The sequence below is a fragment of the Choloepus didactylus genome, chromosome 4 (genome assembly GCF_015220235.1).
Source record: "Choloepus didactylus isolate mChoDid1 chromosome 4, mChoDid1.pri, whole genome shotgun sequence".
In the NCBI taxonomy this organism is placed as follows: domain Eukaryota; kingdom Metazoa; phylum Chordata; class Mammalia; order Pilosa; family Megalonychidae; genus Choloepus; species Choloepus didactylus.
Genome location: NC_051310.1, coordinates 40,233,010 through 40,337,064, shown reverse-complemented (window position 1 = coordinate 40,337,064; position 104,055 = coordinate 40,233,010). Strand labels below are relative to the sequence as shown.

Genomic DNA, 104,055 nt, shown 5'->3' with positions numbered 1-104,055 from the left:
ATCCATCAGATAGAGCAAAAAAGGAAAACTTTAACCTACCAGCTGCCACAGGGCTAAACTCCATGTGGAAGCCTTCTGTTCAAGCATTGCCAATTAAGTTACCTAGGGTTTCCTTTTTTGATAGGTGGATTTGTGCTTTTGTGATACACGTAAGTGGGGAAACATGAGTTTATTTTAATCTTCAGAAAAAACTTCCCAGAAAACCTTATGATTAGAAATACAAAGACAGATGCTTGAATCCAGAGCAATAAAGTGCACTTACATCTAAAGTTGAAAAAGAATCCCTCTTAAAAATGTTTTAAGTGCTTGAATAATATCCATTGTCCATCTGATTTTAAAAACTCAAGTTACACGTACAAAGTTTCCTATAAACCAAGTCACCCCGCCCATCAATAAAACTAGAACTTGACCTCTCAAAAATGAATCTACACAAGGGCGGGGCAAGATGGCAGACTGGTGAGCTGTATGTTTTAGTTACTCCTCCAGGAAAGTAGGTAGAAAGCCAGGAACTGCGTGGACTGGACACCACAGAGCAATCTGACTTTGGGCATACTTCATACAACACTCATGAAAACGTGGAACTGCTGAGATCAGCGAAATCTGTAAGTTTTTGCGGCCAGGGGACCCGCGCCCCTCCCTGCCAGGCTCAGTCCCGTGGGAGGAGGGGCTGTCAGCTCCGGGAAGGAGAACGGAGAACTGCAGTGGCAGCCCTTATCGGAAACTCATTCTACTGATCCAAACTCCAACCACAGACAGACTGAGACCAGACACCAGAGAATCTGAGAGCAGCCAGCCCAGCAGAGAGGAGACAGGCATAGAGAAAAAAAACAACACGAAAAACTCCAAAATAAAAGCGGAGGATTTTTGGAGTTCTGGTGAACATAGAAAGGGGAAGGGCAGAGCTCAAGCCCGAGCTCAGGACCTGAGGCGCATATGCAAATCCTGAAGAAAAGCTGATCTCTCTGCCCTGTGGACCTTTCCTTAATGGCCCTGGTAGCTTTGTCTCTTAGCATTTCAATAACCCATTAGATCTCTGAGGAGGGCCCTTTTTTTTTTTTTTTTTTTAAATCCTTTTTTCTTTTTCTAAAACAATTACTCTAAGAAGCCCAATATAGAAAGCTTCAAAGACTTGCAATTTGGGCAGGTCAAATCAAGAGCAGAACTAAGAGAGCTCTGAGACAAAACGCAATAACCCAGTGGCTGAGAAAATTCACTAAACACCACAACTTCCCAAGAAAAGGGGGGTGTCGGCTCACAGCCATCATCCTGATGGACAGGAAACACTCCTGCCCGTTGCCAGCCCCATAACCCAGAGCTGCCCCAGACAACCCAGTGTGACGGAAGTGCTTCAAATAACAGGCACACACCACAAAACTGGGCGTGGACATTAGCCTTCCCTGCAACCTCAGCTGATTGTCCCAGAGTTTGGAAGGTAGAGCAGTGTGAATTAACAAAGCCCCATTCAGCCATCATTTCAGCAGACTGGGAGCCTCCCTACACAGCCCAGCAGCCCAGAACTGCCCTGGGGGGACGGCACTCACCTGTGACATAGCACAGTCATCCCTCAACAGAGGACCCGGGGTGCACGGCCTGGAAGAGGGGCCCACTTGCAAGTCTCAGGAGCCATACGCCAATACCAAGGACTTGTGGGTCAGTGGCAGAGACAAACTGTGGCAGGACTGAACTGAAGGATTAGACTATTGCAGCAGCTTTAAAACTCTACGATCACCAGGGATATTTGATTGTTAGAGCCACCCCCCATCCCTGACTGCCCAGAAACACACCCCATATACAGGGCAGGCAACACCAACTACACACGCAAGCTTGGTACACCAATTGGACCACACAAGACTCACTCCCCCACTCACCAAAAAGGCTAAGCAGGGGAGAACTGGCTTGTGGAGAACAGGTGGCTCGTGGACGCCACCTGCTGGTTAGTTAGAGAAAGTGTACTCCACGAAGCTGTAGATCTGATAAATCAGAGATAAGGACTTCAATTGGTCTACACATCCTAAAAGAACCCTATCAAGTTCAGCAAATGCCACGAGGCCAAAAACAACAGAAAATTATAAAGCATATGAAAAAACCAGACGATATGGATAATCCAAGCCCAAGCACCCAAATCAAAAGATCAGAAGAGACACAGCACCTAGAGCAGCTACTCAAAGAACTAAAGATGAACAATGAGACCCTAGTACAGGATACAAAGGAAATCAAGAAGACCCTAGAAGAGCATAAAGAAGACATTGCAAGACTAAATAAAAAAATGGATGATCTTATGGAAATTAAAGAAACTGTTGACCAAATTAAAAAGATTCTGGACACTCATAGTACAAGACTAGAGGAAGTTGAACAACGAATCAGTGACCTGGAAGATGACAGAATGGAAAATGAAAGCATAAAAGAAAGAATGGGGAAAAAAATTGAAAAAATCGAAATGGACCTCAGGGATATGATAGATAACATGAAACGTCTGAATATAAGACTCATTGGTGTCCCAGAAGGGGAAGAATAGGGTAAAGGTCTAGGAAGAGTATTCAAAGAAATTGTTGGGGAAAACTTCCCAAATCTTCTAAACAACATAAATACACAAATCATAAAGGCTCAGCGAACTCCAAATAGAATAAATCCAAATAAACCCACTCCGAGACATATTCTGATCACACTGTCAAACACAGAAGAGAAGGAGCAAGTTCTGAAAGCAGCAAGAGAAAAGCAATTCACCACATATAAAGGAAACAGCATAAGACTAAGTAGTGACTACTCAGCAGCCACCATGGAGGCAAGAAGGCAGTGGCACGATACATTTAAAATTCTGAGTGAGAAAAATTTCCAGCCAAGAATACTTTCTCCAGCAAAGCTCTCCTTCAAATTTGAGGGAGAGCTTAAATTTTTCACAGACAAACAAATGCTGAGAGAATTTGCTAACAAGAGACCTGCCCTACTGGAGATACTCAAGGGAGCCCTACAGACAGAGAAACAAAGAAAGGACAGAGAGACTTGGAGAAAGGTTCAGTACTAAAGAGATTCGGTATGGGTACAATAAAGGATATTAAGAGACAGAGGGGGAAAATATGGCAAACATAATCCAAAGGATAAGATGGCTGATTCAAGAAATGCCTTCACAGTTATAACGTTGAATGTAAATGGATTAAACTCCCCAATTAAAAGATATAGATTTGCAGAATGGATCAAAAAAAATGAACCATCAATATGTTGCATACAAGAGACTCATCTTAGACACAGGGACACAAAGAAACTGACAGTGAAAGGATGGAAAAAAATATTTCATGCAAGCTACTGCCAAAAGAAAGCAGGCATAGCAATATTAATCTCAGATAAAATAGACTTTAAATGCAGGGATGTTTTTAGAGACAAAGAAGGCCACTACATACTAATAAAAGGGGCAATTCAGCAAGAAGAAATAACAATCATAAATGTCTATGCACCCAATCAAGGTGCCACAAAATACATGAGAGAAACACTGGCAAAACTAAAGGAAGTGATTGATGTTTCCGCAATAATTGTGGGAGACTTCAACACATCACTCTCTCCTATAGATAGATCAACCAGACAGAAGACCAATAAGGAAATTGAAAACCTAAACAATCTGATAAATGAATTAGATTTAACAGACATATACAGGACATTACATCCCAAATCACCAGGATACACATACTTTTCTAGTGCTCACGGAACTTTCTCCAGAATAAATCATATGCTGGGACATAAAATAAGCCTCAATAAATTTAAAAAGATTGAAATTATTCAAAGCACATTTTCTGACCACAATGGAATACAATTAGAAGTCAATAACCATCAGAGACTTAGAAAATTCACAAATACCTGGAGGTTAAACAACACACTGCTAAACAATCAGTGGGTTAAAGGAGAAATTGCTAAATATATAGAGACGAATGAAAATGAGAACACAACATACCAAAACCTATGGGATGCAGCAAAAGCAGTGCTAAGGGGGAAATTTATAGCACTAAACGCATATATTAAAAAGGAAGAAAGAGCCAAAATCAAAGAACTAATGGATCAACTGAAGAAGCTAGAAAATGAACAACAAACCAATCGTAAACCAAGTAGAAGAAAAGAAATAACAAGGATTAAAGCAGAAATAAATGACATAGAGAACAAAAAAACAATAGAGAGGATAAATATCACCAAAAGTTGGTTCTTTGAGAAGATCAACAAGATTGACAAGCCCCTAGCTAGACTGACAAAATCAAAAAGAGAGAAGACCCATATAAACAAAATAATGAATGAAAAAGGTGACATAACTGCAGATCCTGAAGAAATTAAAAAAATTATAAGAGGATACTATGAACAACTGTATGGCAACAAACTGGATAATGTAGAGGAAATGGACAATTTCCTGGAAACATATGAACAACCTAGACTGACCAGAGAAGAAATAGAAGACCTCAACCAACCCATCACAAGCAAAGAGATCCAATCAGTCATCAAAAATCTTCCCACAAATAAATTCCCAGGGCCAGATGGCTTCACAGGGGAATTCTACCAAACTTTCCAGAAAGAACTGACACCAATCTTACTCAAACTCTTTCAAAACATTGAAGAAAATGGAACACTACCTAACTCATTTTATGAAGCTAACATCAATCTAATACCAAAACCAGGCAAAGATGCTACAAAAAAGGAAAACTACCGGCCAATCTCCCTAATGAATATAGATGCAAAATTCCTCAACAAAATACTTGCAAATCAAATCCAAAGACACATTAAAAAAATCATACACCATGACCAAGTGGGGTTCATTCCAGGCATGCAAGGATGGTTCAACATAAGAAAAACAATCAATGTATTACAACACATTAAAAACTCGAAAGGGAAAAATCAATTGATCATCTCAATAGATGCTGAAAAAGCATTTGACAAAATCCAACATCCCTTTTTGATAAAAACACTTCAAAAGGTAGGAATTGAAGGAAACTTCCTCAACATGATAAAGAGCATATATGAAAAACCCACAGCCAGCATAGTACTCAATGGTGAGAGACTGAAAGCCTTCCCTCTAAGATCAGGAACAAGACAAGGATGCCCGCTGTCACCACTGTTATTCAACATTGTGCTGGAAGTGCTAACCAGGGCAATCCGGCAAGACAAAGAAATAAAAGGCATCCAAATTGGAAAAGAAGAAGTAAAACTGTCATTGTTTGCAGATGATATGATCTTATATCTGGGAAACCCTGAGAAATTGACGATACAGCTACTAGAGCTAATAAACAAATTTAGCAAAGTAGCGGGATACAAGTTTAATGCACATAAGTCAGTAATGTTTCTATATGCTAGAAATGAACAAACTGAAGAGACACTCAAGAAAAAGATACCATTTTCAATAGCAACTAAAAAATCAAGTACCTAGGAATAAACTTAACCAAAGATGTAAAAGACCTATACAAAGAAAACTACATAACTCTACTAAAAGAAATAGAAGGGGACCTTAAAAGATGGAAAAATATTCCATGTTCATGGATAGGAAGGCTAAATGTCATTAAGATGTCAATTCTACCCAAACTCATCTACAGATTCAATGCAATCCCAATCAAAATTCCAACAACCTACTTTGCAGACTTGGAAAAGCTAGTTATCAAATTTATTTGGAAAGGGAAGATGCCTCGAATTGCTAAAGACACTCTAAAAAAGAAAAACGAAGTGGGAGGACTTACACTCCCTGACTTTGAAGCTTATTATAAAGCCACAGTTGCCAAAACAGCATGGTACTGGCACAAAGATAGACATATAGATCAATGGAATCGAATTGAGAATTCAGAGATAGACCCTCAGATCTATGGCCGAATGATCTTTGATAAGGCCCCCCAAAGTCACTGAACTGAGTCATAATGGTCTTTTCAACAAATGGGGCTGGGAGAGTTGGATATCCATATCCAAAAGAATGAAAGAGGACCCCTACCTCACCCCCTACACAAAAATTAACTCAAAATGGACCAAAGATCTCAATATAAAAGAAAGTACCATAAAACTCCTAGAAGATAATGTAGGAAAACATCTTCAAGACCTTGTATTAGGCGGCCACTTCCTAGACTTTACACCCAAAGCACAAGCAACAAAAGAGAAAATAGATAAATGGGAACTCCTCAAGCTTAGAAGTTTCTGCACCTCAAAGGAATTTCTCAAAAAGGTAAAGAGGCAGCCAACTCAATGGGAAAAAATTTTTGGAAACCATGTATCTGACAAAAGACTGATATCTTGCATATACAAAGAAATCCTACAACTCAATCACAATAGTACAGACGGCCCAATTATAAAATGGGCAAAAGATATGAAAAGACAGTTCTCTGAAGAGGAAATACAAATGGCCAAGAAACACATGAAAAAACGTTCAGCTTCACTAGCTATTAGAGAGATGCAAATTAAGACCACAATGAGATACCATCTAACACCGGTTAGAATGGCTGCCATTAAACAAGCAGGAAACTACAAATGCTGGAGGGGATGTGGAGAAATTGGAACTCTTATTCATTGTTGGTGGGACTGTATAATGGTTCAGCCACTCTGGAAGTCAGTCTGGCAGTTCCTTAGAAAACTAGATATAGAGTTACCATTCGATCCAGCGATTGCACTTCCCGGTATATACCCGGAAGATCGGAAAGCAATGACACGAACAGATATCTGCACGCCAATGTTCATAGCAGCATTATTCACAATTGCCAAGAGATGGAAACAACCCAAATGTCCTTCAACAGATGAGTGGATAAATAAAATGTGGTATATACACACTATGGAATACTACGCAGCAGTAAGAAGGAACGATCTCGTGAAACATATGACAACATGGATGAACCTTGAAGACATAATGCTGAGTGAAATAAGCCAGGCACAAAAAGAGAAATATTATATGCTACCACTAATGTGAATTTTGAAAAATGTAAAACAAATGGTTTATAATGTAGAATGTAGGGGAACTAGCAGTAGAGAGCAATTAAGGAAGGGGTAACAATAATCCAAGAAGAACAGATAAGCTATTTAACGTTCTGGGGATGCCCAGAAATGACTATGGTCTGTTAATTTCTGATGGATATAGTAGGAGCAAGTTCACAGAAATGTTGCTATATTAGGTAACTTTCTTGGGGTAAAGTAGGAACATGTTGGAAGTTAAGCAGTTATCTTAGGTTAGTTGTCTTTTTCTTACTCCCTTGTTATGGTCTCTTTGAAATGTTCTTTTATTGTATGTTTGTTTTCTTTTTAACTTTTTTTTTTCATACAGTTGATTTAAAAAAGAAGGGAAAGTTAAAAAAAAAAGAAAGAAAGAAAAACAAGGAAAAAAAAAAAAGATGTAGTGCCCCCTTGAGGAGCCTGTGGAGAATGCAGGGGTATTGGCCTACCCCACCTCCATGGTTGCTAACATGACCACAGACATAGGGGACTGGTGGTTTGATGGGTTGAGCCCTCTACCACAGGTTTTACCCTTGGCAAGATGGTTGCTGCAAAGGAGAGGCTAGGCCTCCCTATGGTTGTGCCTAAGAGCCTCCTCCCGAATGCCTCTTTGTTGCTCAGATGTGGCCCTCTCTCTCTGGCTAAGCCAACTTGAAAGGTGAAATCACTGCCCTCCCCCCTACATGGGATCAGACACCCAGGGGAGTGAATCTCCCTGGCAACGTGGAATATGACTCCCGGGGAGGAATGTAGACCTGGCATTGTGGGACGGAGAACATCTTCTTGACCAAAAGGGGGATGTGAAAGGAAATGAAATAAGCTTCAGTGGCAGAGAGATTCCAAAAGGAGTTGAGAGGTCACTCTGGTGGGCACTCTTATGCACACTTTAGACAACCCTTTTTAGGTTCTAAAGAATTGGGGTAGCTGGTGGTGGATACCTGAAACTATCAAACTACAACCCAGAACCCATGAATCTCGAAGACAGTTGTATAAAAATGTAGCTTATGAGGGGTGACAATGGGATTGGGAAAGCCATAAGGACCACACTCCACTTTGTCTAGTTTATGGATGGATGAGTAGAAAAATAGGGGAAGGAAACAAACAGACAAAGATACCCAGTGTTCTTTTTTACTTCAATTGCTCTTTTTCACTCTAATTATTATTCTTGATATTTTTGTGTGTGTGCTAATGAAGGTGTCAGGGATTGATTTAGGTGATGAATGTACAACTATGTAATGGTACTGTAAACAATCAAAAGTACGATTTGTTTTGTATGACTGCGTGGTATGTGAATATATCTCAATAAAATGAAGATTAAAAAAAAAGAATCTAATTCAAGTAACCAGTTTAACACTATTTTGAGTAACCTCCAAATCAAGGAAATAAAAAATGAAATTATAAATTATATATAATGATGTTTCTAAAATTTCCTCACATATTCCAGCATCCTCTCCCCAATTACAGCCAGACTAAAATACCCTTGTCTCCTGCACCCTCCACCACCATGAGAAACTTTATGGCAACTTTATGATATTTATGTAGATTATTATATAGCTACTTATATTGGTACCGCAAAGGGATTTACCATTTCATGGATTCAAGAGCCTTTTTCCTCTATGTGTGTTCACAAACACTATGACAGAGCTGAAATAAAAGACTTCCTTGCTATCTGTTTGGAGTATTCTGGAAGCAGTTGAGTTCCTATGGCCTGTCCTTTATGTCCTCTCTGGATGCAAAACTCTTTACTGTTTATGTTGGTCCTTTAAAACAAAATTGTCACTTCCTGTGTAGCCCCTGAATTAATGTGCAGGAAAAATTTAAAAACTCATGGGGGAAGGATTGGTGACTAGAGCAATAAGAAGACACATTTGAACACAAATTTAAATGAGTAAGCAGTTGGAATTAAAAAAGACTAATGTGATAAGCTAGCTGTTAAAGGATTGATTTGTGGAGGGTTCTGCAGATGCAGATTGTGCTATAGAGAAAAGCTTCCTGGAGTGCAGTGTGACCAGAAAGAAGGGAAGGGGAGGCTATCTCTAAGGAACCAAGCCTAAGGTGCCTATTTTCTCAGGATCAGGCAAGCTAGAAAGGGAGAAAGGTCAGAGGTTTTACCAAGGAAAGGACACTAAGAATTTAGTCAGAAAAACAGTGAGGGAGACAACACACATCATTAAAGTTTGTGGGGAGTCTTGAGGTAAGCAAGTTTGGAGAAACAGGCAGGAAACAGACCATGCATTGCCTGAAAGGTTATGCGAAGCATTTTGGACTGTATCCTAACAGCAATGGGAAGCTTCTAGGGAAATTTTAAACAAGGGAAAGAAATGATCAAATCTATATTTTACCAGGATCTCTTTGGATATTCTTTGGAGAACAAATTGAAAGGAACCCAGTGGAGGGCAATTAGGTAGACAAAGTGAAATTGGAGAGTAGCCTGGACTCAGATTCAAGGAACAAAGTACGTAGTTGGTAATGTTCAGTGGGAAACAGAATAAAATGCTTAAAGCAAACAGATGATTGAAGTTAACAGGCTTAAGGACAGTAGAACCCCAGCAGGATATCCAGGGTCATTTGATATAGCTGGCAAAGGACAGATCAATGACCTTTGATTTAGATAATTAGTTGCTGTCCAGCAAAGCTGGTTTAAAAACCTCTTTTCTATAGTGCTTCCTAGTACAACATCAACGTCACGTATAAAGTTTGAAATGCCATCCCACTATTGTTGAGGATAGATGAAAGTTGTGACACTGAAGAATCACTCCCAGTTAATCGCTTGGGGCTCAGGCAGGTACACAATGGCAGGCCCTAGCATGCAATGCAGCTAGCCATTATTTTAATAAAACTGTGTTATTAACGGTTGGGAAACCAGCTAACTAAACTTGTCAGAAAGGCACATAAACAAAATTAAGGGCTTTTGTGCATGGATTTTGTGATGTCAGTTGCTTGAGTTTTTAATTTTTGTTTTGTTTTGTTTCATTCCATTCTTAACTGTTCTCTAAATAGTTCCAATTGCCTTTGTATATCTCAATCATTTCCGTGGGGTTAGGGGAAATGGAGAAATTAGAGGGGGAATAGAATCCACTATAGTAGTAGTGGTTGGAGAAAACTATTAATACTGTCTGCAATAGTTTGAAGCTGTTTTGTACCCCAGAAAATCATGCTCTTAAAGCTGTTTCATTCCTGTAGGTGTGGACCCATTGTAAGTAGGATCTTTTGGTGAATAGGATCTTAAGATGTGACCCACCTCATTCAGGGTGGGTCTTAATCCTCTTACTGGAGTCCTTTATAAGAGAATGAAATTCAGACTCAAAGAAAAAGACACAGAAGCTGAGAGAGAAAGCTACAGAAACAGGGAGGAAGCCACTGAAACCAGAAGCTGGAGGCAACAAAACCCAGAAGAGAATGGAGAGACTAGCAGATGCTACCATGTGCCTTGCCATCTGGTGGAGGAGTCCAGGATCACCAGAAGCCTGTCTTTAGGAAGAAGGTATCATCTTGATGATGCCTTGATTTGGACATTTTCACAGCCTCAGTACTGTATGCTTGTAAACAAATAAATTCCCATTGTTAAAAGCTAGCCCATGTCTGGTATATTGTTTTTCAGCAGCCTAGTAGACTAAAACACTGTCTCTTTCCCTATTTTCTCTCTGTACCTGAAGAGACACTTTTCTGTGACCATCCCCAAAGTTTTCCATGAATAAGTAATTTTCCTACATATTTTCCTCTTAAGTTATAAATTGAAAAGGCAAGGGTAATTTGGTGTAGAAAGAGCACAGAAAAAGTTCTGGTTTTGACTTCAAGTTATTCTCTATTAAATTCTGACAGTACCTAGGGAAAGTAACTTCTCATAGCTAAGGTTCTATTTTTCCATTTGTGTAAAGAGGGAAATAATTTTGACCTAATAGGGTTATTTTTAACGTTAAATACATTCCATAACATGTCTGATAAGTCCTCAATATAGCTAGTATTTTTTATATGAATCCTTGAATCTTGGTTTCCTGGCCATGATGGGTGCTCAGTGAAGTCTAACAATGGCACCCTTCAACACATTTTTAAAAATACACTAGGAGAAATTTCTTTCTCTGGCTTTTCTTTCACATTTTCAAAAATACACTAGGAGAAATTTCTTTCCCTGGCTTTTCTAACTTGGAAGACAGAGATTTTTTTTTTTTTAAAGAGCCATTCCTAGGAAATGTATCAATGCTCAATTTGGAATTCAAGAGTCAACATTTGGGGGATTTCCTCCCTTAATTTTTACCCCTAAAAGCCAATCTTAACCTGTAATTGTCTTTACCAGTTGTCTTCAATCCACAGTCCAGTAGAGCCTTGTTTTCGTAAATGCAAGTTTTATTGGAACACAGCCATACCCTTTTGTTTACAATTGTCTATGGCTGCTTTCACACTACAAATGCAAAGACCCAAGGCCTGCAAGCCTAAAATATTTACTATAAGGCCCTTTAAGAAAAGTTTGCAGACCCCTGGTCTTTGCTGTTTGAAGTCTGGTTTCTTTCTGTGGTGGGTTAAAAATGGCTATGAATTCTTTGCACTATTCCCAACAAAAGACGAAGTTTAAGTCCCCTCCCTCAATGACTTTGCGTTTTGCCATATGACTTGCTCTAGCCAATAAGACATCAGCAAATGTGACACATGCCAAGGCTTGATAAGTGCTTGTACGTTGGGGCTTTACTTCTTCAAAGGTTGCTCTGAGACCTCCATGCTGTGAAGAAATCCAATCTAACCAACTGGAAGATGAAGGGTTAGAAAAAAAGAGAACCAAAGTACCCTAGCCAATAGGTAATACTAATTGCCAGATGTGTCAGAGGCCATCTTGGACTACCGACCCCTGTTCAGCCATCAGATGGATACAGCTCCATGATTGATCCCCAGGTGATATCAGCAGAAGAAACAGTCTGCCTATAGAATCTTAAAAAATAACATTGTTTTAAGCCACTAAGTTTGGGGGTAGTTTGTTATGTAATTGATAACCAAAACACTTTCTTTGCTCATTAAGGAAGAACTGACCATTCTGTACACATTATAGACTAGCACCTTTGACTGAAGGACTAAATTTTGAGCCATGCAGCAGAGCAATAACGACCAATATAAACTGCCTTTTCTCTTCATATCAAAGTCAGCTATGTGCAAACCAACTTAGGCTAAAAGTCAATATTTTATTCTGACAAATCCTACAAACTGATTTCTGCTTTTTATGTATCTTAGAAGGTTTTGGGGAGTGCAGGGGATACAAGATAGTAAATGTTGGCAACGGCTTTCAAACATTGTACACAAATATAGAATGCCACTGCCATTGTCATTGAACATTTACTCTAGTGTAGTCAATTCCCATATTATCTATAATAGAAGGCTGTGATAGCATAGTTGAATCAAATTTAAAACAATAACTTTAATTTTCTGGAATGGTGGGAAGAGAAGTTGACTCCATGGTTGGCTTGGAGGAAATTCCTAGGTCTGGCACTGACTTAGCTATGTAACTTATTATTAACTTCTTTAAGCCTTGAGTTAACTCATGTATAAAAATGGGAATATTAATCCTGCCTTGCATAGTTGTTAGGATTTGTTGACATTGTTTATGTAAAAGGGCTGCCCAATGAAGTGCCTGGCACCATGAAGAGTAGAGGCAGTATAGTGTTAGACTATACATGCAAGTTCTCAAGCCTGACTGCTTGGATTTAAATCCCAGCTATGGCACTTAATAGTTATGTAGCCTGGACAAGTTACTTAACCTTCCTATGCCTCACTTACCTCACCTGTAAAATGGGGGATAACAACAGCATTTACCTTAAGAGTTGTGAAGCTTAAATGAATACATATAAAGGGCTTTGAACAGTAGCTGGAAAACTGATAGAGCCAATTATTATTAGCAGCAAATGGTAGTGTCCCATTTCTTATCTCCTGTGTCTAAGTCTCAAATTGATCATTTAGATTTCTTCCTTTCTCTTTCTATTATTTGCTAGTTGTTACTCTAAGAAGCTGGCAGAAAAGTAAGATAATATTTAATCAAGTCTCCAGAATAAGATGAACAAAAAAAAAAGAACTTGTAAAGATTCAATGACAAATTCAACAAGTTTTTATTGAATACTTATTCTGGACTAGTCACAGTTAGACACTGTGGTTCTCATATACTATGTCTGGTATCAAACAGCATAGTTTAGGAGATATTATCATAGATTGTAATGGCTATATTAACATATTTAATCTATAGTGATGGACCCTAGAAGATATGGTTTTATGTCCACGTGTATTCCAAGTTGCTATAGGGCATCTATCTGATCTGAGAAACTGACTGCTGTTTAGGGATGCAATGTTCATTAGAATCAAAGTAGAAAGGAAACAAAACAAAACAAGGTTCATATGGAAAATAACCTTAGTTATAAACTAAGAACTAACGTGGCTTGGGGGTACAAACCAACAGTTTTCCTGAAAATCCTAAAGAATACCCAGGTCCCTATCTGAGACTCTACAGAAGTTTTACTCACTAAGTTTATTTTTCAGAAACTTAAAACTTCCAGATTGTTCCTATGCCAGGTAAGTCCCCATACCCAGAGGCACCAGTCTTTTCAAGAACATCAACCAGCAGCATTCCCATTCCCCATAATGTAGACACCCCTTTCAATATGAACAATGTGCAGTTTTTAATGTATTATGTCCCCCCAAACGTCATTATCTTTGATGTAATCCTGTGTGGGCAGAACTATCAGTGTTAATTAGATTGTAATTCTTTGAGTGCTTCCATGGAGATGCACCCCACCCAACTGTGGGTGATGGCTCTGACTGGACAATTTCCATGGAGGTGTTACACCGCCCATTCAGGGTGGGTCTAAATTAAATCACTGGAGCCATATAAAGGAGCTGACAAACAGAAGGAACTCAGTGCAGCTGAAAGTGACATTTTGAAGAGGAGCTACAGGCAAGAGGGACACTTCGAAGAACACCCGGAGCTGAGAGAGGAGCTGCAGATGAGAGACAGCTGAAGACAGCTGTTGAAAGCAGATTCTTGCTCTGGAGAAGCTAAGAGAGGACAAATGTCCCAAGAGCAACTGAGAGACATTTTTGAGGAACTACAGCCTAGAGAGGCTGGGATAAAGCCATTTTGAAGCCAGAACTTCGGAGCAGACACCAGCCACGTGCCTTCCCAGCTAACAGAGGTTTTCCAGACACCATTGGTCATCCTCCAGTGAAGGTACCTGATTGCTGATGTGTTACCTTGGACATTTTATGGCCTTAAGACTGTAACTGTGTAACCAAGTAAACCCCGTTTTTAGAAGCTAATCCATTTCTGGTGTTTTGCATCTTGCCAGCATTAGCAAACTAGAACAGATTTTGGTACCAGAGAAGTGGGGTGCTTTTGCTGCTGAGTTTGCAAATACCAAACATGTTGGAATGGCTTTTTAAATGGATAAGGGGAAGATTCTGGAAGAACTGTGAGGAGCTTGATAGAAAAGGCCTAAACTGCTTTGAAGACACAGTTTGTGGAAATATGGACTTCAAAGATACTTCTCATGAGGCCTTGAAGAGAAATGATGAATGTGTTGCTGTGAACTGGAAGAAAGGTGATCCTTGTTTTAAAGTCGCAGAGAATTTGCAAAATTGAGTCCTAGTGTTGGATGGAAGGAAGAATTTGAAAGCGACAACCTGGAATATTTAGCTGATGAGATCTCCAGGCAAAATATAGAAGAAGTAGCCTGGCTTCTACTTGCAGCTTATAGTAAAATGCGACAGGACAGAGATAAACTTAGAACTGAAGTCTTGGGTTCAAGGAAACCAGAAACTGATGCTTTGGAAAATTCCAGGCTTCCAGGGGGTGGATCCGCAGAAGCTATAGCCCAACATGAGGATCTAACCAAACATGGAACCCAGCCGCCACTTCAGTACAACCCAAGAATGGAGATGGAGTTATCCAGAAAGGATTTGTGGAAAGTCCTATTGTCTGACGGCTTAGACCCCTGCGTGTTTCATGCAAAGCCAACAGAATTTTTGCAAGATCTATATAGATGGAGCTGCTGCCAATCTGAACTGGTGGGGACAAAGAACAAACTGAAGGGAAAATTTCTTCAAAGACAGAGCCATGGAGGTTGAGGTCTGGAGTCAAGAGGTCTCGGGCTGAGAGAGCAGAGTGGCCCACACGCACGGTAAGGGTGAGTTTGTCCTGGAGATTGAGGGTGGGCCTTCTGCCTCCATGCTCCAGAAGAGTTTTGCCACCCCAGGTCCCAAAGAGGGTGGAGCACATTCCCAGGGAATTGGGGAGAGCCTGGCTGCCACACCACTGTTCTGAAGGGGTTGAGCGTGTGCCCCGGAGATGGAAGGGAATCTGGGTGCTGCCCCAATGTTTGAGGAGGGTGGGGCCAAGAAAGTGGTCTCGCCAATGTGGGGATATTTTGGAGAATTCACCCCAGCATTTGAAGAGGAAAGGGCTGCCGAAAAGGTCCTTAGGAAGGGTTAGACTCCCGCTCTCTCAAGCCCCAAGGATACAACCTCATTGTGTTAATGACTCTCAGACTTTGAAATCTAACGGAGTTTGTCCTGTGGGTTTTAGGAACTGTTTTGGTCCTGTTAACCTGTTTTCCTTTCAGTTTCTTCTTATGGCGATTGGAATGTTTATCCTATGAATGTCCCTCCTTTGTATATTGGAAGCACATAACTTGTTCTAAGTTCACAGATCCACAGCTAAAGGAAAATTATGCCTTAGGACTGACCATGCCTCTAATTGATTTTGATGGGATCTTGTACTTAACTATTGTTACTGAAATGATTTAAGTTTCTGTGATATTGCTGTGGGATGAATGTATTTTGTATATGGAAAGATAATGTCATTTTGGGGTCCAGGGGGTGGAATGTGCTGGTTTGAATGTATTATGTCCCCCCAAACACCATTATCTTTGATATAATCTTGTGTGGGCAGACCTATCAGTGTTAATTAGATTGTAATTCTTTGATTGCTTCCATAGAGATGTGCCCCACCCAACAGTGGGTGATGGCTCTGATTGGATAATTTCCATGGAGGTGTTACCCCGCCCATTCAGGGTGGGTCTAAATTAAATCACTGGAGCCATATAAAGGAGCTGACAAACAGAAGGAACTCAGTGCAGCTGAAAGTGACATTTTGAAGAGGAGCTACAGGCAAGAGGGACACTTTGAAGAACACCCAGGAGCTGAGAGAGGAGCTGCAGATGCGAGACAGTTGAAGACAGCTGTTGAAAGCAGATTCTTGCTCTGGAGAAGCTAAGAGAGGACAAATGTCCCAAGAGCAACTGAGAGACATTTTTGAGGAACTACAGCCTAGAGAGGAGCATCCTGGAATAAAGCCATTTTGAAGCCAGAACTTTGGAGCAGACACCAGCCATGTGCCTTCCCAGCTAACAGTTTTCCAGACACCACTGGCCATCCTCCAGTGAAGGTACCCGATTGCTGATGTGTTACCTTGGACATTTTATGGCCTTAAGACTGTAACTGTGTAACCAAATAAACCTCCTTTACAAAAGCTAATCCATTTCTGGTGTTTTGCATCCCGGCAGCATTAGCAAACTAAAACAAACAAGTTAGAGTTGTCATTGCCCCGATATCCCTGAAGATTGAGATGGATCACATGAGGGGGAGGAGTAACAAAAGACAAGATAGGATTTAACAAAATGTTATGACTAGAGTCATTACAGAGACTTTTTTTTTTTAAGTCTCTAGTGTATTAGAGCACCTAGAAGGAAGTAACTGAAATTGTGGAACTGTAACCCGCACCATACTTTGAAATTTACTCTATAACTACTTGTTAAACCATATTTTGAAAGTTATCACTTTTTTGTATATATGTTGTATTTCACAATAAAAAAATTAAAAAAAAAAACATGGCTTGGGAGCAAAATGCACATATATCCAGTAACTATATTCAAATCAATATTGCAGATACAGAAGTAAAATGGGGTTCAATTCAGTGTCTCCACTTGCAAATCTTCAAACCACACTTTGAGAACCACTGCCAGAGAGGAAGTATCATTGATCCTGGCACCCGAAGTCCTGAGTTTAAATCCTGGTTCTGTTGTTACTATTTACATAATCTTAGGAACATAATTCATCTGCTCACCTTTAGTCTCTGTATAACAGTAGTTGTGAGGCATAAGCAAATAGTGTAACAATAGGATTTAGTACAGTCCTTGGCACAGAAAGCAGTAACAAATACTAACTTCCTTTTACCACTGTAGATGGCCAAGAATTAAATTAAATTAATAGAAGTTAAAACTTCGCAGGAAAATAGAGGACTGAAGCTAACGTCTTCTAAGAATTATATGTATAATATAAAGTTTAGAGAAATGTTTTAAATACAGGATCTTAAATTAAAATAACTTAAATATTTAATTCCAGAGAAAACCTAAATTATTAAACGACCTCAGAATTCCCATTATAACCAAAGTAAAATTTTTGCCAACAATGGGATGGGATTGCTGTTCTATTTATTTACATATACTGACACACAAAAACCTAAATAACTTTCCTTCCTGCTTGCTACTTGCTTCACTTTGGGACTTTGTATGTCTCAAGGTCCTCTCAGGAGTTAATGTCAAACCCTGAGGTGACTCCTGGGAGGTGAGCAGGTCCACTGCAGAAACTGCTGCATATGCCTCAAGATACAAGGAGGGCAACAGAGGTTATGCTTCCACAGTGAGGCTGGCTGAGGTAAGAAATGGGATACTGTAAGTGTTTTCCTATGGAACTGACAACGAGCGCAGTTGTCAAAATGAGTCCCAAAGTTATTGAACAGTTTAGGTCTAAAGGCAATCGTTTATGTCAGGATTGTTTACAGCAAGTTTCTCCATATCCCAATGGTTAACCAAGAGGCAAGGTCTTACTGAGAATTTTATTTTTAAAAACCTTCCTTTTCCACTCTAGCCTGATGCCACCATGACAACTTTAGTTTTCTGAATTACTAAAAAAAAAAAAAACGTGATGGCTGTCTGTAAATCTTTGTTGCTGTATTGTGTTCTACATGGTAGTGTTTCTTTTATTGTTTTTAACTGCTACTTAACCTAATGATATACTTTTAACTTTTCACCTATTTATAAGTTCTCTTAACTAGATTGTAAGCCCCTCAAGGGTCTTTCACTTGTTCCCTTCCTCATGGAACTTTCTCAATTGCCCCAATGCTAAGTAACTTTTCTCTTTTGCTGCTTGCAATATAAATTCAACACTGCACTTTAAGGCCCTTTCAGATGGAGGCCATGTATTTTATTTCTTTGTAAAGTGCCTTGACAAAACAGATGTCTAATCAACCTTTGCAAAATAATTACTAGAGCCTCTATGTTAAAAACTGGATACAACTGGCTGCCTGAGGTAAAGTCCTCATAATCTTCCTATCAAGATTACACATGGCCTACAATCTGGCCAGCATATTTGGAGAATATACCACATGAACAGAATGGTTCCCATCTCACTAACATCCCTAGTATTCCCCAATCCCTAGCATCTCTCTACCCATATCCTCCTTCTCCCATGCCTTCCCTATGAAAAACCCACCAAACTCCTCTATCCCTTAAAACAAAATTATTTTTCCACCTTCCCTGCAAAACTGTTTATTAATTAAAGCCATAACCAGTGTTTAGAGCCTTTCAAAAAAAACAACAAAACATAACAAAAAAAAACCTAGCAATCCAGGCCATCTTATCTTAATTGAAAAACAGAACTGATTTCATGCCCACCCTTTTCAGGTTTTGCCTGTTACCAGAAATCAAAAATACTCATAGGTAACATGAGAGGGTTGTGATGCCACCTTAGAGGAACTATTTTTTTCCATTTTAGAATTTTTTTGCTGGCTTGGTTTGGTGCTATCACCACAGCCCTGACTATAATCATTCCACCTGATCTTTTAACAGGATCAAAGAGGTGACCAGGGTAGCCCAAAGACTGGTAGTTTTTCTTTATAGTTCAAAGTTTTTTGAACAGATCTGACTTAAGCAGAGCTGAATTATGGCAATTTACTTCAACTTCACCATTAGTTATTATGAGAAGAAATATTATTCATTCAAGATTTTTGTTAGTTGCTTCAGTTTTTTTTTTTTCAATGACTCATATTGGGAATCTTCTTTAAGGGTCACGCCCTCACTCCTACTATAAATGCTCTATAAATCTCTTCAAATTCTTCAATTACGATCATCCCTAATGAAATCTAGAAAGTAGAGGAGCTTACTCATTTTTTTAATGCTTCATAAAGCATCACTATTATCACATGTGAGTATACATTCAAATATACATATTATATATATATATATATATATATATATATATATATATATATGTATTCACTTTTTTAAGAAAGTGAGAATGTTTCCTTTCTTATTCTCTTGTGTTTGACATAGGCACCCAGGTATGCAGTTGAAAGAAATTTTAAAAGTCCACAAAAACTTCCCAAGAAAGATAACTAAAAAAAAATCCTCTCTTCACATCTCATACAGCTGGCTTTTGAGGAATGTCAGCTAAGAAAAAAGTCATCATCCATGGTGATGGGAAGACTGGACTTTGCTTTCTTTGGGTGGTAGCTGAACTTCTATTGGTGGCCCTGGTAAAAAATATAACTCTTCATTTGTTCTCAGCAAGTCTTTTCTTGGCTTTTCTTCAAACAATACCTTTACTCTCCATTAGGATCTGAGGATTTCAAGCAGATTTAGAATAGCAAGTTCTGGGTGGGTATCAGTCACTTTAAATCATGTGTTGGCTATGCAGAGAGAGGGAAAGATACGGGAGGATTTAAGGGAGGAGGATGACAGAAAGAGAGAAATGTATCTTCATCAGGGGCACTGGAGGAAAGCGAGCTTGTCAAAGTTGTTGTCGGTATCTCATGAAGGCCCAGGCTGCTACCACAGTGAGGGCAAACACTGGCACTAGCATCATGGCTATGGGGATGCCACTTGGCTCTCCTTCACTTCGGCGTCCTACAGGTCCATTCTGCACCTGTAACTGGAAGGGAAAGAAACGTGAACTTGTGATCAATGTATGTTTACCACAACTGAAGTGTCCAGGTCAAAATATCACCTGGGTCTATGGTCTTTAGATCACTCAAAGCTGTAAACCCTAAGCACTCCCTAGTGGAAGGAGTCCTCTCCTTTGTTTTAACCTGATGCATCAGTTGCCACTGATTCTTTGGAAAGAAATAGGTCTCATGGGGAGGTATTTAATCTTGCTGGGCTATTGGGGGGACCCCTGAAGGCAAGTCAGATAACCTTTTTATGCTTCTGTACTGGCCCCACCTCATTCTATTTGTATTATATTAGGAAAATAGAAATATAAGATGAATATAAGAAATATAAGATGAATATAAGATGAAGCCTATTGAACCAAGAAGGTACCAGAAATTATTGTGGAGGGTGGGAGGAGGGTAGGGTCCATTTTTCTGGAAATGTTCACTTGGAAGGATCACCAGTCATCAGAGAACAGTAAGAGTATATCGGGGGTGGGGGGTACAGTTTGGGATGTTTTGGGCGTTTTTTTTTTACCTTTATTTTTATTGCTATTATTATTATTATTATTATTGGAGTAATGAAAATGTTCAAAAATTGATTGTGGTGATGAATGCACAACTGTATGATGACACCGTGAACAACTGATTATACACTTTGGATGATGTGCCAGTTTGAATGTATTATGTCCTCCAAACGCCATTATCTTTGATGTAATCTTGTGTGGGCAGACATTATCAGTGTTGATTAGATTGTAATTCTTTGAGTGTTTGCATGGAAATTCGCCCCACCCAACTGTAGGTGATAACTCTGATGAGATAATTTCCATGGAGGCATGGCCCCACCCATTCAGAGTGGGCCTTGATCAGTGGAGCCATATAAATGAGATGACAAACAGAGGGAACTCAGTGCAGCTGAAAGTGAACTTCTGAAGAGGAGATACAGCCAAGAGGGACACTTGGAAGAAAGCACAGGAGCTGCAGATAAGAGACAGTTTGAAGACAGCTGTTGAAAGCAGACTCTTGCTCTGGAGAAGCTAAGAGAGGACAAATATCCGAAGTGCAACTAAGAGTGATATTTTTGAGGAACTGCAGCCTAGAGAGGAATGTCCTGGGAGAAAGCCATTTTGAAACAAGAACTTTGGGGCAGACACCAGCCACGTGCCTTCCCAGGTAACAGAGGTTTTCCGGACACCATTGGCCATCCTCCAGTGAAGGTACCTGATTGCTGATGTGTTTCCTTGGACATTTTATGGCCTTAAGACTGTAACTGTGTAACCAAGTAAACCCCCTTTTATAAAAGCCAATCCATTTCTGGTGTTTTGCATTCCGGCAGCATTAGCAAACTAAAATAGATGATTATATGGTATGTGACTATATCTCAATAAAATTGCAGGAAAAAAAAAAGTATTATCTGGGCAATATTAACACAGAAGCAACTTAGAAATGCTTTCCAATTCTTAAAAAGTACCCACTCCCTCCTAAAATGGGGTCTCCATTCTAGATATATATGAAGGTAAAATCTAAATAGAACAGAGGCAAAGGACTCAGAGGTAAATAAGTAAAAAGAAATTAAATCCTAGTGGTTATAATTTTCAATTGCCTACACACTTCCTTTGGCCATTTTTTCAGGTGGCCCTTCTTAATATCAACTTTTAATAGCAAACTTGCAACAATTATGATGCCATCTTGTTTCAGTTAGATTTAACCTCATTACAATCCTTGAAACCCTCACCTCTCAATCTGAAAGGACTGTGCACAAACTACCTTTTCTACCATCTGTATCACCACTCTTCCATTTCCTAATGAGATGTCCTCTGAGAGGTTCTGATCAGTAGAAAGACATGATTTTTAGGGTTAAGGCCAATTCCCTGACTAGAATAGTCTATTTTATTAGGAGTTATTCATGGGTGTTTCCCAAAAAGTGATCACTGTAAATCACTTCTCTTTTGCCTTCAAAAAGAACCCTAACCACATCTGAGATGTATGTCCATATTTACCTGCCTTTATCTACTGCATAAATTCTCCCATTCTTAGAAACAGGAACATCCAAAGGAGAAGCGGCTGATTATCAATACTATCTCCCATCAGCCCGTTTTCCAATCCATTACACCCAGATTCTGCTGCAACCCTTGCTGTTTTCTCAGATATCTTTCATGTCTTGCTCTCTCTACTTTTTTTTTTTTTTCACTCTCTCCTCTCAAGCTCTTCTTCAGCCTCTGAAGCCTCTCTCAGCAGCTAAGTGAGGTAAAGGGAGCACCAACTTAAGAGGGAGCAATTTTAAAGGCATACCGAACCTGTGTTGTAAACGCACTTAGAAATCTTTGATGCTATGGGAGGAATGCTTGCTCATGTTTCCCTTCCCATCACAGAAATTATAAAACATTAGGAACTGAGAAGTGGATGCAGGGATAGGTGCTGCCTTTACTGAATTCCACTTCCTTTTTCCTGGAGTTCCTCTTTGATCTTTAGAGCTTTGGTCAAGAGGGTGACCAAGATGATAAAAGAAGGTTTCATGGGGTAATAGACAACAGCATATAGTGAGTATAATACCTACCATCTTTGCAGTTAGGGTTTTATATATTGGAATCTATCATCTAAAAATTTTCAAGGCCAAACATATAGTTCCTTTTCCACTACAAAGAAAATTGCTTCTGTCCACCCCCCAACACACCTATTTTTACTTGACTGTCAAGCTTGGTCTTTAAGGCACATTGCCTTGAAGTTAGGCCCTGGGTTGTAAGCAAACTGTTATGAACTGCCTTTAATGATAAGCAGAAATAAGAGATGACCATGCTTGTGCCATACAAGCTCTTCAAAGGAGGAGGAAGAGAAGGGAGAGGGGGAGGGATGGAAGGAAAGAAAGGGAACAAGGGAAGGAAAGAAGAAAGGAAAAAAACACTGAAACACTGACAATTATACCTACAAGGTTTATTTGCAAGAATGGTTACAAAAACCTGGTGCCAGGCCCCAGTTTCCAGTTTCAAGTGAAACCTACCCTGTGCTGCACTCTCAGGGACACAGCATAGCCTGCATTACGAAAGAGGTCTACAGCATCCTGGTGCAGCAGATTCTTTAAGTCATGGCCATTCACCTGTCAAAATAGCAAGGAAGGGTAGTAAGAAAGGGAGAAGGTGAATTCTTGTAGGTCAACGACTTATTCTGATGTGATCAAACCTTTAAAAACAAACTCCTACAGAATAGATTCCAAGGGCTAGGGCAGTGGGTAAAGTTGCTTAGAATGCAAAGTAACTTTTTTCATTTTCAAAACTGTTTTCTAGAACTGAGGTTCCATGGGACATTTGAAGAGCACCTGGGTGGCTTGGTGGGTGGGGGGAATAAAGTGGTCTTTCCTTTCTCTTAGCTCCTACTGCCTGTCCCATTTGACACTTTGGATTTTGTTACTGTATTTGCATGTCTTCCACGAGCATCAACCTGTTTCCTACAGCTAATATGGTCTTCCAGGTTATCATACAATCCTATATATTCCCAATCTCTGGCATTGTCAACTTCAATTCTAGAACTATAACTCTGTGAAACACACCCATACTTGATTGTGATGTGGCACAAAATCTATACTTCACCAGCTCATTCTATTGGGCTGTGTTCTATTGTAACAATCTCTTCTGATTCCTTGGACTCCCATTTGCCTCAAATTTACTAACGACCATATTTCTGTGATGATACAAACCTCTAAAAAAGTTTCAGTGTAGGTTACTCTCGGCACTTAGAGGTGAGAGATGGGAAGGAATACTAGTATTAATACTTTTTTGTATCAGGAGTGACACTAGCCACAAGTGGTATCTATTCTATCACTGAATACCTTATTGCAGGACCTACATGTCTTTTATACATGTTAGTATCATCAACAGCAGTAGCAAAACAATTAATACATTTATCTTGACAGGTTCTGTGCTATATGTTTTACCTATCTGATTTAATTCTCACAATAACACTATAAGGCAGATGCTATTTTTCTCTTGTTTTCACAGATGAAGAAACTGAAGCGTAGAGATTAGGTAACTGGCCCAAAGTCATAGTTAGTGAGTGTAGGAGCTGGGGCTAGGGTTTTTAAATACTGGAAGGAAGATCTAGTGTCTTTTCATTTTACTGCTCCTTTGGCACTACTGTTCCTCCACCTTAACTCACCAACTATATTTTGCTTAGCTGAAACTCAAGCCATTGACTTGTTCAACCCTCTCATCTTTCTTGTTCCAGTCTTCTTTCTCCAACAGGCTTATAATCTTTTCTCTACCCTATCCCCTGCCAATATCTTTAGTGAATTAATCTACCAACTCATTAGTCTCATAGACTGTCTACCTTCTCAAATCCAGTTTCCAGTTCCATTCCACTACAGTCACCAATTGGCATAAATTTTAGACTTCAACATTAGAAATGCTTCAGCTACAATATCACAAACTTTTAAAAAACGAATCACAATTTCTACTTCCCTCTCTTCCTATTCCTATACTGAATTTCCTCTTCACCCTCATCAAAGCCTTTAACCATTTTAGACTAATTGCATCCTTACCCATCTGGGAGTTCCTACTATTATTTCAACAAATCACTTGGTAAATCATTACAATTTGTCCCCAAGATCTTCCTCCATTTTTCCAGTCCTGGGCAACAGACTTCATCTACTTTCCTTGTTACCACTGAGTTGAATATTCTTGGAGAAGGACACACAGTCACACTCTCTACCACACAGATCCATTCTACTCATTTTTGGTAAACTCCCTAATAAATACCTTATGGTAACAGTTCTAGACCTTTTCTATCATCAAACTCCAACCCCAAACCCATCCCTCCGCTCAACAGATTCCTTTGCCTCATGCTTTTTGAGAATAAAGAGGACTTCTCACACTCTCTCCATTTTCTTCCCTTGCTCTTCAGAGTTTGATATCTTCTCATTCTCCTTTCTTCTAATTGAGATATATCTTCTTTTACTGAGTTAAACTATCCACTAGTGCACTTGAACATGTTCCTTTCAGCCTCATTTCAGAACTCAGTCACTTTTTCCTCTTCTTGATATTTAATTATATCTCTCTGCTCTCTTTTAACTAAAACTATCCTCATCAACTGAAAAACCAAAACAAAAAAACACAAATATTTCCTGGAATCCACTACCACTCTCTTCCCATCATTTCTCCTCTTCCTTTCAATGCAAAACTTGTTGAAAGAACTGTTTATATCCACTGCCTCCATGTTCTCACCATTCATTCATGCCTTATTCCTTTGGAATCTTACAATATATGAGGCAGAAAGAAAGAAGATACTCTCCTGCAGGTCGGCAGTAACTTCCAATTGCCAAATCCTATAGTCCTTTCTCAGTCTTCAAACCACATCTTCCCTTTTGCAATTCTCTCCTCTCTTAGATTTTTACATATTTGAATATGCAGCCCTCTTGGTTTTTGAACTACTTACTCCTTCCCTGCCTCCTTTCCCCTTTCTTTCTCCTTAAGTTAAGTAAATGTTCCTCAGTATGAATCCTTTGTCCCCTTTCCTTCTCTCCGATGGTGATCTTCCACAATTTTAACCATAACCTGTAAAAAGACAATTTCCAAATTTTTTTATTACTTCTGACCTCTGGATTTGCTTATTCCCTGCTGGATGTCTACAACTGATGTCCTGATAGACCTCTGATTCAACACATCCAAAGCTTCTTTATTACTGCCCACAAAATCAGAATATCCTGACTTCTTTCTTATTGCCACTGCCACTCATGCTAAAATTTTGATATTTTTAAACTCTTTCCACTCCATCACTTTTCATATACAACATATTGCCATATACCCTAGTCTAACACCATGACAATTTCTCATATGCTGTTTTCTTTCCTATTGTCCCTCTATTTCAATCTGTGTATATTCTTAATTTAACTACTGCGATTGCCTGATACACTTTCTGATTTCTCTGACTTACTTTTCTCTATATCCTCCTCCATTATAACTTATTCAAACACTGTCTCCAGATCAACTTCCTAAAATATAATTCTGTTAATACTTTACTGCTCAAAAAAATAAAATAAAATAAAATAAATAAATAAAACAAAACAAAACTGAGGAGCAGGGGTGAAAGAAGTGGGAGAATTCCATGTCTGATTTCATCATCTGGTACGTAAAATCCTCTAGGAAATGGCTCCAACCTATCTTCCCAGTTAAATCTCTCACAACTCCTTTTCATATATCCTAATCTCTACCTAAATCACATAAAACATATATGCTTATCTTCATACTTGTGCTCAGGTTATATCCACCACCTGAATGTTCTTCTCTTTTAAAAAATTCTATTTACCTTCCAAGATTGATCTTAAATATAATCAGTCCTGCTATCTGTAGCATAGAAATGAATGCAGGGTTTTCTAGTTGATGGACTTTGATTATGCTTTGATGTTCTTGGTATATCTGCCGTAAGGAAAGAATTTCAGGATTTCCAGAACCATCACACTGAATTCTCAATAATTCTGGTTTCCAGTTTATTCTTGGGGGAAATAATGGATGTAAGAATGCTGATTGTAAAGAGAATGCTCATTTAAGTAACCTAGCCTATATGATAACTATATTTCTCATTGGTATCTTAAAAAGAAAAAGACAGAGGCAGACAAATCAGTAATAAAAGCCGAACAATGTGACAGCTCAACAGCAGAACCAAAGTTTCAAAGGAATTTGAATCCAAGTGGGAAAACTGAATCACTACATGACATGCAATGAATGACAGGAATACTGAGCTCAAAATAAGCCACAGTCAGTCACAACAATAATTGCTAGGAATTATCAAACACTTATTAACGAGTTTTGAGCTGTCGATTCATTTTACATGTATTAACTCATTTAGTTTTCACAGTACTCCTATAAATTAGGAACCCTCATTTTACAGATGATAAAACTGGAGGATAGAGAGGCTATGCATTTGTCCATGGGCACACATTATGGAAGTAGCAAAACCAGGATTTAAACTCAAGCAGCCTGGCCCCAAAAGCAGAGTTAGTTTTCTTTGATGATTTAGAATATTGAATTTAAAACAAATTCACATGGCAAGCAAGGATTTTATTTCAGCAACATATAACTATCCATCACATTAATCTTGTAAGTAGATTTTTTACTAGTTTTGCAGTTTGGTCTGTATCTAATATAAATGATACACTTTTAAAATTTTAGAGTCATATAAAAATCATAAGTCATATAAAAAAAGTCTAAATTTTAGAGTCATATAAAAGCATAAGGTGTTTATATATCAATACTTGTATTATATCAAAGTAGCATTAAAGTTAAAAAAGTAATTTACTTAAGTGCCACTTTGTTGACACGGCCTTTCTAGATACCTCTACATCTATGACTGATTTAATTCTTTGAATCTCTACATTGTGTACTCATGTAACTCTCCTAAAGTGCTAACTGAACTCTGCCATATATCACTTTACATTCTACTGTAAATAATTTGAAAAGTTGCATCTTAACTCATCTTTATAATTCCTATAGTTTTTGACATAGCGCCTTGCACAATACTTGAGCATAACAAGCGTGAAGGTTCTAGAAATAACAAGTGTCACATGATTTCCTGAGGTTTGGTTGGAGAGTGGAATCTGCAAAAGCTGTAAGTGCACAAAGTCCCAATAATATATTCTCAACATTACACAAAGTGGAAAAGCCTGGACTCTATAGCAGCTCTACATGCCAGTAACTCAGTGCGTAATCTTGGCCCTCACCTTAGCCTTCTTCTGCTATCAGGGAAGAAAGACATTGGTGATAGCAGACCAAAAAAAAAAAAGATGCTAAAGAGCACTAGGCCAATTAGGACAGTTATGCCTTTCAACCCTCCTAATAAAGCCTAAAGGTATTCTAATATGGAAGGATATGAGGATAGTTGTTTTGATTGCTGTTTAAAACAAAAGTCAAAACAGGTGACATTTTAGAAATACAAAGGGAATTTCTTTCCTGAGTTCAGGGTAAACAAGCCCTCTCCCCCCGCCCCAAACAAATCACGATTATGCTTCTTTCTCCCCTAACAATGTCATCTCTACTCCAAAGCTGAATTTGCTGCTCAATAGTTACCTCCTCTGTAAAGCATCTTTACAGATTCCAGTAGCATAGTAACTAACCACCAAGTTTTGTAGAGTTTACCTCTAAATATCTGTGGAATCCATTGTCTTTCTCACCATCCTTAGTAGTATAGACCAGTGGTTCTCAAAATGTGGCTCCTGGATCAGCAGTACTAGTTCCTGGAAACCTGTCAGAAATGCTAATGCTTGGGCTCCGTACTAACAATCTGTGGTTTAACAAGCCCTCCAAGTGATTCAGAAATTTGAGAATCACTGATTTTAGCAGTAATCTAAACTGAAATTGTATCCTAACTGGTCTTCACTCCCAGCCTACTTCCCCCATTTAATACATATTCCATCCACAGATTTCATCAGTCATTTCCCATATCCTGGAGTAGGGGTTTTCCAAATATAGGTCTGTTGACTCATTGGAAAAGATTGTGAAATCAATCAGTAGAGGAAGACCTATATTTAATTTTTTAAAGTGAAATTACAAGAAAACACCAAATGTTAGAATATACCACATGTAGAAAAGGTAAGTAATGTTTTAGCAAACCTTTGTTTCAATAATATATAAGATGCATTTACTACTATAAGTCATGATTTTTAAAGTTTGAAAAATAATTGCCTATAGCAGTGCTTCTCAAACTTTATTGTGAGATCTTGTTAGAATGCAGAGTTTGATTCGGTAGGTCTGGGGTGGCTCCTGAGATTGCATTTCTTACAAGCTCCCAGTGATGGCCAGGCTGCTGGTCCTTAGACCTCATTTTGAGTACCAAGAGCCACTCATACTAAGTATTCTTAGAATAATGTTAAACTTGCTACTTCAGTTTCCATAAGGCATAGCATAATAAGTTTTATTGGACCTGTGATATGGCAGACTTGCAACATGCTAGAAAAATCTTGATGACTCTGAATGTTCAGAGAATTGGAATGGGGATGCTTTCACTCTGGTTGTTACCAGTCCTTAAAAATGTATTTCCTATTTCTTGCCTTAGAAGATGAGAAGGTAGAGTTCGTTTTCTTTGATGATTTATGTAAGAAAGGAATAAGTTTCGTTTTCACATAGAGACAGCATGGAATAAGGGAAATGGAGGCAAAACCAGTTTAAACAAGCCCCAGACAAAGAGAAGAGAGAATCTGCCTGATGTAAAGAGACATGAGGTAGTATCAAAGGTGGGAACTCACAGCAAAAAAAATAAATAAATAAATAAAAATTTGGGGGGGGATTGGCTAATCAGTTCAAAATCTCAATAATGAGCTAGTTGGCTCTCTGGGATTGGCTGTACAAATTAAAATCTCAAAAGATGAATTAGTTAGTGTTCTCGGATAGGCTGTAACCTCTGTAGTACCCAGTCAATGGGGAAACAGGGGAGGGACTTGCGAATTAGGAGTAGGAGATTTAAAGATCGCCACTGTCTTCCTCTGGCGCGCCAGCCTTCCGCGTGTTTGGCTGGACGCCCCATCTTGCAAGATTGTAAATAAATTCTTTTCTCCTCCAGAACCGAGAGAGCGTTTATTCCCTTACAGGTACCACTTTATTTCCGACAACTTGGGGGCTCGTCCGGGATCCAAAGCTTCGGAGGGGGACCCCCGAGGTGGACAAAGGGAAGGCGCGCCCCGCTGATTGAGCGGTCTTGGACTCCGCCATTGGGGGCCCATCTCCGGCAGCTAAAGGGCCCGAGACCAGACGCTTGGATCTGCCGGTTGTGGATGAGAAAAGGGGGAAAGGGCTTGCCTCTGTTTGACCAGGCAACTCCGTGCACGGACCAAGGTAAGGAAAGTAATATATTGCCTTGGTGGTCGGGAATTCCTGATGAGTCTGGAGCTGCTTGTGTGTGACTGAGACGTGCGACATACTGCACGAAGCGAGTGCGGAGTCTCAATCTGCGGTTCCCTTCTCCCGCGAGGGAAAGGGCCAGAGACAGACGAAGCGAAAGGAACTGAGAGAAAGAAGCCCAGACAAGACTCAGGATGGGAAATAGAGGCAGTTGGCCGGCCGGGGAAGAAGAAAAGGGGGCACCTATAGAGTCCCTCGGGGACATCCCTCCAGATAGCCCACTAGGTAGGATGTTAAAATATTGGACCGATAGCGATCGGACCAAGGGAAAGGACAAAAAGAAAATGATTAAATACTGTTGTTACATTTGGACTGAAGAAAGCATTTCACCACCAGACGTATTCTGGCCAAAGTATGGGTCAGAGGAGGACTGGCTCTGTGCCAACCTTGTAATTTATGTTAATGAGAAGAAACCCTTTTCTAAGGAGGAGTCTGATTATGCCACGTGCTGGCTAAAGAACAAAAAAACTCCCCTTTACCTTGTGAAAGATAAAAACCCAAACTTGGAAGATGAGTTGGTAGAATCTAAACCCTGGGACCCCTTATTAAGCCTTCCTCCTCCCTACTATTCCCCTCCTCCCCCAGGGCAGAGATTGTTAGAGTCTGAGGACCTAATAAGGTCCGCACAGGTTCCAGGGGAATCAGGAGGCCCATCGGCGCCAACTGCCCCACCAGATATGACCCATCAATGGTTGAGGAAAGAATTAATACAGTGCAAAAAGGATGTACAGAATTTTCCATTTCCAAAAACTCTTGAAGGAAAGAGAGTAAGGGAACATCACCCCGTTAAATCCCTTTACCCCTTGAGGGAGGTGCCTATGGGGCCAAAGGAAGTCGGGTATGTAAATGCCCCATTAACGAGTGCAGAAGTAAGAAATTTTAAGAAGGAGATGAAATTGCTAATAGAGGACCCAATGGGGCTGGCTGAGCAAATAGATCAGTTCCTAGGCTCTAGCCTATACACGTGGTCTGAACTTATGTCCATATTAAACATCCTCTTTACAAAGAGGAGAGAGGAATGATAAGAGGGGCTGCTATGAAAGAATGGGAAAGGCAACACCCGCCAGGGCAAGGGGTGATGGCAGCAGAGCAAAAATTTCCAAATACTGACCCTGATTGGGATAATAATGATAAAGAGGATAGGGCACAAATGAAGGATCTCAGAGACCTCATTGTAGAGGGAATAAAATTGGCGGTACCCAAATCTCAAAATTTGGATAAGGCCTTTGAGGTAAATCAAGAGAAAGATGAGTCTCCCTCTGCTTATCTACAAAGATTGAGAGAACAAGTAAGGAAATATTCAGGTATGAACCCTGATGACCCTGTAGCCCAGGGAATGTTAAAGGTCAGCTATGTGAAGGGATCTTGGCCTGATATTCGGAAAAAGATTCAGAAAATAGATGGATGGATGAATAAGCCATTGGAGGAGTTATTAAGGGAAGCACAGAAAGTATTTGTAAGAAGGGAGGACGAAAAACAAAAGCAGCAGGCTAAAGTCATGATAGCCACTGTTGACCACTTGGTCAAGAAAAGATTAGAAACAGGAAATGGGGGATGCAGACAGAGGCGAAATAGGGGAGGGGGCTGGGCTGATTAAACAAAGGAGCAAGGAAAATGCAGAACTCTGCAGGGTGTTATCATTGTGAAAAGCCTGGCCATTTCAAAAGGGAGTGCCCAGACTTACAGAAGGAGGGTCGAGTTATACCGCTAATGAATTTTGAAGACTAGGAGAGTCAGAGGCTCCTCATCTCAGAAGCCCACCGGGAGCCTTTAGTAAATTTAAAGGTGGGCCCATATCAAGAGGAAATTACATTCTTAGTAGACACTGGAGCAGCTTGCTCCTCTGTAAATCATCTTCGAAAGGGGGCCAGGCTCTCTGGCAGTTCCCTCACCGTCACAGGGGTAAAAGGGGAGGGATTTAAAGTTCCCATTCTTGAACCTACTAACATTTGTTGGGAAAATAATCAAATCATAGCTCCCTTGTTGCACATCCCAGAAGCTGGGAGTAATTTATTAAAAAGAGACCTAATAATACCTATGGGACTGGATTTAGAGGTAAGGAATGGACGGATTGAGGTTTTGGCCCTGCTCACTAAAGAAAATGAAAAAGACATTAAGGAGGAGGTATGGGTAAAAGAAGGAAACAGGGGAGGGTTGCAAATTCCCCCAATTAAAATCAAGTTAAAAAAGGAAGGGGAGGTCGTGTGCCAGAAACAATATCCTATTCCTCTTAAAGGAAGACAGGGACTCCAACCCATCATTGAGGGTCTCCTTCGAGATGGACTCTTGGAAACCTGTATGTCCTCTTTTAATACTCCCATTCTCCCCATTCAGAAACCAGATGGTAGCTGGAGAATGGTGCAGAATCTAAGGGCCATTAATAAAATTGTCCAGGTTCGACACCCTGTAGTTCCTAATCCTTACACTCTCCTGAGTAAAATTCCCTTCCATCATAAGTGGTTTAGTGTAGTATATTTAAAGGATGCCTTCTGGGCCTGTCTCCTTGATCCAGAAAGTAGAGACCTGTTTGCCTTTGAGTGGGAAGATCCCTTCAATGGGCGAAAGCAGCAATACAGATGGATGGTCTTACCTCAGGGTTTCACGGAATCCCCCAATCTCTTTAGGCAAGAGTTAGAGAGGGTACTGGAAAAATTTCCAGTCCCACCTGAAATCACCCTTCTGCAATATGTAGATGATCTATTAATATCAGGTAAAGAAAGGCAAGTGGTGGCTCAAGCTACGAAAAATCTACTGAACTTTTTAGGGGAACAAGGATTAAGGGTATCTAAAAGTAAACTGCAATTTGTAGCAAGGGAAGTTAAGTACCTAGGCCACCTCATAAGTGAAGGAAAAAGAAAAATCCATCCAGAAAGAATCCAGGCCATAGTAGAGTTGCCTCTTCCTCAAACAAAAAGAGAGCTAAGAAAATTCCTGGGATTGGTAGGGTACTGTAGATTGTGGATAGATTCTTTTGCATCTCGAACTAAAGAGCTATACCAAAAATTACTAGAGGAAGAGCCTGACAAGATAGAATGGGAGGAAGTGGAAATAAAGGCATTAAATGAACTCAAGCAGGCACTGGTGCAAGCTCCTGTTCTAGCACTTCCTTCCCTCGAAAAACCCTTTCACCTGTTTGTTACAGTAGATAAGGGAACAGCTTTGGGGGTCCTAACCCAAATCTGGGGAGGCCAAAGAAGGCCGGTGGCTTTCCTTTCGAAGGTTTTAGATCCAGTCTCTAGGGGGTGGCCTGGGTGTGTTCAAGCCATTGCAGCAACTGCCCTTTTAGTAGAAGAAAGCAGGAAATTAACCTTTGGAGGGGCATTAGTAGTTAGTACTCCTCATCAAGTGAGAACTATTCTGTCTCAAAGGGCAGGGAAATGGTTAACTGATTCTCGAATCTTAAAATATGAAGCAATCCTAATGGAAAAAGATGATTTGGTCTTAACAACAGATCATAGCCTAAACCCGGCCTCCTTCCTCTGGAAGGGGCCTGAGCAAGTAGAGACCCCTGAGCATGACTGTTTAGACCTAATTGAATACCAAACTCGAGTCCGACCTGACCTAAGGGATCTTCCCCTGCACTCGGGGGAAAGACTGTTCATAGATGGATCCTCCAAAGTCCTAGAAGGAGAAAGGCACAATGGCTATGCAGTTGTGGATGGGATAACTTGTGAAGTAAAAGAAGCTAGCCGATTGCCCAATAAGTGGTCAGCTCAAACTTGTGAATTGTATGCACTAAATCAAGCCCTCAAATTATTAGAAGGAAAGGATGGTACAATATACACTGACTCTAAGTATGCCTTTGGGGTAGTCCACACCTTTGGAAAGATCTGGGAAGAAAGGGGATTAATCAATAGCAAAGGAAAAGAACTGGTTCATGGGGAATTGGTGAAACAAGTATTAACCAATCTACTCTTACCTAGAGAAATATCAGTGGTGCATATAAATGGACACCAGAAGGGACCTACTTTTGAGGCAAAAGGCAATAGGTTGGCTGATGAAAAGGCTAAGGAGGCCTCTCTCTACCCCCCTTTAAAAATAATGATCCTAATACCCTCTATCCCTAAGGAATTTGGGGTCCCTACATTCTCTGCCAAAGAAGTAAAAGAGTTGAAACAGTTAGGAGCAACCTTAAATGATCAGGGGAAATGGTTTCTCCCAGATGGCAGACAAATGTTAAATAAACAAATAATGAGGGAGATATTAGCAGTCCTACACCAGGGGAGTCATTGGGGGGTACAAGCCATGTGTGATGTAGTACTTAGACAATTTGGATGTGTAGGCCTTTATACAGTTGCTAAACAAATCTGTGAGCGGTGCATAATTTGTCAAAAAATTAATAAAAAGGTTTTAAGAAAACAGGTACAAGGGGGAAGAGAGCCGGGCCTGAGACCATTCCAGAGCATTCAAGTTGATTACACTGAAATGCCACCAATTGGTCGTTTAAAATATATTTTGGTAATTGTCGACCACCTCACTGGATGGGTGGAAGCCTACCCTCTATGCTCAGCTACAGCATTGGGAACTTCTAAAGTTATCCTTGAACAAATCATTCCCCGTTATGGGTTAGTGGAAAATATAGACTCTGATAATGGCAGTCACTTTACCTCCTGTGTGTTGCAGAATGTCATGAGAAGCCTGGGTGTCACTTGGGACTTCCACACTCCCTGGCATCCACCATCCTCTGGGAGAGTGGAAAGAATGAATCAAACCATAAAGAAACATCTTTCTAAATTAGTTTTGGAAACAAAGTTACCTTGGATCAAGTGCTTACCTATAGCTCTACTAAGAATCAGGACTGCCCCTAGAAAAGAACTGGGAATTTCCCCTTATGAAATGCTTTTTGGTTTGCCTTTCCCCAGGTGGACTGGAGAGCTCCCCTCCCTAGACACAAAAGATCTTTTTCTTAAGAATTATATACTGGCCTTGTCTTCTACTTTATCATCTCTCAGGCACCGTGGACTGCTGGCTCAGACCCCGCCTCTTGAATTTGTTGCCCATCGACATCAGCCTGGCAGCTGGGTTCTGATCCGGTCGTGGAAAGAATCCAAACTTCAACCGATCTGGGAAGGACCCTATCAGGTCTTGCTGACAACTGAGACGGCAGTCCGAACGGCAGAAAGAGGCTGGACTCATTACACACGAGTGAAGGGACCGGTGCCTGAACCAGACGATAAGTATCCAGCAACTCAACCTGAATCCTGGAAAGTGACTCCTACCTCAGATCCCCTAAGGATCACTTTAAATAGGCAACAGTTGAAAGAACATACTAGGAGGGAGGAAGGGCTGAATTAAACCCTATGTTTGCATTGTGCTCTGTGTATAGCTTAATGATGAAATTGCTTATACTGATCATAATGTTCTATATTCAAGGAGTAACAGGTTCTGCTAAGCTGGTTATAAGTGTAGTCAAAGGCTTAAAGTCTCAAACTGTACAATTTGATGTTTGTCAAGTAATGAGCTGTAAAAATCTAAAACGTCAGCAACAACTGAGTGAGGAATATAAGCATTTATGTAAGCAGACTGTTCAAATAGAAAGCAAGATTGTTGGGGGGGCGAACATTTGAGAGTATAACTTATGAGACACCTAACCCCTGTTATTCTTGGGACACTGCTTGGTGGACCACACAGTATGAGGGATGGGTCTTACCCAGGTTGGAGGAAAAACCATTAAGGGAAACTTGGCTGGAATTTAACTCTCCAGTTCAAATTGACCCCAAGGTCATTAGAACACTTAAGACCAAAGACTTAAAGCAAACCACAGAAATAGAGACAGGTTATGGAAATACAAATGCCTGGGTAGAATGGGGCAAACATACCATCCAGAGTCTAAACAGAAGTGACTGTTATGCTTGTACAACCAAACAACCCACTGTTCAGATTATGCCCTTCCCCTTGGGGATGAAAAAGCATGAAAGGGAGTTTAAATGTATAACACTCCTCTTTCAAAATGCTACTCCTGGTGAAAGTTGTAGTACGTTGTCCTCCCTTTTCCCTCCAGTCCAGAAGGGAAGTGTCAAAGCCATACCAGCGTCTCACCTCGGTCCCGGAAACCACTCTGCCTGTCTCTCCAGATGGGAAGAAGGGCTCCAGGATCTTGGTACCATGGCTTTGTGTACACAGGTGTGGAATGTGAGCAAGGATAGTACTGGCAACTTCTCCAGCCTAACTATACCCCGAGCAGACCTCTGGTGGTACTGTGGGAAGGGCATCCTCTGGCCAACACTACCTGAAAGGTGGGGAGGAACCTGTGCTCTGGTTCAATTGGCTATCTCATTTACCCTGGCATTTGAAAGTAATAAAAAAAGTACCAACCCAAGGCAAAGGAGAAAAGAAAAATGTACAAAGTGTACCTAGTTCCTTCAATAAAAAAATGTTTGTAGATAGTATAGGGGTTCCCCAGAAAGTTCCTAATGAGTTTAAAGCTAAAAATCAAGTAGCTGCAGAATTTAAATCGTCCTTATTCTGGTGGGTCACCATCAATAAAAATGTCAATCATCAGCTAAAATTTATCAACTATACCAGGGATGTCATTAAAGAAATAGCAGAACAGTTAGATGCCACTAGCCGAATGGCATGGGAAAACAGAATGGCCCTAGACATGATGCTAGCTGAAAAAGGAGGCATCTGTGCTATAGTTGGGGGAAATTGTCGCACATTCATCCCCTATAATACCGCGCCTAATGGAACTATCACCAAAGCCCTACAAGGCTTAACAGCCTTATTTCAGAAACTAGAAAAGAATTCTAGCATTAACAACCCACTCATAGAATGGTTGGAAAATTGGTTCGAGAAATGGAAAGGAATTGCAACATCTATTTTAATTTTCCTTATCATTCCAGCCAAAATGTTTATAACAGCTGGGTGCTACATAATCCCGTGTGCTCAAAGGCTAGTTCAAAAACCCATCAAAACCACTAGAATCAAAAATAAAAAAGATCCGTATGATGAGGAATGTGAAAAAGCCCTTGGCAAATTTGAGAATCTAAAATGTGAAAACTAAAAGTGTTTAAAAAAGAAAGAGGAGGGAATCTGTAAGAAAGGAATAAGTTTCGTTTTCACATAGAGACAGCATGGAATAAGGGAAATGGAGGCAAAACCAGTTTAAACAAGCCCCAGACAAAGAGAAGAGAGAATCTGCCTGATGTAAAGAGACATGAGGTAGTATCAAAGGTGGGAACTCACAGCAAAAAAAATAAATAAATAAATAAAAATTTGGGGGGGGATTGGCTAATCAGTTCAAAATCTCAATAATGAGCTAGTTGGCTCTCTGGGATTGGCTGTACAAATTAAAATCTCAAAAGATGAATTAGTTAGTGTTCTCGGATAGGCTGTAACCTCTGTAGTACCCAGTCAATGGGGAAACAGGGGAGGGACTTGCGAATTAGGAGTAGGAGATTTAAAGATCGCCACTGTCTTCCTCTGGCGCGCCAGCCTTCCGCGTGTTTGGCTGGACGCCCCATCTTGCAAGATTGTAAATAAATTCTTTTCTCCTCCAGAACCGAGAGAGCGTTTATTCCCTTACAGGTACCACTTTATTTCCGACAATTTAGAACAGTGAATTGTCTCAGGATAATCTAAAACATAAGCTGTAACTACAGGATAATATAAATGTAGCCTTAGAAGGGGGTGGGGAAATAATGGGCTTAATTTAATGGGCACTGACTACAGATTATACTGTTAACATTTTAATTTTACCAAATTCCTCAGATGAAACACATTGTCTCTTTTTTCATCAAAGTTGAAGGAAGAAAACCAAATTGAATATCTAGTTCCAATTAATCAGGCCCAACCAAAACAGTGAGTGGTATTTTACTGGTGTGATGAATTAATTCATGAACAACTAACTTATCTAATGCTTACTCTGTGCAAGCTATAGGCCTAAATACTGTGGATATAGAGATGGGAAGGCAAAAGCTCTTCCCTGAAGAACTTTGTCCATGGGTTCTGCTGTAAATTTCAATGTCTCTGTAGCTGACTGGATGAGGGTTTTTTGTTGGGTCTTTTCCATTCATTTCTACACTAGGGACAGAAATCAGTCTTTGTACTCTTCCATAGCACCTGACATAGTGCTTTGCAGTCTATCAGGTGTGATAGTTGATAAACGTTCATGACTAAGCACTCTTTCATTCACCAAATTAAAAATTGCAGCCCATTTGGTGCCATTTTGTTATGTAAGGGGTTTGGTTAAAATGGAACATTCATTTGTGCAGTTTAATACCCACCTATATCACCATTAGTTTTATAAAAATGTAGGGCTGACTGAGGATTGAATATTCTTGACTATCAACTTCCCCTTCACTTAGGCATATACACAGGGGAAATGAGAAACCTAAGCAGTTTAAATATTTTTACAAAAAGAAAATTTTCCCAGATTCCCTGGTAACCTATTCCAGTATTAAACTCTCCTCACCATCACACATGCAAAATGAACTATGGGTGGGGAAATTTCCAATCCTCATCTCAACTTTAGGTCCATTCTTGCACTGGTAATATCCTGTTTTTGCTTCACGGCTTTCAGATGGAGCCTGGCCTTACGTGACTGTACATTCATTAGTTAAAGAACTTTTCCTATGCAAAAGGTTTTCTTTCATCTTTTTTCTTTTTTAGTTTAAATCATCCAGTGATCACAGAACAATTAAATTTCACTTTTTGATGAGAAAGGGGAAATCATGCAGTTTAATCCATGTGAGAACAGGAAAGTCCATAAAGAATAAATAGGAATATAGGCTAATAAATAATTTAGGATCAGTTTACAGAGACTCCAAAGCCAATAATGAATGAGTACTTAAGTACATCAAAGGGATGAAGGGAGGTAGAGAATAGAGACAGAGCTATTTAATGGTTATTGCTGAATACGTCCATTTAAGAATAGAGAGGGAATTGAATATGGTGGGTGAGGCAACAGAGGTCACTTCGGAACATTTCTTAAAGAATGAGATCTAGAAAGTGGTTTGGAGCAAATTCTTGGGAGAAAAATTGGAGTCAAAAAATATAGGCCTAGGTAAAATGGAGAGGATATGGTTACCATTTGCCCTTCTGTATTCCCCATCTTTTTCTGTCTCTGTCTTCTTTCTTTGCCCCCATGTCTGTTTTCAACTAATTCTGCCTTTCCTTCTCCTGGCATTTTTCCCTCTCTCCTTTCACATGTCTTTTCTTTAATTGGTCAGAACACTGGCTTACATCATTCTTAGCAATAATTCATATAATTTTGTAACATTTAATATTTTGTATATATCTTTCTAATATTTCTTATATTTTGATAAAGTAAAAACCTCTTTGTACTACATTTTAAAATCAGGTGAGCTGAGATTTTTAGCTATCTACTTTTCTATTCATTGACATTTATCTCCCACCATCCTCCCAAAGCTAGTCTCATCCATTACTGCCCCCCTCCAGCCTTTTTGAAAAATTTTAGTCGTCTTCTAATAATTTTATTTTCTCTCTGAGGGAATGGCCCATAGGGAATATAAAAGCTCAAAAGAAAGGCTCCCTCTTTCAGCCTATGCCTAGTAAATTCTTTCACATTGAAGTTAATGTCCATTTCTTCCTTTCTAGTTCTACCCTTCATAGAAATAGTTAGTGAAAAGCTATTACTAAGTCACTTACAATGTTCTGTTTGGGATAAGTAATCCTAGCTCCTCATTTACCGTTTAGGAGACAGTATGGTATAATGGTTAAGAGCAGAGGCTTCCAAATCAGACTGACCAAGGTCCTCTGTCACTTAGTATTTGGGTGAGGGCAAGTTGTTTAATGTCACCAAACCTGTTTCCTTAGCTACAAAATGGGGATAACAACTATACCCCTCTAGTAGTGTTACTATGAAAATTAATTGAGATAATAAGTTTAAAGTTCTTAGCATGTTACTTGGCACATGGTGCTCAAAAACTTCTAACCATTCTTATTTTTCAATAAGCCATCTTTAACCAAAGTTTTTCAAATAATATGTCTCTCTTCTTAACCCCTATCCTGTTCAAGTCCTTCACCTATGAACCAGTCCTGGTATTCTAGAAAGCATGTGATCTGTGTCAAAATACTAAACTGCATAGTTTCTAACTACCAGCTAGCTATACCTCTATTTTAACAACCCATTCTCAATCTTAAGGTTTTCTTAAACTGACAAGTTAATTCATGTTTCTAGAATATCTTTCTCCTGGGAGCTATAGGAAATAGTCTGTTTCTAAATTTCTTTAATATTCTTTCAGATGAAGGGTGGATTATCACTTTTCATGTCACAGATTAATAAACAGGTCTAAGAGACGCTTATGGGCTGATCTGAAGCAAAATAGTCAGCAGGAAGGACTGAAATAGGAATATCGCCATCCATGATATTCTATTTATATTTTGGATCAGCTAGGACACATTCTTAAGAGAAATTCTTGAGTTAACTTAGGTTGCTCTAATCTACTTGTTTTGATTTTATTTCTGCGGGGATTAAGTGGAGTCATAAGAAAATCTTCTTGAAGAGACTTGCTGAACCAGATTGCTGAGCTTGATCTCTCAGAAACTCAGATGCCAAATGAAAAAAAGATGGAGGCTCTCTATTTCCTTTCCTTTGTATCTCTGCTTCCATGAACTGCTTACCAAGTAGACTGGATGGCAGAAATGTCCAATGGGCTAGTAACTAACAGGACCAGGAAACATCACACATATGACTTTTAATCACTAATCAGTTGAACGACATGAGAAATAATTCAAATGAGAAAATTCAAAACAAAACTGTAATAAATTTTTAAAGGGACAAACCTATTTTATTACATAGGTAGGTTTGAAATCAGGTTTTTGAGACTAATGCTAAATTCAAGACTTCTCTTAGTCTGAACTTCATTTACTTATTTCAACTTTTCCCAGTCTAGTTCTCCTGCCCTATTCAATTCATAAGAGAAAGCAGGGAGTAATTTCTCCTTTTTGGACCATGCACTCATGGCCCATCAGGAGAAAATGGAGCTGGGGGGGGAGGGGTTTGGGGGTGTTGCCATTAGAAGGCCCAGCCTAATTGAAATTTCCTTCTATTTCACTTTAGCCCTTTGAAGCCAGCTTTAAATCCTAGGAATATCCTACATAGTATCTCATTCCTATCAACAATTCTCCACTTACACCAGTTTTCTGCACAGTATCCATAAGTTGGCCATCTTCACCTAGCCTTGAAGGTAAACAATCTATAGAATGATTATCTCCAAGGTAGCCCCTATGTGATAACATCAGAGTGACACTGTAGCCAATGGCAGGGAACAGAAATAAAAGTAGGTTGAGAGTTATATTTTGCATTATAAAAGTTTTTTAATTCTTATTTTGTTGGTATTCTGATTTATTTTAGGCTTATTCTAATTTATTTTTAAAACTAGGGTCTGTGGCACCATATTTATTAGTCAATCTTTCTGAGTATGCCTGAATTTCATAACTTGGTCATATGTGTAAACATATATTAAGCACTGTGCTAGGGTATAAAAGTTAAAAAAGATCTGGTCCCCATCCTTAAGGAACTTCCAGAAAATAATAAAATTAATAGTTACCATGCAACAAATGTTTTATTACAGACATTAGCAGAGAGAACAGGCACCCATCTTAATAATGAGCAAAAAAGGGCTTTGAATGTGAAAAGGTCACATAATTCCCACCTTCCTTCTTTGAGTCTTTTGGAGTTAAGTTAAATCCAATTATAAGGGCTGATATTCTCCCAAAAGAAAACATACATTAATATTTTAATCAACAAAAGGAGGTGAGGAAGTATAGTGGAAAAAAGGCAAAAATTATGAGTGTTAAGTAGCTTTTCCACACACCAGTCCCTCACCTCTCCCTGAGGTGATTTTTTAACTTGGGCAAGTAACTTCACATTCTGGGCTTAATTTGCCGTGTCTGTCAAGTATCTGTTAAATGAGGATAATATTATCTTCCATGCTCCACGGAAAAGATGACTGATCAAGGTCTCTCCCATTCAATGCTACAGTCTGGATATTTTTAGATCCAAAAAGGTAGGGAGGAATCTTCCCAAAGAAGGGGTTAGAGGTAGAACCTAGGGTCTAGGGAGCAAGGAATAGTGGAGGCCGAAGCCAGTTCTCACCGAGAGGATCTTATCACCCTCCTGGAGCCGCCCATCCAAGGCCGCAGCCCCATTCTCTTTGATGCGGCTGACGAAGATGCCACTGTCATTGGAGACATACTGCTGATCTGTCCCACCGACGATGTTGAAGCCCAGCCCTGAGAAATTCATGGAGGAGTGGTGAAAGAGACGGAGGTGAAGAAGAAAGAATGGGATTAGAGGAGAAAGAGAGAGTTAAGGCCTATTGAGAAGGGGAGATTGAGGTGGATGGGAGCCTGGTGAATCAGACTGTAATGTAGCTGACCAGGGGCAAGGTCTGTGAATATTATCACCACCAATGGAGGTTAAGTGTACCCAAAGTTGCCCACCCAAATCAGGCAGGACTAAAAATACAAACACAGTGTTCAATATAATTTGTTGAAGATATAAAGAAATATCTATATAGCATTCAGTGAAAGAATAATGATGATTCTTGTAACATGTAAATGCTTCCATTCACATTTGATTTTGATTCTATTAGTGGTATTCAGAGGACCCAATTCCCAAGATTCCTGATAATTAATGTAACAAGGATAGCTGTCCTTAAGCAAAAGCTATGTTTTTAACCAATTACCAAAATGAACTGTTGCTGATTTAATAGGAGAAACATTCCTGACCATACATTCCCCTCCATAATTTCCTTCTCCTAAGCTTCTGAAGAGTTTGTATATGTTGTTTTGGAAAAAGTGGGCTTGGGAGTTTCCTTCTGTTTTTTTTTTGCTGTGGTTTTTGCCTTTTTTTTTTTTTTTTTTTTTTATTTTGTGTTGGGGCAGGGGAGACAGTGGTAAAGGTTTGCAGGAAACCTCCCAACACTGTAGAGATTGAGATAAGGAGACCAGAAAGGTAGCTTCTGCTTCATAGCAGGACCAAATCACCGAACTCACTGTTTCCTTTACTACAAATGCAACAACTATATGCTTGAGTACAGTGATTGACAAGTAATATCCACCACAGAAAACTGACTACCAAGGTACTATTTCTGTGGACCAACCACCAAGCTGTGGGAAGGATTTCACTTTACAGAAACCACTGTTGTAAAGGGATTTTACCTATGCATTAAAAAAAAAAAAAGGTACTTGCCTAACCTTTTCTTATGTCAGCTCCTGGAAGAACACAGGATCACAGTGCAAAGAGAATGGAGATAATTTGGAAACAGTTAAAAAACAAAAATCTGGTGGTGCTATTGGAAAGAGTAGCAATAATCACCAGCCTACTGTTGGTCTCAATATAAAACAGATAGCTAGCTAAAGAGACATGTGTGGGCTTTCTAAAAAAACATTTTCCCCATTGGTGGGATGAAAGCTTGTAACAGAAATTCACAGTATTAACATAAGCACTAACAAATCAATCCGTGACTTAAGAAACACCAGACCAAAGAGAGAAGCAGCAGGAAACACCTAATTTAAATAGCACACTTGGTAAATGGATTAAGGATTTAGGATTAAGACACATGTGGATTAAGGATTTAAGACACATGTGGAAACAGCTATTTCTGGAAGATGACTATTTCAACTTCCTTGATGGATACGCTATGAAAAAATAGGAACTCTGATTTATGTTACTAAATAGTTTCTCTTTGAGCATCTTTAATTTGTATCACAGTAGATAGCAGGTACTAAAAAAGGAGTGGTGGGTAGTAATTCGAGATGAGGAGGAAAGGTAGGTGGAGCCAGCTTGTGGAGGGCTTTGAAATTACTTCATATCTCTGAAGGGTTTGCCCACGGGGGCTGACACCAACCAGCCTCTCCTAATGCTGGAACAAACTTAGAGAAAAATCTTTCAAACTTTGGTTTGGAAAGATTTGGTTGGAATTTCTCACCAAACACTACAGCTGCTTCTGGGTACCTGGGAACTAGAAAGCAGTGTTAAGCAGCTAAATGCAATACAGCAGTAAGCAAGAGGAGGGACTTTGTTCCAGGTTATTTAAAGCTACAGAACAGTTTTTTTGTTTTTGTTTTTTAAAGAACAGTAGTATCTTACTGAGATTTACTATAAACAAACAACAATAGTCCACCCCACAGAAATCACATTATATAGACAAGTTTATAATCTGTTGCAGCTATAATGAACCAAACCACATGAGAACTCTAGTTCTTTCTTCAGGCAGAAAATTTACAGAACTGAGTTTAGGTATAATTTAAAGCATTGCTGCAAGAAATGAGTCACCAAAGCATTGGGTAGTGGCATTACCAATTCAAACCTAGGCCTTATGGATACCTATATAATCCCTAGTTCATCTGTTCACTTAGTTACCAATTAAAATGACTGATCATTTACAATATGTCAGACACTATACTGTGTTCTGAGGAAGACATAAAGCCAAACTGAACAGTTCCTTCTTCATCCACAAACAGAAATTTATCCTTTTCCCTCTACTTTTTAGATTTTGTAGAAGCAAATAAAAAGTCAGAGACTTGGTCCCAAGTTCAACTTCATAACTTACCAGATATGTAGACTGAAACAAGTCAGTTTACCTCTGATCCTCAGCTTCTTTTTCTGTAAAATAAGGATTACAAATTCTGTCCTCTCTGCCCCAAAGGGTAATTGTTAGGGGTCCAATAACAAGATCTGCAAAAGTATTTATAAACCACATAATAGTTGCTATACAGTGGTAGGACATTAGGAGTAGTCAATAAACTAGTGGTCGCTGCAGCCCAAAACTATAGTTTGATGGAGAAAGGATGAATAAATGTATAGTACAATGTGAAAACTCCTGCAAGATGGGAAGACAGAAGGATTAAAAACTCCATCCATCTATAAATGGGACAAGAGTTAATTGGAACTCAAAGTTACTGAAGTCAAATACGTTCTGACCTGTGATCCAGAAATCCCCTTCCTGAATAGTTTCTAGCAAGGGTGACAGTTAAAATATGCAAATTAGTCCAGGACATGCAACAACCAATCAGAACAGATGTCAACTGGAACAACCAGAATGGCTACACCAATACATATCTGCTGATTATAAACAGAGTTCCAAAAAAAATATTCCATAAATAGGGTGATCACATTTTTTCTGGGAGTCTTGATATAAACTTGTTGTCCCAGTGTAATTAACAATCCCCCTTCAATTTAAAAAGCACCCCAGATTGCACAATATAATCAGGCTATCTACCCATAAAGAGAATGTAAGAATTATTCATCGCAGCACAATTTGTTGTAGTATAGTAGAACTGATGATAATTTAGGTGTCCATCCTTTGGGGAATAGACAACTAAAATACAATTAAAACTTAGAAATATTGAATAATCATACATAAAGTAATAGGGAAAGAATTTTAAAATGTAATGTTAATATTCATTGCCTACTGTATAATTCTCATAAATTAAAAACATATACCCATAAAACAATATTTCCTATTTACAAAAATGTATACAGACATAAGGACACATAAAGACACATTAGAGAAGACATCTACAGGGGAAGGATACAGGAAGGGCTTAGGTATGAAGGATGAAAACAAAAATAAAACAAGAAGGATCTTGCATGTATTAATGATGACAGTGTGCTGTGGAGCTAAAGGATACAAAGAATTCAGCTCTTATCATCTAATATCCAAAAGGGGCTGAAGGAAAGAGAAAGAAAAAGATTGGCATTCAACAGACTTTAAAAAATGAGTGAATGAACAAGTACTGCTAAGTGAATTCTGGTTATAATGTGCCAGTGAATTAAAACACAAATTAAAAGCAAGATTAAAATGAACTGCTTGGACACCTCTTTTCAATACGAACAAGTTAAGGTGGTCACTGCCCAGATATCCCTGAAGATTGAGAAAGTGATCAAACGAGAGGGAAGGGTAGCAACAGACAAGATAGGATTTAACAAAGGATTACGAACAGTGAATCTTTATATAAATATATATATATTTTTAGTTCCGAGGGTATTAGAATAGCTAGAAGGAAATAACTGACATGGTGCAACTGTAACCCATAAAATTTTTTGAAATTTGCTCTATAGCTACTCATTAAATTGTATTTTGAAAGTTATCATCTTTCTGTACATGAGTTATATTTCACAATAAGGAAATAACTGAAATTGTGCAACTGTAATACATAGCATTCTTTGAGATTAGTTCTATAACTACTTGGTAAATTGTATTTTGAAAGTTATCACCTTTCTGTATATATGTTATATTTCACAAAAAGGAAATAACTGAAATTGTGGAACTGTAACCTAGGACAGTCTTTGAAATTTGCTCTGTAACTAATTGTTAAGTTGTACTTTGAAAGTTATCACTTTTCTGTATATATGTTATATTTCACAATTTTTTTAAAAAGACAGGAAAAAATAAGCTGCTTGGTCTCTAATTTAAATGAACAGTTTAAATACGACAGGATGAAAGTGGCATAAGGATGATGACACCACCATTACAGGACTGGAACAGCAAGGAAGTGTGCCTGGTAGAAGAACCTTTGAAAGTTAAATGAGACATGCCTTCTTCAGGGTTCCTCCTGACTTCAGGTCTGGAAACTGAGCTTGTTTAAGAATAAGAATGGTAATAGCAACAGCAACAACTAATATTTATTGAGCATTTACTATGTGTCAGGTACTATCCTATGCACTTGACATACATTATCTCGCTTAATCTTTTCAACAACTCTTGAGTTAATCATTACTCACATTTTATATATAAATTTTAAAAGTGGGACATACAATGATAAAGAAAATTTTTACAGAAGATCATACAGTTACCTCTTGCCAAAGCCAAGACTCTAAGTCAGGCTGTTTGATTCCAAAGCTTAAGTTCTTAACTCTTTTGCTATATTGCAGCTTTGCAGAAATATGCACAGCTGCTTTAGAAGAGAGTCTTCTAAGCACTGATGGCTACCTTGGGGATGGCTCTAAGTAAGCAATGTTGGGATAATGGTTGTAGAACAATCCCCAAAGGTAATATATTCTAGAGAAAGAATACTTTAAAAAATGAGTGAATGAACAAGAATACATCACTCTGGTTGTATGTCACCTTAGTCAGAGCCCTTATTGCTTACCTTAAGACCAGAGAAGAAAAAAAAAACCTGTCCATTTCATTCAGATTCTTGTCTATAAAATCAAAAAGTGATAAAGTAGAAGACTGGTGTTTTACCTGTTATTCTGGAAATAATAATTCTAGACCTAATGAATATGAAAATAAATAGCCCATTGCACAAATGACTATAGCTACTCATTGAGGTATAAACGCCAGACTGACAAATACCCTATTTTCCCTCTACCTACCTGAAAGCTTTTTCTATCCCAAACTCAATCTCAATAATTTCCAACTGACATCAATCTACTGGACACACAAATGACCTTTCTGTTAGCCACTTTCTGAGGGAAATTTTCCTCTACTTGTATTATTGTTCCTGAAGTTGATCTGGAGTGGGAGGGGACAAGCATTAATGGTGGTAAAAGTTATACTTCTCATTTCTAATTTTAAATATTAAAGATAAAATAATTTAAAAACCATTTGTTCCTTAAAAATGAAAGCATGCACAATCTAAGTGTGCAGTGACACACAGGTTAGTGGAGATCAGTAGAGTATGCTCTTGATTTAGTCATTTGACCATTAACTACTTCCTTACTATTTTGTATTTTTAAATCTTTATAGATGTGATGAACTGTTGGTTAAAAAGAGGAAGTTAAGGGATAATGATATTGAAAATGAGTTATGAAGAGTGTAAAAGTGATAATATTTCTACAAATTTGACTCAATGACATTTTCAACGATTCACATGCTATATATGACAAAAGTTTTTACATAATGTTCCAGTTTGCTAATGCTGCCAGGATGCAAAACATCAGAAATAGATTGGCTTTTATAAAGGGGGTTTATTTGGCTACAGAGTTACAGTCTTAAGGCCATAAAGTGTCCAAGGTAAGTCATCAACAATCGGGTAACTTCTCTGGAGGATGGCCAATGGTGTCTGGAAAACTTCTGTTAGCTGGGAAGGCATGTGGCTGGCGTCTGCTCCAGGGTTCTGGTTTTAAAATGTCTTTCTCCCAGGACATTCCTCTCTAGGCTGCAGTTCCTCAAAAATGTCACTCCTAGTTGCTCGTGGGGCATTTTACCTCTCTTAGCTTCTCTGGAGCAAAAGTCTGCTTTCAACAGTGGTCTTCAAACTGTCTCTCATCTACAGCTCCTCTCTCAGCTCCTGTGCATTCTTTATGGTGTCCCTCTTGGTTGTAGAAAGCTCCCTCCTTCTGTCTGAGCTTACATAGTGCTCTATTAAACTAATCAAGGCCCATGCTGAATGGGCGGGGCCACACCTCCATGGAAATTACCCAATCAGAGCTATCACCCACAGTTGGGTGGGGCACATCTCCATGGAAACAACCTAATCCAAACGCTCCAACTTAATCAACACTAACATGTCTGCCCACATGAGGTTACATCAAAGATAATGGCGTTTTGGGGGACATGATACATTCAAACCAGCACACATAGCACATCAAATTTTCTTATTATGTCAAAAACCCATGTTACATGGGGCAAGATGGCAGCATAAGGAGGTGTGGAATTTCATTCATACCCTAGGGCAGCTAGTAAATAGCAAGGAACTGTCTGAAACAACTATTTAGGGGGCTTTCATGACCAGACACACATTATACACCAGTCTGGAACACATGGAAGGGGGAAGATCAGAGTGCAGAACTGGAGATGGTCTGCTCAGAATTAAAGGCACTGTACCACTTTATGCCAGTGGGGAACTGCAGGCTGATGAGTGCCACCTGCCGGGAAGGACAGAAAAAGCACAGAATCAAGCGGCTTCAAAGGAAAGACTTGCAATCTGCTGGGTCTCATCCCCAGAGAATGGTGCAACAGATTATACCCTCTTCCTGAGTCTGGGGCCTGTCTTGTCTCAGAAAATCTGGGGTCGATCCTATTGGGGAAACCTCCTCAAAAAACACTTCCATATAGGGAAGGCAAGAACCACAAAAACAAGAGCTGAAAAATTCTGATCAGTTAAACAGAAGCTATGCTAGAGGTCTGGAATAAGTTGAACTGAATGTCAAAGAAGAGATGGAGAACGAAGCCAGCCAACAAGAAAACCCTACATAAAAGAAAACGACCTCTAGAACAAACAAATCAAGGAAGTCAGATGCTGAGACACCAGCAAAAAATCATGAGTAATTTCAGGGAGCACAAAGATATGGCTCAGTCAAAGGAACAAACTAACACTCCAAATGAGATACAGGAGTGGAATCAACTAATTAAATGTGTTAAAACAAATCTTTTAAATCAAATCAAAGAGCTGAAAGAAAATGTGGCAAAAGAGATAAAGGATATAAAAAAGAAACTGAGTGAGGCCACAGAAAAACTCAAAAGCTTGAAAAAACCAATGGCAGAAATTATGGGAATGAAAGGCACAGCAGAAGACATGAAAAACACAATGGAGACATTAAACAGCAGATTTGAAGAGGGAGAAGAAAGAATTAGTGAACTAGAGGACATAATATCTGAAATCCTATACACAAAAGAACAGATAGGAAAAGGAATGGAAAAATATGAACAGAGTCTCAGGGAATAGAATGACAACATGAAGTGCACAAATTTACGTGTTATGGGTGCCCCCAAAGGAGAAGAGAGAGGAAAAGAGGCAGAAAGAATAATCGAGGAAACATCATTAAAAATTTCCCAACTCGTAAGAAAAACATAAAATTACAAGTCCAAGAAGCACAGCGTACCCCAAACAGAATAGATCCAAATAGACCAACTGAATAGATGTACTCCAAGACACTTGCTAATCAGATTGTCAATGTCAAAGACAAACAGAAAATTCTGTAAACAGCACAAGAAAAATGATCCATCACATAAAAAGGAAGCTTGATAAGACTACATGCGGATTTCACAGCAGAAATCACAGAAGCGAGAAGTCATTCAAATGACATATTTAAGACACTGAAAGAGAAAAACTGCCAACCAGGAATTCTATATCCAGCAAAACTGTCTGTTCTAGTTTGCTAATGCTGCCGGAATGCAAAACACCAGAGATAGACTGGCTTTTGTAAAAGGGGGTTTATTTTGTTACACAGTTACAGTCTTAAGGCCATAAAGTGTCCAAGGTAACATATCAGCAATTGGGTACCTTCACTGGAGGATGGCCAATGGCATCTGGAAAACCTGTTTGCTGGGAAGGCACACAGCTGGCATCTGCTCCAAAGTTCTGGTTTCAAAATTACTTTTTCCCAGGACATTCCTCTCTAGGCCATAGTTCCTCTTCAAAATGTCACTCTCAGTTGCTCTTGGGGCGTTTGTCCTCTCTTAGTTTCTCCAGAGCAAGAGTCTGCTTTCAACGGCTATCTTCAACTATCTCTCATCTGCAGTTCCTCTCTCAGCTCATGTGCATTCCTCAAATGTCCCTCTTGGCTGTAGCAAGCTCGCTCCTTCTGTCTGAGCTTATATAGGGCTCCAGTAGTCTAATCAAGGCCCATGCTGAATGGGCAGGGCACAACTCCATGGAAATTATCCAATCAGGGTTATCACCCCACATTGGGTGGGGCACACTTCCATGGAAACAACCTAATCCAAACATTCCAACTTAATCCCCACTAATATGTCTTCCCCCACAAGTCTGCATCAAAGAACATGGCTTTTTCTGGGGGACATAATACTTACAAACTGGTACACTGTCCTTCAAAAATGAAGGAGATGTGGACTTAAGATGGTGGCATAGAGAGGAGTGGAGGCTAGTTAGTCCCCCTGGAACAACTAACAAACAACCAGGAACAACTAGTAAATAATCCGGCATAACTGTGGGGGGACAAATGTGACCATCCACTTATAATACACCAACCTGAAGTGGGAGGAATGCCCGAGATCGCAGCATAAAATCCATAAGTAAAAACTTCAGATCCAAGCTGGGAGACCCCTCCCCCCATGGCCCGAGCTGAAAAGCCTCATGGTGCTAGGGAGCAGCTCTCTCTGAACAAGTGAATACAGCTCAGCTGAGCTCCAACTGGGGTTTTAATTAACAAGCGTGGACTGCTCAATATAAGCTATGAATACCCAACAAGCAGACAGAGGCTCTGTGTGAAGACTGACCTTGAAGAGCCAGAGGCTGGCCGCGGACTGGCCCTGAAGGGGGCTTTCTGTCCCTGTTTCAGCTCAGTGGAGACAGCCTCAGCCATTTTCAGTTCCTAGCGGCGACCCGGACGAGAGTGGAGATGGCACAGGGAGAGAGAGAGAGAATTCAAATGCTAATGACCTCTCCCTAGGGGGTCTGTCTTCCCTAAGAGGAAAGATGTGGGGCTCAGCCCTGCTACTCGCCTTCCATTCAGAACCAGACCAAGAGTCTAGGGGAAAACAGCCATGGGCCACACCTCCTTACACCAGACTGGAGTTACAGGCTGACAGGTATCACCTGCTGGGCAGAGAAGCACAGTGACCTGAATCCTCACAGGGTGTACCAATTTTCTAAGACATACTCTCAGGAAAATCAGATACTGCACAGTTCTTCCTTCTGGGACTGGAGCCCATTTTGGTCTAGGAAAACCTGATTGGGGTAATCAAGGAAACCATGCCTAGACAACAGAAAACTACAACCTACAGTAAGAAAAACGAAGTTATGGCCCAAAGGAACAAACTTACAGTTCAACTGAGATACAGGAATTTAAACAACTAATACAAAGTTAATTCAAAAAGTTTAGGGAAGATATGGCAAAAGAGATGAACCGTATAATGAAAACACTGGGTGTACACAAGGTAGAAATTGAAAGTTCGAAAAACCAACCAGCAGAATCTATGGAAGTGAAAGGCACAACACAAGAGATGAAAGACACAATGGAAGACATACAACAGCAGATATCAAGAGGCAGAAGAAAACACTCAGGAACTGGAGAACAAAGCTCCTGGAAGCTTACACACAAAAAAACAGGTAGAGAAAAGAATGGAAAAATATGAGCAACATCTCCGGGAACTTAAGGACAAAACAAAAAGCAGGAATGTACATGTCATTGGTGTCCCAGAAGGAGAAGAGAAGGAAAAAGGGGCAGAAGCAATAATAGAGAAATAATCAATGAAAATTTCCCATCTCTTATGAAAGACATAAAATTATGGATCTAAGAAGTGCAGCGTACCCCAAACAGAATAGATCTGAATAGGGCTATGCCAAGACACTTAATAATCAGATTATCAAATGTCAAAGATAAAGAGAGAATCCTGAAAGCAGCAAGAGAAAAGCGATCCATCACATATAAAGGAAGCTTGATAAGACTATGTGCGCATTTCTCAATAGAAACCATGGAGGCAAGAAGGAAGTAGGGTGATATTTTTAAGATACTGAAAGAGAAAAACCACCAACCAAGAATCCTATGTCTGGCAAAACTGTCCTTCAAATACGAGGGAAAGCTTAAAATATTCTCTGACAAACAGACAATGACAGAGTTTGTGAACAAGATACCTGCCGTACAGGAAACACTAAAGGAAACACTGTAGACAGAAAGGAAAAGACAGGAGTGAGAGGTTTGGAACACAATTTGGGGAGATAGTAGCACAACAATGTAAGTATACACTTAACAAAGATGACTGTGAGTATGGTAAAAAGAGGAAGGTTGTGACCATGTGGGACACCAGAACAAAAGACGAAGGATAAAGACTGGTACTGTGTAACTCAGGGAAACCTAGGGTGCTCAATGATTGTAACAAAATGTACAAATATGTTTTTACATGAGGTAGAACAAATGAATGTCAACATTGCAAGGTGTTAAAAATAGGGTGGGATTGGCAGGGGGAATACAATCATACAAACTAGAGACTATAATTAACAGAAACACTGTATTATGCTTCCATTAATATAACAAAGGCAATATACCAAAGCTAAACGCACATGGCGGGGGAGGGTGGGAAGAAGGAAAGCGTATGGGACTCCTGGTTTTGGTGATGTTGTCTGACTCTTTATTCTACTTTAGGTTAATGCTATCTTTCCTTTCGTTGCTTTGTAGCTGTCATGTTTTTCTCTCTTTCTCTCTTTCTCTTTTCTTTTTCTTTGGTCTCTCTGCCTTCTTTGAGTCTTCCTCCTTCTTTGTGGAAGAAATGGAGATGTCCTTATGTAGACAGTGGTGATGATGCTAAATACATAAATATATGACTATACAGGGAACCAACGAGTGTTTACTAGGATGGAATCTATGGTGTGTGAACAAAACCATCTTAAAAGAAATGGGTTGGAAGAACCTAAGACGGTGGCTAGGTGAGACAGGGCAGAAAAACACCTCCTTGAAAAATACTAGAGAAAAACCAGAAAGTGACCCAGAACACCACTTCCAGCATAGCACAAGCCAGACAAGGTCTGCTGAATCCACAGGGAACGTGCATTTGGTGAAACCAGGAGCCTGCATTCTGAAACGAGTGAGTAAGCTGGCTAAAAGTCCGGCGGCCACGCTGCAGTGTAGGGAAACAATGGGCTGGCATTTGGAGATGGACTAGTTCTTTAAAAAAAAAAAAAAAAAAGCTCAGGAGTGGCTGCAGATATGACGGGGAGAGCCGTGCATTGAAGCACGGTGGGAGCGGGCTGGGCTAACGCATCGGTGTCTGGCATAGATGATACCCCTTCCCACACCCGCTGCTGATTGTCTCAAGACCAGGGGAGCAGAGGGGAGCCAAAAGGAGAAAAAAACTGCACTCCTTGCAGCCATCCCCCCAGCGGGCAAGGGACGCTCCTGCCCAGGGCCAGACCCACAGCCTAGAGCCACACCAAGAAACCCAGTGTGACAGGGAGTCTTTCCTGCAGCACTGCACACATGCCACAATATCAGCCATGTACAGTGGCCTTTAGTGCACCCACAGCTGATTGTCCCGGAGCTGGGAGAGCGGAGCTGTGCAAAAAGGGGGAAGTTAACCCGTCCCATTCAACCATCTTTGAAGCAGGATGGGAACGCCCCTGCACGGCCCGGCGACCCATGGCTTCCCCAGAGGCCGGCGCACGCTTGTGATGTAGCACAGCCCTCCCTCAGCAGAGGTCCTGGAAGAGCACAGCTGGGAAGGGGGAACCACTCGGAAACCCCAGGGACCCTACGTGAATACCAAGGACTTGTGGGTCAGGGCAGAGACAATCTGTGGAAAGAGTGAAATGAAGGCTTAGGGTCCTGCAACAGCCTTCAATCTCTGGGAACACCTGGGAGGTTCGATTATTAAAGCTGCCCTGTCTCCCTAACCACCCAGCCACATGCCCCACATTCAGGGCGGATGGCACCGGCAGCACACCCAAACTTGGTGTACCAATTTGACCCCACAAGAATCAGATCCCCACACACCCCAAAGACAGAGTTGGGGAGAACTGACTTGAGGGGAATAGGTGACTCACGGACGCCATCTGCTGGTTGGTTAGAGAGGGTGTATGCCATCAAGCCGCAGTTCTGATAAATTAGGGATCAAGTGAAGCAAATGCTAAGAGGCCAAAAACAACAGAAAATCTTAAAGCATATGATAAAACCAGATGATATGGAGAACCCAAACCCAAACACCCAAATCAAAAGATCAGAAGAGACACAGTATTTGGGACAACTAATCAAAGAACTACAGACAGGCAACAAGAGCATGGCACAGGATATAAAGGACAAGAAGAAGACCCTAGAAGAGCACAAAGAAGAAATTGCAAGAGTAAATAAAAAAATAGGCGATCTTATGGAAATAAAAGAAACTCTAGGCCAAATTAAAAAGACTGATTACTCATAATACAAGATTAGAGGAAGATGAACAACAACTCAGCCTCCTCAAGGACCACAGAACAGAAAATGAAAGAACAAAAGAAAGAATGGGGAAAAAAAATCAAAAAAATCAAAATGGATATCAGGGACATGATAGATAAAATAAAATGTCCAAATTTAAGACTCATTGGTGTCCCAGAAGGGGAAGAGAAGGGTAAAGGTCTAGAAAGAGTATTCAAAGAAATTGTTGGGGAAAACTTCCCAAACCTTCTACATAATATAAATACACAAACCATAAATGCCCAGCGAACTCCAAATAGAATAAATCCAAATAAACTCACTCCAAAACATATTCTGATCAGACTGTCAAATACTGAAGAAAAGGAGCAAGTTCTGAAAACAGCAAGAGAAAAGCAATTCACCACATACAAAGGAAACAACATAAGACTAAGTAGTGACTACTCAGCGGCCACCATGTAGGCGAGAAGGAAGTGGCATGACATATTTAAATTCTGAGAGAGAAAAATTTCCAACCAAGAATACTTTATCCAGCAAAACTCTCCTTCAAATTTGAGGGACAGCTTAAAATTTTCACAAACAAATGCTGAGAGATTTTGCTAATAAAAGACCTGCCCTACTTCAGATACTAAAGGGAGCCCTACTGACAGAGAAACAAAGAAAGGATAGAGAGATATAGAGAATTTTAACAGACATATATAGAACATTACATCCCAGGTCACTGGGACACATAGTCTTCTCTAGTGATCATGGATCTTTCTCCAGAATGGACCATATGCTGGGACATAAAAACAAGCCTCAATAAATTAAAAAAAAAAATGAATTTGTTCAAAGCACATTCTCTGGCCACAATGGAATATAAATAGAAGTCAATAACCATCAAAGACTTGGGGGAATCACAAACACCTGGAAAGTAAAAATGAGGGGGAGATGAAAACATTCCCGGATAATCAAAAGCTGAGGGATTTCACCACCAGTTGATCAGTCCTATAAGAAAAGCAAAAGGGAGTTGAGCAGGCTGAAAGGAAGGGACACTAAACAATTGACTGAAACTACATGAAGAAATAAAGATTACCAGTAAAGATCACATGGTAAATATAAATACCAATACTACTGTATTTTTGATTTGTAACTCCACTATTTACTTCCTACAGGATCTAAAATACATAAACTGTAATGATTAATCAGTGGTTTTGGACTCAATGTAAAATATGTAATTTTTGACAAGAACTACATAAAGGTGGGGGAATAAGGGAGTAAAGGAACATAGTTTATGTGTCATATTGAAGTTAAGTTGGTATCAAAGAAAAACAAGATTGTTATAGATTTAAGATGTTAAATTTAAGCCCCACAGTAAACACAAAGAAAGTATCAGAGAATATGACCATAGAGATGAAAAGCAGAGTAGAGGTTCTGAGAAGTGGAGGAAGGGGCAATGGGGAGTTAAGAAATGAGTGAAGGGTTTCTGTTTGGGGTGAAGGGAAACTTCTAGAAATGGATGGTGGGAACGTGACAGCACTGCAACATTCTAAATGTGATTAATCCCACTAATGGAATGCAAGGGAGGGGGTGGAATGGGAAGATTTAGGCTGTGTATATGTTTCCACAATTGGGAAAAAAAAAAAAGTCAGTCTAAATAGATGACAATTAAATGCCAAGGATGATCCTGGATGGGATCTGAGGATGGAGGCGAGGAGGCTGAAAGGGACACAGATGGGACATAAGGAAAAAAAAAGGAAATATAGAATGTAAGCTTTGTATCAATGTTGAATTTCTTGAACTTCTTAGCTGCGGTTAATGGGATTGCATAAAAGAATGTTCTTGTCCATGGGAAAGGTATATGTGAATTACAGTGTTTGTTCAAAGATGTGTGCAGCTAGCTCTCATATGTTCAGGGGACAGAGCAATAGATGATGGATGATAGGGAAGGAGGGAGGGAGAGAGGGAGGGAAAGAAAGAAATGGTGGTGTGACAGGATGTTAAAGGTGGTGGATTGGGGTATCAGGAGAGGGGGGTTGGGTATGCTGGGGTTCTATGTATGGGGTTTGTACTGTTTTTGCAACTGTTCCTGTAAGTTTGAATTTACTTCAAAATAAAATTTCTTAAAAAAAAAAAAAAACCAAATGCCCTTCATGCATATTCCATAATGTAGTACTCTTAACAACTTTACTTGCTTCTGTAAATTAATAAGATTCCAGAATAAAATTTAGTATATGATACCTATGAATAAAAAAAAAAAACGGGGTTGTCAAAGAAACTTTGAGGACACTATATTGAGTGAAATAAGACAGACACATAAAAGCAAATATTGCAGGATCTCAATGATATGAACTAATTATAATATGCAAACTCATAGACATGAAATATAAGTTACCAGAATATAGAACGAGGCTAAAGAATGGGGAGTGGTTGCTTATTATGAGCAGAATGTTCAATTAGGGTGAACTTAAACGTTTGGAAATGGACAGGAGTGATGGTATCATGTTGTGAGAATAACTAACAGTGCTGAAAGGTGTGTGAAGGTGGTGGAAAGGGTAAGCTCAGAGTCATGTATGTCACGAGAAGAAAAGTTGGAGGTTAAAAGATGGGAATGTATAGAACAGTGAATCTTGTGGTAGACAATGTCCATGATTAAGTATACAAATATTAGAAATCACTCTCACGAACGAGAACAAATGCATGACACCATAACTAGAAGTTAATAATAGAGAGGCATACAGGAAAAAATACATATACCTATTGCAAACTATATACTACAGTTAGTAGTATTTTAACATTCTTTCATCAACAGTAATAAATGTACTATACCAAAACTATGAATCAATAATAGAGGAGGGGTGCTTAGGGGTATGGGAGGATTTGAGTTTCCTTTTTCTGTCTTTATTTCTTTTCTGGAGTAATGAAAATGTTCTAAAAATTGAAAAAAAAATTAATTGTGGTGATGGATGCACAGCTGTATGATGGTACCATGGGCAACTGATTGTATACTTCGGATTTTTGGATAGTTGTATGGTATGTGAACAATCTCAATTAAAATATATATATATATGGATGAAATGATGCATGCTACAACATGGATGAGCTCAAAAACATTGTGCAAATTGAAAGAAGCGAGTCACAAAAGGCCACATATTACATGAAATGTCCAAAATAGGCAAATCCATAGAAGCAGAAAGTAGATCAGTGGTTGCCAGGGGTTACAGAAAGTGACTGCTTAATGGGCACAGGGTTTCTGTTGGGGCTGATGAAAACGTGATGGAACTAGATGGTGGTAATGATCGCCCAACATTGTGAATGTATGCAATACCCCTGAATTATACACTTTCATTGGTGAAAAAAAAATAGCTAGGATATTTGTTGATATTAAATAATTCTGTTTTTAAAGTAGAAAACAGAAAAAAATGAAGGAGAGTTTAAAACATTTTAAGACAAACAGACACTGACAGAGTTTGTGAATAAGAAAATGGCTCTACAACACATTCTAAAGGGAGTGCAACAGGCACATCAGAAAAGTCAGGAGAGAGACATTTGGAGAAAAATGTAGAAATAAGGATTATAAGTAAGGGTTAAAAAAGAAGGGAAAAAATAAGAAATGACATATAAAATCCAAATGACAAAATGAAAGAAGAAAGTTCTGCCTTTACAATAATAACAATGTTAATGGATTAAACTCCCCAATCAAAAGACACAGACTACGAGAATGGATTAAAAAACAAGACCCATCTATATTATTTTACAAAAGACACACTTTAAACCCAAGAACAAAAATAAGTTGAAAGTGAAAGGCTAGTAAAAGATATTTCATGCAAACAATCACCAGAAAAAAAGTGGGGGTAGCTATACTAATATCAGCCAAACTGGACTCAAATGTAAAGCAATTAAAAGAGACAGAAACAATGTATTAATAAAAGGGACAATTAATGAAGAAGACATAACAATAATAAATATTTATGCACTGAGCCAGACTGCCCCAAAGTACATGAGGCAAATGCTGACAAGGGTCAAGTAGACACCTCTACAATAATAGTTAGAGACTTTAATACACCACTCTCATCAACAGATAGAACACCTAGACAGAGGATCAATAAAGAAACAGAGACTTTGAATAGTGTGATAAATGAACTAGACTTAACACACATTTACAGAACACTGTAACCAAAAACAGCAGGATACACATTTTTCTCAAGTGGTCATGACTCATTCCCAAGGATAGATCACATGTTGGGACACAAAAAAGCTTCAATAAATTTAAAAAGATTGAAATTATATAAAATACTTTCTCAGATCATAATGGAATGAAGTTGAAAATCAATAACAGGAAGAAGGCTGGAAAATTCACAAATATATGGAAGTTTAAAAACACACTCTTAAACAACCAGTGGATCAAGGAAGAAATTAAAAGAGAAATAGAGGCAAATGAAAATGAAAATACAACATATCAAAACTTATGGGATGCAGTAAAGGTAGTGCTAAGAGGGAAATTTATTGCCCTAAATACATATTAACAAAGAAGAAGAAACAAGAATCAATGATTTAACTGCTAACCTGGAGGAACTAGAGAAAGAACAGCAAACTAACCCCAAAGGAAACAGAAGGAAAGAAATAACAAAGATTACAACAGAAATTAATGAAATTGAGAACATGAAAGCAATAGACTAAACAAAACCAAAAGTTGGTTCATTGAGAAAATCAATAAAATCGATGGACACTTAGTTAGGGTCACAAAGAAAAAAAAAAAAAAAGAATAGAAATAAATAAAATCAGAAATGGGAAAGGGGACGTAACTACTGACCTCAAAGAGATGAAGGAGATAATGACATGATACTTTCAGCAACTATATGCTAACAAACAAGACAACTTAGATGAAGTGGACAACTTCCTAGAAAAGAAAGAACCACCACCAACATTGACTTGAGAAGAAATAAAAAACCTCAACAAACCAATGACAAGAGATTGAATCAGTCACCAAAAAACTCCCAAAAGATTGAGAACATCTTCTTGATCAAAAGGGGGGTGCAAAATGAAACAAAATTTCAGTGACTGAGAGATTCCAAATGAAGTCAAAAGGTCACTAGGGTGGACACTCTTACACACTATATAGATAACCTTTTTTAGGTTTTAATGTACTGGAATAGCTAGAAGTAAATACCTGAAACTATCAAACTCCAATCCAGTTGCCTTGACTCTTGAAGATGATTGTATAACAATGTACCTTACGGGGGGTGACAGTGTGATTGTGAAAGCCTAAGGATCACACTCCCTTTATCCAGTGTATGGATGGATGAGTAGAAAAATGGGGACAAAAACTAAATGAAAAGTAGGGTGGGAGGGGGGTATGATTTGGGTGGTGTTCTTTACTTTTATTTTTTATTCTTATTTTTACTTTTTCTGGTATAAGGAAAATGTTCAAAAAATAGGTTGGGGTGATGAATGCACAACTACATGATGGTACTGAGAACAGTTGATTGTACACCACCAATGGTTGTATGATATGTGAATATATCCCAATAAAACTGAATTTAAAAAAAAAAAAAGAACCAATGGGGGGGGATCTCCTAAAAAAGAAAGTCCAGGACCAGATGGCTTCACATGTGAATTCTACCTAGCATTAAAGACAGAATTAGTGCCAATCCTGCTCAAACTCTTCAAAAAAACTGAAGATGAGGCAAGGCTACCTAACTCATCCTATGAAGCCAATATCATCCTAAAACTAAAGCCAGACAAAGATACTTCAAGAAGAGAAAATTACAGACCAATCTTTTTAATGAATATAGATGCAAAAATCCTCAAGAAAAATGCATGCAAACTGAATCCAGCAGCACATTAAAAGAATTATACACCTTGACCAAGTGAGTTTTATTCCAGATATGCAAGGGTGGCTCAACACAAGAAATCAATTAATGTAATACACCACTTCAATAAATCAAAGGGGAAAAACCACAAGATCATCTTGATTGTTGCAGAAAAGGCACTGACAAAATTTAACATCTTTAGATAAAAACACTTGATAGGATAAGAATAGAAGGAAACTTCCTCAACATGATAAAGGGAATATATGAAAAACCCACAGCTAACATCAGACTCAATGGGGAAAGACTGAAAGCTTTCTCTCTAAGATCAGGGACAAGAAAAGGATGCCCACTCTCATTATTGTTATTCAATATTATGCTGGAAGTTTTAGCTAGAGCAATTAGGTAAGAGAAAGAAAGACAAGACATCCAATAAGAAAGGAAGGAGTAAAACTTTCACTGTTTGCAGATGACATGATTATACATGTAGAAAATGTGGAAAAATCTACAGCAAAGCTACAGCTAATAAATGAGTACAGCAAAGTGGTACGATACAAGATCAACAAGCAAAAATCAGTAGTTCTTCTATACATTAGTGAGGAGCAATCTGAGGAGGAAATAAAAAAAATTCCACTTACAATAGTAACCAAAAGAATAAAATATTGAGGAAAAACTTTAACTGAGGCATAAAAGACACCCACAAAACTACAAACAAACTGCAAAATCAAGGAAGAACAAAATGTAAGGAAAGACAATGTTCACAGATTGGAAGACTAAATACAGTTAACTTGTCAATGCTACCCAAACCAATTTATAAAATCAATGCAATATCAATTAAAATCCCAACAACTTACTTTGCAGAAATAGAAAAACCAATAATAAAATTTATTTGGAAGGGCAGAGTGCCCCAAATAGCTAAAAATATCTTAAGAAAAATGAAATGGGAGGTGTCACACTATCTGACTTTAAAGCATATTACAAAGCTACAGTGGTCAAAACAGCATACTACTAGCATAAAGATAGGTATACTAACCAATGGAATTGAATTGACTGTTCAGAAATAGACCCTATCATCTATGGACAACTGATCTTTGATAAGGCAGTAAAGTCAACTCAACTGGGACAGAGCAGCCTCTTCAAAAAATGGTGGTTGGAGAACTGGATATCCATATCCAGAATAAAAGATGACCCCTATCTCACACCTTATACAAAAATTAACTCAAAATGGATCAGAGACCTAACTAAACATTAGAGCTAAGACCGTAAAAGTTTTAGAAGAAAATGTAGGGAAATATCTTAAAGATCTTGTGATAGGAGGTGATTTCCTGGACTTTACACCCAAAGTGCAAGCAATGAAAGAAAAAATAGATAAATGAGATCTCCTCAAAATTAAACACTTTTGTGCTTCAAAGGACCTTGTCAGAAAAGTAAAAAGGCAGCTTACACAAAGGGAGGCAATATTTGGAAACTACGTATCATATAAGGGTTTAATATCAGAATATATAAAGAGATCCTACAATGCAACAACAAAAGATAAACAACCCAATTTAAAAATGGGCAAAAGAAATGGACAGACACTTTTCCAAAGAGGAAATACAAATGGCTCAAAACATGAAAAAATGTTCAACTTCACTAGTACGGGATCTCCAAATCAAAACCACGAGATATCATCTCACAACTACTAGGATGGCCATTATCAAAAAAACAGAAAGCTGTAATATTGGAGAAGATGTGAGAAAGAGGCACATTTATTCATTGTTGGTGGGAACGTAATGGTGCAACCATGCCGGAAGGCAGTTTGGCAGGTCCTCAAGAAGCTAACTACAGAACTGTCATATGATCCAGCAAGTCCATTACTTGGTATATACTCAGAGGAACTGAAGGCTAGTACATGAATGGACATTTGTACACCAATATTTATAGTGGCATTATTCACAATTTCTAAGAAATGAAAACAGCCCAAAAGTTCATCAACGGAAGAGTGGATAATCAAACTGTGGTATATACATACAATGGAATATTACGCAGCTGTGAGACAGAATAAAGTCATGATGCATGCAACAATGTGGATGAGCCTTGAGGACATTATTTTGAGTGAAATTAGCCAGAAACAAAAGGACAAATACTGTCAGGTCTCACTAATAGGAACTAACTATAATGAGCAGACTCTGAGAATTAAATGTAAGAATAAGGTTAGCAGGAGGTAGAAAAAGGGTAGAGACTGGGCACTTGATGTGGAAGGAGTACAGAATGTTCAAGAGTAGATTGTAAAGATCCAGAAATGAAAAGCATAATACTATGTGATGGTAGCACAATATTGTAAGTAATATGAATAAAGCCAAGTGTGAGTATGGTTCAAAGAGGAAGGCTAGGGGCATGTATGACAGCAGAAGGAAAGATAGAGGATAAAACTGGGGCTGTATAACTTAGGAAAAACTAGAGTGGACAATGATGGTAATTAAATGTAGAAATATAAGAAAGTTTTTACATAAGGGAGAATAAAGGAATATCAACATTGCAAGGTGTTGAAAATAGGATGGTATATGGGAAAAAATACAATCAATGAAACCTAGGGTCTATAGTTAACAATAACATTATAATATTACTACCATTAATTGTAACAAAGGCAATACACCAAAGCTACGTCAACACGGGGACATAAGGGAGTGGTATAGGATTCTTGTTGTTCTAGTTGTTCTTTCTCCTTTTTTACTATTTTATTTTAAATATTCTTTATTCTTTTTTTTCAGAGAAAATGGAATTGTTCTCATACAGATTGTTGTGGTGAAAGCATAGTTATGTGTTTATACCAGGAGCTACTAATTGGTCACTCAAGATAGATTGCATAGTGTGCAAATAAAACTGTTTAAAAAATAAACAGAAAGATACAAGTGCTGGAGAAGCTGTGGAGAGACACATACACCTATTCACTGATGGTAGGGAAGTAGAATGGCGCAGTCCCTCAGGAGGAAGTGTGGTGGTTCTACAGGAGGCTAAGTATAGGGTTGCCAAATGATCCTGCAACCCGTTATTTGGTATATACTTGAAAGAAATGAAAGCAGGGACATGAGTAGGCATTTGCACAGTGTTCATGATCTGCAATGGATGGAAGTGGTCTAAGGGAACATTGACAAGTGAACAGAAGGGTGAACTGTGGTGTATACATATGATGGAATATTGAGCAGCTACAAGAAGGAATGAAGTTGTGAGGCATGCAACTAGGTGAACAGACCCTGAGAACATTATATTGAGTGAAATAAGCCAGAAACGAAAGGACAAATATTATAAGGCCTCACTAGTGTAAACTAACTATAATGAGCAAATACTGAGGATGGAATTTGAAAGCATAGGATATCAGGGGATAGAATGTAGGCAGACTGGGCAATCGACAATGCCCAAAGTACAGAATGTACAATAAGGCTTATTGTAAAGGTTCCTAGATCTTAAATGTTTACAACAGTCACATCTATTCCTGAGTTTTGACTATTATTTAAGAGATATTTATTTGGTACAATATTTATATTCTCTGTAGCACACTAATTTAACCTGTATGGTCAGTTTACTTAAACAACATAATTACATGGAACCTCAAATGGGATATGAGCTCTTATTATTCTGTACAGATTAATGTGATACCCAGATGAACCCCAGAGTAGTTTGGGCAGAAAAAAAAAAATATGTATTTGCAAAGTCCCCTTGAAGGACTGGAGAAAAATGCAGAATATTAAATTGCCTATATGGGTTATTCCTGAAAGTCTCACAAGCATTAGGGACACCCAATTTAATAAGTCAAGCCCTTGATCTTGGGGATTGCCCTTATGAAACTTATTCCTGCAAAGGAGAAGCTAAGCCTACTGATAATAAAGCCTAAGAGTCACCCCCAGAGAACCTCTCTTGTTCCTCAGATGTGGCCTCTCTCTCCCAGCCAAATCGGCAAATAAACTCACTACCTTCCCCCAATGTGGGACATGACTCCCAGGTATATAAGTCTCCCTGGCAATGTGGGACATCAAGCCTGGCCCTGGCATCATTGGATTGAGAAAGCATTCTTGAACAAAAGCAGGAAAAGAAATGATACAAAATAAAGTTTCAGTGGCTAAGAGATTTCAAATACAGTTGAGTGGTCATTCTGGAGGTTATTCTCATGCATTAATAGATATTCCTTTTTAGTTTCTAGTGTATTAGAATAGCTAGAAAGTAATACTTGCATGTGTTGAACTGTAATCCAGTAACATGATTCTTGATGATTGTTTAACTATAAAGCTTTTATTGTAGGACCATGTGATTGTGAAAACCTTCTGACTGACACTCCTTTTATCCAGTGTATGGGAAGATGAGTAATAAAATAAAGACAAAAAACATATATAAATAATAGGAGGGATAAGGGGTATAGGATGTTTTGAGTATTCATTTTATTTTTATTTTTTTATTTTAGAGTAATGAAAATGTTCTAAAATTGATTGTGGCAATGAATGTACAACAATATGATGATACTGTGAGCCACTGATTGTATACTTTGGATGAATTATATGGTGTGTGAATACATCTCAATAAAATTGCATTAAAAAAAAAAAAAACTCTGTTAAAGCAAGTGATGTCACAGAAAATGGTAGAGTAGGAAACTCTAAAATTCTCTTCCCTCCTCTAAAGCAACAACTAAGCTGGAAAAAATTGTCAATCAACTTTTTGGGAACTCTGGAATATACTAAAAATCTTAAAAACAACCCAGGGAGTACTTAACAAAGAAAGAAGCCCTCCTACACTCATGCCTAAGAGGCACCTCCAGGGAACATCTTTTGTTGCTCAGATGTGGCCTTTTTCCCTCTAAGCCCAACTCAGCAAATAAATTTATTAACCTCTCCCCCACAAGGGACATGACTCCCAGGGAATGAATCTCCCTGGTGACATGGGACATGACTCCTGGGAATAAGCCTGGCCCTGGCAGTGAGGGACTGAAAATGCCTACTTGATCAAAAAGGGGGAAAAAAGGCAATATGCTGAGGTTACAGTGGCTGAGAGATCCCAAATAGTCAAGAGGCTATCCTGGAGGTTTCTCTTAAGCAAGCTCCAGCTAGACATCCAAAATGGCCACAGTATGCCATGCCCTTACCAAAAGTAGCCCCCAAATATCTAGGTTCCTACTTGAGATTCTATAAAAGATTCACTGAGTTTTATCTCTCAGAAGCTTAAATCCACCAGAGTGTTCCTATGCCAGACAAGTCCTAAAACCCAAAGGCAACAGTCTATTTAAGAAAAACTATCAGATGCAGCTCCCTTTCCCCTGCTGTTGACATCCCCTTTAAATATGAACAAATTAGGGTGCTCACTACCTAGACACCCCTGAAGATGGAAAAAGGGATTAAGTGAGAGGAACAGGCAGCAACAAACAAGATAAGATTTAACAAAGGTCTATGAATACTGAAACTTTATAAAAATACATACATATATCTAAATGCTGGGATGTTGGAATAGCTGGAAGGAGATAAATGACATGGTGAACTGTAACCTATGATAGCCTTTGAGTCTTGCTCGGTAGCTGCTTGTTGAATTGTGTTTTGAAAGTCTTCACCTTTCTGTATATACCTTATATTGTATAATAAGGAAGGAATTGAAACTGTAGAACTGTAGCCATAACAATTTTTGAGATTTCCTATATGACTGCTTGTTGAGCTGTACATCGAAAGTTGACACCTTTCTGTATATATGTTATATTTTACAATGATGGAGGTGGCTGGAGTTGTGGAACTGTGACCCATGGCATTCTTTGAAGTTTGGTCGCTAACTACTTGTTGAATTGTGCTTTGAGAGTTGTCATTGTTATTGTTCTGGTTTGCTAATGCTGCCACTATGCAAAATACCAGAAATGGATTGGCTTTTATAAAGAGGATTTATTTGGTTACAAAGTTACAGTCTGGGAAGGCCATGAAAATATCCAAATTAAGGCATCAACACAAATATACCCTCACTGGAGAAGGAAGGCCAATGGCATCCAGAAAACTCTGTTAGCTGGAAAGGCACGTGGCTGGCGTCTTCTTGCTCCCAGGTTGCATTTCAAAATGGAATTCTCCAAAATGTCAGTGTCAGCTTTCAATGACCATCTTCAAAATGTGTCTCTCAGCTGCAGCTAGCTCCTTCCGTCTGTGAGCTCTTTTGTAGGACTCCAGTGATTCAATCCATAACCAGCCTGAACGGGTGGGGCTACACCTCCACAGAAACAATCCAATGAAAGGTCTTGCCCACAGTTGACTGAGTCACATCTCCATGGAAACACTCAATCAACAGGTTCTAACCTAATCAACACTAATACGTCTGCCCCCACAAGATTGCATCAAATAACATGGCATTTTGGGGGACATAATACACCCAAACCAGCACAGTTATGTATATATGTTAAGGTTCATAGTAAAAATTGAAAAGAAAAAAAAAAAAACAGAATTGTAGTTTTGGCTAGTAATCAAGATTTTTTTTTAAATTCAGTTTTATTGAGCTATATTCACATAACATACAATCATCCATGGCGTACAATCAACTGTCCAAAGTACCATCATATAGTTGTGCATTCATCACCCCAATCTATTTTTGAACATTTTCCTTATATCAGAAGAATGAGAATAAGAATAAAAAATAAAAATAAAAAAGAACACCCAAATCATCCACCTCATCCCACCCTATTTTTCATTTAGTTTTTGTCCCCATTTATCTACTAATCCATCCATACACTGGATAAAGGGAGTGCGATCCACAAGGTTTTCACAATCACACTGTCCCCCCTCATAATCTACTTTGTTATACAATCATCTTCAAGAGACAAGGCTACTGGGTTGGAGTTTGGTAGTTTTAGTTATTTACTTCTAGCTATTTCAATACGTTAAAACTTAAAAAGTGTTATCTATATAATACGTAAAAATGTCTAACAGAGTAACCTCTTGACTCCATTTGAAATCTCTCAGCCACTGAAGCTCTATTTCATCTTATTTCGCATCCCCCTTTTGGTCAAGAAGATGTTCTCAATCCCATGATGCCAGGTCCAGATTCATCCCCAGGAGTCATATCCTGCATTGCCAGGGAGATTTATACATCTGGGAGTCAGGTCCCATGTAGGGGATAGGGCAATGAGATCACCTGCCAAGGTGGCTTAGTTAGAGAGAGAAGGTCATATCTGAGCAACAAAGAGGCACTCAGGGGAAGACTCTTAGGCACAATTATAAGCAGGTTTATCCTCTCCTTTGTAGCAACAAGCTTCACAGGGGCAATCCCCAAGACAGAGGGCTCAGCATGTCAAGCTGTCAGTAACCAGTGTTTGTGAGAACATCAGCAACAATCCAGGTGAGGAAGTCCAACACCTCCACATCCTCCCCCAGCTCCTCTGGGGGGCCCTGAATATATATTTTTATTCTCTGCCCAAATTACCTTGGAATGTGTTGCTATTTCACTCTAACTTACACAGACCTACCATATCTCACTCCCTATTCAAAGTTCCATGTAATTGTGGTGTTTGAACAAACTGACCGTAGAAGTTACATGGTTTAGAAAACATAGATCCTACACCAAATAAACATCTCTTCCCTTGGTCTCACATGGAAGTTGAAGTTTTAACACACAGTCAGTTTCAACCTTTACCCTTTGGCCTGATTTGCCCTAGTCTTAACCAGATCTGCTTCATTCATATCTCTAATTGAAGTCTGGGCTCTTTTCCAATTTTTTTTTTTAACAGTTGCTGTATACGTTAATACTGACATTCATATCTGCCAAGCTCTAGCTCTGAGTTTCAGGTGTCACACAGATACCCAGTGTTCCAGAGACCAGTAAATACACCAAGGAATCAACATCTCAGAGTTTGGAGATAGCCATTACAATTCAGGAATAGATTTGACTGCTGTAAGAGCTTACAATCTAGGGACCATTACAATAATCATTTCCCTGTTAGGCTGTGCTCTAAGATTCAATTCTGAGTTTACACATTGTAGTTAGTCCATATCAGTGAGGCATTATAGTGTTTGCCTTTGTTTCTGGCATACTTCACTCAAAATGCTGTGTACAGGATCCACTCACCTCCTTGCATGTCTCAACGGTACTTTTGGCTAGTACTCCAGATTTAAAAGACATGCATAAAACAATAATAAATCTGTGTTAATGGGAACACAATGTATAAAAAAGTAATCTGTGAAAACACAAAGACAAGGCAGAACAGACTTTTATATACTTTTAAAGCTATGTTGGTAATGACTCGAACTTGACTGCCATAAATTAAAGAGGTTAATTGTAATCCCCAGAATAACCACTAAAAAAAAAACAGTATATATGCAGAAAAGGAAATGGAGGGAGTTGAAAATGGTACAGGAAAAAACACAAAGATATAGAACATAAAGAAAACAAATAGCAAAGTGGCATGTTCTGGTTTGTTAATACCGCCATTATGCAAAACATCAGAAATGGATTGGCTTTTATAAAGGGGGTTTATTTGGTTACAAAGTTAGTCTTAAGGCCATAAAGTGTCCAAGGTAATGCATCAACAATAAGTTACCTTTACTAAAGGATGGCCACTGGTGTTCACAAAACCTCTGTTAGCTTGGAATGCATGTGGCTGGCATCTGCTTGCTCCCAGGTTGCGTTTCAAAATGGTATTCTCCAAAATATTGCTCTTGGGGTGTTTTGACCTCTTTTAGCTGCAGCTCCTCTTCAAAACGTCACTCTCAGTTGCTCTCAGGTCCTTCTGTCTGTGAACACCTTTATACGACTCCAGTGATCCAATTAACACCCACCCTGAATGGGTAACTCCTCCATGGAAATTATCCAAACAAAGGCCTTGCCCATAGTTGATTGAATCACATTCTATGGAAACACTCAATCAATAGATTCCAACCTAATCAACACTAATACATCTGCCCCCACAAGATTGAATCAAAGATAATGGTGTTTTGGGGGACATTAATACATCCAAACTGGCATATTTTTGCAGAAGTCTTGTCTTGTTAGTAATTACTTTAAATGTAAATGGATTAATTATACAATTAAAAAGCAGAAATTGGCAGAAAAAAATCATGATCCAATTATGTGCTGTCTAATCATTTTAGATCTAAAGACACAAGCAGATTGAATTTCAAAGAAGAAAAAGACATTCCATGCCACTCATCAGCAAACGAGAGCTCAGATGGTGTTTTGGTTTGGTAGAGGCGGCAAATACAATATACCAGAAATGGGTTGGCTTTTACAATCGGGTTTTATTAACTTACAATTTACAATTCTTAGCCTATGCAAATGTCCAATTTAAGGCATCAACAGGACAATACCTGGACTTTGAAGACACACTGTTGGCATCTGGGACACCTCTGCTGCATGGGAAGGCACACTGCTGGCGTTTGCAGGTCCTTCTCTCTCAGGTTTCATTGCTTTCAGCTTCTGGCTTCAATGGCTTCCTCTCTCAGCTCTTCTGGGCCTTTTTCTGTGAGCTTCTATTAATTTCATCTCTCAGCTTCTGTGTCTCTTAGTTTCTGTCTTTTTACCTCTTATAAAGGAGTCCAATAAGAGGATTAAGATCCACATTAAATGAGGTAGGTCATGTCTCAATTGAAATAACCTAATCAAAATGTCCCACCTACAATAGGTCACCCACAGAAATGGATTAAATGTAAGAACATAATTTTCTGGGCTACATAATAGCTTCAAACTACCACACTCCACTCCTTGGATCCTAAAAAGACATATTCTTCCCATATACAAAATATATTCATTCCAAATCAATATCACAAAAGCCTGAAGTCATTTCAGTAACAATATTAGTACAAAGTCTCATCAAAATCAGTTACAGGCATGATCTGTCTTGGGGCAAAATTCCCCTCCAGCTATGGGCCTATGAAATTTAGAACAAGTTATCTGCTTCCAATATTCAAGGGAGGGACAGTCATAGAACATTCCCATTGTCATACGGAGAAATTGGAAACAAAACAGGGCTCACAAGTCACAAACACTTCTGAAAAACTTCAAGGCATACTTCATTAGATTTCAAGGTCTCAGAGTCATCTATTGAAAGACATTTTGTCCTCTGGGCTTGATAGAGCAGCAGCCCCACCCTTTCAAAGAGCCTGTGCAAAAGCCCTGCTGTTTTGGTTTGCTGATGCTGCAGTTATGCAAAATACCAGAAATGGACTGGCTTTTATAAAGGGGATTTATTCAGTTACAAATTTACAGTTCTAAGGCCATGAAAGTGTCCAAACTAAGGCACCCACATGAGGATACCTTCACTGAGCAAAGGCCAATGGTGTCCAGAATACCTCTGTCAGCTGGGAAGACATGTATCTGCTGGTCCTTTGCTCTCAGGTTGCATTTCAAAATGGCTTTCTCCAAGATGTCTCCAGGCTTCTATCTCTCTTAGCTTCTCTCAGCTCTCTGCTTGGTTCTCCTGAGGCATTTCTCTCTAAGCATCTGGGAGTCCTCTCTTAGCTACTCCAGGGCAAACTCTGGGCTTCATCTCTTAGCTTAGCATCTCCAAATGTCTTTATGTCCCCATCTCCAAGCGTCTGGGTCTGTGTCGACTCTTATCTTCTCCTGGGGGCAAACTCTGGAATACATTTCTTAGCTTCTCCCCAAAATGTCTCTCTCAGCTTCTCTGAGCCCCTTGTTTCTGTGAGCGCTCTTAAAGGACTCCAGTGATCTAATTAAGACCCATCAGGAATAGGCAGGGTCACATCTCCATGGAAATAACTTAATCAAAGGTCTCACCCACATTTGGGTGAGTCACATCTCTAAGAAAACACTCCATAGAATCAAAAGGTTCCACCAAACAAGACTGGATCAAAAGACTATGGCTCCTCTGGGGTCCATAACAGTTTCAAACTGGCATACCTGCTATCTCCAAACTCTGGGGTGAGGGTTCCACACCTCCAAGCACTGGGGAGACAGCCATGTTCTCTGTTCCATCCTCTTGAAATATCACAGTAGCAACCGTACTCTAAGCCCCACCCTCCTCAAGCATCACGGTGGCAGCCATATTCTCTGCCATCCCCAGGACACAGGCTCAACACCCCTCTGAAGAGTGGGGTGGGGCCCAGACTCTCCCTAACCCCGGGTTAGGTGCTCCACCCTCTCTGAAGCCTGAGGCAGCCATATACTTCCTGAACAATGGGGCAGGCAAGCTCTCCTCCATCTCCCCAGCTATCTGAGAACCGTGGGGTTGTAAAACTTCCTGAACAACCAGGCAGAAGGTCCACCCTCTGCAAGCTCAGGGGCAAACACCCTTTCCACATACATGAGTTGGTCCACTCTCCTGGCCCAAGATGTCTTCATTCCAGATCTCAGCTTCCATGGGTCTGCCTTTGAAGTCATATTTCCTTCAATCTGTCCCTTTTCTGTCCCTTTTAGTCAGGCTGGCAGTGGTTTCATTCATACAGATCTCATAACAAACCTGTTGGCTTCACATGCAGCACACAGGGGTCCCAACCACCAGACAACAGAACTTTCCACAAATTCTTCCTGGATAACTGCATTTCCAGTCACGACTTGCACTGATATGGCTGACTGGTTCCATGTTCAGTTAAATCCTCACATGGGGCACTATTCTCTGGGAACTTGCTTTCTGGAAGCTCAGAATTTTTCAAACTATCAGTTTCTATTTTTTTTTGTTTTTTTTTTTTTTTTTTGCTGAAGAGTTCAGTTCTTAGCTTATCCCTTTCCTCTCACATTTTACTATAAGCTGCAGGGAGAAACCAGGCCACACTTTCCACATTATATTTGGAAATCTCACTTAAATATCCAAGCTCATCACTTTCAAATTCTGCTTTCCATCTAACATCAAGATTCAATTTTGCCAAATTCTCTGCCACTTTAAAACAAGGATTGCCTTCCTTCCAGTTTGCAATAACACATTCATCATTTCTGCTCAAGGCCTTATCAGAAGTATCTTTAGAGTCCATATTTCTACCCAAGTGTCTCTTCAAAGCAGTCTAGGTAGGCCTTTTCTATCAAGCAGTTCACAATTCTTCCAGAATCTTCCCCTTACCCATTTATACAGTTGTTCCAGTGTTTCTGGTTGCTTCTCAGCACACACTCTCCTGGTCCAAAATCTGTTTTGGTTTGGTAAAGCTGATGAAATGCAGCGTACCAGAAATGGGTTGGCTTTTACAGTGGGGATTTATTAACTTAGAATTTACAGTTCTTAGGCCACGAAAATGCCTAACTCAAGACAGCAATAGGACGATACCTGAACTCTGAAGACAGGCTGCCGGCATCTAGGACACCTCTATTACACGGGAAGGCACATGGCCGTTTTCTCCCGGGTTTCCTTGCTTTCAGCTTCTGGCTTCAGTGGCTTCCTCTGTCAGCTCTTCTGGGGCTTTTCCTGTGAACTTCTATTAATTTCATCTGTTGGCTTCTGTCTTTTATCCTCTTAAAAAGGATAAGACCCACTCTGAATAACGTGGGTCACATTTCTCTGCCACTTTAAAACAAGAATCGCCTTCCTTCCAGTTTGCAACAACACATTCATCATTTCTGCTCAAGGCCTTATCAGAAGTATCTTCAATTGAAATAACCTAATCAAAAGATCCCACCTACATTATGTTTACACCACATGAATGGATTAAATTTAAGAACATGATTTTCTGGGCTACACAACAGCTTCAAACAACCACAGTTGGCTGTATGAATATCAGACAAAACAGACTTTAAGTAAAGATACCCCTGAAGACTGGAAAAGTGATTAGATGAGAGGAAGGAGTAGCAACAAACAAGATAGGATTTAACAAAGGATTATGAATACTGAATCATTATATAAATATGTATTTTTTAGATGCTAGGGTTTTAGGAGTAGTTAGAAGGAAATAACTGAAATGGTAGAAATGTAACTCATAACACTCTTTGAAATTTGCTCTATAGCTACTCACTAAATCATACTTTTGACAGTTATCATCTTTCTGTATATATGTTATATTTCACAATAAGGAAATACTGAAATTGCCTAACTATAACCCATAACATTCTCTGACAGTTGCTCTATAAGTATTTTAAATCATACATTGAAAGTATCACTGTTATGTATATATGTTAAATTTCACAATAAAAAATTAATGAAAAAACATTATTCTCATATCTCTATAAAATTGAAGGAAAAAATATAAACAGGGATAAAAGTGCTGGAGAAAACATGGAGAGAGAGATGTACCTATTTACTGTTGGTGGGGAAGGAGAATGGTGTACCCTATCTGAAGGACAGTGTGGTGGTTCCATAAGAAGCTAAGTATGTGGGTGTTGTAAGGTCCTGCAACCTCTATCATGGGGTATATACTTGGAAGATCTGAGAGCAGGGACATGAATGGACATTTGCTCACATGTGTTTATGGAGGAAGTATTCATGATTTGCAATGGGAGAGACGGCCTAAGGGTACATCGATGGATGAACAGAAAGGTGAACTGTGGTGTATGCATACAATGAAATATTGAGCAACTGTGAGAAGGAGTGAGGCTGTGAGACATGCAAGGAGGTGTGGATCCTGTGGACAGCATTTTGAGTGAACTACGCCAGAAATGAAAAGACATACATTATAATGCCTCACCAATATGGACTAACTACAATGTGTAAACTCTGAGAATTGAATCTTAGAGCACAGCTTATCAAGGGACCACTTATTATAATTGTCCCTAGATTGTAAGCTCTTATAGCAGTCACATCTATTCCTGAATTGTAATGGTGATCTCCAAATTCTGAGATGCTGATCTCTTTGTGTATAACCCGGTCAGTCTCTGGAACTTTGGGTATCTGTGTGACACCTGAAACTCAGAGCTAGAGCTTGGCAGCTAGGAATGTCAGTATTAGTGCATACAGCAACTGTTAAAAAATCTGAAAGAGTCCAAACTTAAGAATGAAGCAGATCTGGTTATGACTAAGGCAAATCAGGCCAAAGGGTAAAGGATGATATTGACTGTGTTTTAAAACCTCAACTTCTGTGTGAGACCAAGGGAAGAGATGTTTATTTGGTGCAGGATATGTATCTTCTAAATCTTCTATAGCACACTTAATAATTTAACTTGTATAGTCAGTTTATTCAAACACTATAATTATATAGAACCTTGAATAGGAATTGAGATCTGGTAGGTTTGTAAAGGTTAGTATGAAATAGCAATACATCCCAAAGTAATTTGGGCAGAAAATAAAAATGTATTTGCAGGGCCCCTCTGAGGAGTTGGGAAAAAAATGCAGAAATGTTGGACATCCCCACTTGGGTTATTGCTGATATTCTCACCAACACTGAGGACTGACAATTTGGTATGCCGAGCTGTCGATCTTGGGGCTTGCCCTTACAAGGCTTGTTACTGCAAAGGACAGGCTAAGCCTACTTACAATTGTGCCTAAGAGTCTCCGCCAGAGAACCTCTTTGTTGCTCAGATGTGGCCCTCTCTCTCTACCTAAGCTAACTCAGCAGATGAACTCACTGCCCTCCCCACTACATGGGACCAGATTCCCAGGCAACAAAGGATATGACTCCTGGGGATGAGCCTGGACCTGGCATCATGGGACTGAGAAAATCTTCTTGACCAAAAGAGGAAAGAGAAATGAAACAAAATAAAGTTTCAATGGCTGAGAGATTTCAAATGGAGTTAAGAGGTCACTCTGGAGGGCATTCTTATGCACTGTATAGATATCCCTTTTTAGGTTTTAGTGTATTAGAATGGCTAGAAGGAAATACCTGAAACTGTTGAACTGCAACCCAGCAGCCTTGATGCTTGAAGACAATTGCGTAACTATGTAGCTTACACAGTGTGTCAGTGTGATTGCAAAAACCTTGTGGCTCACACTCCCTTTATCCAGTGTATGGATGGATGAATAGAAAAATGGGGACAAAAGCTAAATGAAAAATCGGGTGGGATGGGGGGATGGAATGATTTGGGTGTTCTTTTTTACTTTTATTTTTTATTCTCATTTTTATTCTTTTTGGTGTAGGGAAAATGTTCAAGGATTGATTGGGGTGATGAATGCAGAACTATATGATGGTACTGTGAACAGCTGATTGTATACCATGGATGACTGTATGGTATGTGAATATACCTTAATAAAACTGAATTTAAAAACATTAGTCTCAAGTTAGAAAAATGTGCTTAGCTTTCCTTACTTAAATACATGTCTTTTTATCCAAACCATTAACATTCTCTTCTAACTGGCAACTTCTAAAGTATTTTTAAGCAAATAAATATTAATTAAGTTTCTCAAATAAAAACAAACATAATCATTACAAGAGACAAAGAACCAGATCACACACATATACACATACACATACATATAAAAGAGGGTAGGTGAGCTATCAAAATATAACACTTATGAACATATACATATCTAACAACAAAGCCTCAAAAACTTACAAACCCCAAATTGACAGAATTGAAGGAAGAAATAGGTCTATAATAATAGCTGGAGATATCAAAACCCCATTTTCTAAAATGGATCACACAAGAAGACAGCAACTCAGTAAGGAAATAGAAAACTTGAATATAACAAATCAACTAGACCTAACAGATATATATAGAAAAATCTACCCACCAGCATTAGAATAAACATTCTCCTCAAGTGCACATGGACTATTCTCCATGGTTGATCATACTTCAGGCTACAAAAGAAGTTCAATAAATTATTAAATGTAGAAATCATACAAAGTATTTTCTCCAACTAGAATGGAGTAAGACAAGTTTTCCAACTAGAAATGAATAACAGAAGGAAAAACGGAAAATTCATGAATATGTGGAAATTCAAAAGTTATTAACAAAAAAATGAGTCAAAGAAGAAATCACAAAGGAAATTTAAAATAACTTGAGATGAATGAAACACAACCAAATTAAATGAGATGCAGCAAAAGCAGTTGTGCCAGTTTGAATGTATTGTGTGCCCCAAATGCCATTATCTTTGTGGTCCTGTCGGGGCAGACGTTTGGTGTTGGTTGGATTTGCTTGGAGTGTGCCCCACCCAGCTGTGGGAGATGATTCTGATGAGATGTTCCCAAGGAGGCGTGGCCCCGCCCATTCAGGGTGGGCCTTGATCAGTGGAGCCATATAAATGAGCTGATTCAGAGAGAGGGAACTCAGGGAGTGCAGCTGGGAGTGATGTTTTGAAGAGGAGCAAGCTTGTTAGAGAGGAACATCCTGGGAGAAAGTCGTTTTGAGGCCAGAGCTTTGGAGCAGACACCAGCTGCCTTCCCAGCTAACAGAGGTTTTCCGGACGCCATTGGCCATCCTCCGGTGAAGGTACCCAATTGCTGAGGTGTTACCTTGGATGCTTTGTGGCCTTGAGACTGTGGCTGTGTGGCCAAATAAACCCCTGTTTTATAAAAGCCTGTCCGTCTCTGGTGTTTTGCATTCTGCAGCATTAGCAAACTAGAACAGCAGTGCTCAGGGCAATTTATACTTGTAAAGGTCCTTAATAAAGAAGATCTGAAATCAGTAACCTAACTTGATACAATAATAAGAAAAAGAAGACCAAACTAAACCCACAGCTAGCAAAAGGAAGGAAATAATAAATAATAGGGCAGAGATAAACAAAACAGAGAAGAGAAAAAATAGAGACAATCAAGGAAACCAAAAGTTGGTTCTTTGGAAGGATAACAAAATTAAGAAACCTCAGTTACAATAACTAAGAAAAAAAAAGACAGAGGTTCAAATTGTTAAAATCATAAATGAAAGTGTGGACATTATTACCAAGCTTACAGAAATAAAAAGGATTACAAAATAATACTATGAACAATTATATGCCACAAATTAGATTAACATAGATCAAACAAATTCCTAGAAATACACAAACTACCAAAACTAACTCAAGAAGAAATAGAGAATCTCAACAATCTTATAATCAGTAAAGACACTGAAAAAGTAATAAAAAATCTCCCAACAAAGAAAAGCACAGGACCAGATGGCTTCACTATTGAATTTTATCAAACATTTAAAGAAGAATTAAACCAATACATTTCAAACTCATCCAAAAAATAGAAAAGGAGGGAATAATTCTTAACTCATTCAGTGATGCCAGATAAAGATACTACAAGACACACCAATATAACTAATTAATATAGATGCAAAAATCATTAGCAAAATACTACCAAGCCAAATCCACCAACATATGAAAAAGGAACATATACTTTGGCCAAGTGGGATTTATCCCAGGAATGCAAACATAGCTCAACATAAGAAAATCAATCAATGTAATACACCAGATTAATAGAATGAAGGTGAAGGGGGAGAGATATGATCATCTTGATTGATACAGAGAAAGGATTTCACAAAATCTGACACTCTTTTGTGATCAAAACATTCAACAATGTAGGAATATAAGGGAACTTCCTCAACATGATAAAGATCATTTATGAAAAACTCACAGCTAACATCATACTCAATAGTGAAAGACAATTGGGTGGGTCACATCTCCATGGAAACAACCTAATCAAAAAGTCCCACCCACAATGGGCTTTTGTGTACCCCATAAAAAGACTATGTTCTTTTAACCCACTCCTGTAACCCTATTGTGATTCAGCAACTTTGCAGATACAAGATCAATCAATATGCAAAAATCGATGGCATCTCTAGACACTAGCAATGAGCAACCCTAAAAGGGAACTGTGAAAACAATTCCATTTATAATAGCATGAAAAAGAATAAAAACTTAGAAATAAATTTAACCAATAAGATGCAAAATTTGTAAACTAAAAACAAAACACTACTGAAAGACTTTTAAAATTTTAAAAGACCTAAATAAATTGAAAGACATCCCATGTTCATGGATTGGAAGACTTACTGTTAAGATAGCAGTATTCCCCAAAGTGATTTACAAATTCAACACAATCACGATAAAAATTCCAAAGGCCTTTTTTTGCCTAAATGGAATAGCTGATCCTCCAACACATATGGAATTCCAAGGGAATCCAAATATAAAAAAAAAAAAATCTTGAAAAAGAAGAACAAAGTTGTTTGACTCATGTCCTGATTTCAAAACTTACTACAAAACTCTAGTAATAATAACAGTTTGGCACTGGCATACAGATAGAAATATAAATCAATGGAACAGAATTGAGAGCATAGAAATATGTCTACAGTTAATTGATTTTCAACTAGGCTACCAAGACCATTTAATGTGGAAAGAATACTCCCTTCAACAAATGATGTTGAGAGAACTGCATATCCATACACAAAAGAAGAGTTGACTCTTACCTTGCATCATTTACAAAATTAATTCAAAATGGATCAAAGACCTAAATGTAAGTGTTTAAACTATAAAACTCTTATAGGAAAACATACAGGTAAATCCTCTTGACATTGGATTTGTCAATGGTTTCTTAGAACGACAGCAAAAGCATAAGATAGAGCAACAATAAAACAGATAAACAGACTTCACCAATATTAAAAACTTTTGTGCAACAGGGAAAACTATGTGTGTAAGGAGGTGTATATAGGAACTCTGTGCTTTCTCCATGATTTTTTTGTAAACCTACAATTGCTCTAATAAAAAAAAAACCTTTTATATTATTAAGAACACTGTCAAGAAGGTGAAAAGACAATGCACAAAATGGTAGAAAATATTTGTAAATCATACATAAGGATTTTATCCAAAATATATAAAGAAATCACATAACTCAATAATAAAAAGACAAAAAAAATAAACAATTAAAAATGGGCAAAGAACATGAATGGATCTTCCTCCAAAGAAGATATACAAATGACCAATAAGCATAGGAAAAGGTACTCAACTTCATTAGTCACCAGGGAAATGCAAATCAATACCACAATGAGATACCATTTCATACCTACTGTGCCAGTTTGAATGTATTATGTCCCCCAAAACGCCATTAATCTTTGATGTAATCTTGTGTGGGCAGACCTATCAGGGTTAATTAGATTGTAATTCTTTGAGTGTTTCCGTGGAGATGCACCCCACCCAACTGTGGGTGATGACTCTGACTGGATAATTTCCATGGAGGTGTTACCATACCCATTCAGGCTGGGTCTAAATTAAATCACTGGAGCCATATAAATGAGCTGACAAACAGAGGGAACTCAGTGCAGCTGAGAGTGATGTTTTGAAGAGGAGCTATAGCCAAGAGGAACACTTTGAAGAACGCACAGGAGCTGAGAAGAAAGGAGCTGCAGATGAGAGACAGTTTGAAGATGGCCACTGAAAGCAGACTTTTGCTCCAGAGAAACTAAGAGAGGAAAAATGCCCTATGAGCAACTAAGAGTGACATTTTTGAGGAACTGCAGCCTAGAAAGGAAAGTCCTGGGAGAAAGCCATTTTGAAACCAGAACTCTGGAGCAGATGCCAACCACATGCCTTCCCAGCTAACAAGAGGTTTTCCAGACACCACTGGCCATCCTCCAGTGAAGGCACCCAATTGTTGATGTGTTACCTTGGACACTTTATGGCCTCAAGACTGTAACTCTGTGTCCAAATAAACCCCCTTTATAAAAGCCCATCAATTTCTGGCATTTTGCATTCTGGCAGCATTAGCAAACTAGAACACCCACTAAGACGGGTATTTTAAAAAAAGAAAAAAGAAAGTATTGGCGAGGACCTGAAGAAACTGCAATCCTTGAACATTGTGCGGAAATGTAAAATTGTCAGCTACTTTGCAAAACAGTTTGGCAGTTCCTAAAAGAGTTAAACACAGAATTACTATATAACCAAGCAATTCCACTTCTAGATATATACCCAAAAGTAGAAGTGAAAATAGGTGTTCAAACAAAAACATGTATTTGAAATGTTCACAGGAGCCCAAATAGCAATAGCCAAATATGTAGAAACAACCCAAATGTCCATCAGCTGATGAATGGATAAACAAAATGTAATATATTATTCAGCCACAAGAAAGAATGAATGAAGTAGTACTGTTACATACTACAACGTGGATGAACCTTGAAAACATTAGGTTCAATGAAGGAAGTCAGACACAAAAGGCCACTACCAACAGATTCCATTTAAATCAAATTCCGGAATAGGCAAATCCATGGAGACAGAAAGCAGATTAGGGTTTGCCAGGGTCTGAGGGGAGTCAGAGGATGGAGGGTGATTAAGTAATGAATATGGGATTTCTTTCTCGGGTGATGAAAATGTTCAGGAATAGTTAATGGGTTGGTTGCACAACATTATTAATGTACTAAATAAATACCACTGAATTCTATACTTCATAATGGTTAAAATGCTAAATTTTAAGCTAAGTGTGTACTTTACCACAATAAAAGAAGTTTGCATTAAAAAAAGCTACACTAAAAAAAAAAGCTACTAATGAATAAGCCATAGCCAACTAGCTTTACATATACTGGGATAAGAATATCCATATATGCCATATGTTGTTTGTGTAGAAGTACTTTCAAAAGGAGCCTAAAATCTACTTTATTATCTTATTATTTTGGAATCGAAAGATAAAACTTTAAACAGTTTTGTATCTCGCTAAAATGAAGTAACTAGTACTGGACTACCCTCCATGCTGTAAACCACCACAAAACTGGACAAAAATATATGAGATATATGTTTCTAGGCATTGAATTGCAGTCTCTGAGAAAACACAAACTCAAGGGGTAAATTCCAGAATCATCCCCACTCTGCCTGAGAACAATTTCTCAATACCTACAGTGAGCTGGAGTCCAAGCATAACACAAGCCCTTTGAGCTGTGATGGCAGAGATCAACATAAGGCAGCTGCATTAGCTTGAGTCTAAAAGGTATCAGAGAAGAAAAAGTTCTGCAAAGGGGTACGCAAGAAGTCCAGGTTAAGGTCACAGTAAATCTTTGACTCAGGCTGGGATTCACACGTGCATTCACAAAGTTTATCAGAAAGCAGCTTCTATGGGTTGGCTTGGGATTGGAACAGAGATACAAGAGGTTGAACAGTGCTGGGAGTCTTGAATTCTGGTTCATCCTTAATGAAGAGACCTTAATAGTGGCTAACAAGTGAGGTATCTCCATGGGATACCAAAAAGGTCATGCCTCAAGAAGAAGAGTAAAGCCAAGAGTAAGGCATATGGCATACTCTAAACCCACCTTAGAATCAATAACCAAGCACTGATGATAGCTTCTGTAATGTAACATTACAACATCTACTATAAACAATCCTTAGACAGTCAAAGCAACAGGAAAGTGTGAGCCAAAGTCAAGAAAAGAAGGAGTCAACAGATACTGTGAGATGACCTAGATGTTTCCTTGTGCAGACTTTAAAACAGCTATCATAAATATATTCAAAGAATTAGGTAACTATATTTTTAAATAATTAAGGAAAATATACTGTTATTACATGAACAGAAAGCAACAGAACCAACTATATTTTTAAATAATTAAGGAAAATATACTGTTATCACATGAACAGAAAGCAAACAGAACCAATCAGAGACAAATGGAAATACTAGAACTGAAAAGAACAATAAATGAAATGAAACATTCATTGGATAGGTTTAACAGCAGATAACTAGCTTAAGATAACTATATCAAACTAGCTTTCTATATGAAGGAAATTTCTGGACTATGGGCACAGAGAGCAGGATCCAAGCAGAGCCTGGCCGTCTCAATGATTTTACAAAAGGGAGATCAGAGTTTGGGGAGAATTAGGTTGCTGGAAGTTGCAAGGCAGAGTTCTGGAAAAGGAAGAACCTATGCAGAAAAAGTGTTCCAGATTATCTACAAGGGTCTTCACAAAGTACTAACCTGTATATGCATAAAGAGAAATTCCACAAGGCTGCACAAGAAATAACTGGGAAGTCGTGAGGTGAATAATGCCTGTACTCACACGGGTGAGGAGACCTTCAAGTTCAAAATGGAAATCCTCAGTGATTCACTTGGAAATTCAGTGGAGACTCATTTACTTCATACCTCACTTGAAGGGCTGAAATATTCCTGAAGTTAATGTTACTTTATAACCACTCTAAAAAAGGTTAAAAACAGGTTTAAAGGGATCAAACAGATCTGCAAATTACTTAACTGCATGTCAAAACAAAGTTCAACACTTATTAATGAAAAAAAAAGTGCAGACACTCAACAATGTAAAATTGAAAATATCCCCTATCTAATTAAAAGTTACTAGACATGCTAAGAAGCAGGAAAATGTGACCTATAATCAGGAGAAAAATCAGTTAATAGAAACAAAACCAGAAATGACAGAGATGATGGAAATGGTAGAAAAGTATGTTTAAAAGGCTATATAGAAAAGAGAATACAAGATGCCTGATTAGGAGAGGCCGGGCTCACTTCTCTCCCAGAAAAACAACTAGGAGTCAGGCAGAAACTGCCTACAACAAGAATCTGGGGATCTGGAGATTGTGGGAGGTGATCTACCACACCTAGGAAAGTGCAGGATGTAGAGATGGAGACGCTGCAGTGAGGGAATGTGAGAACTCCCCCTCAGGCCCAGCTCCTGATACCCATCCCCCACTTTCAGGAAAGAAAACATTCAGTTCTCCAGTCTCTGGCCAGTGGGCAAATCCAGACTGAAAGGGCATATGAGGTTCACTATCCCCAAACAGGGCGGGACATGATCTAGCACTGTGCCAGCTTTTGGCAGGCAAATTTGAGCTGCTGGGACCACAAGCAGTTTAAATCCACTCCTCCCAACACCACTAATCACTGTCTGGAGTCAAATGGGAGTTTCTCAGCCTTCTGAAGGCTGCAGGTAATAGGCTGCTGAAGACTACCATCTGCTGGTGGAAGAGATTAGCGCACCTCCAAGAAGACATCTAAAAGGTTTTGGGTGAACAAGACCATATGCTGGGCAGGCAAGGAAAGTACACCCTTGGGGGGTGGAATGAAAGGCTTTTAGGAATCTTTACCTGACCTTCTCCCTGGTGCCCTGTGAAGCTGGTGTGTACCACGTGGCCCAGTCCTGGCTGGGTAATACTGACAAACTAAATGTCACAGAAAAGTATTAACACAAATCTAATCAACAACAAAAGCTTTAATAAACCATATTAAGAAACAGGAAGATATGGCCTAGTCAAAGGAGCAAATAAAAAAAGTTGGAGGAGATACAGAATCGGGAAAAACTAATCAAAGATGTTCAAACAAATCTAAACAAATTCAATGTGATGGCTAAATAGATAACGGATATTAAGAAGACACTGGCTGAGCATAAAGAAGAGTCTGAGAGCATGCAAAGAAAAATAACAGATCTTACTGGAATGAAAGGAACAACAGATGAAATTAAAAATATACTAGAAGGACACAACAGCTGATGTGAACAAGCAGAAGAAAGGATAAATGACCCAGAAAACAAAGCATCCAAATTCAAACATACCAAAGAACAGACAGAGAAAAGAATGGGAAAAATTGAGCAGGGTCTCTGGGAACTGTTTGATAACATGAAGCACATAAATATTTGCATCATGGATGTCCCAGAAGGAGAAGAGAAGGGAAAAGGGGCAGAAGGAATGTTTGAGGATATAATGGCTGAGAAATTCCCAATTCTTAAGAAGGGAATTAATGTACAGGTCCAAGAAACACAATGTACCCCAAACCAAATAAATCTGAAAAGACCTACTATAGGACACATATTAATCAGAATGTCAAATGCCAAAATAAAGAGAATTCTGAAAGCAGTGAGAGAAAAGTGATGGATAACATACAAGGAATGCCCAATAAGACGAAACCCCAATTTCTCCTCAGAAACCATGGAAGCAAGAAAGCAGTGGTATGATATATTCAAGATACTGAAAGAGAAAAACTGCCAGCCAAGAATTCTCTATATTGCAAAACTATCCTTCAAAAATGAAGGTGAATTTAAGGTATTTGCAGAAAACCACAGGCTGCCCTACTGGAGATACTAAAGGGAATCCTTCAGGTTGAAAAGAAAGGACAGGAGAGAGAATTGGAGGGGAGAGTGTAGAAATGAAAATTAACAGTAAGGGTGTAAAAAAGGATAAAAACAGAAAAGAAAAATGAGATATGACATATAAAAACTAAAGGACAAAAAAAAAACACAAAAATCTAAAGGACAAAATGTGGAAGTAAATTCTGCCTTTAAAGTAATAACATTGAATGTTAATGGATTAAACTCCCCAATCAATGGACACAGACTGGCAGAATGGATAAAAAATATGAGTCATCTATACATTGTCTACAAAAGACTCACCTCAGACTCTAGGATACAAATAGGTTGAAAGTAAAAGGCTGGAAAAAGATATTCCATGCAAACAGTATACAAAAAAAAAAAAAAGGCAAGAGTAATGTACTGGTTTGGATTTATTATGTCCCCCCCAATGCCATGTTCTTTGATGCAACCTTGTGTGTCCAGACATATTAGTGTTGATTAGATTGGAATCCTTTGATTGTTTCCATGGAGATGTGATTCAATCAACTGTGAGTGAATGTTTTATTGGATAATTTCCATGGAGATATGGACCCTGCCCATTCAGGGTGGCTCTTAATTAGATCACTGGAGTCCCATATAACAAGTTCAGACAGAAGGAGCTTGCTGCTGCAGCCTAGAGAAGAACATCCTGAGAGAAAGCCATTTTGAAACCAGAAGTCTAGAGCAGACACAAGCCACATGCCTTCCCAGCTAACAGAGGTTCTCTGGACGCCATTGGCCATCCTCCAGTGAAGGTACCCAATTGTTGATGCCTTACTTTGGACACTTTATGGCCTTAAAACTGTAACTCTGCAACCAAATAACCCCCCTTTATAAAAGCCAATCTATTTCTGGTATTTTGCATAACGGCAGCATTAGCAAACCAGGACAAGTAACTATACTAATATCAGACAAAATAAACTTTAAATGCAAAGCTGTTATAAAAGACAAAGAAGGACATTATATATTAATAAAAGGAGCAATCCGCCAGCAACAAATGACAATTATCAATATATATGTCCTTTACCAGGATGTCCTAAAACACATGAGGCAAACATTGGCGAAACTGAAGGGAGAACTAGACATATGCATAATAATAGTTGGAGACTTCAGTACACCACTCACATCAATAGAATATTTAGACAGAGGGTCAATAAGGAAATAGAGAACTTGAATAATTTGATAACTGAAGTAAAACTAAGAGACATATACAGAACAATGCATCCCAAGGGAGCAGGATATACACTTTTCACAAGTGCTCAGGGATCATTCTCTAGGATAGACACATGTAGAGTCACAAAATAGGTCTTAACAAGTTTAAAAAGACGGAGATTAAATAAAGCACTTTCTCTGATCATAACAGAATAAAGCTGGAAGTTAATATCAGGCAAAGGACTAGAAAATGCAAAAATTTATGGAGGTTAAAAAATACATTCTTAATCACTGGGTGAAAGAAAAAATTGCAAGAGAAATCAGTAACTATCTCAAGATGAATGAAAACAAAAACACAACATATCAAAACATGGGAAGCAGCAAAGACAATGTTGAGAGGGAAATTTATAGCCCTAATTGCCTACATTTAAAGGATACAAAAGCTAAAATCAAAGACCTAATTACATAACTGGAGAAACTAGAAAAAACAACAATAAACAAATCCCAAAGGAAGAAGAAAGAAAGAACAAAGAAATAAATGAAATTGTGAATCAAAAAAAAATAGAGAGAATCAACAAAACTAAAAATTGTTTTTTTGAGAAGATCAACAAAATTAGCAAGCACTTATCTAGACTACAAAGAAAATAAGGGAGAAGATGCAAATAAATAAAATCAGAAATGACAGGGAGGACATTACTACTGGCCTTGCAGAAATAAAAAGATCATAAGAGGATACTATGAACAAATTGTACACCAACAAACTAGACATAAATAAATAAATAAATGAAACTGAGAATCAAAAAAACAATAGAGAGAATCAACAAAACTAAAAATTGTTTTTTTGAGAAAATCAACAAAATTAGCAAGCACTTATCTAGACTACAAAGAAAATAAGGGAGAAGATGCAAATAAATAAAATCAGAAATGACAGGGAGGACATTACTACTGACCTTGCAGAAATAAAAAGATCATAAGAGGATACTATGAACAAATTGTACACCAACAAGCTAGACAAGTTAGATGAAATGGACTATTTTCTAGAACACGAACAGCGCACAGACTCCAGAAGAAATAGATCTCAAAGAACAAATCCGAAGGAAAAAGACTGCATCAGTCATCAAAAACTTCCCAACAAATAAAAACCCAGGACCAGATGGCTTCACAGGTGAATTTACCAATCACTACAAGAATTAATGCCAATCCTGCTCAAAAAATTCCAGAAAATTAAAGGAAGGGAATGCTACCTAAGTCTTTCTATGAAGCCAACATCACCCTAATACCAAAACCAGATAAAGATACTATAAGAAAGGAAAATTATGACCCATCTCTTTAATGATTATAAATATAAAAATCTTCAACAAAATACTTGAAAATTGAATCCAATGGCACATTAAAACAATTATACACTATGATCAAGGGGCTTTTATCCCAAGCATGCAAGGGTAGTCCTAATTCAAGAAAATCAGTCAGTGTAATACACCAACTTAACGAATCGAAGAAGAAACATATGATCACCTTGCTTGACACACAAAAGGCATTTGACAAAATCCAGCCATCTTTTCCTGATAAAAACACTTTGAAAGATAGGAATAGAAGGAAACTTTCTCAACATGATAAAGGTCACATATGTAAAACCCACAGCAAACACTGTAATCGATGAAAGGCTGAGACTGGGAACAAGACAAGGATGCCCACTGTCACCACTGTTATTCAACATTGTACTAGAAGTTCTAGCTAGAGAAATTAGTCAAGAAAAAGAAATAAAAGGTATCCAAAGCCGAAAGAAAGAAGTAATACTTTCAATATTTGCAGATATTATCCTATACCTAGAAAGTTGTGAAAAATCTACAACAAAGCTACTACTCCTAATAAATGAGTTCAGCAAATGGTGGGATATAAGATTAACACGCAAAAATCAGCAGCATTTCTATACATTAGTAATGAGCAATTTGAGGAAGAAATCAAGAAAAAAATCCATGTACAACAGCAATTAAAAGAATCAAATACCTAGGAATCAAATAGACCCAGGATAAAAGGACCTGTATGCAGAAAACTAAAAAGCATTGCTAAAAGAAATCAAAGTAGACTGTGCTGGTTTGAATGTACTACGTCCCCCAGAAAAAGCCATATTCTTTGATGCAATCTTGTGGGGCAGACATATTAGTGGGGATTAAGTTGGGACATTTGGATTAAGTTGTTTGCATGGAAATGTGCCCCACCCAACTGTAGGTGATAACTCTGAGATATTTCCATGGAGGTGTGGCCCCACCCATTCAGGGTGGGCCTTGATCAGTGGAGCCATATAAATGAGCTGACAAACAGAAGGAACTCAGTGCAGCTGAGAGTGACATTTTGAAGAGGAGCTACAGCCAAGAGGGACACTTTGAAGAATGCACTGGAACTGAGAGAGTAGCTTCAGCTTACAGAGACAGTTTGAAGATAGCCATTGAAAGCAGACTCTTGTTCCAGAGAAACTAAGAGAGAACAAATGCCCCAAGAGCAACGGAGAGTCACATTTTGAAGAGGAGCTGTGGTCTAGAGAGGAATATCCTGGGAGAAAGTGATTTTGAAACAAGAACTTGGAGCAGACACCAGCCATGTGCCTTCCCAGCCAACAGAGGTTTTCTGGACACCATTGGCCATCCTCCAGTGAAGGTACCTGATTGTTGATGTGTTACCTTGGACATTTTATGGCCTTAAGACTGTAACTTTGTAACCAAATAAACCCCCTTTATAAAAGCCAATCCATTTCTGGTGTTTTGCATTCTGGCAGCATCAACAAACTAGAACATAGACCAAATGCAGTGCATTTGAGTCGGAGGGTGACACACACAGCCCCACAGCCCCAGAGTGGTCCAGTTGGAGCCCCAGGAACTGCCAGACCCACTGTGTCCTGGAGCAGATTCCCTGCCAAACTGCACAGGGCCTGCTCCCAAACCACAGTGCATGCAGCCTCCAGTGCACAGGGAGAACTGGTGCACAGATTGGTTCCCTACCCAGTTTAGCCTCCACCATCAGCACAGAAGTTTGGGGAGGCTGGCTTGAGAGTAAAAGGCAGCTCAAGAGTCCCACCTGCTGGTAGGATAGGGAAACTGTATTCCAGCAAGTTGTAGCTCTGCCAAATTATATATAAATGCTCAAATAATCCTTCATTTCACAAAATAAACTTATAAAGACAAGCAAATGCCACAAAGACAACAGAAAATCATAAAACACTTGAAGTAACTAGAAGATATGGAGAAGCCAAACAAACAAATAAAAAAGCTGGAAGAGACATAAAATTTGGAGCAATTAATTAAAGAAGTACACATAAATCTCTAAAACAACCTCAACGAGATGGCTAAAGACATAAAGGACATCAAGAAGACTCTAGAAGAGCATAAAGAAGGATATGAAAGAGTAAATTAAAAAATAAGAGCTTATGGAAATAAGATACTGTTAATCAAATTAAAAATATTCTAGAGACACAACAGCAGATTTGAAGAGGCAGAAGGATAAAAGAATTTGAGTACAGAACAATTGAATGTGAGCACACAAAATAACAAATGGTGAAAAAAAAAATTTTGAAATGGATCTCAGGGAAATGAGGGACAACCTGAAGTGCACAAATATTAAGAATCATTGTTGGGGTCGGGGGGTCGAGGTATGCTGGAGTTCTGTGTATGGGGTTTGTATTGTTTTTGCAACTGTTCCTGCAAGTCTGAATTTATTTCAACAAAAAAAAAAAAAAAAAAAAAAAAAAAGAATCATTGGTGTCCCAGAAGGAGAAGAGAAAAGGGCTAGGAAGAGCGTTTCAAGATATAGTTGGGGAAAACTTCCCAACCCTTCTAAATGACATAAATATGCAAATTAAAGATGCCCAATGAACTCCAGTACAATAAACTCAAATGAACCGACTCTGAGACATACACTAATTAGACTGTCAAATGCTGAAGAGAAGGAAAAAGTCCTGAGAGAAGCAAGAGAGGGAAACCACATAAAACTAAGTACTGACTACTCAGTGGGCACTATGGAGGCAAGAAGGCAGTGGTATGACATATTTAAGATTCTGAAGGAGAAAAATTGACAGACAAGAATTCTTAATCCAGCAAAGCTCTCCTTCAAAATTGAGGGAGAGTTTTAAAATTTCAGACAAAAAAAAAATGCTGAGAGAATTTGTTAGCAAAAGACCTTCCCTGCAAGAAATATTAAAGGGAGTTCTACTGGCTGAGTTTAAAAAGAAAGGAGAAAGAAGTCTGGAGAAGGGCACAAAACTGAAGAGTATTAGTAAGAGCAACTTAAAGGAAAAAAAAGAGAGAGGGGAGAAAAATGATCTGACAAATAAAAACCAAGGATAAGAGTATTGATTCAAGAACTGCCTTCACAGTAATAACATTGAATGTGAAAGGATTAAGCTCCCCAAGTGAAAGATATAGACTGGCAAAATGGAATAAAAAGTATGATCCATCAATATGCTGTTTACAAGAGACTCATCTTAGACCCAGCAACACAAAGAGACTGAAAGTGAAAAGATGGAAAAAATATTCCATGCAAACTGCAACCAAAAGAAAGCAGAAAGGGGTAGCAATACTAATATCAGCCAAAATAGACTTCCAGTGCAAAGATGCCATAAGAGACAAAGAAGGACACTGTATATTAATAAAAGGAACAATTAACCAAGAAGAAATAACAATCATAAATGTTTATGCACCCAATCTAGGTGTCTCAAAGTACACGAGACAAACATTGACAAAACTGAAGGAACCAATAGAAGTTTCTACAAAAATAGTGGGAGACTTCAATACACCATTCTCTTCTATAGATAGAACAACCAGACGGAGGATCAATAAGGAAACTGAAGACCTAAACAATGCGATAAATGAATGAGACTTAATAGACATATATAGAGCGTTACATCCCAAATGACCAGGATATACATTCTTCTCCAGCACTCATGGAACATTCTCCAGGATAGATCATAAGCTGGGGCATAAAACAAGCCTCAATAAACCACTAAAGAACCAGAACATTCACAAATATGTAGAGGTTAAACACACTCCTAAACAATCAGTGGGTCAAAGAAGAAACTGCAGTGGAAATCAGAAAATATCTAGAGACAAATGATATGAGAACACAACATATCAAAACCTATGGGATGCAGCAAAGGCAGTGCTCAAGGGGAAATTTATAGCTCTAAATGCATACATTAAAAAGGAAGAAAGAGTTAAAATCAAAGACATAACTGAACAACTGAAGAAGCTAGAGAATGATCAGCAATCTAACCCAAAAGCAAGTAGAAGAACAGAAATAACAAAGATTAAAGCAGAAATAAATGTTATGGAAACAAACAAAAAAATAGAATAAATAAAACCAGAAGTTGGTTCTTTGAGAAGATCAACAAGATTGACAAGCCTTAGCTAGACTGACAAACTAAAAAAAGAGAGAAGACCCAAATAAACAAAATCAGAAATGAGAGGGGGGACATTACTGTGGATCCTGAAGAAATTTAAAAAATCATAAGAGGATACTATGTACAGCTGTATGCCAACTAGACAATGTAGAGGAAATGGTTAATTTCCTGGAAACACATGAACAGCCTAGAGTGACCCAAGAAGAAATAGAAGACCGCAACAAACCTATCACAAGTAAAAAGATCCAATCAGTCATCAAAAAGCTTCCTACAATAAAAGTCCAGGGCCAGCTGGCTTCATAGGGGAATTTTACTAAACTTTCCAAAAAAGAATTAATACCATTCCTGCTCAAACTCTTTCAAAAAACTGAAGTAAAAGGAACACTACCTAACTCATTTTATGAAGCTAACATCACTCTAATACCAAAACCAGATAAAGATACTACAAGAAAGGAAAACCATAGGCCAATCTCCCTAATGAATACTGACGCAAAAAACTCTCAACAGAATATACTTGCAAATAGAATCCAAACACACATTAAGAGAATCATACACCACAATCAAGTGGGGTTCACTCCTGGCATGCAAGTGTGGTTCAACATAAGAAAATCAATCAAAGCAATATAACACATTAACAAATTAAAAGGAAAAAAATCAAATTATCATCTCAACACATACTGAAAAAGCATTTGACAAAATTCAGCATCTTTTTTTGATAAAATCACTTCAAAAGGTAGGAATTGAAGGCAACTTCCTCAATATGATAAAGAGCATATATGAAAAACCCACAGCCAGAATAATTCTCAATGATGAGAGACTGAAAGCCTTCCCCCTAAGATCAGGAAAGAAACAAGGATGCCCACTGTCACCACTATTAATCAACATTGGGCTAGAAGTTCTAGCCAGAGGAATCTGGCAACACAAAGAAATAAAAGGCATCCAAATTAGAAAGGAAAATGTAAAACTGTCATTATTTGCAGATATGATCATATATTTGGAAAATCTTGAGAAATCAACGACAAAGCTACTTGAGCTGATAAACTCAGCAAAGTAGCAGGATAGAAGATTAACTTGCAAAAGGCAGTAATGTTCCTATATACTAGAAATGACCTACCTAAAGGGACACTCAAGAAAAAAATCCCATTCAAAATAGCAACTAAAAAAATCAAGTACCTAGGAATAAACTTAACCAAGGACATAAAAACCCTCTACACAGAAAATTATACAACTTTACTAAAAGAAATCAAAGAAAACCTAAATAGGTGGAAAGATACCCTGTTTCCATGGATAGGAAGGCTAAGCATCATTAAGATGTCAATTCCATACAAACTGATCTACAGATTCAATGGAATTCTGATAAAAATTCCAACAACCCACTCTGCAGACTTGGAAATGCTAGTTACCAAATTTATTTGGAAGGGAAAGGGACCTCAAATTGCCAAAATATTCTAAAAAAGAAGAATGAAGTGGGAGGACTTACACTTCCTGACCTTAAAGCCGACTTTAAAGTCACAGTAGTCAAAACAGCATGGTACTGGCACAAAGATAGATATATTGATCAATGGAATCGAATCAAGAGTTCAGAAATAGACCCCCAGATCTGTGGTCGACTGACTTTTGATAAGGCCCCCAAATCCACTGAACTGGGACAGAACTGTCTCTTCAACAAATGGGGCTGGGAGAACTGGATATTCATATCCAAAAGAATGAAAGAGGACCCCTGCCTCACACCCTATAAAAAAATTAACTCACAGTGGATCAAAGACCTCAATGTAAGAGACACTACCATAAAACTCCTAGAAGATAATGTAGGGAAACATCTTCAAGACCTAGTATTAGGAGTTAGCTTCTTAGACCTTACACCCAATGCACAAGCAATGAAATAAAAAAAGGATACACGTGAACTCAAAATCAAAAGCTTTTGTACCACTTTCTCAAAAAGGTGAAGAGGCAGCCAACTCAATGGGAGAAAATATTTGGAAACCAAATATCTGATAAGAGACTGCTATAAAGAAATCCTACAACTCAATGACAATAGTTCAAACAGCCCAATTATAATTTGGGCAAAAGATATGAAAAGATAGTTTCCCAAAAAGGAAATACAAATGGCTAAAAAACACATGAAAAACTGTTCATGTTCACTAGCTATTAGGGAAATGCAAATCAAAACCACAATGAGATGCCATCTCACGCCAATAAGAAGGGCTGCCATTATACAAACAGGAAATTACAAATGCTGGAGAGGATGTGGAGAAATTGGAATTCTTACTCATTGCTGAAGGGAAGGTATAATGGTACAGTTGCTGTGGAAGACAGATTGGCAGTTCCTCAGAAAACTAGATTTTTTTTTTTAAATTAAATTCAGTTTTATTGAAATACATTCACACACCATACAATCATCCATGGTATACAATCCACTGTCCACAGTGTGATAACATAGTTATGCGTTCATCACCACAATCTATCTCTGAACATTTTCCTTACATCAGAAAGAACCAGAACAAGAATAAAAACTAAAAGTGAAAAAAGAACACCCACATCATCCCCCCATCCTACCCCATTTGTCCTTTAGTTTTTATCCCCATTTTTCTACTCATCCATACACTAGATAAAGGGGGTGTGATCCACAAGGTCTTCACAATCACACTGTCACCCCTTGTAATCTACATTATTATATAATCGTCTTCAGGAGTCTAGACTGCTGGGTTGGAGTTTGGTAGTTTCAGGTATTTACTTCTAGCTATTCCAATACATTAAAACCTAAGATGTGTTATCTATATAGTGCGTAAGAATGTCCACCAGAGTGACCTCTCGACTCCATTTGAAATCTCTCAGCCACTGAAACTATTTCGTCTCATTTTGCATCCCCCTTTTGGTCAAGAAGATACTCTCAACCCCACGATGCTGGGTCCACATTCATCCCCGGGAGTCATATTCTGCATTGCCAAGGAGATTTACAACCCTGGGAGTCAGGTCCCACGTAGAGGGGAGGGCAGCGAGTTCACCTGTCAAGATGGCTCAGTTAGAGAGAGAGGGCCACATCTGAGCAACAAAGAGGTACTCAGGGGGAGACTCTTAGGCACAATTATATGCAAGTTTAGACTCTCCTTTGCAGTAACGAGCTTCATAAGGGCAAGTCCCATGATCGAGGACTCAGCACATCAAACCGCCAGTCCCAATGTTTGTGACAACATCAACACCAGTCCAGGTGAGGATGTACAACACATCCGCACCTTCCCCCAGATCCTCGGGGCTGAGGAGGGGGAGGCTGTAAATATATTTTTTATTATCTGCCCAAATTGCTCTGGGATGTGTCACGATTTCACTCCAGCCTATACTAACCTACCGTATCTCAATTCCTATTCAAAGTTCCATGCAATTGTGGTGTTTGAACAAATCGACTGTAGAGTTGTACCGTTTAGAAAATTTAGATCCTGTACCAAATAGATATCTCTTCCCTTGGTCTCATATGAAGTTGAAGTTTTAAAACACAATCAGTTTCAACCTTTACCCTTTGGCCTGGCTTGCCCTGGTCTTAACCAGACCTGCTTCATTCATATCACTAATTGAAGTCTGGGCTCTTAGAAAACTAGATTTTGATTTACCCTATGATCCAGTAATTTCACTTCTAAGTATATATCCAGAAGATCTGAAAGCAGTGACACAAACAGACATTTGCACACCAATGTGTTGTTCACAATTGCCAACAGATGAAAACAATCCAAGTGTTCTTTAATAGATGAGTGGATGAACAAAATGTGGTTTATACATATGATCGAATAGTATGCAGCAGTAAGAAGAAACGAGATCCTGAAACATGACAACATGGATGAATCTTGAAGACATAACACTGAGGGAAGTAAGTCAGGCACAAAAGAAGAGATTTTGTATGTCACCACTACTATGAACTCCCTGAACAAAGTAAAGTCAGTACTTTATAGTGTAGAATATAGCGGACCTAGAGACAGAAGCTGGTGAAGGAGGAATGATAACTTAATATGTTCAGACATGTTAATGAAGGTGAACTTAAAAGTATGGGAATGGATAGGGATGATGATTGTTCATTAATGGGATTATAAGTATCAGTGCCACATTGAAGGTGAACACGATCAAAAGTGGTTGTTTAAAGGCATGTATTCAACTGATTACCACTCCAGTTATAAGTAAGTGTTTGCATGATACACTTCTAAGGTAGGTCACAGGTACAAAGAGTAAACAACAGAGTGGTATATGGGAAAAACTACCTATTGCATATTATAGACTATATTTAATAGGAATACCATACCAATACTACACTAATATTGGGGGTGAATAATTAGGGGCTAAGAGCTTTGGGGTGTTTAAAATTCAGAATGATGGTGATTGTACAACTAAGTGAAGATAATCTGAGACACTGATTGCTTATCTTGAACAGAATATACACTAAGTGAAATTAGGACCCCCCTACTTAATAAGTAAAGCCCTCAATCTTGAGGCTTGTTCTTATGAAACTTATGGCTGTAAAAGGGAGGCTAAGCCTATCTATAACTATGCCTGAGGCATCTCCAGGGAAACTCTTTTGTTGCTCAAATGTGGCCTTTCTCTCTGTAAGCCCAACTCTGCAAATAAATTCGTTACCCTCCCCGCTACATGGGACATGATTCCCAGGGGAGCGAATCTCCCCAGCGACATGGGACACCACTCGCAAGAATGAGCCTGGCCCTGGTATCGATGGATTGAGAATGCCTTTTTGACCAAAAGGGAGGAAAGAAAGGGAACAAAATAAGGTTACAGTGGCTAAGAGATTTCAAATAGAGTCAAGACACTATCCTGAGGGTTACATTTTCGCAAGCTCCAGCTAGATATCCCAAATAGCCACCGTATGCCAAGCCCTAACCAAAAGTAGTCCTGAAATACCTAGGTCCCTGAGACTCTATAAAAAGTTTCACTCACTAAGTTTATATTCCAGAAATGTAAGTCCTCCAGAGTGTTCCTATGCCAGATAAGTCTGAAAAACCAGCAGCAACAGCCTCTTCAAGAACATCAGCCAGATGCAACCCCCTTGCCCATAACATCAACACCCCTTTCCAATATGAACAAGTTAGGGTGGTCATTGCCTAGACATCCCTGAAGATTGAGAAAGTTATTAAATGAGAGAAAGGGGTAGCAACAGACAAGATAGGATCAAACAAAGGATTACAAATACTGAATCTTTATATAAAATTTTTTAAATGCTAGGGTATTAGAATAGCTAGAAGGAATACTGAAATGGTAGAACTGTAAGCCATAATATTCTTTGAAATTTGCTCTATAGATACTCACTAAATTGTACTTTTAAAGTTCTCACCTTTCTGTATATATATTTCACACTAAGAAATAACTGAAATTGTGGAACTGTAACCCATCACATTCTTTGAAATTTGCTAATTACTTGTTAAATCGTACTGCCTATAATTGTGCCTAAGAGCCTCCTCCTGAATGCCTCTTTGTTGCTCAGATGTGGCCCTCTCTCTCTAGCTAAGCCAACTTGGCAGGTGAAATCACTGCCCTCTCCCCTACGTGGGATCTGACACCCAGGGGAATGAATCTCCCTGGCAACGTGGAATATGACTCCCGGGGAGGAATCTAGATCCAGCATCGTGGGATGGAGAACATCTTTTTGACCAAAAGGGGAATGTGAAAGGAAATGAAACAAGCTTCAGTGGCAGAGAGATTCCAAAAGGAGCCGAGGTCTCTCTGGTGGGCACTCATGCACACAATATAGACAGCCCTTTTTAGGTTCTAACGAATTGGAATAGCTAGTAGTAAATACCTGAAACTATCAAACTACAACCCAGAACCCATGAATCTTGAAGATGACTGTATAAAAATGTAGCTTATGAGAGGTGACAAGGTGATTGGGAAACCCATATGGACCACACACCACTTTGTCTAGTTTATGGATGGATGAGTAGAAAAATGGGGGAAGAAAAAAAAAAAAGGCACCCAGTGTTCTTTTTTACCTTAATTGTTCTTTTTCACTTTAATTTTTATTCTTATTGTTTTTGTGTGTGTGGTAATGAAAATGTCAAAAATTAATTTTGGTGAAGAATGCACAACCATATAATGGTACTGTAAACAACTGAATGTACGCTTTGTTTTGTATAACTGCACAGTATGTGAATATATCTCAATAAAAATGAATTAAAAAAGAAAGTTATCACTGTTCTATATATGTTACATTTCACAATAAAAAAATGTAAAAAAAAACACAAAAACAAAAAGACAAAAAAAGAAAAAGAAATAACATAAAAAACATAAAACAGAAGAAAAAATGATAATTAAAAAAAAAAAAGGGACTTTTCACTGTCATGATGCCTCAGCATCTTAGATCCAACTGTTAGGTCCCCCTCAGTGATTATCCTTGACAACTGCTTATACAAGATAAACAGCTTCTCCCCAACCCCCTTCCCCACCACCACCACCACCATGAAAGTCAAATACAAATTCCCTAATCCCCAGACTTGTTTGACTAATTGCTACAGCTTTACTCATATAACATTATGAAGGTAGTCCCCAGGTGCACTCTAACCTTTTGTTTCCTGTCTGCTTGGTTAAGCCTATGGTCCTAATGTGTTTTGCCATGTGACCCGGCGAGATGTGTCAAACCTCTTCGTTCTAGGACTTTTGAGTATTAATGAACTTTTCTTTCATACATCTCTGGTGTTACTTGTCCCTGCGGCACCTGCCTATTCACATAAAGATCTTTACAATTCACCAGTCAATTCATAAACGTTTACTGACCACTTCATGTCATGCACTATGCAAAGCATCAGGGGAACAATGTCCTTTGAATCAGTTCAGGGTAAAGTGGGAAGAGAAGACATAAGTAAACAAGCAAATATAGAAATAAGCACCAAGACAGGGATATGCAGAGTCTTCTGGGAGCATAAAGGGGAAAAACAAAACAAAACAGAACATTATCTATGGTAGTTCAGAGCCTGAATTTTTAAATCACACAGACTTGGATCCAGTTCCTAACTCTGCCTGGATCCAGTTCCTAACTCTGTGTAAAATGGGGTTATTAACCATTTTATCTTTTCCTTGCTAGGATTAGACAGGACAAAGTGCTTATTATGGCAACAGAAGACAGGCATTCAATAAATGGTATATGATATTGACAATAAGGTGGCATCTAGACTAAGAAAGGAAGGCTTCCTGGAGGAGGTGACTCTTGAATTGAGTCTTAACCAATGAATAGGGAGAGGAAGGAATAAACATGGAACCTTAGAGAAAGGTTAAGTTTCCATGTCAGCAATGAGGACTCTCCCCCATAATCCAATCTACCTATACCTCAGCAACTTCATCTCCCTTGACTATCCTAAATGAACCTTCCTTTCTATCCAGGCTGCTTAATTCACTGACCTGAGAACATTTTTTGCTTATTTTCTTCTCTGTATTACTACTGAGGTCATGCTTACTCTTATGCCTGGCATTAACCTAAAGCCTGTTCATTCTATAAGACCAACTTAAGTTTCACCTTCTTGTAATTGTCTACTCTGGCCCATAGGAATGGCTCCATTCCTTGAAATTTTCCAGTACAGGGTCAGATGGACACACTCTTTTCTCCCTTCTACACTCCTTTTCCCCTCCCACTCCATACATGTTCCTCATAGTCCTTAACCATCTGTACTTTTGCATTGAGATTATGCGAATGTCAAGTCTCTATTAGACTGTAAATTCTATGAAGGCTAGACTCTGTGTAAGCATGAGAAAATAGGGCAAGGATATAGCATTTTAGTCCTAAATCTCAGATCATTTCATACATGAAGGAAGGAAGAAATCAGAAAACTGTTTGCAAAAGTCTCAGTTAGGCTTAAACCCAAAGCAAATGTCTGCAGAGGCTTTAAAATTTGAACTTAATGGAGTTTATTATTTTTAGGTTCTCACATTGATCTGCCCTCAGCAATATCAACAGTAAACTAAAAAATCTTTCCACAGTGAATTGTTCAACAGTCATTTAAGTTGCCTTAAATTCTTCTGGGAATAGGCATGATATAATAATATAAAGGTCAGGGAAAGGTTGGCAATCAACTCCTCAGGCACAGCTACTACACTGGGAGGCAGTATATGGTAGAGTAGAGTCAACAGACCTGAGTTAAAATCCTGGCTCTTGAAAATTACTGGCTTTAGACCTTAAGCAAGTCCTTAACCTCTCCAAGAGAAATTTCCTCCATCTAATAATGTGGATTAAACACTCATCTTTCAAGGTTATTATGAGTATTAAATGAGTTTAACATACATAAGGTAACTAGCACACTGACACAAAGACAAACCTCTAAAATTATTCATTATCAAAACATGGTTGTCTTTCTTGCCAATCTCTACTTGTTAGAATTTTTTAAAAAGCTAGATTTGATTCTTGTCATACTTCTCAGAATAACTGAGTCCAACATTTGAATATCAGAAACTCAATCTGAGAAAAGAAAAAGTGGGAGACTTTTAGATATAATCAAGCAAGGCTCCCATAGAAAGAAGACAGTATTCCATAAAGAATAAAAGATGTTGGGAATTGAATCATATACTTCACAAAAGACTAATTCAAGTCTTAATCAGCCTTCCTGTTGGTGTGAACACAGTTGTCAATAATATCTCTGAATACGTTAAGTGAGTCAGGGTGTGGACTTATTTGTGAATAGAATCCTGTGTAGTTCCTATATAGGTGTGGCCAAACTGAATGGGGTGGGCCTTAATCTGTATGACTGGAGACCTTATTAACTTATTTAACAGTAAACTTTTTGGTTTACTGTTGATATTGCTGAGGGCAGCTCAATGTGAGAACACAGGAAATTCTCAAGCAGTCAGGGAAGTCAGATGTCAGTGAAAGCCACAGAAGGAGAGAATGAAGCAGATCACCATATGATGGAGGAATCCCATCACCAAAATGCTACCCACTTCAGGAGAAAGTATGGCCTTACTAACATCTTAATTTTGACTTCTAGTTTTCAAAACCATGAGACAACTAATGCTTGTTATTTAAGCCAATCTACTGTGAGGTATTTGTCATAGCAGTTCCGGCAAACTAAGATAAAAGGTCAACTCTTCAACCCTTGAAGGCACTTCAGATTACAACCACTGCTTTTGAGGATTCTTCAGATCCACCACAGTTTGTGCAAAATGCAGGAATCATATAATAATATTTGGAATGGGCCAAAGAATCATGAACCCTTAGGGGAGGAAGAGACTTCAGAAGTCATCCAGACCAAGCCTCTTCTTTCAGTTGAGGAAGTAAGCACAGGGTAGATGCCAAGCTACATGCAAAGCTTCTTTTTTTCTTCCCAGACACTGAATTCATTGTCATTCATTATTTCCCTTGCAGCAAACAGGATTGGGGAGAAGTAGGTTCTTTTGCCCTACAAAATGTGCTGTAACACTAGAAACATCCAAGACTTTTACTGGCTCAAAAGGCAAAAGTATACACAAACTTGCAGCTACCTGATTAAACCATTAGGTCCCTGAATAGGATATCATAAAAAGAGTGACAATGCTGCCTATAAACATAAATGCATACTTGTAACTAGAGGCTTTTCCTATATCTTCTATAGAAAGAAAGACCCCTATAAGACTATCAAAATTACCTGGAAGTTTCTAGTAGTGAAAACTGAGTTCTTCCCTGTGTATCTTCACATGATACAGTGAAGAAAAGCTGAATTTGACTCTTTGAGACTTCTTAGGAGTACCACATACCAGGTAACCAGCTCTGGAAAGTGATAAATAGGAACCTGACCTTTCCTTGTTAAGGGAACCAAACAAAGCAAACTTCAAATGACTGTTTCATCCAAGTTTAATCCTAGGTTTAAGGTCTCAGGATCTATTGCCTTAGGCTCTTAAGTTCATTGACTTTCATGAAAATGCTGAGGAAAATTCAATAAGCCACTTCATGGATATATTAATTCATTTTGGATAAGTACACATACAATACAGAAATTGAACACTAATTACCTGGATATAATTATTCCATTTAATTAGTGCCCTGGAGTTTATCCTATTCCAGTGATTCAGAAAAATGCTCATAACTACGAACTTTAGGTCTGCATTGTTTTGATAGGCCCTATGAAAAGAACTAGGACCAACAGATGAAAAGCAAAGAAAGACAGATTTTGCTGCAATAATAACTTTCATGTTACCCTGAAATGTGAATAAATATTAAGAGTGAGAGAAGGAAAAACTTACATAAAATAGGAAAAATGAATCCAAGAGATTTGAGCATAATGAATGAACCTCTGACAAAAATTTAGGAGCTCCTATGGAGCATGCAGATTAACTGAATTATATTCTCTTAAGTAAAGTCAACTTCTAATTTTTTGAATTAGAAGGATGGAAGACAAAAGTACAGCTAATTCTGAAAGCCACATTTTATGAAGAATAATGTATCAGTGACGGTTAAGCTATTGCAAAATTTCAGATGGGAAAAGGTTATGAATGATTCTAGGTAGTGGTGATGGGAACAGAAAGACGTGGAATGATTTCAGAAACATTTCAGAGATAGAACTCATAGGACTTGATGACTTATTAAATACTCTAATACTCTTGGAATACAGTATCTAGCAGGACTTACTGTGTTAGTCTAGCCATTTATCTATTAACAATAACGACAATAGTAGCAAACCTTTACATAGTACTTCCCATGTGTCAGGCAATGTTCTAACTGCTTTGCATATTTTTACATATTTTAATTCCACCCTCACAACAACCCTGTGAGGTGCATTCTATTATCATCCCCTTTTTATAGGAATTAAGGCTTACATTAGTTAAGTTACTCAGCCAATTAATATCAAAGAACTAGAAAGAGGTTAATAACAGATTTGGACCCCCACAGCCTAATCCTAAAGTCTAGACTCTTAATCAATATACTAAACAGCTGTAAAGGAACGGTAACAAAATCCAAGGAAGGCAGCAGGTAGTAATGTCAAGAGCCCCATGGGGTTAAGAATATGTGTAGGGAAGTGGAGGGGAGGGGAGGGCGGGGCGGACGGAGGCCAGCAGGGATAACTGAACACTGAACAGTATCAGAATTACGTGCGGTGTTGTTTAAAAAGAAAAGAAAAAAAAATCCACATTGTATTCATATCCCTATGATGGTACCCGGAAACAAACATTTTTATTTTAAGAAAAAAGGAAAAACAAAAAACCCTGGGTAATTTTTTGAGGCGAAACCGGGTTTGGGAACTACTGTAACAGATCTCTAAGGTTTCTTCCTGCTTTAACATTATAATTGACACTGTAAATGAACTTCCCAGAAAAGAAAACAGGGGAGATCCTAGCACTACGAAAACTGCTATGCTTTCAGAGTCCATACCGTTCATGCTCTCAGTTTTACTAAACGGTCCCTCCCTCATAGGAACTGGGATAGAGCAGGCAACGGAAGGAACGGTGTGATATCCACGGTAGGCCGGCAAAAAAGCACCTGTGTCTTTTTTTCCTAGGCTTTTCTGCCCCGTTAGTGGAAACAAACAAACAAACAAAAAAACCCTTTCCTAACTACTAGTACGTATGGTAATCCGAGGGAAAGATGAGGTGGATTGCTGAGTCCCGTGTCTGGGCAATGGTGTTTGTCAAAATACTCCTTTTAGGCGCCCGCAAGCGTGGCAGGAAAACTCTAGGTTGGGGCCTGCCTGCTCTGCCAAGTGAATCCAGCTCGGCAGAAGCGTCTGCTCTGCAATTACACCCTGAAGTCTTCTACTCCCAAGGAGGACCCGTTTGGCACATACCTGTAGGTCCTCTGGTAAGATTGATCTCTTCTTCGGTGACCAAATAATCCGCTCTTCCATTCATGTTTTATTGCTTTGCTTTCCTGGCTTCCCACTCGGGTCAGCTAGGGATCTGTACAGGTGAAGGTGAATCAATCTCCCCACTGCGCTCGCCTGTGGCACGGCACTTTCGGTTTCCGCAGCCTCCGGACCGGAAGAGGAAGCCGGGAGCGCTTGGAGCACTGGGAATGCTGGGAGTCGTGGTTTTCGCCACCGATCCGGCCCTTTAACTCACAATTCTCCCGCTACTCCATGCAAAACGTGAGGTGAGCCGGGAGTGGTTGCGCTCCTAATTTACTGTCGAAAGCATGGAGAGGCATTGTAAAGGTAAGGGACAGAAATAAAGTGTTATGGTTGAGGAAAAATAAAATATAAAATATCCTGCCAACCTAGAAAATCTCCGTAAATATAGAAAAAAAGTTTTATTATTCAGTAAGCATTAAACCTGACTGCAATGCACATTACTGGCCCACCGTTAGTGAGATTGCGGACAGAAAGAACTCTCACTCTTTTATATATCCAAACAGAAATGACCAAGACTCTTTCTTTCTCTTGACCAAACTGCCAGCATTACTCCTTTGCTTGCCCCTACTCGCTGCTTCTTTGCCTTGACTACCCTGAAGCTAATCTTGCCGCTGAGGGACTGCAGAGTAAAACAACTTCGGACTCTATTCTAAATAGCAAACTCGCCTGGACCTCCCCCCACTCTCTCCCTCTCACTAGGGCTACCCAGGCGTCTGAAAGGCTTCTAACTGGGTAGTTCCTTATCACCCGCTTCTCTCCGGGCTCTTCTAGAATCCAGGCGGCCTAATTATACAAAGGAAAACATTGCAGACCTAGTGGTCCTAATGGCAACATCAATAAATCCCTTACTCATCTAAGTGGAACCAAACTGCCCTAAGTGCAGCCTCAGTAAATCGCTCATCTACCCCAGTAATCAATCACCCTTACTATTTTCCAGTGCTTTTCTTCCAACCGACTCCCAGCCCTTAGATGAAGTTGTGTTCTACTATCTCCTGCCGTAGTAGCTCCTGAATAAATCAACTTTGTTTAACATGGTCCAGTGCAGTTTTACGGTTTTTTATTTTTCTCACAGATGTAGTCCATTCTATGAATGTTCTCAAGTAAGAGGACTTGACAACACAGTTTGGTATACATTCTTTGTTAATTCACTCTTCAGGTGGCCATCTAAGTTAGTTAATAAATGAAGATAAAACTTCCCTATCTCAATGACAAGCAAGTACTTACAGCTTAGAGGAAGGCACAAAGGCTGACAACATCTGTGGTGATGAGAGATGGGGGTGCTATTATTCCTGATATTTATATTTCAAATAGTTGGCTTCCAGGTCCTTCAGAAAAATATCCCTGGGATGTACCAAGCAAGAGGCATATTTAGCTTTTGTAAAGATTTATACACAGATCAAAGGGGCAGAGAAAGAATTTATAATATTTTTCTCAAATCATCTAAGAAAAGAGAGAAGGGGGGAGGTCCTTTTCTTTTTTGGCAACAGGAAAAATTCAATCTTTTAAAAATTTACCCTTACAGTGTAACTAGTGGATGACCTTGTTGTGACCTCAGTCCAGCCCTCCTTACTTTTGGGATAGGACATTCCAAACTGGCCTTAAACGACCCTTCAGGGGTCAAAAATTCAAAAGCTGTAGGGAGCAGGAAGGTTACTTGAATGTATGAA

General features: G+C 38.8%; 1 protein-coding gene across 1 annotated transcript; it reads right to left on the bottom strand.

Moving 5' to 3' along the window:
- Positions 1-18,917: 18,917 nt before the first annotated feature.
- Positions 18,918-102,505, bottom strand: LOC119531291 (synaptojanin 2 binding protein). Its single transcript, XM_037832410.1, has 4 exons — positions 102,326-102,505; positions 41,819-41,955; positions 22,878-22,973; positions 18,918-19,881 (listed from the first exon to the last, which is right to left on the bottom strand). The coding sequence occupies exons 1-4, from the start codon at positions 102,387-102,389 to the stop codon at positions 19,741-19,743; spliced, it is 438 nt and encodes a 145-aa protein (XP_037688338.1). The 5' UTR covers positions 102,390-102,505; the 3' UTR covers positions 18,918-19,740.
- Positions 102,506-104,055: the final 1,550 nt, after the last annotated feature.

Coding starts and splice junctions, on each gene's coding strand:
- LOC119531291 (XM_037832410.1), bottom strand. CDS start 102,389: ATGAATGGAAGAGCGGATTATTTGGTCACCGAAGAAGAGATCAATCTT. Junction 41,956..102,325: donor TCTTACCAGAGGACCTACAG/GTATGTGCCAAA, acceptor TGAATTTCTCAG/GGCTGGGCTTCAACATCGTC. Junction 22,974..41,818: donor AGGGTGATAAGATCCTCTCG/GTGAGAACTGGC, acceptor CTATTTTGACAG/GTGAATGGCCATGACTTAAA.